This window comes from Felis catus, chromosome X (assembly GCF_018350175.1).
Source record: "Felis catus isolate Fca126 chromosome X, F.catus_Fca126_mat1.0, whole genome shotgun sequence".
Lineage (NCBI taxonomy): Eukaryota > Metazoa > Chordata > Mammalia > Carnivora > Felidae > Felis > Felis catus.
The window spans coordinates 23,001,392-23,145,570 of NC_058386.1; the positions used below are offsets into that span (position 1 = coordinate 23,001,392).

Genomic DNA, 144,179 nt, shown 5'->3' on the forward strand with positions numbered 1-144,179 from the left:
AAATACTATGAGAAGAAGGTAATCAATCTCATGGACATGACAGGCCCCAAGAATTCTGAGGAAGCCATGAAGCAGCAACGTATTAACTTGCAAGACCAGCCAGTCTTTCCAGGGCTGGTGAAGGACATGACAGGAGGTAAAGTTTTAGGTATTGTTCAGCAGGCCTTAAAGGGTGTAAAGACTAGAGAAGAGATGCACTGGGAGAACAATCCAGTGCATTCCACGCCAAGAACCTTTCCTTTTCTCACCAAGCCATGTGGTACTAAGCTGGGTGTCACAGGACAGACAGCAGTTACTCTCAGCAGAAGGGATTCAGATTCATGGACACAATTACCTCTGGGACTTTCAGGAATGCCTCATAAACTCTACATTGAGGGGCATCTGGGTGGCTCAGTGCATTAAGTAAGCATCTGACTCTTGATTTCAGCTCAGGTAATGATCTCAGGTTCATGAAATTGGGCCCTGCGTCGGGCTCTGCACTGACAATGTGGAGCCTCTCTCTCTCTGCCCCTCCCCTACTGGTGCGCTCGCTCTCTCTCTCTCTCTCTCTCTAAATAAATAAATAAACAAACTAAAAAAAGAAGAAAAAACCCTCTACATTGATTACACATTCTTTTTAGTGTCTGTGCATAACATGAATTCAAGGCCAGCTGAAGTGAATGACCAGTGGGTATTAAAGGATAAGAAAACAGTAGTGATATCTGAGGAAAATAATCCAGTGGGTTCTAATCCTCTCACCTTCACTGCCTTCAAGCTTGGCTGCTTATGGTGGGAGCTTACTAAAACGGTTACTACAGGGGCACCTGGGTGGCTTGGTCGGTTAAGCGTCTGACTTCGGCTCAGGTCACGATCTCACAGTTCGTGAGTTCGAGCCCCGCATCAGGCTCTGTGCTAACAGCTCAGAGCCTGGAGCCTGTTTCAGATTCTGTGTCTCCCTCTCTCTGACCCTCCCCCGTTCATGCTCTGTCTCTCTTTGTCTCAAAAATAAATAAACGTTAAAAAAAAAAGGTTACTACACACTTAAAGAAAAAAGGATTCAGACTCATGGTCATAACATAATTTCAGGTCTGTGAAATACATATGAAGCAGCATTTCAGTGACCTGACAGACCAGTCATTTATTTTCAGGGCTGGAGATGTGCACAAACAAGCATTTGATTGTGGTGATGCCCTAGAATGTACTGCATGAGGTGATAACAGAGGAAGTGACGTTTATGGTACTCAGTCAACAATTTCTCAATCAGGCACCTTCATAGCCAGCACCCTGGGGAACCCCACAGCAAGGAATTGCATAAAAGGTATTGAGTGCTTCTAGAGAAATGCATTCCCAAGGGCTTAGGAAACCTGGCATCCCTTCAGAATGTAAGGAAAATGTGAAGCCTGTCTGTAGTAAGATGATACACTATTCACTCTTCTCAGAACTAGTGAGATCCATTATCTCAAGTGTGTTGTTGTCATTGTTCAGTCAATGCTGAATGGTTTTACCACAGGGCAAGTGACTGAGGGGATAACAGAACCAATGCATTATAATGAAAGCAACTTATTGCCATCAAGTAGGGGAGAAAGGAATGGACTTAAAGGAGAGGACATGACACATTTTGAGCAGAAGGATTTTAGCCCAATGGTCCTGATATTCCTTTGGACCTTAGAGAAAAATCTGAATCTGCACCGCACTGAACTGATAGATGCCTGTTCTTCCCAGGGATGAACATGAATTTAGGATGATCAGTTAAGCATTATTCAGCAGGTGCTGTGCAGTGTAAACTTAGATTTGAGAAAATCAATGCAAGAGATTTAAAAACATCAAGCCAGGCTACACCCACTGAGGTTTTAACTATACAGATGTTATACATGTGAACAGGAGAGATTTAAATCCATGGGCATAACATTCTTTCTGACCTGTGAAGAACAAGAGAAATAACATGACAATGATTTGATTTTACTGCCCAATCTTCCCAATTATGGCCCAGCTCAGCAGAAAATCAAAGTGGTCAACTCAGGAGGAGCAGTTCTGGGGGAACCATAACTAGGACTACACAGAATAGCACCTCCATTTTCCTTGCACGAGGAATATCCTGTTCAGTGTATGCTTACGTTATATGCATCACATGTTGCATAACGAGTATAAACAGTCTTGAGTGGAGTGAACACAGGGTGACTCATCCAGATATAAATTGAATCAATCTATTCTATCCTGACAAAATAAGTGCCATCTAACAGAGAGGCAGGCACAGAGGGAAGGTCATCAAAGCCCTTGGGGAGAAGACTATGAGTCTCATGAACATAATTCTCTTTTAAGCACCTAGAAAAACACTGAAGAAGCAGTACACTGACTACAGACCACTGATTATCTCAACAGTGAAATCAACTGCATTCCCACCCATGTGGTGCAAAGTCCCCCAGACTGAAGGTGGTGAACAAAATGAGAAACTATGTGGAAAACCAATGCATTGCATTCTACACATTGCTTCATATTATCCTCACCAAAGGGACATGCACTTGGTTCTCTGTTCATGTACTATGACACATATTAGACAATTATTCCAACCTACCCCGAGTGGAGTGAACAAAAGGCAAGTTATAATGGAATTAACCAATAACCTCTGATTCTAAGACTAGAGCCATCACTATCTTCAAGCCTGTGTCATGCAGTGACAGCTGTGGTCCAAGACTATATCACTTGATGGAAACTTCCTATACTACCTAAGACAAGGGTAAAGACACACACACACACACACACACACACACACACACACACACACAAACATATGGACAACAGTGACTGATATGCAAAGCCTGGCCACTTATTGCCATCAATATGTGTGGCATCAATTGGGCACGTGTCATATCCTCCAGCACAATGGAATGATGGAACAACCATCTCAGAGTAGGAAAGTACATGTGAAACAATTCTTGGTAATTATCATCCAATGGATTTCTCCCAACTCCATCATATTGATTATGCTGCTGGCAACCACTGAAAATCTAGAACAAGTGTAAATAAAACACATTGAGAGGAAGGAAATCACCTCTGTGGCCATGACATGCATTCAGTAATGTTAGGAATCACTGAAACATCTATATATGAAATGACAGACAAGGCAATCTTGCCTTACCTGGTGAGTTGCATGAATACACAGTGAAGATTTCTGCCAAGAACCTAGGCACACTACTCTACATGAAGCATCTTCATTGCCTTTGTGAGAGGCATCATGCTTTGAAAATATAGAGGAAAGTTTATTTCTCATTATGAAATGTACAGAGACAGACTCAAGAGCATAGGAACTTTGTAGACTGTAAAACAATCAATGAAGTATTTATACTTGACCTTATATACCAAATTTTCTTGCTTGACTGGGAAGGATATTAAGTCAATGCCTTTTCTTGGGAAGTTCAGCAGGAACTGAAGGTGGTCAAATTAGGGAAGTTTTTTGGGGGGAAAACCATGGTCTAGCATTCATAGAAGAGCAAGTTCATTTTTTTTACAGGGGAGTACCTTGCAGCATGTATACTTACAACCAACTGGAGATGGTAACAACTGTAAAAGGCTGTGTATGGGGCAAACCAAGGGTACCCCTTAAATAGAAACAATTCTAATGAATTTTAAGTCCAAGAAATTGCCATACATGCAAATGGCATGCAATGGGGGGTAAAAGGACAGGTCATCAAGTACTGTTGAGGAGAAATCGTAGTAAGAATCTATGATATTGTTTAAGGAACATTAGAAATCTCTAAGATACTACTTTCTGATTCAAAGATAATCCATTATTCCTGACTTAGGAAGTAACTGTAATAAGTGCAAAGTCCAGTGGGAACTGAAGGTGGTGAGCAGAGGTGTATGAGTCTATGGTTAACCATTACCCTGTATTTAAAGGCTGGCACATTCATAATACTCACACACAACGTATCCAACATGTTGTTGATCCTTCTGCTAAGGGACATATGATTTAATAAGTGAAGAATGAACATATATTTACAAGAGAGACAAAGGACTAAAGAACAATCCAGAAATAAGAAAAATATAACATATGCATAACAGGGGAAGGGAAAGGGAGCTTGTTTCACTCAAAGAATTTCTAGTACTGAGATCACTTATGAGGGCATGACAGAGGCAATGACTACCCAAACAAGCAAAGTTACTGAGATAAAAACCTGAGGTTGGAGTAGTAACGATGAAGAAAAAGAAATAACAGTGTAAGACATCTAGAAGGTAGAATCTTGAGGATTTCATGACTAATTAGATTGGAGAGAAAAAAAAGGGAGGTAGAGAGAGATGTCCAGGATTATTCATGGATTTTTTAATATGATGGTTTGTAAATACTAGGTCTTGCCAGAGAAAGCATGAGGAAAATCTAAACTGTGTGTGTGTGTGTGTGTGCAGATGCAGAGTTCAGATAAGGGAGTCTAATATGGACAGGTAAAAAATGTCTACAGGTAATAGTGGATTATATATACCATCTCTATCAATGAGTTAACTTTAAAAAGCTTTAAGTATCAAAGAGGTAGCAATACAGTGAAGAATTCCCAGGCTCAGATTTATGAAGTAAGACCTACCCAAAGAAATAAGCCCACTATTTGGGGGTATTTGTGCTCTGGAGTAATTTACTCATCCTTTAGTGACCCTCTGCGAAGTGATACTGCATTTTTGATGGTCAAAGGAAGATAATGGGACAGTGTGGGCCATAAGTTTGTAAAAGAACCTAGTTAATGGTTAATTTTTTTCTCTTTTTGTAATCATTTGCAGTCATATAGTGACTGGTTTGGGGTTTTTTTCGAGACTAAGGGGAAAAGCCAATGGGAAAATGGGTGAAGAAAGAGGAAACAGGATAAAGAATGTCCTTGAAGAACTTGTCTCAATCCCTGATGTAAGTGTAATGCCAACATAGTGGAAAGACTTTTCTTTAGGGGTAAAAAATAATTTATATTATGGCTGCAAAGAATAACTCTACCACCGACAAAGCTTTCCTTAGTGAAGTGTTTGTCACCTTGGATTCTAGAGGTCTATCAGACTTAGCTTAAAATACTGAATATTAGTATCAGCATTTAAGCAATTAAAAATCATAGAATTAAATTGTGATTTAATCTAAAAAAGTGCCTATATTAGATTTATATTACATAATATTACAGACTGAACTTAACACACTTTAATATAGACATTTTAGAAACTTTTTATACTAGAAAGATGCATACTATCAAAGAGTTTTGCTATATTCAATGTCAGAGAAATGTAACTTTCAAAAAGTTAACTTAGGTGGCAGTGAGAAACATAATTTCAACTTCAAACAATTCAGTTTCAGGTTTAATGATCTCATCATTTTGAAAGAAAATCTTCCGTTGGTATTCTCCTGGCACCTAATGGATCATGCTTCATATTCCATTAGGTGCACTTATTTGACCGTGGTGCCATTGTATTAAGAACATAACTTAAGAATAACCAACATGGCAGAGAAGTAAGGGGACACAAAGTTCCCTTATTCCACAAACATAGCAGTCTTGAGGCCAGAGGACTTCGAATTCCAAGAATCTGGGCTTCAGAGTGACAGAGACATTTCCAGGGGCCCATGGGGACAATCTGATGGGCCATAGGGCTACTTCAATGAACAAATAAAACACACCTGGTGGAGGGTCCAAAACATCACTACAAGTAGGGCGATAAGGCAACCAGAGTCACAACAACAGAGAGCACGTAACACACTTCAAAAAACACCTTCTGAAGGGCAAGGTCCTGGACAGTGTTATGACCCCTCTTTAATATAGTAGGGTTTGTAGGTGCAAGATGCATAACAAGCTTTTAACACATATAAGGGACAGAAGGCTAGCCCAAATGATGAAACAGAAGAATTCTCCTCAAAAGAATTTCCAGGAAAAAATGACAGCAAAAGAATTGCTCAAAACTGATATACACAATATATCTGATCAAGAATTTAGAATAAAAGTCATAAGATTAATTGCTGGGCTTGAAAAAAGCATAGAAGAGAGCAGAGAATCTACTGCTGCAGAGATCAAGGAATTGCAAAATAGTCATGATAAATTAAGAAATGTAAATGAGGCACAAAATAAACTACATGTGGTGACAGCAAGGATTGAAGAAGGGAGAATAAGTGAAATAGAAGATAAAATTATGAAAAAAGATGAAGATGAGAAAAAGAGAGATAAAAAAAAATTCTAGACCATGAGGGGAGAATTAGAGAACTAAGTGATTCAATGGATGTAATAATATCTGGATCAGAGGAGTTCCAGAAGAAGGAGAGAGAAAGGGGTGGAAGGTGTAATGGAACAAATCACAGCTGAGAACTCCCCAATATGGGGAAGGAAAGAGACACTGAAATCCAGGAGGTACAGAGAACTCCCTGCAGACACAACAGGAATCGATCTTCTGCATGACATATCATAGCGAAGCTGGCAAAATACAAAGATAAAGAGAGAAATCTGAAAGCAGCCAGGGACAAACAGGCTTTAACCTACAAGGGTAGACACATAAGGGTAGTAGCAGACCTATCTATTGAAACTTGGCAGGTCAGAAGGGAGTGGCAGAAAATATTCAAAGTGCTGAATAGGAAAAATATGCAGCCAAGAATCCTTTATCCAGCAAATCTGTCATTCAGAATAGAAGGAGAGATAAAGGTTTTCCCAGACAAACAAAAACTGAAGGGGTTCATCACCACTAAACCAGCCCTACAAGAGATCCTAAGGGAGATTCTGTGAGTGAAATGTTGCAAGAACCACAAAGTACCACAGACATCACTACAAGCATGAAACCTACAGATATCATAATGACTCTAAACCCATATATTTCAATAATAATACTGAACGTAAATGGACTAAATGCTCCAATTGAAAAACACAGGGTATCAGAATGGATAAAACAAACAAACAAACAAACAAAAACAAGACCCATCTATTTGCTGTCTACAAGAGACCCATTTTAGACCTGAGGACACCTTCAGATTAATAGTAAGGGGATGGAGAACCATCTACCATGTTACTGGAAGTGAAAAGAAACCTGGAGTAGCCATACTTAAATCAGACAAACTAGGTTTTAAACTAAAGGCTGTAACAAGAGATGAAGAAGGGCATTATATCATAATTATGGGGTCTATCCATCAGGAAGACCTAACAGTTACAAAATGTTTATGCACCCAATTGGAAAGAACCCAAATGTGTAAAACAATTAATCAAAACATAAGCAATATTATTGATAAGAATGCAGTAATTGCAGGTGACTTTAATACTTCACTTACAACAATGGACAGATCATCTAGGCATAAAATCAATAAAGAAACAATGGTCCTGAATGGTATACTGGACCAGATGGACTTGACAGATATATTCAGAAATTTTCATCCCAAAGCAGCAGAATACACATTCTTCTTGAGTGCATATGGAACATTCTCCAAGATAAATCACATACTGGGTCACAAAACAGCCCTTCCTAAGTATAAAAGAATTGAGATCATACCATGCATGCTTTCAGATCACAATGTGAAGAAACTTGAAATCAACCACAGGAAGAAGTGTGTAAAACCTCCAAATGCATGGAGGTTAAAGAACATCCTACTAGAGAATGAATGGGTCAACCAGGCAATTAAAGAAGAAATGAAAAGATATATGGAAACAAATGAAAATGAAAACATGACAGGCCAAACCCTTTGGGATACAGCAAAGGCAGTCCTGAGAGGAAAATACATTGCATTCTAGGCCTATCTCAAGAAACAAGAAAAATCCAAATACAAAATGTCACAGCACACCTGAAGGAACTAGAAACAGAATGGCAAAGAAACTCAGGGCTAGCAGAAGAAGAGAAATAATAAAGACTAGAACAGAAATAAATTATATAGAATAAAAAAAAAACAGTAGAACAGATCAATGAAACTAAGAGCTGGTTTTTTGAAAAAAATAAACAAAATTGATAACCCCCTACCCAGACTTCTCAAAAAAGAGAGAGGACCCAAATACATAAAATCACAAATGAAATTGGACTTACCACAATCAACCCCTCAGAAATATAAGCAATTATCAGAGAATACTATGAAAAATAATATGCCAACAAAATGGACAACCTGGAAGAAACGGACAAATTCCTACACACCCACACACTTCCAAAACTCAAACAGGAAGAAGTAGAAAATTTGAACAGATCCATAACTAGTGAAGAAATTGAATCAGCTATCAAAAATCTCCCAACAAATAAGAGTCCTGGGCCAGATGGCTTCCCAGGGGAATTCTACCAGAAATTTAAAGCAGAGTTAATACCTATCCTTCTCAGGCTGGTCCAAGAAATAGAAATGGAAGGAAAGCTTCTGGAGTCATTCTGTGAAGCCAGCATTACCTTGATTCCCGAACCAGACAGAGACCCCACAAAAAGGAGAATTATAGGCCCATATCCCTGATGAACATGGATGTAAAATTTCTCAACAAGATATTAACAAATTGAATTCAACAGCATATAAAAAGAATTATTCACCATGATCAAGCGGGATTCATTCTTGGGCTGCAGGGCTGGCTCAATATTTGCAAATCAATCAGTGTGATACATCACATTAATAAAAGAAAGTATAAGAAACATATGATCCTGTAAAAAGATGCAGAAAAATGACATGGACAAAAGACAGCATTTTTTTTTTTTTAATAAAAACCCTCAAGAAAGTCAGAATAGAAGGAATATACCTAAACATCATAAAAACCATTTATGGAAAGCCCACAGCTAATATCATCCTCAATGGGGAAAAACTAAGAGCATTCCCCCTGAGATCAGGAACACAACAGGGATATCCACTCTCACCGCTGTTGTGTAACATAGTGCTGGAAGTCCTACCGTCAGCAATCAGACAACAAAATGAAATAAAAGGCATCCAAATTGGCAAAGAGGAAGTCAAATTTTCCCTTTTTGCAGATGACATGATACTCTACATGGAAAACCCAAAAGATTCCACCAAAAAGCTGCTAGAACTGATACATATGAATTCAGCAAAGTTGCAGGATACAAAATCAATTTACAGATTGGTTGCATTTCTATACACCAATAATGAAGCAACAGAAAGAGAAATCAAGAAATCGATCCCATTTACAATTGCACCAAGAACCATAAAATACCTAGGAATAAATCTAACCAAAAATGTCAAAGATTTGTATGCTGAAAACTATAGAAAAGTTATGAAGGAAACTGAAGAACACACAAAGAAATGGAAAAACATTCCATGCTCGTGGATTGGAAGAAGAAATATTGTTAAAATGTCAATACTACCCAAAGCAATCTACACATTCGGTGCAATCCCAATCAAAACTGCACCAGCATTCTTCTCAAAGCTGGAACAAACAATCCTAAAATTTGTATGGAACTACAAAAAACCCCAAATAGGCAAAGTCATGTTGACAAAGAAAACCAAAGGGGAGGCATCACAATCCCAGACTTTAGCCTCTACTACAAAGCTGTAATCATCAAGACAGTATGGTATTGGCAAAAAAACAAACACATAGACCAATGGAATAGAATAGAGAACCCAGAATTGGACCCACAAATGTATGGCCAACTAATCTTTGACAAAGCAGCAAAGAGTATCCAATGGAAAATAGTCTCTTTAGCAAATGGTGCTGGGAGAACAGGACAGCAACATGAAGAAGAATGAAACTGGACCACTTTCTTACAACATACACAAAAATAAACTCAAAATGGATGAAAGACCTAAATGTGAGACAAGAAACCATCCAAACCCTAGAGGAGAAAACAGGCAACAACCTCTTTGACCTCAGCTGCAGCAAATTCTTGCTTGAAACATCCCCAAAGGCAAGGGAATTAAAAGCAAAAAGGAACCACTGGGACCTCATCAAGATAAAAAGCTTCTGCACTGCAAAGAAACAATCAACAAACTAAAAGAAAACCAATGGAATGGGAGAAGATACTTGTAAATGACATATCAGATAAAGGGTTAATATCCAAAATCTATAAAGAACTTACCAAACTCGACACCCGAAAAACAAATAATCCAGTGAAGAAATGGGCAGAAGACATGAATAGAAACTTTTCCAAAGAAGACATCCAGATGGGCAACAGACATGAAAAGATGCTCAACGTCACTCATTATCAGGGAAGGGAAATAAAAATCCAAACCACACTGAGATACCACCTCACACCGGTCAGTGTGGTAAAATGAACAACTCAGGAAACAACAGATACTGGCGAGGATGTGGAGAAACGGGAACCCTCTTGCACTGTTGGTGGGAATGCAAACTGGTGCAGCTGCTCTGCAAAACAGTGTGGAGGCTCCTCAAAAAAGTAAAAATAGGACTACCCTACAACCCAACAATAGCATGGCTAGGAATTTACCCAAGGGATACAGGAGTGCTGATGCATAGGGGCACATGTACCTCAATGTTTATAGTAGCACTTTGAACAATAGCCAAAGTATGGAAAGAGCCTAAATGTCCATCACCTAATGGATGGATAAAGATGTTGTTTATATATACAATGGAATACTACTTAGCAATGAGAAAGAGTAAAATCCTCCCATTTGCAGCAATGTGCATGGAACTGGAGAGTATTATGCTAAGTGAAATAAGTCAGTCAGAGAAAGACAGAAATCACGTTTTCACTCATGTGGAACTTGAGAAACTTAACAGAAGACCATGGGGAAGGGAAGGGGAAAAATAGTTACAGAGAGGGAGGGAGGCAAACCATAAGAGACTCTTAAATCCAGAGAACAAACTGAGGGTTGATGGCAGGTGGAGGAGAGGGGAAAATGGGTGATGGGCATTGAGGAGGGCACTTGTTGGATGAGGACTGGGTGTTTTAGGTAAGCGATGAATCACAGGAATCTATACCCCAAAACCAAGAGCATACTGTATACACTGTTAGCTAATTTGAAAATAAATTATCTTTAAAAAGAAAAAAATTAAATAAAATGGGCATAGACAGAGCCAAAAAAACCCACAAAGGAAATAACTAGACCTTCAAGCATCCTTGCCATTGCACTTGTTCTCTGTGCTCCCAAGACATCATTTGCACCATTTTTTCACTACTCGGTATGATTTCCTAGTCTACAGACACCACTTGTTTACTTCTCTATCTTTCTCACTAAATTGCAAACTAAAGAGAAAAAGTTATGTCTTATATCTCTTTATAAAACAATACCTGGAATAGTAGATGTTCTGGAAATGAAATTTGAGGTAAAATGCAAATAAGGACTAGGAAATTGAATGTGCTTAATAGACATTTTAATCCAACAGTGATAAAATATTTTAAATAATAAGGAATTATAATATTTTGCCCAGAATAAGAGTTTTTTTTGTAATAATATAATTTGGTTAGTAAATACATGGTTAAATTTTTATCCAATATCTTTTCTAGTGTTTACAGATTGTGATTTGGGTATTTCTTTTCCGTTATCATTTTCTCATATATACTTCCAAAATTATGACTATGTAACTACATGCACATGACATTTTATATACATGTTACTACACAAATTCAACATACATGATATAGTACATTTTACTGGAATAAAATATTACTATACCTATGTATATATTATACACATGTATGTATATACACATTTCCTGTATCTATATAATTTACACAGTAAATATATAGAGGCTACCTTGAATTTTCATAGCTCAGCATTTTTAAATAAGAATAATTATAAAGGAGACCTTTTCTGTTTTTCTTCATGAATTTCTCATGGTTTGCTTTCTTCAAACTTAAAGATAAATGATAACTGTTTTTTTTCCACATAGAATTCTGCATTGCTCTTAGGTTAAAATTCTTCTCTTAAGACTGTCTCTTACCACACAGCAAAGAGAACCAAGCCACAGCTGACATAGCAGAGAGCCAATTTTATTTGTTTTTAATTATTGCCATTTTTAAAATGAGCATGTAGGCAAACATCATTTTGTAGAGAAAAATCATGCTCCACCATCATATATAAGGATTATGATGTTGTTGATGAAGGAAGAGAAGGAGACAGGACAGAGGAGGAATAAAGGACAAAGGAAGAAGAAAAGGGACAACAAAATCTCAGACAATGACTAGGATATTTTAAGCACAGTGGTCTTAACCAAAACTGCTATTCACAAGAATAAGGAAATGCATCTATGAGTTGTGTCTACAGTGAAGCTATAAAGGGAAACTTCTAGAGTTTTAAGTGTCTAGACATAACTCTTGTCTCATCAGTTTTCATAGCCAAATTGTGTACTTTTTAAAACCCCAGTGGCATCATTAAAACATGTATTAATCTCTACATGTCAGTGTTTCTGAAATTAACTGCAAAAATTCATTCCAAGTTCTTTACACAGCATGTAACACAATCTAAATACTCAAAAATATTAGTACCTGTTATTATTATTATTGGTTGCATTTCCCTTTTATTACCACTATTTTCTCTTAGATGTAACTCTCAGTATTGCCAATTCTCAGGCATTTTGATTCCATCTCTTCATTTGCATATCCATTTAAGCAAAGCTAAAACACAGTGAACATTTCTTTAAGCCCAAATTATGTGGACTTTGATCACATAATTGTTTCCTGATGAATGTAAGTGCCCTCTGATGCTGAGAGAAGGTTGTGTTTATTTCCTAATGAAACAAAATATGGTATTCTTTTGATAACCCTGCTTTCTATGATTGCACTGTTTTCACTGTATTGCTTCTATAAATGGTGGAATTTGGCACCAGTAATCAAATGGCAGGTGGCAGTAACACCACCCTTTCATAAATCTAAGGCCGATGCAGAAAGTGATGTCATACAAAGAGTGTATCGCCTAACCTGCTTGCAAAAGTGAATAATCAAGAGATATAATGTAAGGAGATTTCAGCACCAATTCTTACTCTGTTTTTAGATTATGTGAGGTAAAATAATCCCAAAGCACCATTGTTGCTACACTAATGGGTAGAAATGTGACCATTTTATTTAACGACCAGCATTCAATCTGGGACCAAAAAAATGTATTCCTTGGCCCTTCCACTGCCCTTTTAAACTTGTTCACCATCTATATTCTGCACCCTGTGGATAAAACCCCAAGTATGTTCCACAACTTTTCACTTACTTAAGGAAAATAATATCCTCTGGCCACTTTAGTGCCCCAAATAAAGACTCATTTTAGTAGCCAAAACATCCAGGCGCTTAACAATGCTAAAATGTGCATAGATCCTTTATCAAAACTAGCACCAAAAAGAATTCAATTCAAATGGCACGCAATGGCAGAGTGGATAATGTTCATATGATTAAATACTCATGCAATAGCATATTGGGCACAGAAAGCAAAATGTGAATGTATCTTACAAACAACTTCACAGATATTACACTTAGCAAAACAAGCTGAACACAAAACAGTACACAGTGTAGAAGTCCAGTTAAATAAAGCTACCTATTTTTTAAATATTAGTAAACTATGTATTTGTCACATACATGTAATATAAAAACAATTAATGAAGTAAACAAATGTATGCCCATCTGAAAGCAAAATTACCAATACCTTTGGGATCCCATATACATACTTCTCCAATTATGTCACCCTGCCTCCAGGAAAACATTCACATGTGCATGTACACACATCAAAATAATGGATAAAGAGGACGTGTGCACATGCGCACAAACATTAGGATATTGTACAGCCATAAGAAAGAATGAAATCTTGCCATCTGTGACAACATGGATGGACCTAAAGAGTATTATGCTAAGTGAAGTAAGTCAGAGAAAGACAAATACCATATGATTTCACTTAAATGTGGAATCCCAAAAACAAAACCAATGAACAAACAGAAACCAAATAGACTCTTCAATTCATTAAACAAACTGGTGGCTGTCAGAGGGAAGGAAGATGGGATCATGGGCAAAATAAATGAGGAGGATTAATAGGTACAAACTCTCAGTTATAAAATAAATAAGTCATGGAGATGAAAAGTACAGCATAGGGAATAGAGTCAATAATACTGTAATAACGTTAGAAGGTTGCAGATTGTTACTATACTTTTATTGTGGTGAGCAATAAGTAATGTAGAGAATTACTGAATCGCTATGTTGTACATGTGAAACTAATATAACATGGTATGTGAACTGTATTTCAGTCAAAACAAACAAATAAAAATGGCCTTAAACAAATGAACCTTGGCAAAAAAAAAAAACCTTAGAAATTATTTTATTTATTTCTTAAAAAGAAGCAAATTGAAATTATAAAGTAAAAAAACTATGGTAAACAAATGAAGAATTCACTAGGAAAATTTAAAAGCAGACTCTAAACAGTGAATGAATCAGCAAACCTGAATATGTCAATAGGAATTACGTAAACTGAAGAACACACAAAAAAATAGTTAAGTTTTCAGACAAAGTGGGACACCATCAAGAGGATCAGCATACACAAAGTGCAATGTCAGATGAAGAGGAAAGAGAGAATGGAAGAGAAAATATATTTCAAGGAATAACAGCTAAACCATTCCCAGATCTGATGAAAATCACTAATCTATACATCTAAGAAACTCATCTAATTCCAAAGAGGGTAAATGCAAGAAGATCCACATCGAGAGACATCATAGTCAAAACAATGAAAGCAAAAAGAAAGATAAGAAAAGAGTAAATTAGGGGTGCCTGGGTGGCTGAGTCGGTTAAGCATCTGACTTCAGTTCAGGTCATGATCTCATGGTTCATGAGTTTGAGCCCTGCATCAGGCTCTCTGTGAAAGCCTACTTCAGATCCTCTGTCTCCTCTTTCTTCCCCTACCCCACACACACACTCTCTCTCTCGTTCTCTGTCTCTCAAAAATAAATTAACATAAAGAATTATTTAAAAAATTAAAAAAGAAAAAGAGTGAATCATTACATAGAAATGAACACCAATAAGACCAACAGCAGACATTTCAAGAAAAACATTGCCAGCATGCCATGGGGTGACATATTCAAAGTGCTGAAGCAAATAAAGAAATGAACCGACAACCAAGGTTCCTATATCCAGCAGAGCTATCTTTCAAAATGAAGGCCAAACGAAGACATTCCCAGATGAACTGAAACTGAAATAATCTTTATGAATTCTGCAATAAGAAATTCTAAACAAAGCTCTTCAGCATAAACGGGGTGATGCCAGACTTATAAAATATAAAATAAATATGGAAAAAATACTGATATTCAGTTAAAACAATTATGTAGATAATTAGACCTATATAATTACATAGTGATATTCCTTTCTTATAAGTGATGTAAAAGACAATTATACAAAACTATAAAGTTGTATTTCGGTCATGTAACATACACAAATACATATGTGACAATAAACACAAAGGAAAGGGTTGCGAATGAAGCTACACTGGAGTAAGGAAATGAAACCAAATGGTACCACCAATTCATAGGAAGAAATAGGACATAAGAAGTTTAATATAATACAAAATAGAACAGAATCTGTAAATATATTTAGCCTTTCCTTTCTACTAGATTCTTCAATGGACATACACTTACATAAAGGAATAATTTTCACAATGTATTGTTGGTTGCATAACAGATATGTAGACATAATATGTATAAAAACAACAGCACAGTGAAGGTGCGTGGTAATGGAGCTATAGAGCAGTAAAGGTTCTATGTCACATGGTCAACCTAGAATTGTGAACTCTGTGAAATTATCCTTCAAAAGTGAAGGAAAAAGGAAATCTCCTCAGGCCAACAAGAATTGAGGGAGTTTGCTTTCAGTAGACCTGCCTTGCAAGAAGTATTAAAAGAATTTCTTTAGGGGGAGGGAAAATGATATAGGTCAGAAACTCCTATCTGTGAAAAGAAAGGAAGAATATTGAAAAAAGAATAAACATAAAATAAAAATTTTTCTTTTTCTTTTTCTAAACTGATGTAACAAACAGATAAAAGCCTGTTGAAAATAATAATTCCAGCCATGTATGTGATAATTATATATATATAGTCACATGTGTATTTGTGTCATGTATGTCTATGTATAAGTGAAATGAAGGACAGCAATGATAACAATGGACAGAGGAAGGAATTAGGAATATTTTGTTAGTATAAGGTACCTGTACTACCCATGAAGCAATATAATTGCATTGGAAAGTGTTCCTGGATTATATGCAAATGTGTATTGCAAACACTAGGGCAGACAACCACTAAAAAAAGAAAAGAAAAAGAAAAAATGAAGTATAATTAATATCCTAAGAGAGAAAATGGAACATATGAAATGCTCAATTAAAACCATACGAGCAGAATGGTGGCTGCCAGGAGGCCACGGGTAGGGAAATGGGGAGATACTCGTTAAAGGGTAAAAAGTTTCAGTTATGCAGGATGGTTAAGTTCTGGAGATCTGACTGACAGCACAGTGACTATGGTTAATACTGTATTGTACGCTTTAAATTTGCTAAGAGTGTAAGTCTTATGTGTTCTCGCCAAGAAAAAAACTTAATTATGTTGAGATGATGGATATGTTAATCAATTCACAATGAATACATATGTCAAAATGCCATGCTGTATACCTTAAATAATGCAATTTTTATTTGTCAATTACACATCAATAAAACTGGAAGTAAATTTTAAAACCAACAAAAAAAGCAGATGAAGTGTGGAAGTCAAAAATAACAACAGATTACAAGGGCAGCAAATAGAAAGCAGTATTAAATATGGTAGATATTAATCCAGCTATACCAAAAATCACTTTCAACATCGACAGTATAAATATACCAATTAAATGACAGACTGTGAGAATGGATCAAAAAACAAGACCTTGCCATATGCTGTCTAGAAGAAAACCAATTAAGTATACAGAAACACGTAGATTAAAAGTAGAGGGATAGAGATGGCTATGCTAATACTAACCAAAAGAAAGGGGGAGTAGCTTTATTAATTTCACACACAAAGGAGTTCAGATCAAGTAAAATCATTAGAGATAAAGAGGGGCACTACATAATGATAAAGGGATCAATAATCCAGTAAAACACAGCACGCCTTAATGTGCATGCACCTAATAAGAGGGTATCAAAATATGTGAAAAAGAGCTGATATAACTGCAAAGAGAAACACATGAATCCACTATTATAGCTGGAGACATTAACACTATCAGAAACAGATTCAGGAGGCAGAAAATCAGTAAGAATACAGTTGAACTCCACAGCACCATCAAGTGGGCATTCAGGCTTCCAGTGATTGTCTCCACACGAGGGGCATGGCTTACGGGGCTCTGACTTCTGTTGTCTCTTCTGAGGGCAGTCTTGTTTCCAGTGCCCTGAGAGGCCACATAAGTGGCATTTGAGGCCAGGACCTTGAAAAGTCTGGTCTGACATAGTGTATAAGGCCACAACTAAGGCCTCAAATTTTTCTTAAGCTCCCTTCCTGTTTTTGTTTTTGCTTTTTGATCCTGGTTGTAACACACCCAAATGGCAGCTTGTAAGAGCTCCTCCAGAGTCCCTTCTAGGCCAACAGCCAAGTTTTGCATTTCCTCTGAATATCTAGGGCTGATTGAGTGACAAATTTGTCCTTTAAAATCATCTCAGCCTTGGGGTGTCAGGGGAGATAGCCATGTATTTAATGAGAGCCTCCCTCAACCTCCCCAGGAAGGCCACTGGGCTCTCATTTTGTGCTTGCAAAATAAGTTATGCTAATTTAGCATAACTTAAGGGCTTAATCTTAGATTTCCTTGATTTTTCTAAAACATAAGCTTGTAGATGGCAGCGATACCATTCCCCAATGGGATGGTCATAATCTCAGTTAGGATCTTGGGGTGGAACTGCCTGAGTTCCAGTAGGGAGAGGGAAGCTCCCTATAGGACCTGCATTCCAAGCAGTCCCATGGTAATTAATGAGTTGCTCATCCCCGTATCTCTCAGCTGCTGCCTAAACCCCACATTTTTCTGTCTCATTAGGAGTCTAATTTAACAAAAGCATTATATCTTTCCAGGTCAACTCAAAAACATACGTAATATTCTGAAAAGTCTCTATATACTTATCCGATCAGAAAATTTACCTAGATCTCCTTTTATCTGTCTTAAACCTTGGAATGTAAAAGTTTCTCCTTCTGGTATTCTCGATCTTGTAAGGAAAACATGCCTGTTACATTACAGGGAAGGCCTGGTTACTGTGGGCAGCAGGGAGCAGAATTGCATTATCTTACATAGATTGAGGACCTGAGGAGGAGGAGGTTGAGGTGGAAGACTTCCCTTCCTGTTCTCTAGGTCTGCTTTGGATACAGGTAAGGGGCCCTTCAATGTTTCCCTCCCGATGATGAGGGAGCATAAGGCAAGCTGACAGGCCATAAACACCCACCCCACCCTCAGGTTAGATATATGTGATATTCCGCAGACACTAACCGCTGCCCAAGAACAAAAGAAAGGGAAAAAACAGGTTAAGCAATAGAGATCACAGTCATGCAGGACATAAGTCTCCATCTATTTATAAATAGCTTAGGAAATAACAATAAAAAGTCAATCTTGTCAATAGCCTAATCTCCAAAAAACTATAGACTCTGTTTCTTGGAGACCCAACACCACCCCTCCATAGCGATGTGGGAAACAAAGGCAGAAGGAAATGGTAGACAGAACTAAATTTTCTTATAACCTGTAGCCATTGACAAATACTTGAGGATGGCAGAGTAAAACATTTCTCCAGGAACTCCCTACTATCTTAATTCTAATGCTTTGCTAAGGGGAAAAACCAACTTAGTTTGATAGTAGCTAGGTCACTGGAGACCCTCCCAGGGTACGTTGTCGCAGGACAAACATGAGGAAGAGTCGTTTTGCCCACCTGGCCACTCCCCTCATGGGGATTTAGACACCTCTTAGCATTGGCAGGTCAGTATAAACTTCTGACTCGGATCAGGCCTCTGTGACCTGATTCTGCCTTGAGCTGTATGAGGTCGTCACAGAATCGCAGGGTAGGACCCACTCAGGCTCTACAGCCGAGACTGTGGAGCACGGGCACTCACACACACATTCACACAGATTGCAGACTTCCACCCAGGACTTCCCTGTCCTGTGTGGCGACTGTCGCCTCAGAGGTTATCAAGCTCCCCTTATGCCTCTAGGGCAGGCCTGAATTCGGTCTTGGGTCCCTGGGGACACTTACCCAATCTGATGCTCCATCCTGGCAGAATTTTCTGATTCCCTCTAGAATCTGAGCACAGCAGTGGCCAACTATTGTTGGGTCGGCAAGGGTCGGGGTTCAGCGAAATCACCAGTGGCATGCCTTTTTTTCTGTCACAGGGGCCCTCAATAAGTGGACTCTCTGCTGGCCTCCAACAACAGTGGCTCAAGGTGCCAGTGCAGCCATCAGCATCCTGGCCAATGCACCAAAAATGTTACAGCAAATACGTAGTGTCCAGGAAGAAACAAGCGACATACACTCGGGGAACCAGAGAAGACTGTTTATTTTGCACCGGTGCCGGTCCAGAGGAGTCACCTCCAAAGGCTGAGCATCCAGCTGGGGTATACTGATCTTTTATACATATGTGCTTCTGGGTTGGGTGGGACTAGTACAGTCAAGCTTCTGGTTGCTGGCTGATATAAGAGGAAAGCAAGATCTCAGAAGCCAAAAGCATGCAAGGGGAGTATCCAGCCTCAGACATCTGCCTGGCCCTTTTTATTTATTTTTACCAGCTTTCCTCCTCATCACCGTGATAAAGAAGAAAACCACATATGATCCGAACAACTGACACAGAAAAAGTATTTTAAAAAATTCAACCTTTCCTTTAAAAAAAAAAAGAACATCTCAGCAAGATATCAATAGGGACTATCTACCAGAATTTAGTAAAGAGCATCTTAAAAAAAAAAACAAACAAAAAAAAACTACAGCCAACATTATATCTAATGATGAGAGACTGGATCCTTACACTCTAATTTCAAAAACAAGGGAAGGTAGTCTGCTCCCACCACACTTATTGTAGATAATACTGGAAAGTCTTGCCATTAAAACGTCAAGGGAAATAAATAATATACATACATACTGGAAAGAAGAATTAAAATCATCCCATTTTGCAGAACACATTATTGTCCCTGTTGACAATTCTAATCAATTTAATAAAAATCCTTCTAGAATTAAGTGACTTCAGCAGAGGTGCGGGATGCAAGATCAAACACAAAAAAACAATCATATTTCTACATACTAAATATGAACATGTGGAAATCAAAATTAAAAATTCCTACGTTTTTAGAAATAGTGTCAAATTACTGATCCAAGATCAGTAGAAGCAAAGCAGGTTAAACTAAACCAGATATTTATGTGGGTACATCATACTTAAAATGCTAAGAGCCAAAGAATAAAAAAACAATTGAAAGTTTAAGAGAAATAAAGATAAATTGCCTACCTGGGAATGCTGATTTAAATAATGCCTGCCTTCTCAAGAGTATCCATGCAGAAGTGGAGAAAATGGGGCATCATCTTTGCATTTCTGAAAGAAAAAATATAGCTGTCAACCCAGAATACTATGTCCACAAAAATTCTCTACAAACTAGAATGAAATAAGATATTCACACAATGCAACCTGGGACCACTGTTGCTGGACAATCCATAACACAAGTAATACTAAAGGAAGGTCTTTAGGCTGAAGGGAAAGGGTACCTCATGGAAATGAAAAACTATGGGAAGGAGTGAAGAGGACTAGAGAGGGAAAATATGTGGATAAATATGACACCTTTTCTCTATTTTTCAAATACATCTCTTTGAGGCATAAATGGTTAAAAAATGGGAAAATATATGAAAAGGATATACCTGTCATATAGGAAATATGACAAAAGAAAGGAAAAGGATTCAAGAAAATAAAGTGTTTTGAGGATACATTCACATCAAGTGGTACTTTCCTTACTCTACACACTAGGATAACATAACAATTAGTATGCCTGTCGCTAGAACAATAATTAAACATGTTGTAGATAGTAGTATAGTTAGTATGGCTGTATAATGAGTTCTTCCAAAATTTATCTTTTATAATATACTTATTATTTACTGTTTTAGTTTCCCACAAGGTTGTACGTCAATAAATATGATCATCACATAGTTTGTACCTGGCACATGTTGCAAAGTGAAAAATTTACTGAATCAATGAAATATTTACCTGAAATAAATTATGTGAAATGATAAAAAAAAAGATGCATTCCTTGGGAAGATCATTTGCCTTAACGAAAACTATTTCTCTTACAGACATATGGATTGTATTAATGTTTTATTAAAAAAACCCCTACAGATCCAAAGTATTTCAATAACTAATTTCGGCAGAGATAAACACTTCTACTAATGGTACTCCAGCCTCTTTAGCTCAATCATCCTGCTGAGAAAATTTAAGAAAGCTGTAAGATATTAATACAAGGAAGAAAGCTTTTGAAGAAACAGAATCTCAGAAGAGAAGTCTATGTGTTTTGATCCACCCGAATTTGCTACTGTTTTCCCCTTGAAGGTTTCTACTGATTCCAAGGATGTGACTGAGTATCCAGAATATTAAACAGGAAGTTGGAGGTAAGCAGGTGAACAGGAAGGACTTCCAACAGTCTCAACCAACCCAGTGGACACAGACTGGGCCTGACAATGCACCAAGAAAGAGAGGTTCTGAAAAACAAACCACAGTTCATTTGGCACCCCCAAGGAGCTATGTCCTAACGTCAATATGAACATAAAGTAACTCCACACAAAAACGAAGATGCAGCTTCAAGAGGATTCAGTCTCTAACTATGATTAGATTAACTCTTCCCATTGTAACTGCCTCTCAAAACCACAAGCTCCCTAAAAAAAGATAAAATCACCCAGAAACTTCAATTATTTCTACACTATTTCATACAGAAAACTCAGCCTGCATTAAAAAATAACCACACACACAAGAAGGAAATGGGCAGGAAAAGAATACCTGTTATCACATGTGAGATTCATTTTCTCCATTTAGTGAGGATGTTCGACAGAGAAAACTAAGACTTGCTTACACCAAGCAATTTAGAACAACAGTGAGATATCACTACACAACTATTAGATGAGCAACAATGAAAAATGCTGACCATAACAAAAAGATGACAAGGAAACAGAGCAAATGCAATTCTCATGTTCTGCTGGTAAGGAGTACAACAGTATATTCACACCACATAATACTTTAACATACCATAAAAATAAATGAAATCTACAACTGTCCTGTGGTCCAGCAATTGTTTCCTGGGTTTTCAAGAAAAAATGAATTTACATCTACCCACAATAACTCCTACAAAAATGTCTACAACATGGGAAAGGGTAGAGGGCTGGGGCAAGGTCAGAAAGGAGATATATGAAGTTCACAAGGAATCTTGATGGGGAGAAGTGGATATTTGCATTATCTTAATCGCAGTGATGGTTTCATAATAAACACATATCTTGAAACTTATAGTTAATTTTAATGATGTGCAATTTACTTTAAATCAATTATACCTCAATGAACCTGTTCAAAATGTGCAGCATGCACCAAATATGTGTCCTAAACAAATGTAGAGCATTAAATCCCAAATGAGGAAGCAATGAACTTTAAATGATCATCCACCTCAAGAAACTGAAAAACTCAGTGATTTTTAAGCAAAATTATAAAAGAAATAAAATGATAAAATCAATGAATGACATTTTTAAATTACAAACAGAAAATTTTTAAATCCAAAAGTTTTATTAATTAATTAATTAATTAATTAATTAAAATTCAAGTTAGTTACTATGCAGTGTAGTCTTAGCCTCAGGAGTAGAACCCAGTGATTCATTTGTTATACATGACATGTGCTCACCCCAAAAAGTGCCCTCCTTAATGCCCATCACCTATTTAACCCAAAAATCTCCCAACAAGTAAGAGCCCTGGGCCACATGGCTTCCCACGGGAATTCCACCAGACCTTAAAAAAAAAGTTAATACCTATTCTCCTCAAACTGGTCCAAAAAATAGAAATGGAAGGAAAGCTTCCAAATTCATTGTATGACACCAGCATTAATACCTTGATTCTAAAAGCAAAGATCCCACTAACAAGGACAATGAATTACAGGCCAATATCCCTGATAAACATGGCATGCAAAAATTCTCAACAAGACACTAGCAAGTCAAATTCAAAAGTACATCAAAAGAATTATTCACTGTGATCAAGTGAGATTCATTCCTGGCTGCAGGGCTGGTTCAATATTCGCAAATCAATCAACATGATGCACCACATTAATAAAACAAAGGATAAGAACCATATGATCCTTTCAATTGATGCAGAAAAAGCATTTGACAAAACATAGCCTTCTTTCCTGATAAAAACCCTCAAAAAAATAGGGACAGGAGAAACATACCTTAACATCATAAAAGGTATATATGAAAGGCCCACAGCTAATATCATCCTCCAAAGGGAAAAACTGAGAGCTTTCCCCCTAAGATCAGGAACACAACAGGAATGTCCACTCTCATCACTGTTATTCAACACAGTACTGGAAGTCCTAGCCTCAGCAGTCAGATAGCACAAAGAAATAAAAGGCATCCAAATTGGAAAGGAAGAAGTCAAACTTTCACTCTTTGCAGGTGACATGATACTTTACATGAAAATCTAAAACACTCCAGCAAAAAAGTGTTAGAGATGATACATGAATTTAGCAAAGTTGCAGAATATATAACCAATGTACAGGGGCACCTGGGTGGCTCAGTCGGTTAAGTGGCCAACTATGGTTCAGGTCATGATCTCACAGTTCGTGGGTTCAAACCCTGCGTTGGGCTCTGTGCTGACAGTTTGGTGTCTAGAGCCTGCTTCAGATTCTCTCTCTCTTTCTCTCTCTCTTTCTCTCCCTCTTTCTGCCCCTCCCCTGTTTGCACGTGGTCTCTCTCAAAAATTAACAAACATTAAAAAAATTAAAAAAAATAAAATCAACATACAGAAATCAGTTGCATTTCTATACACTAATAATGAAGCAGCAGAGATATCAAGGAATTGATCTTATTTACAATTGCACCAAAAATATAAGATACCAAAAGTTGTTTTTTGATGCTGCCACTGTTTTCTTTTTGGAATAGGGCAAAAAATGATAACCTCTTGACAACATTTATCCCCCCCAACGTGTAAAAATATCCAAATATCACATTATCACTACCAAGAGGGCAGGATGGATTATCACCACAGATCCTTGAGACATACGCAAATAGCATAAGAAAAGTTATGAAGATATTTTGAAGTTATCTGCAATCAATAAATTCCAAGAAATAATCAGCTCAACAAAAAAGAAAAAAAAAAAAGGAAAATCTCAGCAATTTTCTATCCATTTAATAAATTACATCTGTAATTAAATCCTTCTTACCAATGATACTATACTCTTATGCCTGAGGACCTGATATTTTCCAGTTAAAAACAAAACAAAACACTAATCTTGCACCATCTTTTCCAGATAATAGAAACATTAAAAAAAAACTCCTCAGGGGCGCCTGGGTGGCGCAGTCGGTTAAGCGTCCGACTTCAGCCAGGTCACGATCTCGCGGTCCGTGGGTTTGAGCCCTGCGTCAGGCTCTGGGCTGATGGCTCGGAGCCTGGAGCCTGTTTCCGATTCTGTGTCTCCCTCTCTCTCTGACCCTCCCCCGTTCATGCTCTGTCTCTCTGTGTCCCAAAAATAAACGTTGAAAAAAAAAAAAAACTTAAAAAAAAAAAAAAAACTCCTCAATTACATTATGAGAGTACTATGAACTTCACACCAAAATGACAAGAAGATGATAAAAAAATCAATGGTATGTAGTGGAGAACTGGATAAATGGAGCACTGCCTTTCCAATGCTGAAAGAAAAATAAAAATGTCAACCCAGAATTACATATGCAGAAAAATTACACTTCCACTATATATATATATATATATATACATACACATATACATATGAATATGTGATTAAATATATGATTATTTTCTATTTCTTTAAATGATAACAAAAATAACTACTCTACTCTACCTACATACCACAGAAAAACCTGATACTCCAACTTCACTTAGACCACCAAAAGTCTACTCTTACCAGATTGTAATTGGTTAACTCAAACCTCCCATCCCACGGTGTCCAACAAGCTTCAAGTAGGGAGCTGAAATTTAATAACTGCTGGGTGAAAGAGCCTGCCTTTCACTACAATCCAGTGCCAATGGACAGCATGTGGAAAATCTAGACTTCCAGTCCCTGGGAACTAATGAGATGCTGTTCCCTTCCTTGCTGAGGTGCTGTCAGAGGAGACATAGTAAAGATTAATGACTTTGAACACAGCTCATGCTAAGAAGTCACTCTGTATGGTGTCAGTTGAGTCTACATGAGGGGCTGTAGGCTGACATTTCTACTTTTTCCATCAGGGAGGAATTAATGAAGGTCTAGTGGGGAGCCAAAACTCCCAATGCCACCCAGCAATAACCAAGAATTTCCCCAATTCATGAGTCAATAGAGGCCAAGGGAGAACATAGACCTCTACCACACCCAGCAAAAGAGGCAGTGCCTTCGCCTTTTCCTTTGTGGCATAATTACAGAGGAAATAATAAATAATCTTGAAGGAAGAAACAAATTACCCAATCAAAACAATAGAGAGGAAACAGATGAGGGTTTAAAAAACAAAACATTACCAAAACTAAGACTCAGAAACCTATGGGTCCATAAGAAACATTCTAACAATCTTGGTACTCAAATCCCATAAAGATGGAATAAAGTATGGGACCTGAAAGAATATTCTAAGAAATAATGCCTAAAACCCTCTCAGTTTTTCAAAAGACATAAAAGTAGACATTCAAGAAGCTTAGCAAAGCCCTATCAGGATAAACTTAAAAAAATCCACACCAAGAAACATCACAGTCAAACTTCTAAAAACTTAAGACAGTAAAAGTTCTTGAAAGCAGCAACACAGAAACAAGACCTTACCTATAGGGGAAAATATTCGAATTAAGAGTATTTTTTCATCAGAAACCAAGGAAGTCAGGAGATAGTGGCACATTTTTCAAGAGCTGAAAAGAAACAAGTGTCAACCCAGAACCCTACAATCAGTAAAATTATCTCAGGACTGAAGTGAAAACAAAGGTATTTTCAGATTAAGGAACACTAAAAGAAACTGATTGCCAGCAAAATACCCCAAAAGAATTGCTAAGGGAAGTTTTCTAAATAGAAAGGAATGATAAAAGAAGTAACCCTGAAACATCAAGAAAGAAGAAAATAAGGTAAGGAAATACACAGATGAAAAGTATAAACCTTCTTTCTCCTTTTGAGTTTTCTGCATTATGTTTTTAGCTGAAACAAAAATTCTATGGATTCTACAGAAGAAATATTTAAGATAATTATATTAAAAACGTGAGGAACATAAAAAGGATGTTTTAAGAAGATTACTAGACTTCACTAGAAGTGGTAAAATGATAACAATAGATTTTCATAATGATAGAAAAACCAATCTTTTGATAAATAGCAGATATAGAAGACATCCAGAGTAATCAGTAAAAAGACTAATACAACAAGATACATTCAAATACAGTATATGTAAGTAAAATTTGAATTCTAAGAAACTGTTCAAGTATCCATGGGAAGGTTGACCAAAGAAAACAGAAAAGTTAAAATAGGGGGAATGAATAGAAAGAAAAAGATACACATATAAGTCCTAATATATAAATAACATTAAATGAAAATGGGCTACATATACCAACTGAAAGACAGATACTGGCTGAGTGAACTCAAAAAGAAAAAAAAAAGACTCAACCATTTTCTGTCTGTAGCAAACTCACTTTAAATGTAATTTTTGGGGGCACTTGGTGGCCCGGTTAGTTAAGTGTCCAACTTTGGCTCAGGTCATGATCTTACAGTCTGTGAGCTTGAGCCCCACATCAGGCTCTGTGCTGACAGCTTAGAGCCTGGAGTCTGCTTCAGATTCTGTCTCCCTCTCTCTCTGCTCTTCCCCAACTCACACTCTGTCTCTATCTCTCAAAAATGAATAAACGTTAAAAAAATGTTAATAAATAAATAAATAAATAAATAAAATTTTGGTAGACTGAAAGTAAAGGATGGGAAAGTATACATCATGCCAACTATAATCAAAAGAAAGCAGGAAAAGCAATAATAGTATTACACAAACAAAATTCAGAGCAAATAAAATTACCAGAGACAGAAATGGATACAAAACAAGGACAAATGCTCAATCCAACAAGACCATACAGTAATCCTAAATGTATCAATACCCAGCAAACAGAGCTACAAAGTGAGAGGCAAAATTGATACAAGTGAAAGGAGAAATGGATGAATCCACAATTATAGCTGGAATTGTCAACCTTTCTCTCTCTACAACAGATAGAATCAAATATATACAGAGACAGCAAAGATACTGAAGAAATTAACAATATTAACTGACAGGATCTAATATTGATATTCATAGAATGTTGTGCCAAACAACAACAAAATACAAATTCTTTTCAAGCATCCATGGAATATATACCAAGATAGTCACATCCTGGGGCATAAAAGAAAGCTTAACAAATTAAAAATAAATGAAATCCGAAGAGCGTGTTCTCTGACCATAATAGAATCAAATGAGAAATCAATAATAGAAACTGTAACAGCAAATCTTCAAAAATTTGCAAACAAAACAGCACACTCGTAAAACAAAAATATCCATGGGTCAAAGAAGGAGTATCAAGGAAAAAATTTTTTAAGTCACAGAAAGAAATGAAAAAAAAAACAAACAACATATCAAAATTTGAGATTGAAAATAGAAATAAAAAATAGCAAATAAAAGAGGAAACTTTTCCCAGTTCATTTCATGAAGCTAGTATTACTAAAGTATAAAAATCAGACAAAGAAGAAAGAAACCCATGACAGGTAAATTAATATCCCTGAATACAGACACAAAATCCTTAACATACTATTAGCAAGTAGAACTCAGAAATATATAAAAAGATTTATGCATCACAAACAAGTGAGTTTAAATTCAGACATCCAAGGATGATTCAGTATTTGAAAACCCATCAATGTAATCTACCATATCAACATGCTAAAGAATGAAAATGACAAACTTACCAGTTGTTGAAGTGAAAACCATTAATTCAATACCCAGATATTCATGATAAAAACTCTCAGAGAAATAGGAGTAAAGAGAAACTTCCTAATCTTAATAAAGAGCATATACAAAAGATCTAAAATATACATTATGCATAACAGTTAAAACCTCAATGCTTTCCCGCTAAGTTTAAGAATAAGGCAGGTATGCCTACTTTCACAATATTTATTCAAAAGTGGGATAGAAGGTGAGCCAGGACAGTAAGGGAAGAAAAGGAAATAAAAGGCATATAAACTTGAAAGGAAGAAATAAAACTACTACTATTTGCAGATGAAATGATGTCTACATAGAAAACCCAAGGAATCTATAAAAATTTCTTAAATAAGTGTCATCAGCAAGGCTACATGACACAAGATGAACATATAAGTTCAATTGTATTTCTATATGGTAGCAATGATCGTGTGTATGCTGAGATTAAAAAAAAAGATACAATTTACAATTGCTTCAAAAAATAAATACTTAGAGACAAATCTAACAAAATATGTATAGGCCTTGTTAATAAAACTACACAATAATGATGGAAGAAACCAAAGAATATTTTTAAACAAATGGAGACACATATCATGCTCATGGATTGGAAGATTTAAGACTTAGTAAAGATTTAAATACTCCCCAAGATGATATACAGGTTTAATGTAATTCCTAAATAAATCCTAACAATGTATTTTATAGATATTAACAAGAGCATTCTATAATTGAAATGAACACAAAATGGAACTAGAACACCTAACAAAATTTTGAAATAAAGTTGGAGGAATCACTCCAATCATTTTCACGATGTATTATACAGGTATAATATTTAATAAATATCCAACATTCAATATAATATTCAAGAAACTGTGATATTAATAGAGAACTAGACACCTAGATCAATGAAACAGAATGGGAACCTAGTAATAGCCACATGCAGTATGGCCAATTTATTTTTTTAAAGCTGCAGAAGCAATTCAGTTGAGAAATAATTCTGTTCAAAAACTGTGCTATCATAATTGGATACACATAGGTCCAAAATAGAGCTGCAATCTAAAGTTCACACCTCATACAAAAAAAGTCAACTGAAAATGTATCATAGATCAAAATGTAGAATAAAACCTATAAAACATATAGAAAGGAAATGAAATAGGATAGAAACATTCAGGTCCTAGGGCTAAGCAGAGTGGATAAAATGGACAGCAAATGTACACTCCATACAAGGGAAAATTAATAAATTAGACTTCATCAAAATTTAAAACTTGTGCTATGCTGGCAGTTATACCTTCTGTTAAGTAACTGGGAACAACAAATTACATACTGGAAGGCATCATTTACAAGCCATGTATCTATCTGACCAAGGATGAGTATCTATAACATATAACCCACATTTTAAAAAATCCAACAGGAAAAAGGTCAAAATAAATGAACAGAAATTTCACCAAAGAGGATATACATATGGCAAAGAGTCACATGCAAATATGTTTAACATCACAGTCATTAGGCAAATGAAAAATAAAATCTTAATGAGATATCACTATACGCCTAGATTTTAGAATGGCTGAAATAAAAAATAGTTATACAGCAAAACTCTAGCAAGTATGCAGACAAACTCATATCCTGTTCGTTACAATGTAAAATGCAGCCATTCTGAAAAAGTTAGGCTATTCCAATAAACACTTAACATGCAAATACCATATGACATAGAAATAGTATTTTTGAGTATTTATCCCTGAGAAACGAAGATTCATGTTCACAAGGAAACATGTACTGAAATGTTTATCACAGCTTTTTCTGTAAAAGCTAAAAACTGGAAACACCCAGATGTCTTTAAGAGTGAATGATTAAACAAAATGTGGTACATCCATACCATGGAATTCTCAGTAAAAACAACAACAACAAACCATTTATACACTCAACAACCTTGATGAATCTCCAGATAATTATGCTGAATGAAAAAAAAAAAAGCCAATCCCAAAGGTCAAATAAAGAATGATTCCATTCATAAAATACTCATTAAATGAAAAATTACAGAAATGAAGAACATATTACTTCTCAGAAGTCAGAGATGAGCAAAGGGACAGGGAGGGAGGGGCTGGCCTATAAAAAGGAAACACCAGGGATTCTTGCAGCAATAAAAAATGCCCTGTGCCTTGCCTGTAGAAGAGTTAACATCTTGGTTGAGATATTGTATACAGTTTTATAAGATGTTAACATTGGGTGAAAGTGGGTAAAGGATACAAGAATATCTCTATGTTCTTTCTTATAACTACAAATGAGGGTACAGTTACCTAAAAAGAGAAAGCTAAATTATTATTATCTATGATCTTGATATAAAGTTGGATTTAGTTGGCCATGGGAAGAAAAAATACCTATTAACTAAAACTTATTTTAAAAAGCAGTTTGAGGGAAAATACTGGTTTCTTGTAATAGTCGACTAGCTCAAACAGCCTATTGAGAAAAACCGGGAAAGATGGAAATATATAAAAGATATCTCTTCAAAACACCACAAACTCAAGGCAATAAGCATGGAAGGCACAGGACCTCAGGAAGAAGAAAAGCCCAGGGAGTGAGATCCCAGTGTAGTGGCACTTTCCCCTACATTGTATTTGCAAATTCCAAAGAGGTGAGTGAACATTCAAGGCACTAAGCAGAAAGTAGAAATAAAGCCGCTAAGTCCCTGAGCAGGTAGACTTTCCTATACTCTCACCATTGTCAGCGGATACACATAGAACTTAGGGTCCAACAAGGCGGAAGGCTAATGAAACCAAGCAAACCTCATGTGTTCTTTTAACATCCCTGAGGGGCCATGCCTTAAATGTCCACATGAACCAGAAATAAACAGAAAACACCTTGTAAAATATGAGACCCAGTTTCAAAAGGTCTCAAGGAAGAAAACAACTTTCCATAAGTAACTGCCTCTGAATGGCAAAAGAAATCCTCCCTACAGGAGGAAAAAATCACCCCGAGCCTATAGTTATTTCTATAGTACATCATACAGAAAATCTATCAAGCAATAAAAGTAACCATATATGCAAAAGTATAAATGGGAGGGAATAACATAAGGCCTTTGATAGGTTTTCTCCATTTACTGGGGATGCCTGGAAAAGAAAGGATTAAGACTTGGTTAGACCATGCAGCTCAGGATGACAGTGAGATACCACTGCACACTTAACTAGAAGGGCCACAGTTAAAAAATACTGAGCTAACAAGTGCTAACTATAATGTAAAGTGACTGAAACATTCACACTGCTGTTTGGGTATAAAGTGATATAATCGTGTTGCAAAATATTTGTCACATTGTAAAATAAATTAAAGAGACCCTAATCATGTGATTCAACAATCCATTCTTTGAAGTTTTTCTAAACAAATGAAAGTACACGTATAAAGACCTGTACAAGAATGTATACAGCATGAGCAGAAGGGGAGAATTTGGGCAGCATAGGCAGAAAGGGAATATGAATGTACCACAGGGAAACTTGGAAAGGTGGGTCACATGGATATTTACATTACCTTACGTTACGTTACCTAATATGTCTAAAGGAAAATTTACAGCATTAACTGCACAGGTAGAAATATTAACAATTTAAGCCCTGGTACCCACCTCAAAAAATTTTTTAAAAGTAGCATTTTCTACTAATGATAATTAAAAAACATGAAACAACAAAATTAAGATCAGTGAATAGATTCTGAAATACTGCAAAGAGAAGACCGGCAAATCATGAAGATTTTTTTAATAGAATAAAATAATTAACTTGATTGTGGTAATCATTTCACAATGTTTACGTATATCAACATCACACTGTACACCCTAAATATAGACACTTTTGTCAATTATATCTCAAAAAATATGGAAGAAAAATGTAAAACTCCTTGCAAGATTTATCAACAAATTTAAAGACACACATTATCAATAAATGTAGAAGAGATCATTACTATAGATTCTAGAGATGAATACATATTATTTTTAAAAGCATACTAATAAATTTGAGATTGTATGAGATGATGTATAAATTTTTTAAATCATAAGAAATCTCAGTAGTCCTGGGGCACCTAGGTGGCTCAGTCAGTTAAGTGCCCCACTCTTGATTTCGGTTCAGGTCATAATCTCACAGTTCATGAGATCAAGCCTCATGTTGGTCTCTGTGATGTCAGTGTGGAACCTGCTTGGGATTCTCTCTCTCCCATTCTCTCTGCCCTTTCCCTGCTAATGTGTGTTCTCTCTCTCCCCCTCTCTCTCTCTCTCTCAAAATAAATAAACATTAAAAATGAAGACATTTCAGTAGTAATTATTAGGTAAATTGTGTCTATAATGAAAATCCCTATTACAAATGAATTCCATGGCCTAGTGTCTAAATTCCTGATCGTTTCCACATGACAAGAAAGAAGTAACAACAATCATGCATAAACTCTCTCACAAGATGCAAAAACACTCCCCAAAATGTTCTAGGAGACCCTCATAAACTTTACACCAAACTGACGAAGATAAGGTCAGAAAGTAAAATGCAAAGCTTGTATCTCATATAACCAAATGCAGAAAACAACTTACGTTTGAAAAATGGAATCAAGAATGCATCAAGTATAAAACACATTGTATAAAGTGAGGTTCATCCAAGAATGAATTCTTGTGGGTTTAACATCTTGAAATCAAAGCACTTTAAGAAAACAAAGGAAGAAACTCATGAACTATTGCAATAGATACAGAGAAACCATCTGACATAATTAACCACCCAGTTAAAATTTAAAAACAAAACAAAACCCCAAAATGAAAATTGAGAATATTGCAGCAAACATACTTAGGGATGAAATACTGAAAAACTGGAGTCCTGAGATCAGAAAAGACACAAGGATTTCTACTGTTGTTAGCTCTACTAACAATTTATGGTTGTCCTAATCAGGGAAATACAAGAAAATATTTAAAAGATCCTAAATTGGAAAGGAAGAAAGAAAACTGCCATTTTTCACAGATTATGTGTTTATGTTTCCAGACTAACTAAAAATAACCTGTAAGCAATGTATTAAAATTAATAAGCTGAAGATTTAGCAAGATTGATGAATACCATACAATGAAACATAAACACACATTACTGAGAAAAACAATTCTTAAACTTTTTATATTTATCCTTAGAAATGGCACAAAAACTCCACAGGGCAAGCTTTTATCTTTGAGGTTTATTCTATAAACTTATCAGATAAACTTTGAGAGTCACTATAACCCTAATCATTGTTACCGTTTTCACTGCGATCATGGTAACAGAAGCCACTGAATATAAGACAGATTTTAAAACACTCTTGACATCCAATGCCAATGGAACTGTTTTCTCTCTTGTTTTTAAGCACAACTTCTTGTTCTGTTGTGCACTGACTCAAAAAAAGGGGAAAAAAGCAAGATGCATGCCATCTTATTTCTATTTCTTCAATTTACCATTTATTAATTATGCATATATTGATTGTGTGCTCTGTAAAAAATCTTCAGAAATGCAGACATATATTCCCTCCCAGAGGTAACCATGATTAGCAACAAAGTGTATACATTAGCAGATATACACATAAATATGTATTCACATAAATAATGTATTTCTACATTTTCACATATCTGAAAGTAACTTATAATCTGCTTTTTTTGTTTGGCAATTGATTTTGAAATTTTCTTCTATAAATTATATAGTTCTTCCTTATTGGTCACAAAAGGTGCACCGTATCTACGGCACAAAGCATAATTTATTCAGCAACAACAGTTTTGCCTCTTTTGTACCCACACTTTCACACACACATTTGTGAGCAAATGTGTCAGATGCAGTACTAGAAGGCAAATTACTGTGGAAAGTGTAGGTAAATTTTAAAATTGGTAATAAAAGAAAAAACAAAGGCCGAATTACCATCAAGAAGCCAGGGTAATTTTATATCCCTTGAATAAGCTGCTATCAAGACAAAGAAGTATCTTAACATGAATTTAACTTTCTCTAAGTATTAAGCATATTTAATAGAGTAATTGCCAATTTATACTTAGTTTATGTATATACTTAGATGCATCTGCTAAGCCCATTTGTTAATCAATTATTATATAATTATTTGAATATCAAATCTATTATATATTAAACCTATACATATTCTTGTGCATATCTTTTCATTATTTTCTTTATGTTCTCTATATTGCTTTTATCAGTGACTGGTTCTGATATTTACTATATTTATATAAATCACTTCTACTATAGATTATGTTTTGCCAAAGCATGACAGTTTGTTACATGACAGCTATAGATATAAAATACTTTGCAATAGGCAATACAAGAGTCACTTTATTATTCTTTATCAAGAGACTCTGGCTGTTCTCATTCAATTTCTCATCCAAGTCACAACATATTAGCAATAATAGTAGCAACCATTTTGATATTTTGCAGAGGAATGTGTTTTATTTTGTATTTATGTGCAGATATCTTTTTTTTTAAGTTTATGTATTTATTTTGGGGCAGGGGAGGGAATGTGCACCCAAGCTGGGGAGAGGCAGAGACACAGAGGGAGAGAGAGAATCCCAGGCAGGCTCTGCTCCCTCTGATCCCATGACTGCGAGATCATGACCTGAGCCAATATCAAGAGTCAGATGCTTAACTGACTGAGCCACCCAGGCGCCCCTAGGTGCAGATATTTTTATGAATTAAATATAAAATAAAATGTTATGTTTCTGGCTTTTGTTATTTTTCATACCAGCTGTATTTTTGCTTTTGCTCTGGTTTATTTCTAGTGTCAGTCAAATAAATTATTCTTTTATTTATACAAATGGAATAATTCGGATTGACATAAAAGCTACTGAAGTTTTTGAAGAGTTTTATTAGTAAACATCATATTTGACATCTATATCAAATATAAATAATATTAATGAGGTGAATAAATATATGTCCACCAAAAATTTTTGAGAAATAAAAATATATTACTGATCCATGAACAATGACTTAAATGATGGCTACCTTCTCAACAGGATTCATAGAAAACCAGCAAAATGGAGTAGACTGTTTTCAATGCTGAAATAAAAGATACAATTTTAAACCCAGGACTGTGAAAGTAGTTTCCAAACCACAGAAGTCTTACTGGTTCAAGGTCCTAACTATAAAACATTTGACCAATAAACATACTGACCAGAGGAGGGTTCCTAAGAGGCCTTGCTGACAGATTTTTTTTTTTAATGGGGAAAAATCTGAGCAATGGTATCAAAAGCTACACACCGCAGTGGAAACAGGATACACATAATTAGTCCAGCCCTGGGGCGTCTGGGTGGCTCAGTCGGTTAAGCGACCAACTCCTGATTTTGGGTCGGGTCATGATCTCTTACTTCGTGGGTTCAAGCCCTGCATCAGGCTCTGCGCTAATAGCACAGCATGGAGACTGCTTGCGATTCTCTCTCTCCTCTCTCTCTGCCCCTCCTACCATGTGCTCTCTCTCTCTTTCTCCCTCAGAATGAATTAAAAAATACACTTAAAAAAAAAGTTAACCAGTCCAGTCTTGTCATCAAACAACAAAACAAACAAATAAAAAGCCAGGTGGGGCAATCAGTCTACAGATTTCCTCTGTTATATTATCTAACACGACCAGTTTTTAACAACAACAACAAAAACTCTGAGATATGCAATGAAAATGTGTTGCTATAAATCCTGCAATATAAGAAATTCTAAAGGAAGTTCTTCGGCTTGAAAGAAGTGATATCAGACAGCAATTAAAATGGAAAAAAGAAAGTCCTCTAGTAAAATAACTATGTAGGTAATGATAATGCCTAGTATAATTAAATATTGATGTTCCTTTCATGTCATAACCGACTTAAAAGACAACTTCACAAAACAGTATCTATAAAATTATCATCTTCTAATTATAAAACTGTATTGTGGTCATATAACATATACAAATAAAATATATTTGACAATAAGAACACAAGAGAGGGAGGTGTTAATCTATATTGGAATAAAGAAATAAAACCATATAGTACCACAAATTCACAGGAAGACATGAACAGTACATGTTTCAGAAACAGTACATACAAAGTTTAATATAAAAAAATATATAAACACAATTTGCTCCCCTTTCCTCTAGCTTCTTAAACAGATATAAAATTATACAAAATAATTATTATAACATATAACAATGTAATGTTGGGTATATAACATATCAAATAATATGTATAACAATAATAGAAAAATGAAAAAGCTATCTAGGAATAAATGATCTATATTTTACTGGAATTAGTTTAATGTAAATCTGAAGGAGAGTCTAATAAATTAAGATTTCTATTTTAAACCATAGAGAAACCACTAGGGTAATAACACAAAAATGTAATGCTGGGCCATAGAACAAATATGAAAAGTTTTAAAATGACTAAAACAAAACAAAGTATGTTTTCTGACACAATGGATGGAAATTAGATGGTATCTTTATTACCTCGATTGCAGTGATTGTTTTACAGGTATATGCATATGCTCAAACCCATCAAGCTATATATATTAAATATGTGCAGTTTTTTTAATTATCAATTATACCTCAAGAAAGCTGTTAAAAAAACAACTGATAGAAATTTGGAAAACTTAAAAATAAGGGGAAATGAAACCACTGTGGATCACATAAATAATACGTCAAAGAACAAATCAGATAGGAAAGCAGAGAGTAAAAATGCACATTTTTATGCAAAAATGTAAATAGCATTCTGTAAGTAAAATATATGATTTGCAAAATTCACTCAAACATAAGCTCAAGATTCATATACTTAGCTGAACATAAAATGTACTTTGTTGGGGCGCCTGGGTGGCGCAGTCGGTTAAGCGTCCAACTTCAGCCAGGTCACGATCTCGCGGTCCGGGAGTTCGAGCCCCGCGTCAGGCTCTGGGCTGATGGCTCAGAGCCTGGAGCCTGTTCCCGATTCTGTGTCTCCCTCTCTCTCTGCCCCTCCCCCGTTCATGCTTTGTCTCTCTCTGTCCCAAAAATAAATAAACGTTGAAAAAAAAATTTAAAAAAAAATGTACTTTGTTTAAGAAAATTAAAGGAAAAAATAAACATCAATAACCACTTTTTAATAAAATTTTAATATATGACAAAAAGACCACAAAGAAAGGGGGGTAAAAGGCACAATTTTCTTATTGTGAGATGGCATGTACATAATTTGGTATTTTGTTAACTCTAACTAGACCAAGATAAGTAAAGGTTTTGTATGCAACCTCGAGAGAGACCAGTAAACAGAATATGAAATGGTACAGGTAACATTTTAGACTACTGTAGCTTTAAAAATTGCCACAAATCTTATCTTTTATAATATAATCCATATTTCCTTATTTGTGTTTTACTGGGCTATACCTAGTAAAATTATGAACCTCTACTACATAATTCATATCTGGTACATGTTGGGAACTAGCGAAGCATTTAGGTAATCAATGAAAAAATTTAACTGGAGTACATTAACCAAATAAGATCAGGAAAGACCCACTGTTCAGAAGATCGTTGGCCTAACAGACACATGAAAAGATGCTCAACGTCGCTCCTCATCAGGGAAATACAAATCAAAACCACACTCACATATCACCTCACGCCAGTCAGAGTGGCTAAAATGAACACATCAGGAGACTATTGATGCTGGAGAGGAGGTGGAGAAAGGGGAACCCTCTTGCACTGTTGGTGGGAATGCAAATTGGTGCAGCCGCTCTGGAAAACAGTGTGGAGGTTCCTCAGAAAATTAAAAATAGACCTACCCTATGACCCAGCAATAGCACTGCTAGCAATTTACCCAAGGGATACAGGAATACTGATGCATAGGGGCACCTGTACCCCAATGTTTATAGCAGCACTCCCAACAATAGCCAAATTATGGAAAGAGCCTAAATGTCCATCAACTGATGAATGGATAAAGAAATTGTGGTTTATATACACAATGGAGTACTACGTGGCAATGAGAAAGAATGAAATATGGCCCTTTGTAGGAACATGGATGGAACTGGAGAGTGTGATGCTAAGTGAAATAAGCCATACAGAGAAAGACAGATACCATATGTTTTCACTCTTATGTGGATCCTGACAAACTTAACAGAAACCCATGGGGGAGGGGAAGGAAAAAAAAAAAGAGGTTAGAGTGGGAGAGAGCCAAAGCATAAGAGACTCTTAAAAACTGAGAACAAACTGAGGGTTGATGGGGGGTGGGAGGGAGGGAAGGTGGGTGATGGTTTTGAGAAGGGCACCTTTTGGGATGAGCACTGGGTGTTGTATGGAAACCAATTTGACAATAAATTTCATATATTGGAAAAAAAAAGATCGCTGGCCTTAAAAAAATTATCTTGCTGATATAAAGATTGAATTAATAAGATCCAGAAGGAATAAAAACTATAAAAAATTATTCTCAAAAAAAAAGTATATATGTACCTGTCTCCTTTCAGTAATAACTAAGCAGTTCTATCAGCCCAAATTTTCTGCTGGAAAACAAAAACAAAAACAAAAACAAAAACAAAAACAAACTAGGAAAGCTAGAAGACATTAAAGATATTCAAAGGCACCACAAACAGAGGGGATAAGCATTTGAAGAGACAAGATCCCAGAAAAGAAATCTAAGTGAGGAGACCCAAATTTGGTGTCTCTCTTCCCCTGAAGGTATATGCTTATGTAAAGGGGGTGATCATGAAGCCAAGGTGCTAAGCAAAAAGTTACAGTGGGAAAACTAAACAGCTGAGTAGGGAGGGCTTCCAGCAGTCTCACCAGCTCAAGGAGTGGGCTAGAACTGAAGGTGCATGAAGGAGAAAGGCTCTGGCTCACAATCCAGGGGTCCATTTGACATCCCTAGGAAGCTATGCCATAAGTAACTCTATGAACCAGAAATAGAAAAACCTCTCACAAAAACTGAGATACAGCTTAAGAATGACTTCTCTAACTGCCATGACATGAACTGCCCACGTACTCATTGCCTCTCAGAAGCAAAATCAAATGCTCAATGCAGGAAGAAATATTCATTGAGAAGCGCCAATCACTTTAGTGGTATTTCAAACAGAAAATCCAGCATGCAATAAAAAACAGCCACACATGCAAAAGCACAAATGGGAAGGAAAAGATTACCCTCCGGCTTGTGATCCATTTACTCCATTGATGGGGAATACCTACCAAAGAAAGAATTTGCATATTCAGACAATTCAGAGCTACAGTGAGGTACCACTGCATACTGATTAGAAGAGCTATGATTAAACCTACTGTTGAATGTTAAGAATAGTTCTGAAAATTGTGGCTTCCTGCCACTAAAGTTCAAATAGAAGCTGTAGAGTATCTTGGTGAAGATATTCTACTAGGAAATTAAAGATAGGTTGATGGCTTGTGACAGCTGCACTTTATATGCTAAAATCTGAGTTCCTATGATCCTATCATTTATGAGTATTTGGGTATATGATAACCCAACTACTGAATTTTCTGTAGCCTAGTATTCCACATGAATATTTCAAACCATGGAACCATGGTGAGATTTTGCACTTTAATGATTACATTAAAACGGCACACTCATGGGCTTAAACCCATGAACCCTGAGATCATGACCTGAGCCAAAACCAAGAGTCAGATGCTCAACCAACTGAGCCACCCAGGAGCTCCTGAATAACCAGTCTTAAACAACCTCTTCCACAAGAGAGAAAAAGTAAAAAACTCTGGCCAAAATGTTTTATAAGACCTCTATAAACTTGTCATCAAGCTGATAAGATCATTATAGGAAAAGAAAATCAAAGTTATTTATGCCTCATGACAAACACTAAGAAATAAGTTAAAACCTTATGTTTGACAAACAGAATCCAAAGAGAATTCAACTATAATACACAAGGAACAAGAACACAAGAAAGGTCTAACTTGTGTTTAACATAAGAAAGGTTTCTTAGTTTAACATTTTCAAATCAAACAACCTTGACAAACAAAAGAACAAAATTATGTCATTATGTCAGGAGATACAGAAAAACTATTTGATATAATTAACCACACACTTATGATGTTTAAAGCAGCTTAGAAAAATGTAGTGTAGCATATATAATTAATGGTGAAATACTGAAAAACTCCCTGATATCAAAATAAAGACAAGGATGTCTATTATCACCACTTGTATTCACCATTTTAGGGAAAATTTAGGGCAATAATATAAGAAAAAGAAGAAAAAAGGGATCAACAAACAACAAAATGAACCCGCCTTTATTCAAAGATCACCTATTTCTAGACTCTCTCAAAACAACCTGAAGTTCATGTATTAGAGTTAATAATTCACCAAGATTGATGGACACCAAAGAGTTGAACATAATATACACATTTTTCTGAGAATAACAATTCTCAATCAACTTTTCATATACATATAAGAAATGGCACAAAAACTCCACAGACAAGGATACATTTTTAAGGCTTTTTCTAAACACTTTTTCAAATGAATTTTGAGTCAGAATACTCTTGTCACTTTTTTTGTCTGAAATCATGGTATTCAAGACCCCAAAATATAAGATAAAGTTGACAATACACTTGACATTTAATCCAAGGGAAACAATAAAAAGAGCATTATTTGTGCCAGTTTTACCCATGGTCCCTAGCATAATGACCTAATTAATGACCTTAAGTAATTTAATTAATTTAATGATCTTGAGTAATTAGAGAACAGCTTTTTAAAATTGGACCATGATTAAATTATTTTCTCCATAAAGCTTGTTATATTTTTATTTCTCTTGTTTCTAACATGTTTTCAGCATGATTTCTTACCTATTCTGTACTACCATAAAGGGAAAAAAAGAGATGTTAAAAAAAAATCACTAGTGATATGCCACCGTGTGACTATTTTTAAATTTTTTTTTACTACTTATAAATCCAGTGTACACTCAGTGTAAAGCTTTAAAAAATGCAGATGCATGTTTTCTCTCAGAATTAATAATGATTATCAATAAAATGTGTATACATATATTCACATAAATATGCATTTACATAAAGAATATACTTATAAATGTGTGTACATATGTGAAATTATAATTTGCTTTCTCTTTTATTAGCAATGTGTCATGGAGTTATCACTTGTAATTAATAAGATCTACTTAATTCGTTGTAAAGGTTCATCATATCCATGGAATGAACACAATATAATTTATTAAAAAATAGCTCCTTTGCCAATTTTGTAAATATATGTTTATACTCAACTGTGAGTAGCTGTGTTGGATACAGTCCTAAAAGGCAAATTCGCATTTTAAAAAGTATATATAAAAAAAAGAAGTTGCTAAAAATGCAAAATTAATTTTCAAAAGCCAAGTACCATTTCATAATTCCTTGATAATCTGCCATTAAGATAAAGATTATCTTGTTATTAAATTTGCACTAATTATTAAGCATATTTAATGACAATTTACATTTATGTTTATATAAACTGTTGTATTTTACCAATCTACTTGTTAGTTTATCATTTTATAATTATTTGAAATAACAAAAATTTATATATTAAAACTATATATGCATATACTGTTGTTGCTTCCTGTTATGTTCTATATATTGCCTTTACTGAATTAATATTACTATATATATAGTACTATGTGTACTGTATTGACATAAATAGTTTCAGATAGAGGATATGATTTGCCAAAACAAGTATTTTGCTGTAAATAACTCAAATGTTACTTTATTACTCTTCATAAAGGATTTTAATTTCTGCTCAAATATTTTCTCATGCATGTCGACATCACACACAGATGAGCAATTATAAAAATTTTGCTACTTTACTTAGGAAGGTGCTTATTTTATTTGTATATAATTTGTAGATGTGACACATATTCAATAAGAAATAAAAATTGAGTATTTTTTTTCCTATGGGAGATCTGCTTTGCTATGGTTTATCGATATTGTCAATCAAATTTTTATTTTTATTTAGAAAAAAGGAGTAATTTGGATTGATGATATATGTATTGAAATTTGGAAATATATTATTAAATTATACATTAGATTAGCATCTATGTGAAATATAAAGAATATCAGTGAACAATTAAAAACATCTGAGAAATATACATTACCTATCCCACAAAAATGATTTAAAAGATAGCTGCCTTCTCAGAAGAATCCATAGAGAACGTGAGAAAAATAAGAATCTTCCCAATGCTGAAAGAAAAATTAAAACTGTCAACCCAGAGTTCTGTATCTACCAAAATTATTCTTCCAAATTGAGAGTTAGGTAAGACAGTCACGTAAACAAACCTGAGACTATTTAGTGCTCGAAAACTGTGATTTGTTGCTACGAGCACGCGGTGAAAACAGAACCAGAGTGTGTATGAAGATCCAGGACCGGAGGGCCAATATGGCGCCATCCGCTGGTGACAGTTGCTAATAGCAATTGACTGGAATGTAAGCCTAGCAATTTGTGTAGTGACCGAAGGACTGCATTTTATTGGTTACAAGTCACTAAGGCTGGCCCACAATCTTGGGAGGGGCCATAAACTCCATTTCTTAAAGCAAAACAGAGTCAAAAAATATATGGGCATTCGTGTTTTTAAAATGCCACAGGTAAGGATCCAAAGGAAGCATTTAAATTGCAAAACAAAAATTATTCAGTAAACACAAAATGTGGGGCACCTGGGTGGCTCAGTCAGTTAAACCTCCAACTCTTGATTTCAGCTCTGATCATGATTCGTGGTTTGTGAGTTCAAGCCCCACGTTGGGATTCTCTCTCTCTGCCCCTCACCTGGTCTCTCTCTCTCTCTCTCAAGAGTAAGTAAATAAACTCAAAAAATAATAAACACAAAAGGAGGAACAAAAAATTAAATAAAAAGATGGGAAAAATAGAAAATGAAGGACAATATGGGTAATTATAAATCCATCTATATCAACAAAAACATTAATTTTTTAAAGTTAAACATTTCAATTAAAATGTAAAAGTTTTCAGACTAGAAGAAAAGCAAGTCTCAATTATATGCTGTTTATAATTTAAGTTGAAGGAGACAGTAATATTGAAAATAACAGTATAGAAAATGATATGCCATGCAAAATTAAGCATTAAAAATGTGAGAGGGGTAAATTAATGCCAAACAAACTAGACTTCCAGGAAAAAAGAATAACTACAGATAAAGAGGGACATTTCATTATGATTAAAGGATTCATTCTTCTGGAAAGGAAAAAACACATACGTTTTATTTTAAAACAATTTTTTTAATGTTTACTTATTTTTGAGAGAGAGAGAGAGAGAGAGAGAGAGAGAGAAAGAGAGGGAGAGAGAGAGGGAGAGAGAGAGAGAGAGAGAGAGAGAGAGAGAGAGAGAGAGAGAGAGAGAGAGAAAAGAGCATGAGCAGGGTAGGGGCAGAGAGAGAAGGAGACACAGAATCTAAAGCATGCTCCAGGCTCTGAGCTATCAGCACAGAGCCTGACACCCGGCTCCAACCCACGAACCGCGGGATTGTGAACTGAGCCAAAGTTGGACGATTAACCAACTCAGTCACCCAGATGTCCCTGGGAGAAACACATTTAAATGAGAAATGTCATCATTACAGAATCTGAAAATAGACAAAATATAGGTGATTTTATGCTAAATAAATTTTTATGCTAATAAGTATGAAATGTAAAGCCTAAATTAACAAAAAATAAGACTGAGGAAATCTGCAAAGTCCTATGTTTATTAAATAAGTTGAACCTATAATGGAAAATCTGTAAGTCCCATGTGCTGGTGATTGAGTTTTCTCCTACAATTGAGAAAGAAATGACAGCATGCTACACAGGACATTACAGAGAACAGAAATAGGGAACTCCTCTAGATGTTTCAAGAGTGCCATAAAAACTTTACAACAAACTGAGAAGAGTATCACATAAAAAGGAAAATCAAAGGGTTTTATCTCTCATGACCAAAATGCAAAAGAAAAAAAATATACATATGTTTAACAAAGTGAACTCAAAGTTGAATCAGGTCTGATACACCATGAACACATTGGGTTTTATCCAGAATAAATTCTTTTTGAATTCACACTTTGAAATCAAATCACTTCAGTAAAACAAAGGAACAAAATAGTGCGATTATTTTAATAGATGCAAAAAAGAGACTTATCATCCATTTAGGATAATTAAAAATTCATAAACTGTAGCTAATGTCATAGTAAGTGCTGAAATATTTAAATCTTCCCTTGAGATCACAAATAACAGAAGGATTCTGAACACCATTTCAATTCAATATTTATGTAGGGCAATGAGACATGAAGAAGAAAAAAAAAGGTTGAATCACTTACGTTGTACACCTGAAACTACTATAATGGATATACATGAATTACAAGGCAATGAAACATTAAAAAAAAAAAAGAAAACCCAGAAAAAAAAAGACATAAGGATGGGAAAGGAAAAAATGGAACTGCCATTATTGATACTGGATGACTCTATTTCTAGACTAACATCAATCTACATATTATATATTAGAATTAATAAGTCAATCTAACAAGAATGCTAAGCACATGATTAATAAAAAAATCAATTATGAGTGTCATTCCAAATGCCAGGAACAAATCATTACAAGATTAAATTGACTACAAATACCCATTTATAACAATGCCAAATATTAACAAACTCCTAGGTAAAATTTCAATGAAATTTGTGCAATCTTTTTTTTTTTAACATTTATTTATTATTGAGAGACAGAGAGAGAGCATGAGCACGGGAGGGGCAAAGAGAGGGGGAGACATAGAATCTGAAGCAGGCTCCAGGGTCTGAGCTGTCAGCACAGAGCATGATGTGGGACTCTAACCCACAAACCACGAGATCATGATCTGAGCTGAAGTTGGATGCTTAATCAACTGAGCCACCCAGACGCTCCTGTGCAATCTCTTTACACAGCAAAGTATGGAAAATTATTTATAGGAATTAATGAAAATATGAACAACCTGAATGGTATCCAAAGTTTATTAACAGAAGATTCATTGTTTTTCAGGTGATCAACTTTTCCCACTTCGAAGCACATGCAGTCCCATTCAGTGTGAACCCAAGTCCCAGCATTCCCAATAATTGAGCATATTCTGTAAAGGCATAAATAAAAAAAAAATTGGGCTAATGGAGAGAATGAATACAAAGTTAGACTCCAGTTAAGCAGAGAGAAGGAAAAACCTACTGTTGAATGTTAAGAATAGTTCTGAAAATTGTGGCTTCCTGCCACTAAAGTTCAAATAGAAGCTGTAGAGTATCTTGGTGAAGATATTCTACTAGGAAATTAAAGATAGGTTGATGGCTTATGATGGCTGCACGTTATATGCTAAAATCTGAGTTCCTATGATCCTATCATTTATGAGTATTTGGGTATATGACAACCCAACTACTGAATTTTCTGTAGCCTAGTATTCCACATGAATATTTCAAACCATGGAACCATGGTGAGATTTTGCACTTTAATGATTACATTAAAACGGCACACTCATGGGAAGCCTGGGTGGCTCAGTCAGTTGAGTGTCTGACTCTTGATTTCAGCTCAGGTCATGATCTCACGATTCGGGATCCTGTGGGATCCAGCCCCATGTTGGGCATGGAGCCTGCTTGGTATTCTCTATCTCCCTCTCTCTCTGCCCACCCCTGCTTGTGCTCTCTCAAAATAAATAAAATAATTTTTTTAAAAGGCAAGTTTATATAGAAGGTGGGATGTGTAATATGCTGAACATTTAAGTGTTACCATCACCGTGGAATATTGTGGGTTATGTTCACGTTGGTGCAATGCGCTTAGGTATATAGATGCCATAGATTTTAAGCACTTAAGAAATTGCACTTCCCTTGTTTGAGAAGAAAGACTCTAAGGTCAGAGTGATTTCCTCAAGTTCAGGGAGAGACAATGGCACAACTGAATCGAGAAGTCCCCGTCCTATAACCTTATCCTGAGCGTTACACTATGCTATTCTCTTAAGCTGAGTGTCTATAAAGGTGGCCATTTATTAACAAGTACGGCTACCTTTAAATGGGAGGTTGGAGGCAGGCAAAGTCAAAACCGTAAGAATCATTTCCTCAAATGTGAATATATGCTACAACTGAACTCTATTTTGGAGTGAGTCACAACTAATTATTTTTTCAATTTCTATGGTATGAAATCACATACGAACCAAGAACTGTGCTTTAAGAAATTACTTCTGGGAGCTGGTTGTTTTTACACTTACATTTCAAAATATGTTAACTGTCCAGTGATTCTGATAGCACCTAAGTGGTTCTCTGCACTTGGCCATGATACTATCATACAGTTAAAACATAAATACAATTTTCTGAGAATAACAATCCTTCATGATATTTTTATACGCATTGCAAAAAATGGCAGAACCCTTCTACAGGACAAAATTATATTTTTAAAGCTTTTTTCTATATACTTATTATATAAAATTTGACAGTCACTAGAACCCTGGACATTATTGTCATTTTTTCTGCTGCCATGAGAACAGAAAACCTTAATATAAGATAAGCCTTATAATGCCCATGACATTTAATCTTATCCTAGCAGAGTAAAATTTATTCCAAGTGACAATTTTATTTATTACCCCTTACTTAATGATCTCACTGACTAAATAGAGATCAGTTTCTTTTAAGTGGTTCACAAATTATTTTCTCCACATAGCTTATTTATGTTTTTTCTCATTTCTTTTCCTTTGTATCTCTTTTCTAATTGTACTTTAAGTATAATTTCTTATTCTGCTCTACACTACTTATAAAAGGAAGAAAAATCAGAGAGTAGATCTTTCAAAAGAATCATTAGTGATATTATATCCTATGACTATTTCTGTGTTATATTTTTTAAGTAAGCTCTATGCCCAAGATGGGGCTTGAACTCACCACCCCAAGTTCAAGAGTCACATGCTCCACCGACTGAGCCATTCAGGCACCCCTATGTTTTTTCTTTTATTAGTTAGAAATACAGAGCACACTCAGTGCAAGATTTTGAAAAACTGAAGATACTGTTCCTTCTCAGAAATAACCATGATTAGCAAAGTCTGTATATGAACAAACACATAACCATACATTAACATACATATTTACGTATTTACACACATGACTGAAATTAAAGTAAAATGTACATCTTTCCCCTTAACAATATGTCTTAGAGATGTTTCACATAAATATATGCAGACACACTTGATTGCAAAAGCTGAACGGTAGTCATAGTATGGATACATCATAATTTATTTAAAAATTGGTCTCTCCCTTTTTTGTGTGCCCATACTTTTGTGCATGTCCCTGAGTTGTTATATAGTCCTGCAAGGAATTATTATGTAAAAGACATAGAACTCAAAATTTTGCTACATGTTAAATATCTTTTCTAAAAATCCAGTACCATTTTATATTCTTTAGAAAATCTAGTAGCAAAAACTTTAAAAAGGTACAATATTTTAAATGTCATGTTTGTTAATAAGGCTATATAAATTATTATAGATATAAAATGTTTTCCCAGAACTGAATGTTACTATATTTTACATAATTACTATAAAAATAAAATATTTTGATATAGATAACACAGGTGTTAGTGTATTTTATCCATAAAAGTTACCAGTTCTCATGTAACTTTTTATCTTGATCAATATTAGATTAGGATCACCAACTATCAGAACACTTCATTTTGAAATTTCCTTAGGAATAGGCTTAAATTATTTTACTTTGTGTACAGTATACACAAATTTTTTTAACTTGGAATGTTTTTGGCTTTCATGATATTTAGTCTACCTCTTACTCATTTTACTTCATTTTGCTTCTATTATCAGACAAATTTGGTATGCTTTATTTCCCAAAAAGGAAATAATTTTAACTGGAAAAATCTTTAAAAATTTTGAAATATTTTATTTAAAAACCATATATTTGATATATAAATGAAACAAAGATTATTACATATTATTACTATATATAATTATTTACTATAATTAATTATATAATTATTACTAATAAAGGAGACAAATTATATCCACCTGAAAGACAATAGGTCCAATGACTGTGGGACCCCATATATGCACTTCCCCGATTCTATCACTCTGCCTCCTCCTAGGAAAACAAAGGTGTGTGCACACCTACATATGCACACATATTAAAAACTTGGTGTTGATCATCTGCTTGCTTATTGAGGCTGTATTTATTGTATTTGTAGGTCATTCAAAACATGATACAAATAGAGAACAGTGCAATAATACCAACTGATCAGGGACATGAAATTAGCCAAAGAACAGAGCTGTGTAAACCACCACTTGGATGTAGAATAAAACACTGCCAGACTTCCAGAAGAATAAAGAAGACAAATCCTTTTTTCTACCTTCCACCATTATACTCTCCCTTTTCCCCAAGTAACTACGTCCCTGACTCCTAATATCTTAGACTCATGTTGCCTGTTGTGAAGGAAAGGAGTAAGAGCAGGCCTCTAACTATTCCCTACATGGATTATGTGATAAGAGTAAATAACCTCCCAGTAAATGTGGTAATGACAATTAGAGTAATTCCTTCAAAACATGATTATAGATACTACTGTTTTCCCAGGTATACCTTACCTGTCTAGGTTGTTTACTGTAAACTACCTTGGAAGTTAGGAATCTGGAGAATGGCAAGTAGTGTTATTACCAGAGACTGTGCAATTAACAGTGTAAAATGGAATGAGCCAAAAACCTAAATGACTCCCTGTGGTAAATAATAGTTTTACAAACATTACTCAACATCACAACTCACCTTTAACTGTAAAACCAAAACATATCCTGATGTGGAAGAAAGGGAGCAATACTAGGGGCTCTGTTTGATACTTATTTGTTCCTCCAAATATTTTGCATTTTGGTTGAATGTTTGCCTCTATCCTTTGAATAACTAAAATTTGGTGTAAAGTCTACCATTGACATGTCTGATTTCATGATTCAACTCATGACAAAAGAGCTGTTTTGGAAATTCATAAATAGTTTCAAACAACATGATTTGGGGTGTCCAGACTCCTTTGCTCAACAATAAGATCATGATACTTATCCATGTGGTATACAGAAGTTTGTTCATATTCATTGGTGTGTATTACATTGTATGATACACCACTTTTTACCCAGTTTAAGAGATGGTGGACTCTTATATTGTTTCCAGTTGAGGGCAATTAGAAATTAGGGTTTTTAAATGCCTTTAAGTACATATGTACATTGTTAGGATTAGTATGTAAGCCAGAGTACAAATACTGTGTCATACTGTATATATCTTTTCAGCTTAAAAGAACCTGCCTAAACTTCACCAGAGTTGTTGCTGCAGTCTCTTCTCCCACACACAATATATAAGAGCTCCTCATCAACACAAGGTATTATAAGGGAGAGAGTCTCAAGTCTGCCCAGGCCCTTTGCATGGGTCATATTCCCCTGTTGCAGGAAGTTTGAGACCAGGGAGAATGTGGATGTGTTGCTGAGCTGATGAGGCAGAGACTGGAATCAGGGATGCTAATGTAGCTAGGTATAGCACTGTACATGAAGGAATTGTACACAGGAGGCGGGCAGAAGTCTACATGGGAGTTTACAACAGGTCTTTGCTCAAGGATTAGGCTGTGCATGTGCGAAAGACACATCAAGGTCTAGTAGAGAGTAGATGCAAGGCTAAGAGAAGAATAGAGATACAAGATGTCTTGCAGTGCCCAAAGACTGGTGGCAGGGGGGATACAGGGAGGGCCCTGGCCTAGCTAAAGTGACCTGTAGTAAATTGTGAGATAGTATTCGATCATCAAACATGTTTAATTGACAACCAATGTGAAGAGGAATCAGAATGTATCAGAAAAAACAAATGTTGCTATAGAAAAGTGGTCAAAAATTCCCAAGTTTTTAAAAATATGTCAAATTGCAGATGCAAGATCAATAGAATGAAAGCAGGTTAAACAGAAATAGATATTCACAGGCATACATGATACTTAAACTGTTGTTATCCAAACATTTTTTAAAAATTAACATTCTAGAAGAATACAGATGAATTTCCTACTTGAGACTGATGATTTCAATGATGTCTGCCTTTTCAAAAGAATCCAAAGAGATGGGGGAATATGGAATAGTATCTTTTCAAATTTGGAAGAAAAAATGAGGCAGTCAATCCAGAATCATATATCCATCAAAATTACCCATCCAAACTGACAATGAAGTAAGACACACCCACACACTCTTGAGGCCATTTGTTGCTGGGCTACCTGTAATACAAATAATACTACAACAAGTTCTTTGGAGTGAAGGAAAAGATACCTCATGGAAGTTAAGAACACCAGGAGGAGTGAAGACCAGAGAAGGAAAATATGTGCATAAATATAAAAGACAACTTTTTTCTAATTTTTGAAATAGATCTTACTCCACGAACCAAAAGTGGTAAATAGTATTGTTTGTATAAAATGTATGACAAAAAGACACAAAGCAAAGGGTATTAAATGGAAATGCAGCGTTGTGAGAATATATTTACACGGGGTGGTGTTATCATAAGAAATTCACATGCTAATCCCTAGAGCAAAAATTAAATATGATGTAAGAAGACACAGGTAATAATCTGGTACAATGGCTGGATCATCAATACACTAAATGTATCTATAATAATATACCCCTATTTACTCATATTTTCCACACTAGGCTGTCCCACAATAAAGTATCTACATCACTTGGTCCAGTACTTGGAACATTTTGTGAACTGAAGAAATATTTATTGTAATCAATGAATTATTTAAGTAAAATAAATTCAGTAGAATATAAAGAAAAAAAAGATACACTTCTTAGGAAGATCATTTGCCTTAAATAAATTGATATATAGATTGGATTAATTGGCTATAGCGAAACAAAAAAAAGCCAACTACAAAATAAAATATATTTTTAAAAGTAATGTTTGTAATGTTTGTAGAAAAGTAAGTTTCCAGTAATAACAGTCCAGACTTTACAGCCCAACTGTGCTGCTGCCAAATATCAGTAAAGCTGGAGGCATATTAAAAATATGTGTTTGAAGCATCACAGACTCAAGGAAACAAGTACTTGTAGAAACAGGATCTCAATTACAAGAGAATCCCAGGTGGTAAGACCCAAATTTGGTATCCCTGGTCCTTCTAGGCTTTTAATGATTCACAGAAGTTGACTGAGAAGCAAAGACGCTAAGCAGAAAGCTGGAGCTGAGAAGCTAAGCCAGTTACTGGGGCTTCCAGCAGTCTCACCAACCCAGAGCAACAAAGTAGACCTCAGGATGCACCAAGGAGGAAAGGCTCTATGAAACAAACCAGGGGTTAATTTGACATCCCTGAAGGGCTATTACCTAATGTCAATATGAACTGGAAAGACCAGCCTGACAAAACCTGTGACCCAGCTTCTCAATCCTGATGATTATGATTTGAGCTGCTCCCACACTAATGGTCCCACACTAATGACAAAAAAAAAATTAAGGCTCCATGATCAGCAATTTTTTCCATAGTATTTCATACAGGAAATCCAGCTTGCAACACAAACAACCATACAAGCAAAATATGAATGGAAATGAAGGGGTTACTAACAGGCTTGTGACCCATTATCTCAATTTACTAGGATGCTTGGGGAGAAAAGAACAATGACTTCGTTACACCTGTGCAATTTAGAGTGACACTGAGATATCTTTGCATACCTATTAGAAGAGCTACAATTAACAATAGTGACTAGGATGAATCAATATTGTTAACACAGACACACAGACCAATGGAATAGAAGAGAGAACCCAAAATTGGACCCACAAATATATTGTCAACTAATTTTTGACAAAGCAGCAAAGAATAGCCAATGGAAAAGACAGTCTTGTAGCAAATTGTGCTGGAAGAACCAGACAGCAACATACAGAAGAATGAAACTGGACCACTTTCTTACACCATACACAAAAATAAACTCATAATGGATGAAAGACCTCAATCTAAGACAGGAACCCATCAAAATCCTCGAGGAGAAAGCAGGCAAAAACCTCTTTGATCTTGCCCACAGCAACTTCTTACTCAACACGTCTCCCGAAGCAAGGGAAACACAAGCAAAAATGAACTACTAGGACCTCATCAAGATGAAAAGCTTGTGCACAGTGAAGCAAACAATCAACAAAACTAAAAGGCAACCGACAGAATGGGAGAAGATATTTGCAAATGGCATATCAGATAAAGGGTTAGTATCCAAAATCTATAAAGAACTTACCAAACTCAACACCTGAAAAACAACTCAGGAAACAACAGATGTTGGTGAGGATGTGGAGAAAGGGGAACCGTCTTACACTGTTGGGAATGTAAACTGGTGCAGCTGCTCTGGAAAACAGTGTGGAGGTTCCTCAAAAAATTGAAAACAGAATTACTCTATGCCCAGAAACTTCACTACTAGGAATTTACCCAAAGGAGACAGGAGTGCTGATTTGAAGGGGCACATGCACCCCAATGTTTATAGTTACACTATCAACAATAGCCAAAGTATGGAAAGAGCACAAATGTCCATCCACTGATGGATGAAGAGGATGTGGTATGTATATACAATGGAATATCGCTTGGTGATGAAAAAGAATGAAACCTTGCCATTTGCAACAACATGGATGGAACTAGAGGATATTATGCTAAGCAAAATAAGTCAGTCAGAGAAAGACATCATATGATTTCCCTCATATGTGGAATTTGACAAACTTAACAGATGACCATAGGGGAAGGGAAGGAAAAATAAGATAAAAACAGAGAGGGAGGCAAACTATAAGAGACTCTTAAATACAGAGAACTGAGGGTTGATGGGGTTCGGGGGTTAGGGGGTAAGGAAAATGGGCGATGGGAATTGAGAAGGGCACTTGCTGGGATGAGCACTGGGCATTGTATATAAGTAATGAATCACAGGAAACGATTCCTGAAGCCAAGGCTACACTGTATGTTAGCTAACTTGAGAATAAATAAACAAATGAATTAAGTAAATAAACTAAAATTTCAAAAAAAAAGCAAGTAAGTCCTATTAAAATCTAAAAAAAAAAAAACAAAAAAAAAACCCAAAAACAAAACCAAAGATTTACCTTATGATCCAATAATTCCACTACTGAGTATTTACCCAAAGAATACAAAAACACTAGTTCAAAAAGATACAGGTACCCTTATGTTTATTGCAGCATTATTTACAAATGCTAAGATATGGAAGCAACCCAAATGTTCATCCATAGGTGAATGGATAAAGAAAATGTGTACACACACACACACACACACACACACACACACACACACACACAGGAATATTACTCAGCCATAAAAAAGAACGAAATCTTGCCATTTGCAACAACATGCATTGACCTAGAGTGTATAATGCTAAGTGAAATTAGTCATATGATTTTACTCCTTTTGGAATTTAAGAAACACGACAAATGAAGAAAAAAAAGGACAAACAAACAAGATTCTGAAATACAGAGAACAAACTGGTAGGTGCCAGAGAGAAAGTTTGTTGAAAGAGATAAAGGGGATTTAGAGTACTCCTATCTTGAAGAACAATGAATAATGGATAGAAGTGTTGAGTCATTATAATTACACCTGAAATTAATATGACACTATATATTAATTATACTTTAAATAAATAAATAAAATTATTATATGTCAAGAGCAGAAAGGTGTCCTTAAAAAATAGTAACTACTGCAAGTGTTGGCAAGGGTGTAGAGCAACTGTCAAGTCTCACACACTGCTGGTTGGTTGTACAATGGTATAAACAAGTTGCAAAACACTTTGGTGTTTTCTAAAATAACATAAACACACATCAATCATATGATCCAGTCATTCAATTCTTTGAGGCTTATTCAAGAAAAATGAATTTATATGTCTAGACAAAGACATTTATAAGAATGTTTATTTTATGGCAAAGAGGAGAGGTTTTGAGCAGGACTAAGAAGGAGGAAACACAAAGATGCAGAAGGAAACAGGGACACATTGGATGGACATTTACTTTTTATTTCTTGTGGTGATGATTTCACAAATGCACACATATTTCAAAACCTAAATTTTTAATTTTAATATTGTACAGGTTATTATAAGTCAATTCAGTCTAAGTGAACCTGTTATAAAATATGTAGGATGTATGAAAAGATGTATCTAAAAGAAACTATATAGCATTAAATTCAAGAGTGGAAATCTAGAAAATTTATGAGTGGATAATCTACCTCAAGAAAATAAATGAAAAAGAAACACTAGTTTAGTAGCAAAATTAACAAAAATGAAATGATAATATGAAGCCCAGGAAAATAAACTGAACAAAATTACAGAGAAGATCAATATTCAAAAATTGGTTTTCATTTTTTGTAAAATGTAAAAAAAAAATGATAAATTCATGAGAAGACAGATCAAGAAAAAAGTAAATTCATATTATCAATAACAAGACTGTAGAAAGTGTAATACTACCGATTCTGAAGACAGATGCATGATATCATAAAGAAATTCATTCTAATGTACCTGACTTTACACAAAATGGGAAAAACCAAAGGGAAGTACATATATATCCAAAAATTTTGGAAACAGCAATAATGCTATATCCATTATGTAAATTGTGTCTAACAAAACTACCTACAAATGATTTCCATGCCTGTGGCCCTGAGCCACGAACTTTCTCATATAATTGAGAAAGAACTAAAATTTTGTACAAACTCCTGCACAGAAAAGTAAAGGCACTCTCCAAAAATCTTTTATGAGATCTGTATAAACTTTGCCTGAAACTATTAAGGATACTATAAGGAAGGAGAATCATAGGTTTATATCCCCCAGAGCAAACAATAACAATTCTTTTTTTCTGATAAACAGATTGCTAAGATACATCAAATATATAATATGGCATAAACAATTTGTTTTTAAGCCAAGAATGAATGATTATGGATTCAACATTTAGAAATCAAATAACTTTAACAAAACAAAGGAACAACATCATGTCTTGTCACGATAGAGGAAATGATCTGACAAAATTTACCATTCAATTGTGATTAAGAATAACAACTTAGGGCAGAAGAGTATCATGATTAGTGTGGAAATACTGAGAATTTTCCCCTTGAGATGAGGGCTGACAAGAGGATGCCTTCTAGCACCAATACCACTCAACATTCTACAGAGCTCTTAGCCAAAGCAATAAAGCAAAAACAACAACAACAACAACAACAACAACAACAACAACAACAAATGTATTAAGATATAAAAGGAAGAAATGAAAATGAAAACAGCTTTATTCAAGAGCATAATTATGTTTACAGACTGAAAGCAACTTGTAGACAATATATTAGGATTGTTTAAAGATTTTCTTCGATTTGCTGGATTCCATTCAGTTAAACATAAACATATCTTCCTAATAATTCTTTAAAAAATTTTTATACAGAGGAAATGTCACAAATACTCTACATGCTAAGGTTACATTTTAAGGCTTTTTCTCTCTATTTATCAGATAAACTACAGAGCTATAATCCTGAACATTTTTGTCATATTTCTCTGGTACCATGGTAAGAGAGACTCCAGTAAATAAGATAAAATTTGCAAAACATTTGGCATTTAATCCAAGGGGAACAATAAAAAGGAGCATTCTTTGTGGTAATTTTACTTATGACCCACAGTTTAATAATCTCATTAACCAGAGTTCACCTTCTTTTAAGTGGTTCACAGTTAAATGAAATTATTTTCTCCACATACCTTTTTTCTATATTTTCATAGTATTTTTTTCCTTTTTAACTCTTCTAAATCTGTCTATAAGCCTAACTTCTTATGCTACTGTGTACTACTTAGAAAGAGATAGCATATATCTTTCAAAAACAATTATTAGTAATAGGTTGTGATGTGACTTTTTAAAAATTCAGATCTTTTATTGAATACATATATAGCATGTGTTCAGTGTAAAATTTTCACAAAATGGTGATACATATCCCTATAAGAAATGAAAATGACTGGCATGGATGTGTGTATATAAATATATACATGGACTGATGTGAATCATGTATTTACATATTTACTCATGTCTCAAGTAAATTACAATTTGTTTTTTTTTATTAGCAATAAATCTTCAAGAATTCTGTCAATATTTAATATTTAAATAAGTGACTGTAAAAGCTGCACAGTAATTATAGTAGAGGAACAGCAAAATTTGTTAAAAGGCTGTTCTGCCTTTTATTCCCTTCTTAGTTTTATCAAATGGAGGTAAAATTCTTATGACAAAATAAGCCACTTGAAAGTAAATAATTCAGTGGCATTTGTTTTGCTTTTTGGGGTACTATATTTTAATACACATATGTAGGTAGCTTTGGTCAGATTAGTCCTACAAGGAAGATTACTGTGCAAATGTTATTCAGAAATAATTTTCTTCTATTTTAGTGCTTTTCACGCAGCTTTCTAGCTTTTGATTTTTTTCTCTTGTCAATTAAATAAGTTATTTTTGCACATAAATAAAATAATTTTCAAAGGCAAAATAGTAAAGTCTTTGAAATATATTAATAAACTATGTATTAGACTTCTATATGAAATATAAAATTAGGGAAGTGAAAAAATGTACATCTACCAAAAAATTCAAAGAATAAAGATACATTACCTAGCAGGGAATGATGATTTCAATAATGGCTGCCTTCTCAACAGAATTCAAGAAGAACCAAAGAAAATGGGGCAGCATCCCTACAATGACAAAAGACAAGACAGAACTTTCAACCCATATTTTCTATCCAGCAACATTATCTTCCCAAATGGAGAGGAAAATTGGACACAGCCATAACCAAACCTGAGACAATTCATCACTGGTTAACCGGTAAGAGAAATGATGTTAAATCAAGTCCTTCAGGCTGAAGGGAAAGGACACCTGATGGAAACTAAAATATACAGCTAGTGATGAAGAGCAGTGGATAGAGTAAATGTGTGCATCATTATAAAAGGTTCACATTTTCTATTATTTCCTGGAAAGACAAGTAACTCTTCAAAGCAAAGTAATAAATTATAGATGCAAACGATGCAACAAGAACATGAAGGAAATGGGAATAAATGCAAATGTCCTGTTGTAAGATTGTATTTACAAGAAATGGTACTGTGTAAAACGAAGTCGACCATGAAAAGTAAAGGATTCAAATTACAAACCCTTGAGTAAGCATGAAACATAACAATAAAATATATGGACAATATTCTACTTACTGTAACTATATTACTTTTACACTAAATTTACAGCATACTTAAGAGGTTATTAACCATTTATATTTACCCTTTGATAGATGTTGTTAATTCCATTGTCAAGTACTCTTCTATAATTTCACAATTATTTGATAACCAAAATGAAAATACATTAAGCATATATATATGTATATATATATATACACATATATATACACACACACACACACTATACATTAAGCTTATATGTATATACACACACACAAATACTGACAGATAGCTAGGTGCATAAATACTTACTGCACATATGGTCTATAAATTGCTTTGTACTCCATTGCTTCTGATAAGTAATATGTTTTATAAATAATTTTATGTATAAAATACATTTTGCCAAGGCACCATAGTATTGCATATTACAGAAGGTGACAGAACTCTAGGTAGAACATGAAGAGCAAAAGAATTCGATACCAACCCCTTGAGGAATAACTAAAAATAACACAAAAATGTGTAGGTAATTTTCAAGTTACTACCACTGCCTAAACAAATCAACACTAAAATTATATACCATTAAATTTTTACGATATATACATTTACTCTTCTGATTTCTCACTAGGCTCTCCACCAAAAATATAACTCCAGTTCATGGTTCACATGGACACATGCTGAGAACTGAAGAACTATTTATGGGATGAATGAAATAATTGAGCTGAAAGAAATTAAGCACATGATGAAAAAAAATCCACTCTTTGTGAAGATAATTTGGGCAAAACAATTGTTGGAACTTGGCTTCCAGGAAAAAGGAATAGACATACTTTTCCCTATTCTTACCCCTAAAAACAATGAAAATCCTGGATGTTATATATAAAACAAACATAACAAGACTCAATTGTGGAGAGGAGTGAGACTTAATAAGGGACATTAGGACTCAAGAAACAACATGGTGAATTCTCTTTTTTGTCACTTTTGGGGGATGTAGGGACTTTTGTCTTGTTTTCCCTCATGCACACCAGACATGCAGCTGAAGAATCAAGCCCTTGCAAACAGTAAAGGTTTAGATAAAAAAAAAATCCACCCTCCAAAAAAGACTTTAGATCACCAAACTCCATACCCGAAAAACAAATAATCCAGTGAAGAAATGGACAGAAGACATGAATAGAAACTTTTCTAAAGAAAACATCCAGATGGCCAACAGACACATGAAGAGATGCTCAACGTCACTCCTCATCAGAGAAATACAAATCAAAACCACACTCAGATATCACCTCATGCCAGTCAGAGTGGCCAAAATGAACATATCAGGAGACTATAAATGCTGGAGAGGATGTGGAGAAACGGGAACCCTCTCGTACTGTTGGTGGGAATGCAAACTGATGCAGCCACTCTGGAAAACAGTGTGGAGGTTCCTCAAAAAATTAAAAATAGACCTACCCTATGACCCAGCAATAGCACTGCTAGGAATTTACCCAAGGGATACAGGAGTACTGATGCATAGGGGCACTTGTACCCCAATGTTTACAGCAGCACTTTCAACAATAACCATATTATGGAAAGAGCCTAAATGTCCATCAACTGATGAATGGCTAAAGAAGATGTGGTTTATATACACAGTGGAATACCACTTGGCAATGAGAAAGAATGAAATCATGTCATTTGCAGCAATGTGGATGGAAGTGGAGGGTAATATGCTAAGTGAAATAAGTCAGGCAGAGAAAGACAGATACCATATGTTTTCACTCACATGTGGAACTTGAGAAAGTTAACAGAAGACCATGGGGGAGGGAAAGGGGAAAAAATTAGTTACAGAGAGGGAGGGAGGCAAACCATAAGAGACTCTTAAATACAGAGAACAAACTGAGGGTGGCTGTGGGGGTGGGGGAGAGGGGAAAGTGGGTGATGGGCAGGGAGGAGGGCACCTGTTGGGATGAGCACTGGGTGTTGTATGGAAACCAACTTGACAATAAATTATATTTAATATTTAAAAAAGGCTTTAGAAAAAGAGTAGGATAAGAACAGCCTAAGTAGAAAGAAGAATTGAAGACAATAAGCATCCTACTGCAGCCAGCATGACACACAAAATACCTTCACCCTTGCAAGCATCGGCCCTGTGGGAAGCCTAGCCTCCGATGTAAACTAATCACCTCAAACTGCCCATGTCGTGATGTCAGAAAAACATGATCCATAAAGGTAAATTTGATAATTTGGACTCCATAATATTTACAGATTGTGCTATTAAAAAAGTTTTATCTGACACAGACAAGCTACAGATTTAGAGAAAATATTTTCAAGCCATATATTCATAATAAAGTAGTATCTAGAATACATAAACAACTTTGAAAATCCAACAATATAAAATAAACAAATCAATTTGAAACTGAGTGAAAGACATGAACAAAAATTTTACCAGAAAATATGTGTAGACATCAAGTAAAGCACTTAAGAAGATGTTCAACATGATAGCTATCAGATCAGGTAAATGCAAATTAAAACCACAGTGGGGTATCTTACACATATCAGAATGACTAAAATTTTTAAAAGCCATATAAACAAATGCTGGCAGGATAAAAGCAAGCTGGATCACTCATATATTGCTTAGAGGAACGTAAAATGTTACACCCATTCTAAAAACAGGTAGGCTCTTAAAAAACTGAACTGGAAATAGTTCATGATACAGCAATTACACTCTTGGATATTAATACCAGAGAAATTCAGATTATGTTCACATGGAAATGCGTATGTAAATGTTTATGGCAGATTTATCATTATCAGCCCCAAACTGGAAACAACTAGATAGTCTTCCAAGAGAGAATGGCTGAAAAAATGTGGCAAATCCGCTATAAACTACTGCGCGAAAAAGGAATGAACTGCTGGTACATGCAATAACTTTGATGAATCTCTGGAGAATTACCCATTCTGAACTAAGCCAATCCCAAATGTCACATACAGTATGATTCTATCTATATAACAATCTCAAAATAACAAAATTGAGCAATGAAGAACACATCAGTGGTTGCCAGAATTCAGGGATAGGAAGGGATGACGGAAATGGGTATGCCTCTAAGAGCAACACAATGATCTTTGTGATGATTGACAGGTTGTCTATGTTTTGACTGCATCTAAGTGAATACTTTGGGATATTTCACTCTAATTTTGCAACATACGAAGTTGGTTGGAAACGGGCAAAAAGTACATGGAGTACCTCTGTATTATTTTTTACATCTGTAACTCAATGTACAATTTATCCCAAAGCAAAAAGTTTAATCAGTGGCTTATATTCTTAACATACAGACTGGGTTAACTGCATGTTAACCAATATATACAAATTAAAACAAATTTCAAAAACAGTGATTTTGAACATACCTTCTTCTAGTGAAGGCAGACCAGACATTTCAGGCCAAACATTCTGGGGAGAAAACTGAAATATGCAAAAATATAAGACATCCGCTTGAAAATACCATAAACCCAAAAAACGAAGCACTGAAAAGACTAGATCTCAGGGGGGAAAAAACAGGCAAAGAGGGTGAGAACCAAATTTGGATCTTTTCCTCACATGATATTTTTCCTCAAATGAGACTGAAAACCCAAGATGCTAAGCAAAAAGGAGTAGCTAAAAGCTGGGCAACTGAGTAATGTTTCCGGTAGACTCACCAGTCCACGGGACACAGAAGATTTCAGTAAAAATCCTTCCTGAAAATGTTTTATGAGACCCCTATTAACTTGATACCGAATGGCAAGATTATAACAATGGAAATGCCACTGCCATCAGAAAAGAGACAAGGAATCACCTACTATCACCAGTTCTATTCAACATTATAAAGAGATCACAGCTAGGGCAATAAAAAAGGGGAAAAAATTTAAAAAAGCATTAACAATTGTAAAGGGAGATACTAAATCACCTTTAATCAGAGAATTGATATTTTTATTTCCAGATTACATAAAAGCCTTCTAGAGATAATACACTGAATTAAACAGAAAATTTAGGAAAATTGCTGGATTCTATATGCCTACACATTAGCATTTTCTTTCTTTTTTTTAATTTTTTTAACTTTTATTTATTTGAGAGAGAGAGACAGAGTGAGAGCAGGGGAGGGACAGAGAGAGAGGGAGACACAAAATCTGAAGCAGGTTCCAGGCTCTGGGCTGTCAGCACAGAGCCCTACGTGGGGCTTGAACTCACTAACCGAACCGCGAGATGATGACCTGAGCAGAAGTCAGACGCTCATCCGAGCCACCCAGGCACCCCAAACATTAGCATTTTCTAATAGTAAACATTTTCTAATAGCAAATTATTACTAAGTTTTTTATATGCATCATAATAAATGGCATAAAACCCTACATGACACGGTTATGTTTTTAGGCTTTTTCCATATATGAATCAGATGAAATGTGAAAGGGTTTTAACCCTGATCACTGTTGTCAGCGTTTCTACTATCCTGGCAACAGAGGCCCTTTACCATACACGTGACATTTAATTCTGATGGAAAGATAAAAACAGCATTGTCTATGACAATTTTACCTATGGTCTCTAGTTTAATGATCTCACTGACTAATTAGAGGTTAGCTTCTTATAAAGGGCTCATAAATGTATTATTTCTCCTCTTACATTGTTTGTATTTTTATTTTTTCCCTTCTCTTTTCTAAACCTCCTATCTGTAACACTAACTTATTATTCCATTATGAACATCAAAATAAAAAGCAAAGAGAATACCTAACTTCTGATTCCATTCTTTACTTGAAAATAAAAAAGCCAAGAGTACATATTTCAAAAATCATTAGAGAGATGCCATTATCATGTGATTAATTTTTGATATATATTCTAGGACACAGATATATTGCATGTACATAGTGTAAAAATTTCAAAACAGCTGATAAATATACCTCTTCAGAAGTAATTGTGATGAGCAGTAAAGTGTGTATATAAATAGATGTAAACAGACATTTATCTACATGAATAACATATTTACATAATTATACACATATCTGTAAGTAAATTATAGTCTTTTTAATTAACAATATATCTTGGAGATGCCTTCTTCAAGTATTTAACGTGTACATGATTAGTTTAAAAGCTGAATAGCATCATAATATGGACACACATAATTTGCCAAAAAAGAGCTGTTTTGACTATTTTGTGTCCATACTTTAGGACACATGTGTGAGTAGCTATGTCAGATATAGTTCTAAAAGGCCCACTACTCTGTAAATCTGTAAGGAAATTCACAACTTTGTCAAAAACATACTACTTTCCAAAACTCATTACCATTTTTCATTCCTCAATAACCTGGCATCAAAATTTTGGAAAGGTACCATGTTACTTAATTATTTACACTGAATATTAAGCATACTTAAGACACTAATTACCTATATATGTTTATTACTAATATATTCTTTGATACACATTTTTAATCCCATTTGGTACAATTTATCATTTCATAATCATTAAAAAAATTATATACCAAAAATATATACACACACATATAATTACACATAAATTCTTATTGCTGTCAATTATATTCTATATACTGCTTGATATCAAATTGATTCTGATGTATATTATATTTACTATATAATTCATTTTACCTGTAAAATGCATTGTATATAAGTATGGTAGATATAAAGTAAACTATTTCTATATTTAAGACAAGTGTCATTCCATTATTTGTTACCAAGACATTGCACCTGGTCTCATACACTATCACATCCAGATCAACAGTAGCATCAGATCAGAAATAATAATTAAAATGTCTTGGATATTGTACTTGTACTGAAATTACTTTTATTTGTATACATATAGTACAGATGTATTTATATATTATAATAAGAAAGAATTGGTTCTTTTTTGATTATACTACTTTTCTGCAGCTTTTTTTTGTTATTGTTGATCAAAAGTTAACCTTTTTGCATAAATGAAATCATTTTTTTATAACAACTAGTGAAGTTTTGAAATGTTTCATTAGCAAACCATATATATTTATGTATATGTATACACACACACACACACATATATATATACACACACATTTTTAATTTAAATTGACATTAGTTAACATACAGTGTAGTCTTGGCTTCAGGAGTAGAACCCAGTGATTTCATCTCTTAAATATGATGCCCCTCAGTGCTCGTCCCAAAAAGTGCCCTCCTTAATGTCTATCCCATTTAGCCCATCTCCCCACCTATCTCCCCTCCAGCAACCCTGTTTGTTCTCTGTATTTAAAAGTCTCTTATGGTTTGTCTCTCTCTCTCTGTTTTATAATTTTTATCATTAGTAAACTATATATTTGACAGCTATATAAGATGTAAAGCCTTTTTAGTGTATTAAACATACATCCACCAAAAGCTTCAAAGACATAAATATTACCTATCCAGGAATTATTTAAATGTTGACTGCCTTCTCCACACAAACCATGGATAATCAGTGAAAAATGGAGCATCATTTTTTCAGTGAGTGTCAAGACAGAACTTTCAAGCTCCAATGTTATATGCAATAAAATCACCCTTCTAAACTGAAAGTGAAATAAGAAACATCCAGATAAACCAAACCGAAACACTTTTCTGCTGGCCAAACATAATACAAATACATCATGCTTAAGGAATGTATTAGTTTCCTAGACTGTCATAACAAAATACCGTAAACTAGACTGCTTGAAAACAATACAAATTTATTGTCTCACAGCTCTTGAGGCTAGAAATCTGATATCAAGCTGTAGGCAGGACCATGCACCTTCTAAAACCTGTAGAATCATTCCCGGCCTCTTCCCAGCAATCTCAGGCATTCCTCCAAATCCTCTACCTTCACATGGCATTCTCCCTGGGCGTATCTTCACAGTCTTCCCTCCATGTACATCTGTGTCTATATCCAAATTCACCTCCCTCCTTTAAGGGACATCAGTCACACTCTATTAGGGCCTTATCCTAATGACTTTATCTTAAATTGACAGAATCTGCAAAGACCCTATTTCTCAATAAAGTCACATTCGGAGGTATTGGAAATCAGACGACTTGTTTGGGTGGCCCAAGGGAAAGGACACCCAATGGAAACCAAGAACGACAGGGCTATAAGAATGTGTGAAGAACACTCCATAGGGAAAAGAAATAGATAAACATAAAAGACAAGTGTTTTCTATTATTTTTGAGAGATATTTGACTTTTTTTGATATCTGACTCTTTAAAGCAAAAAAATGATAAAAGATATAGTTGATATAAACTATAGAACAAAAGCACAAAGGAAAGGTAGCATATGTAACATTACAGTGTAGTGAGGTTACATTTATAGGAAGTGATACCACATACTTCTATGGAGATGAAAAGGGAAGAAGTGAAATATAAATCCCTTGAGCAATCACTAAACTTAACACAAAAATGTACAGATAATATTCTAGTTACTATTACTAGATAACCAGTTATACTGGATAATTGCCACAAAACTTATTTTCTCCAATACACTATTTTCTTGCCTGTTTTCCCAGTAGGCTGTCCCACAGTATTTAACTCTAGTAGCACCTGCTTTCAAGCACAAGCTTGAAATTGAAGAAATATTAATGAGAAAATGAAATAATTACAATAAAAGAAATTGAGCAAGTGACGGCAAAAATTAAAATAAAGAATCCACTACATGTAAAGGTTGTTTAGCTAAAAAAGAAGTTGGACATCTATTTCCAAGATGTAGATATACTTTCTTCCCCAAATACAACGAAAATTCCTTGATAGTACACATAAAAACAAACATAAAAATACTCTGAAAGGTAGAGAGACTAATGAAAATGGACTAGGAACCTCTGAAGCCAAGGAACAACACTATAGTGGATTCCGTGTTTTCTTTTGTATGTTGTATTTTCTTTTCACCTCCTATATACCCAACCTGGATTGAAACAATCAGGCAACCTGAAAATGGCAAAGGGTGTAGACAAGAAAAAGGCCCGAGTAAAGCCTGCTATCCTCAATGGGCCAGGAAGGATTAAGGCAAACAAGACAGGATATGTGTAGACAATACAAGTTCTATGCCAAATACCAGCCTCATTCACCACAGCTCAAGTCCCCCGGGGAACCTAGATGGTCACCATTACCGGGCTGTAAAAACGCACCCCAAACGGTCCCTCCCCATAGTGATCTATCTTTTCCACTTACTAGACTTTCCTGAGAAAGAAAGAAGTAGGACTTGGTTACAGCCATGCAATTTAGCTAGACACTGAGATACCACCACACCTTTACTAGAAGGGATACAACACAAAAACATGACCCTAAGAAATGCTGGTAAGGATGCAGTGCAAAGGAGACGCTCATACACTGCTGGCAGGATGGACAATAGACTATCAGACTGCAAACTCTAAGACGTATTCTAAGTACCTTAAAGTATACCTATCATGTGATCTAGCCATACCATGTCTTCATGTTCATCCAAGAAAGATAAAAATGTATGTCCACACTAAAACTTGTACAATAATGTACATACCATGGGAAAGAAGGGAGGTAGGAGCAGAAACAGGAAGAGAAAATGGAAAGTCGTTCAAGGAAACTTGAAAGAAGGGATGGGTAAGTACAGTATTTTGATTCTGGTGATAGTTTAGCAAATCTATATACACATGCCAAAACATACTGTTCAATTCAAATTTGCAAAGTTTATTTAATCTCAATTATATTTTCATGAACCTGTTACAAAGTGTGAGATACAACAATATGCATGGCTAAAGGAACATTTATAGTGATAAAAACAAAAATCCTGAAATTTGTGATAGAGAAATAAATCTCAAAACAGATAAAATCTGTAATTCAATAACAAACCAATAGAAATGAAACAATAAAATTGAAGTCTATGGGTGATAATAAAAGAAAGAGAAGATTTTTTAAAAAGTTTTGGACATTCCATTCTGGCTGGAATTATTAAGGGGAAAAAAAGATGAAGAAGCATCAGCATATATTCAATATCAGCAATGCAAAAAGGAAATTCTCATGCCATTTCTTGGTGACACATACATAATTATATAAACAACTTCATCCTAAAAAGTTTGATACATGAAAAGAGAGACTACCAAGGAAAACATACCCTAACAAACAGTAACACTCAGAAAATCTCAACAGTCTTATCTTGTGTAAATAAACTGGGTCTATAATGAAATATCTTCCTATAAATGGATCCTGCTTGCTGGTGCCTGAAGTCACAAACTTTCCCGTATAATGGAAAAAGAAGTAATACCAATCTTGAACAAGCCTTTCCAAATAATAGAAATAGTAAAAATGTTTCCCAAAATGCTTTGTGAGACCCCTATACACTTTACACCAAAATGATAAGGAAAATAAAAAGAAAATCGATGGTATATTTCCCTCATCAAATCACCAAAATTCCTTTATTTCCCCCCCAAAACCTAACTTATAATTCAACAAAATCCAATGGTACTTTAACTGTAATATCCCATGCACACTGAGTTTAAACCAAGAATGAATTCTCGTGAGACAAAAATATCAAACAACTATCACCAAAAAAAGCATTACAAAACAACTATCACCAAAAATTGGCATTACACAATAAAAGCAATATAACCACATTTACCATCAAGTCATTATTTTTTAAAAAAAGCTTAAAAACTGCAGCAAATACCGTACCCAGTGATAAAATACTGAAAATCTCCCTCTGAGATAATGCATTCAAATTAAACAGTAAATTTAGCAAGAGTTTTACATTCCGTACAGTTAAGTATTAATACATTCTTCTCAGAACAGAAATTGTTACTAACAATTTTATATACATCATAAGATATGGCACAAAAACCCTTTACTACAAGGTTTTATCTTTGAGGCTTTTTTTCGTATACTGATTGGATAAAACTCGAGGAAATTTTAATCCCTAGTGTTGTCATCTTTTTACTTCTATTATAGTAACAGGGACCCAAAAATGTAAGATCAACCTTACTATACAAGACATGTAATTCTAGTAGAACTATAAAAAGATCATTGTTTATAACTGATTTCTTAATGATCCCTGTTTAATGATGTTAGTAAGAGTTCAACTTCACAAATTATTTTTCCTCATGTGTTCTATTTTTATTCCTTTTTCCTCTTTTCCAAATCTTTCTTCCTAATATCTTCTCATTCCATACTACTTCAACATAAGAAAGCAAAATGTAGATCCTTAAAAATTATTACTAATATGTCATCAGAAAGTGTTTTTTTTCATTCATATCTTTAATTACGCACATTATCTCAGTCCTTTCTGGCTGCTATAACAAAATACCATAGACTGAGTAGCTTATAAACAACAGAAATTTATTTCTCTAAGTTCTAGAGGCTCTGAATTCCCAGAGCAAGACACCATCAGATTCAGTGTCTGGTGAGAGCCCACTTTTCTGATTCATAGATGGTCATTTTCTCCCTGTAACATCACATGGTTGAGAAGGTGAGGGAGCTCTCTGGGACCTCTGCACAAGTCCAATTCATGAGGGCTTCCATCCTCATGACCTAATCACCTCCCAAAGGCCCCACCTCCTAATATCATCACACTGGGGGGTTAAGTTTTGCCATATGAATACTGGGGGACACAAATATTCAGTCGGTATGTATGGTATATGTATAGCGTACGGTTTCCAAAAAAAATGACACATAAACCTTTCCAGAAGTAATTGTAATTAACTGAGAAGTCTGTATATAAACAGATGTAAATATATACACCTATCAGGAGAATATATTTGTATAACCATACACATATTTGCATATAATTTACCATGTGATTTCTTCATTATTAGCAATATACCTTGAAGATGTCTTTTGTAACATCTAATACGTAATAACATCTACATCTAATTGTAAAAACTGCATAGTATTCATAGTATACACACACAGCATAATTTATCAAAAAATAGCTAATTTAGGGGCACCTGGGTGGCTCAGTCGGTTAAGCATCCGACTCTTGATCTCAGCTCAGGTCTTGATCTCACGGTCATGAATTCAAGGCCTACACTGGGCTCCATGCTGGGCATGGAGCCTAATTAAAAAAAAAATTACCTGTTTTGACTGTATCCATATTTTAATGCACATGTGTGAGTACCTGTATCTGATATAGACCTAAGAGGCAATACTATATAATGTGTATTAAATTTGTAAATGTGTGAAAAAATACCAAAGTATTTTCTAAAATACCATGACCATTATATACTCTTTCAATAACTTAGAATCAAGATAAAAATAATTTACATAATTATTACCTAAATAATTGACATCAAGTATAAAGCATGATTAATAGTAATTGCCCATTTATGGTTATTTTTTGTATATCCTTTGATAGATGTTACTAATTCCACTTTTTTGAGTACTTCCATCATTTCCTAATTACTTGATTAACAGCAATTTTATATATTAGGCCCATTAGTAGGTACAGAGAGATACACAAACACTCATTGCTTTCCCTTATGTTCTTTATATTGCATGGTACCTAATTAATGATGATATGTATTATGATTATACAAATCATTTTGCATGTCAAATATATGTTGCCTAAACAGAAAGGGGTTTTGTATTACAGGAAATAATACTATATAACTAAGTATAGTATCAAAAGTAAGGAATTAACATTTTCAAGGAATACTAATCCCTTGAAAAATTACCTAAAATAACAGAAAAATATATAGGTAATAATGTATTAATATGTAACAAATTACCACAAAACTTACCTTCTATCATATACTCCATATTAACTTGTCTGTTTTCCTACAAGGCTGGCTCTCAATAATGTAACTGGAGCACAAGGTCCACACCTGGCACGTGCTGAGAACTGAAGAAACGTTTTTGAAATAAATGAGATCACTGGACTGGAAAAAATTAAGCCAATGATGGCAAAAGTGAAATCTGCTTATGAAGATCACTGGAAAAAAAAAACACTTCTGGGGATCTGCTTTAAGGAGGTTCCCCTATTTCTCCTAAGTACAACTGAAAAACTAAATGTTACATGTAAAGAAACTCATGAAGGATCTGAAAGGTGGAGACAAGATGAGAGACTGGAAGGGATGTCAGGATCCAAGGAACAACACAACAGTGTTTTCCCGTTTGGTTTTTTTTTCCTTCCCATTTTGTTTTGTTTTGGCTTTGCTCATACATTGCAATGCTAGGGCTGATAAAATCTAGCAACCTGGAAATTCCAAAAGGTTCAGACAAAAGAAGCCCCAACAAAAATCTCCTTTTTATAGACTGAGAGCTAGGAAAGGCACAACCTAACAGGACAAAAAAAACTTTTTAGCAGCAGCCTCACAACTACAACTAAACACCTCCTTATCCATGCCAGCAGATGCCCAGTGGGAAGCCTAGATTTCCAGCCTCACCAGGCTATAAGGAATCACCCCAAAATGCCCTGCAATGTTGTCAGAGATGGCTCAGTAGACAGCTGGGACTTTCATCCTTGATGGATGATGAAAAAAGAACACTCCCCCAACAGTGGGTTAACAGATAGCATATGAAGAGCCTCCACTTCAGCCTGCCTGTGCCTGTGAAGTAATGAAGTACCTCTCTCCTCTTTGCTGGGGTGGTGACAGAAGAGGCTTGGTAGAGATTGACTGCTGTGGACTGAATTGTGTCCTCTCAAAATTCTTATGTTGAAGCCCTAACCCCCACGGTGACAGTACTCGGAGATAAGGACTTTGGTAGATAATTAGGTTTAGATGAGGTTATGAGTGCGAGGTCCTCATATTAGTGCCCTTCTAAGAAGACACCAGAGAGGGAGCACTCTCTCGGCTGCGCTCTCCCTCCCATCTTCCCCCTCTTCTTCTCCCTTTCTGTCCCTCCCTCCCTTCTTCTCTTTCCCTCCATCTTCTATTCCTCCGTCTCTTTCTCCCTCCTTCTTTCTCTCTCCCCCTTCCTCTCCCCCCATCTCTCTCCCTGTCTCTTAGCCATGTGAGGACACAGTGAGAAGGCAGCCAACTGAAAGCCAAGAAGAGAGTTCTCACCAGAGCCCAATCATGCTGACACCCTAATGTTGGACTTCTAGCCTCCAGAACTGTGAGAAAGTAAATTTCTGTTGTTTAAGCCACCTAGTCAATGGGATTCTGTTACAGGAGCCCAAGTTGGCCAAAACAATAACTTTCATCAAAGCCCAAAGGAAGGCAGACAAAGGAAAACAGAAACAAGAGAGAAAACAAAGAAATAAAAGAACTGGCAGACTTAAGCTATAGCATATAGATAACATGAATGTAAATAGTATATATACACAAATTAAAAGACAGACATTGGCAAAGTGGATTAAAAAATCATGACTCAACTATTTGCTGTTTACAATAAACTCATTATTTTACATATAACAATAAAGGCAGATTGAAAGTAAATGGCTGGGTAAATATGCATGTTGGTAGTAATCAAAGTAAGCAAAAATGGTTATATTGACACTAGCTAAAGTAAAATTCAAAACAAACAAAATTCTCAGAGACAGAAAAGAACATTATATAATGATAAAAGGGTCAATCCTGTATGAGAACATAGCAATCCCAAATGTGTATGTTCCAAACAGTCTTTCTGAAAACTATGTAAATCTAAACTGATGAACATGGAAGTAAGTATATGAGATATATAAGATCTGTAATTATAAGTGGGAATTTCAACTGCCCTTTTGTAACAATTATAGAATAACTCGGCACAATCAGTAATAAAAAAAGACCTCAATAACACCATCAAGCAAGATCTAATCAAAATTAACAGAACCATCCCCTCGACAGCTGCAAAATATCCCTATTTTTCAAATCCATGAAACATGCACCAAAATAGACCATATACTGGGACACAACATACAGAAAAAAAAAACAAAACGACAGACTAATATCCCTTGAATACAGTCACAAAATCCTTAATAAAATATTACCAAATAGAATTCTGTCATATATAAAAAGATTATCTACCATGACCAAGTGGTTTTAATTCCAGGATTATCAGGCTGGTTGATTATTTGAAAATCAAGCAATGTAGTCCACCATATTAACAAGCTAAAGAAAAAACCTAACATGACCTCGTCAATCTATGAAGAAAAACAATTAACTAAATTCAATACGCATTCAGCATTTTAAAAATCCCACAGAAAAATACAGAGGAAACCATTTTAAACTTTATACAGAACATCCACAAGAAACCTACATTTAACATTTTATTTAAGCCCTATAGTGGAGAAAACCTGAATGCTCTGTGTTTAAGTTCAGGAACACAGCAAGTATGTCTGGTTTCCCCACTGTTACTTAATATCATAGTGGAAACTAAGTCAGGGATGTAAACAAAAAAAAAAAAAGAAAAAAGAAAAAATAATAAAAGGTATACAGATCTGAAAGGAATAAAAAACCTCTATAAGCAATGAATGAGTTCATCAAGGACACAGGCTACTAGATGAAGATACAAGATCAACTGTATTTTCATATACTAGCAATTAATATTTAAGACACCATATTAAAAATACAATAAAATTTATAATTAGTAAACAAAGTGAAACATTTGGAAGTAAATCAGATGAAACACAAATGGCCTTCTATGCTAAAAAGTTTATGATAATGATAAAAAAAATCAAAGCAGATCTAAAGAAATTCAGAGAGATGCCATGTTCATGGATAGGAAGACTGAACATACCAAGATTTCATTTCTCCTCAAATAAATATACTGGTTTAATACAATTCTTAACAAAACTATAAATATATTTTTTAAAGATATGGACAGGATGAATGTAGTATTTATATGGAGAGACAAAAAGAACTAAAATAGACAAAACAACTTTGAAAATTAAAAATAAAGTTGGCAGAATCACAATACACAACTTCGAAATATATTACATAGCTACAGTAATAAAGAAAATGTGATATTGGTAAATGGATAGACATAAAATCTATATAAAAGAAAGAGAACTATTGGTTCACAAACCAAACCACACTGAGACACTAGCACACACCCATTACAAAGGCTGCAAGGAAAAATAACGACTATAACAAGTACAACGATGTAGAGCACCTGTGACTCTCATACACTGCTAACAAGGAGTAACACAGTGCAGTCAGGGTGCAAAACACTTCGACATGTTCTAAAATAAATGAAAGATACACATCAGGTAATGCAGATATACCAGTCCTTGGACGTTTATACATGAAAATAAAAATATACATACAAGGATTTCTACAATAACATATACGTCATGGAGCACAATCAGGAAAGAGAAGTACAAACCTTCACAACAAAACTTCAGTGCAGCCACGGATATGTATATTATCTTGCTTTTGGTGACGGTTTCACAAATATATATTATGCACATATGTATATTTATATATACATACATATAGAAATATACATACATACATGAAAAATTCTTTATAATGGCAAAATGTATTTAAATTCCATTATACTCCAATGAACCTGTGGCAGAGTGTGAGATATACCAATATATATCTTAAAAGGACGTTTATAACCAATAAATGCAAAATACACTCCTGAAAATTTATAATTTGATAATACATCTCAAGATTTTGTTTCGAAAGCCATAATTTAATACCAAAAATGTATAGAAATAAAAGATTGAAGACTTAAGGTTTCTAGTTGACACGTTAAGGAGCTTAAAGGTCCTCACTCTCATTCTCACAATGAGAAAAAAGCTGGACAAACTGAAAATCAGCAATTCTTAGCCATCCCAGAATGGATTTTGCAGGACCAAATGCTGCCCCCCAGCCAATACTGGAGACACAGGCAAATACGGAGAATCCCAGCTTACTGAAGTAGGAACCCAGAAGCAGAGGCCCAGCACTGGAGCCAGTACCAAGGGTACTTTACAATGGAACGAAATGCACATCCTAGACCTTATTAAAGAAGTCTCAAAGGAAACTCAAAGACAAAAGAGAGACAAAACAAGGACACCAAAGGAAATTTTAGCCCGTGACATCTACATCTACAGCTAACAGTAAACTGTCTAGCTCTTAACCAGAGAAACATAAAACCTGACACTATAAGTCTATTTACCTCATTTTTTTTTTAAACCCAATACATGGTGTCTGCCTTTCAACAGAAAAGTACAAGACATGCTGAAGGCAAAAAAAAAAAAAATCATTTGAAGAGACAGAACATCAGAAACATCAAATCTAGGTTCAGGTATGACAGATATTTTAGAATTATCAGACCAGGAATGCTTAAGAACTATTATTAATAAGCTTAGAGCTCTAACGGAAAGAGGGGGACAACATGAAAAACTCAAAAGGAAGTGAAACAACAAAATTAAGGTCAGTAAGAGTTACATTTTAAATACTGCAGAGAAAATGGACAAATCTGAACTTGTTTATTTTCATAAATGTTTAAAAAATAATTGATAAGCCCTTGGCCAGATTGATTATGGGGGGAAAGGATATAATCAATATCGGCATTGTAAAGGAAATCCTCACTCTGTATCCTAGAGATACATACATAATTATATAAGAAAGTTTATGCTAATAAATTTGAGATTATATAAAATAAGAATGTTCCAAGAAAACACAGCTTAACAAATTAAAAAAAAAAACTTGAGAAATCTTGATTATCCTGTATCTCATAAATAAGCTGTGTCTGTATAAAAAAAAAAATTTTTCCAATGAACTCCAAGCCCTGGTGCCTGAAGTCATACACCTTGCATTAAAAAAAAAAAAAAAAAGACACCAGTCTTGCACAAGCTTTTCAAATAACAGTACAAACACTTCTCAAAATGTTTCTTTCATGTGAACTTTATAAACTTTACACCACAATGGTACAGATATCACAAAAAAATGAAAACAAATATTGATATTCTTCAGGAAACCACACCACTCCTCCGCAAGAAAACAAAAACAAAAATAACATTATTGACAAACAGAACGCAAAGATACTGCCACTATATAAATTCATGAACAAATTCATAGAATCCAAGCATCAATTATCTTTGGATTAACATTTTGGAATGAAATTACATACTTAAACAAAGGACCAGAATTATGTCACCACACCACTGACAGCGAGAAACCCAATGACAAAAATCTACCATGTAGTCATGTCAAAAAAAAAAAAAAAAACCTGAAAAATGCAGCAAATATAATGAATAGTGAAATTTGAAAACCTTCGCCCTGAGATCATAACAAGAGATGAGAATGCCTACTATCACCACACCATTCAATATTTTAGGACAGTTATAGCCAGGGGGAAAAAATGCAAGATAAAGAGAAAATGCATAAAAATTGTAAAGAATGAAAAGAAAAGAAACCACCTTCATTCACAGATCAGACAATCATGTTTCCAGGCTATCAAAAAGCTATCTATAATATATTAGAATTGATAAGTCAATTTAGCAAGATTGCAGAATTCCACAGTTACACCTAAAAGCATTTTTCTGAGAATAGCAATTCTTACTAAACTTTGTTATTATATACCTCCTCATATGAAATAGCACAAAAACCCTACAAGAGATAAGGTCCTATTTTAAAGATTCTTTCCTATATACTTATCAGAGAAATTTTAAGAGTCATTATAATTCTGATTATTGTTGTCATTTTTTTGTACTATCATCGTAATAGAGACCCCCACATACATGATGAACATCACAATAATACTTGTTATTTAATCCTTGTGAAACAACTTAAAGAACATTTATTATTCCAATTTTACTTATGGTGCCTAGGTTAATGATCTCATCAACTAATTAGAGGTGAGCTACTTTTAAATGTTTTACTAAAGGATATTTTTTTACATAAATTATTTATGGATTTTCTTCTTTTCTAACTCTGTTCTATCTCTGCTTTTAAACCAACTTTTTATCTGTTCTGTACTTTTTCTAAAAAGAAAAAGAATGGGCGCCTGGGTGGCGCAGTCGGTTAAGCGTCCAACTTCAGCCAGGTCACGATCTCGCGGTCCGTGAGTTCGAGCCCCGCATCAGGCTCCGGGCTGATGGCTTGGAGCCTGGAGCCTGTTTCCGATTCTGTGTCTCCCTCTCTCTCTGCCCCTCCCCCATTCATGCTCTGTCTCTCTCTGTCCCAAAAATAAATAAAAAATGTTGAAAAAAAAAATTTAAAAAAAAATAAAAAAATAAAAAGAAAAAGAATGGATCTTTCCAAAAATCACTAGTGATATGGTTTCACAGGGATATTTCTTTGATATTCTTCTACTAAGTATCAATTTGACAGAAGTTCAGTGTAAAATTCCCCAAAACTAGAAATATATATCCCTTCACAGAAATTACCTGGATTCACAGTGAAGTGTGTATATGAGCAAAAACATACAGAAATATTTACCTAAGTAATACATTTATATACTTGTACCTACAAAGAACAATTTGCTTTCTTCATAAGCAGTATGCCTTTGATATATCTTTTGCAGTAATATAAGATCTGCCTGACTGGGTGTAGAAATTACACAGTATTAACACAGTGTAAGTTATTTTAAAAATAGTTTTGCCTTTTTGTATCATACTTTTATGCACATGTTTAATAAGCTGTCAGATACAGTTATAGAAAGACACTTACTATATAAATGGGTAGACAAGTGTAAAAAAAACTTTGGTGAAAACTAGCAAGTTAATTTCAAAAGCCCAGGACTATTTTATACTCCTTCCATGATCAGATATCAATATAAAAAAGGGTATCTTAGTATTGATTTAGTTTCTACTAAGTATTAAGCATATTCAATATTGTCAATTCACATTTATTTTTGTGTATATCCTTGATGACTTTTGCTAATTCCACTTTTAATTGTAGCTGTCATGTCATTATTACTTGAATACCAAAATCATTGTATATTAGGCCTATGCACATGTGTAAACACCCGTTACTGCCATTTATGTTCTACACATTTCCTGTTAATGAACTGATTCTGATATGCACTATATAGAAATCATTTCACCTATAAAATGGTTTTCCAAAAAGGAATTAAATTTTATACTATATAATTAGAGTATATATAAAATATTTTACTAGAGGTACTACAAATGCCACTTCATTATTTTATATCAAAGGCTTTAATGTGTTCTTGGGCATTATTTTATACACGTCAACATTAGCAATACATCTGCAATTATAACAATTATTTTGATATTTTGCTCATAATTGTGCTTTAATTATTTTAATTTGTATATAATCTATGCCAACTTTTCGGTATCTTAATTTAAAAAAATTGGACTTTGGGGCTTTTTATTTATTCTTTTTTTTTTTTTTTTACCTTTGGGAGCTTTTATACTTCTAACATTAGCTAATTTTTTATTTTGGCTTTGTTTTCTTGCTTTTATCAATCCAATAAGTCATCTTTTTATTTACTGAAATAGAAAATTTTGGATTGACAAAATAGGTACTGAAGTTGTAAATGATTTAAGTAAGCTATATACTGGATATTGAGATGAAGTATAAGGAATATCAGTTAGGTGAAAAAAATGTATACCAGTCAACTTCCAAGAACTTCCAAAAACCTCCAAGAAATAAGGATAAAGTGCATACATATCCATACATAATGATTTAAATGATGGCTTCTTTCTCAACAAAAGCCATGGCATATCAGACAAATGCAACAGCATCTTTCCAGTGCTTAAAGAAGAAATACACAAGCTAGAATTCTACATCACTCAAAATTAACCTTTCAAACTGAGAGTGAAATAAGACAACAGACACATAAACAAACTTGAGACAATTTGTCCCCAGTCAACCTGTAAAATATTACACCAACCTGTAAAATAACTACACCAAGTTCCTCAGGCTGAGGGAAAATGACATCTGATAGAAACAGAACTACAAGCAGGAGTAAAGAGGTCTTGAGAGGAAAAATATTTACAGAAATACTAAAGGCACTATTTTCAATTATTTCAAAGCCAAATGACTCTCGAAACAAAAATGTTAAGTAGAACTATAAATGCAATCATATGCAAAATTCATCAAACCAGAAGTTTAAGATTTGTTTATTTAACTGAATGTGTTTTAACCTCTTAACCAAAATGACAAGGCAAGTATAAATTGTAGCTAATAGTTTTGATAAAATACTTAATTAAAATAGATGACAAAAAGATAACAAAGGAAAGGGGGAATAAATGGATTATACTGTTATGAAGTTACAGTTACACAATGTGCTAGAATCCTAAGTAGAAGTAGGCCAAAAGAAGTAAAGAATTCACACACCAGTCCCTAGAGCAACTACTGAACATAATAAAAAGTGGTCTAAGTGTTATTCTGGTAGCTACTGCTGCATAACAAAATACCAACAGTATATCTATACAATATACTCTGGTTTACCTATTTGTTTTCCACTAGGCTATACCTCAGTGATGTACCTGCACCACCTAATCTGTACCTGGCACATGGTGGGAACTAGGGAAACATTTAGGCAATCAATGAAAACATTTCAGAGGAGTACATGAAACAAGTAAGGACAGAAAAACTCCACTGCTTGGTTAGATAATGCCATAAAATTTGTTTTATCTTACTGGTATAAAAATTGGATTAATTGGCTTTCAAAGGAAAAACAGCTGAAAACAAAAACATATTTCAAAAACAGCACGTATGAAGCTGTCTCCCTTCGCTAACGGTAAACCAGCCATTTCTGTCCAATGATCCTTGTTGACAAAAACTAGGAAAGCTGGAAGGTATTAAACATTTTGTTTGAGGGCACTGCAAACCTAAGGAAGCAAGCATTTGAAGAAGCCCAGGTGGTAAGACCCCATTTTGGTACCCCTTTTTTTTCCTCAAAGCTTTTTTACTTATTCAAAGGAAGTGAGAACCCCAAATCCCAAGGAGATAGTTTCTAACTCAGAAAGTTAGGCAGCTGACCCCAGCTTCCAACAATCTCAACAACCCACTGGACAAAAATTGGGTTCGTGGCCCAATGGCCATGAATGCCCCAATGGCCAATGGCAGAAAGGATTTGGAAAATAACCCAAGGACTGATTGGGGATCCTTGATGGTCTAAGTTCTTAGTGTCCATATTAACCAGAAATAGAAAATTCCTTACAAAATATTACATATAGTTTCAAAGGGACTCACTGATTGAGATAAGATGAACCACCCCTCTCTGACTTTCAAAACAAAAAGAAAATGCTCCCAGAACAATAATAGGATCATCCAGAGCCTCCAATTATCTCTACGGTATGTCATACCGAAAATCTAGCACCTGATACAAAATAACTGTATGTGCAAAACATAATATGAAGGAAAGAGTTAGGTTCAGAGTCGTGACCCATTTTCTCCATGTACTCGACATTTGGGACATAAAGAGCTAAGACCTGGTCGCACCATGCAATTCAGAGTGACAGTGAGATTCTACCGTACAGTGATTAGAAGGACTCCGACTGCAAATCCTAGCCATAACAAGTGCAGGCAAATGTAGAATAACGCAAACACATCACTGTTGGCAGCATGTAAAAGAGTACGATCGCATTACAAGACACCCAATTCATTCAAGAAAAAATTAAATATACACCTCTTACGAGTTCCAGCCATTCCTTTCTTTGATTTTTTTTTTCAACAAACAAAAAGAAAAGTATATGTTCACACCAAGACTTATTTAAGAGAGTTCATAGCATATGAGCAGGCGGACAGCTTGGGCAGGAACATGGGGAGGGAAAATACAATGCTGAACAAGGAAGCTGGATGAGAGGGGATGGGTATTTACATTAGCTTAACTGTGGTGATGGTTTCATAACTATATCTGAAAAGAGTATATCTGTCTCAAAACATACACTGTTATTTTTAAATTGTGCAGTTTATTTTAAATCTATTATACCTTAGTGAAGCTATTAAAAGTTGTGTAGATGGCTCAAAACAGGTACTTAAGGGAAAATTTATACCATTAATGCAAAAGACTAAATCTTGGAAGTTTAAAATTTGATAATATACTTTACAAAATTTGAAATAAAGCAGGAATAAAAATCAAAGCCTGGGAGCGTCTGGGTGGCTCAGTTGGGTAAGCATCCGACTTGGGCTCAGGTCATCATGATCTCACAGTTGGTGAGTTCGAGCCCCACGTTGGGCTCAGTGCTGACAGCTCAGAGGCTGGAGCCTGCTTCAGATTCTGTGTCTCCTTCTCTCTCTACCCATCCCCCATTCATGCTCTGTCTCTTTCTCTCTCTCTCAAAAATAAAGAAACATTAAAAAATTTTTAAACTAAAGGCTGAAACATTAAAATTATGATTACCTAATCGAACTGAAAAAATTAAATGGTCCACAGTACTGAAGAGGTTTTTTTTTTGGAAGGTTAAAAATATTGATAAACCCTGGAAAGACCAATCAAAAATAAGAAGGAAGGAGGGGAGAGCAGGGAAGAGGCAGATGGAGAGGAAGAAGAGGCAGAGGGGAAGAACTAGAGAAGGAAAAGGAAGATGACTATGACAATGGTAATTACAACAAGAAGGCACACATTATCAACAGGAGGAATGTAGAGTTGATTATCACTTTAGATCCTAGATATGCATACATTCTATTATAATCAAATTTACGCCAATAAATTTCATATTATGTGGAATCACAAACAAGAAAACACTGAACAAATGGGTAAACTAGAAGACGTCAAAAATTCTATATTTACTGCATAAAATTCATCCATATTGAGAGCCTCCCTACAAATGAATTTGATGCCCTGATGTCTCAATTCCTGACCTTTTCCATGTATTTAACGAAGATAAGCAGCAAACGTGCATAAACTCTTCCATAGATTTCTAACAGTCATAACATTCTCAAATGTTTTAGGAGACCCATACCTAGTTTACACCAATAAGGACATTATACATAAAGACTACCAAAAGTTTGTATGCCTCATGACAAAACACAAAAACCAAATAAATAAAATGTAAAAAACTGCCTTGCAAACAGAAGCCAAAGATATTTCAATTACAATAATGTATGAACAAATGGGGTTTCATCCCAGAAAAGATTACTGTGTAATCATTTTGAAATCAAACCCCTTTGGCAAACAAAGGAATAACATTACATCACTATCACAATGGATATATAGGAACCAATTGACATAATATACCACTCATTTATTAATTTTAAAAAGTACTCAGAAAGCTACAGCAAATATCCTACCTGCTGGTGAAATGCTCAAACACTGTCCCTGAGAAAAAGACTCCGAAAAGGATGACCACCGTCACCAGTTCTATTCAACATTTTAGGGAGGGCTTAGCTAGGGTAATAATGCAAGGAAAAGATAAAAGAAAGGAATAATACTGGAAAGTAAGAAATTAATTTGCCTTTTTTCACAAATGCCATGTTTATGTTTCTATACTAATTACCACAAAACTTATCTTCAATAACATACTCTAATCCACAGATTGCTACTGTGAAAAGCAACCTATAGGCAATCTATCAAATAAGCAGATTTCTCAAGATTGAAGGATACCATACAGTTAAACATAAACACCTTTTTCTGAGCACAGCAGTTTTTCCTAAATTTTCTATACATAATTTAAGAAATGGCATGAAACCCTACAGGACAAAGTCTACTGATTTAAGGTTTTCTCAATATAATCACCAAATAATCTTTAAGACTCATTATAACCTGATTACTGTCTTCATTTTTTTCTATTATCATGGTAATAGACACCCCAGACTACAACATAAAATTGATCTTACACTTGACATTTAATCCAAAGGAAAAATGAAGAGTATACTTTGTGACAAGTTTACTCGTGGCCTCTATTCACTGATTTTCACTGACAAGTTAGAGATCAGCTTTCAGCTTTTGTTTTTACGTGGATCACAAATTATTCTTTCTAAAAAACTTCTTTATATTTTTCCTACTGTATTTTCCCTTTCCCACTCTGCCAACAACCTTACTTTTTGTCCCTGCTTCCAATTTAGGATGAAGAAGCCAGCTATGAACCCCTGACCAAATGTATCCAATAAACCACTTCTAGTTAGCCTGCCTCTGCCCTTCCCAAGCCAACGACCTCCAATCAGAATGCACCTGAGATCTTCCCTTTATTCCCCAGTATAAGCTTTCACACTACCCTACCTGCCTTTGAGTCTCTGCCCAATAAAAGCCGTGATGACTGGCCCCCTCACTATAGAAAGCTTTGAATAAGTAGCGTTTTCTGGTCCACCTTTGGACAGCTCTTCGTTTATTTCCAGAATTGCTTGATTATTTTACTATTCCATTCATTAAATACTCTATCATGTCACAAATATTTGAAATACCAAAATCATCCTAGATTAATAGTATAGATGCACATATATCCTTGTTACTTTTACTTACATATATATTGCCTGTTATGAATTTATTCCAGTATGTATTTATATAAATCATTTCAAATAAAGATCATGTCTGCCAAATTGAATATTTTTGCATATTATACAATACTATAAATGCAAAATATTTTGCCTTAGGTAGTATGTACGATATCATTTTTTATTAAGAGTTTTATTTGTCCTCATACAATTCCTCATACATTTCAATGTTAGCATGAAATCAGAAATGAAAATGATGCTCTTTTATATTTTCATGGGCATTTACACAACTCATTTTAATTTGTATCTAATATGTGAAGATATTTTTATGTGTTTTAATGAGAAGTAAAAATTGGATATTTGGCTTTTATAAAATATTTTTTCACATGAGCTTTTTCTTTCTTGGCTTTTGTTTTGTTGTTATTGTCAATCTAATAAGGTATCTTTATTTACCTAAATGGAAAATTTTGGATTGATAAAATAGCTATTAAATTTTTAAAACATTTTATCAGCATATATTAGACATCTATGTGAAATATACAGATACTAGTGAAGTATACAAATGCATACCAGCAAAAACTTCTGAAAAATAAAGCACCTCACCTACCAAGAACGATGATTTAAAGGATGTCTGTGTTCTCAAAAGAATCCTTGGAGAAATGGCAAATATGGAGCAGCATGTTTCCAATGCTGAAAGAAAAAAAAAATAAAACTATCAACCCAGAATTCTTTATCCACCAAACCATCCTTCCAAACAAAGTGAAACAAGACACAGACACATAAACAGACTTGAGCCAATTTGTCCCTGTCCAAAAAATAATCCATAATGTTAGAGAAAGCTCTTCAGGCCAAATGGAAAAAAAAAAAAAAAACCCTGATGGAAACTACAGAAAGGGGAAAACAGCAGTGGATAGGAAAAACATGCGGATATGTGGAAAAGACTACTTTTTTCTCTTCTTTTTAAAAAGCTGATTCCTCGAAGTAAAATGATAAATAGTATTTCTGATATAAAGTACATAATTTACAAAATTACACTGTACGCCTAAGCTTTTTGCTTTTAACCAAATATATAATATACTTTAAAAAACTAAATGGAAAAACTAAATTATATACCATCAATTTGAGTTATCATATAAGAATATTTAAACAAAATATTTAACAAAAGACCAAAAGGGAGAATAAATGGATTCATACTGTTGTGACGCTGGATTTACATAAATTGGCACTAACTCTAAGATCAAGATAATTTAAAGATTCACACAACACTCTTTTTCAGTCACCAGTAAATATAATAGAAACAGCTGAAGGTAACATTCTGGTTGATATTACACATTAAAAAATTTGCACAAAACTTATCTTCTGTAATAAACTCCATACTTACTTGTCTGTGTTCCATTAGACTATACTTCCAGAATGTATCTGCAAGTATCTACACGTAGCTAGTACATGTAGGAAACTAAAGAAACATTTTGGTGAAAGACTGAATAAATGGCAATAGAAGGAAGAATAAAACATATTTCAAAAAATAGTATGTGCAGAGCGCTCTTCTTCCAGTAATGGTATACTGACCATTTCTGCCCACCCATTATGGTGAGAAAAACTAAGAAAGCTGGAAGATATTAAACATTTTGTTCAAAGGCACCACAAAGCCAAAGAAGGAAGCTTTGTGTGTGTGTGCGTGTGTTAGTTTATTTATTTTTTGAGAGAAAGAGAATCCCAAGCAGGCTCTCCACACTGTCAGCAAAGAACCCAATGCAAGGCTCAAACACACGAACTTTGAGATCATGATCTCAGCTGAACTCAAGAGTTGGAGGCTTACCTGACTGAACCACCTAGGTGCCCCAAGGAGCAAGCTTTTAAAGAAACTGGACCTCAGAGAAGAAGCCCAGGCAATGAGACACACATCTGTGACCTCTTCTCCCACAAACCTTTTGCTGATTTAAAGGAGGTGACTGAGAACACCTGATGCTAAGAAAACAGTTACAGCTGCTAAACTAAGGAGCTGATCAGTGCTTCCAGTACTCTCACCAATGCAGGGGTCACAGATTGGGTTCAAGCCCACTGTGGCAGACAGGATCTGGACAACCCACGGATTAATTTAACATCCTTAAGGATCTAGACTCTAAATATCTGTATGAACCTGAAATAAAAAAACTACTCACAAAACCTGAGACCCAGCTTCAAAAGGCTAAATCATGGATTATAATGAGATGAACTTCCCTACCCAACTGCCGCCCAGAACCAAAAACAAAATGCTCCCTGGAGGAAGATACCATCAGCCAGAACCTCCAATTGCCTCTATATTATTTCATATATAAATTCCTACATGCAACAAAAAATAACTATACTGGCAAAATACGAATGAGAATGAAAGGATCAGCAGCATCAGGCCTGCAAGCCATTTTTTCCATTTGTGTCCATTCCTGGGACACAAAAAACAATGATTTAGTTACACCCACACAATTTAGAGTGACACTGAGACACCACTGCACATCTATCAGAAATACTACCATTGGGGCACCTGGCTGGCTCATTTGGTTAAGCGTCCCACTTTGGAGCAGGTCATGATCTCGTAGTTCGTGAGTTTGAGCCCCACATCAGGCTCTCTGCTGTCAGCACAGAGCCCACTTTGGATCCTCTGTCTCTCTGCCCTTCCCCCGTGTGCATGCACTCGTGCATACTCTCGGTCTCTCAAATTAAATAAACATTAAAAAAAAAAGAAGTACTACCATTAAAAATACTAACCATAGGGCGTCTGGGTGGCTCAGTCAGTTAAGAGTCTGACTTTGGGTCAGGTCACGATCTCCTGGTTCATAGGTTTGAGCCCTGTGTCAGGCTCTGTGCTGACAGCTCAGAGCCTGGGGCCTGCTTCAGATTCTGTGTCCCCCTCTCTCTGTCTTTCCCCTGCTCGCGCTCTCTCCTTTTCGAAATTAAACATTAAAAATTATTCAAAATAGTAAAAATTATTTAAAACAAATAGTAACCACTCATATGCTGCTGCTGGTAGGATGTAAAATCATTTAATCAGATTACAAATTGCTATGGTATTTTCTAAAATATCCTTAAGATACATATATCATGTGTCTCAACCATTTCATTCCTTGATGTTTATCCAAGAAAAATGAGAGTGTATACGCAGACAATGAATTGTATAAAATGTCCATAATATGGAAGAGAGTGAAAGGCTCAGGCCAGATCAGATGGTGGGAAATCCAAAGGTGCAAATGGAAATCTGAGAGGGGGATAAATATGTTCATCATCATAATTGTGGCGATGGTTTCAAAAATATGTGTACCTCTCAAAACTTGTATTATTTTAATGTTGTGCAGTTTACTTTAATCCAACCATACCAAAAAAAAAAAAAACTTCTTACAAATGTGTGGGATCTGGAAAACATGTGTCTAAAGAAACACTGTGGCTTTAAAAGTGAAAGATGAAATCCTGAAAATTTAAGATCTGATAATCCACCTCAAAAACTGAGAACACAAGTGTTGATTTAAACCAAAAGAATAACAGGGGTGCTTGAGTGGCTCTGAGTGGCTCAATCGGTCGAGTGTCTGACTTCGGCTCAGGTCATGATCTCACGGTTTGTCAGTTCGAGCCCCACGTTGGGCTCTGTGCTGATAGCTGCTGTGCTGACAGCTCAGAGCCTGGAGCCCGCTTCTGATTCTGTGTCTGCTCCTGTCTCTGCCCCTCCCATGTTTGTGCTCTGTCTCTCTCTCTCTGTCTCTCAATAATAAATAAACGTTTAAAAAAATATTACAAAAAACGAATAATAGAAATGAAAATTAAAATCAGTTAATGAAATTCAGGAAAAAATTCAAAGTTAAGATCGATAAACCCGAAAGTTGGTAATTTTTTAGGAGAGAGGAGACTCAAAGATCTCAAGTCCTGGCAAAACTGATCACACACACACTCACACAAAAAACATACATCACCAATACCAGGAATACAGAGTAGATCACCCCCATAGATGCTTGAGATCCTTACGGAATATTTCAAGTAATAGGACATGACAAAATTCCAGAAAAATACAGGGTAGTAAAACAAGAAATTAAGAAAATTCTGTATGTTTTGTATCCATAATGAAAACCTTTTCTACAAATAATTTCTATGGTCTGATGACCAATTGTGTGAACTTTTCCATAAAATTCATAGGTGAATAACACCAATCTCGCACAACCTTTCCTTCAGAACAGAAAGAGTGAAAACACTAACCAAAATATTGAATGAGATTCCTATAAAATTTACACTAATTGATAATGATATTCTAAGAAAGAAAAAAAATCAATGGTTGGTATACATCATGACAAATTAAGAAAAAAACCCTTAGTTTTGAAAAATGAAATTGAAACACCCTTCAATTATAAAACCCCATGAACAAACTGGATTTAATCCAAGAATAAATTCTTACTGGCTTAACCTTCTAAAATCAAACCTCTTTGATAGAGGACAAAATCATGTCACTATCACAACAATTACAGAGAAACAATTTGGCAAATTTTCTACCCAGTTAACCAATTGTTAAAATTCTCAGAAAACTAGAGCAAATATCATAATTAGTGGTACAATATAGAAAAACACAACCTGTGATCAGGATGGAAGCAAGAATGCCTACTATCACCAGCTCTATTCAACATTTTATGGAAGTCATAGGCCAGTAATGTAGGAAAAAGGGAAAAAATGCATAAATGATTGGAACGAAATAAACGAACCCATCTTTATTCACAGACTGTATGTTTGTTTCCAGAATGTCTAAAAACAATCTACATGTAATAAATTAGAATAAATAACTGCATTTAGCAATATTGCTGGATCCTATACAGTTAAATCTAAACACATTTTTCTGAGAATAGCAATTTTCACTAAATATTTTGTATGCATCATAACAACACAAAAACCCTATACAGCAAAATTATAGTTTTAAGTCTTTTTCCATACACTGATCAGATAAAAATTGAGAGGATTTTCACCCTAGTCACTGTTGTCATTTTTTCTGATATCATGTTAACAAAGGCCTCTGAATACTAAACTCTATATTACACTTGAAATTTAATCCTAACAGAACAGTAAGAACAATCTTTGAGACAATTTCACTTATGGTCCACAGTTTAATGATTTTAATGACTAATTACAGGTCACCTTCTTATAAATGGTCCACAACTAAGTTAAATTATTTCTCCATGGAAATTTTCTATATTTCTTATTATTTCTTTCTTATCTAGTAGCTCTATTCTAATTCTCGCTTTAAGCATAACTTTGTACTGTCTTGTGCTACTTTTAAAAACAAAAAAGTAGATGGTTCAAATGAATCATTAGTAATATACTATCATTTGACAATTTATTTTATTCTCTTGATTAAAAATAAGGTGTGTTCAGTGTAAAATTTCCAAAAAATGCAGATACGTATTCTATCATATACGTAACTAGGATAAACAGTGAAGAGTGTAATTTAACAAATATACATACAACTATGCATTTACATAATGAATGTACTTATTTACTTATGAACCCATGTGAAGTAAATTATAATTTGGTTGCTTTTTATTTAAAAGTATGTATGTCCTGGAAATATCTTCTGCATTTATTTACAATCTGTCCATCTGGATGTAAAATCTGCAGTGCATTTATAGTATAAACACAATATAGTCTATTGAAAATAGTTGTTTTGCCTTTTTATATCTATATTTTTATGCATATTTGACAAGTTCTATCACAGAAAGGCAATTACTATAGACAAGAGGAGGCAAATTTAAAATATCAGTAAAAAAAATAGTAAATTAATTTCCAAAAACTAAGTACCTCCAAACTCTGGTATCAATGTATAGAAAAGTTTGTATCTTGGTATTTATTGAATTTTCACTAAGTATTAAGCTTATTGTATACTAATTAACAATTAATACTTATTTTATACATAGCACATATGCATTTTATTAATACAATTTCTTAGAGTATACACTTTCATAATTATTTGAATGCCAAAATTATTACATATTAAGTAGGTGCATATATGTATGTGTGTATGCATAAACTTGTTACTTTCACTCACAGTCTATATATTCCCTGCTACTGAATTAGTTCTGAAATGCTGTCTATATAAATCATTTCACCATCAGAGTGTGTTTTCCAAAGCAGGATTTTATTACATATTACATAATTATAGTAGATAAAAATATTTTGCTCTAGGTAATATGTGCCATTTCCTCATTTTTTATTAAGAGCCTTACAGTTTCTCATCCAGTTCAGTGTTAGTATCAGAAAAATTATAGTGACAAACCATTTTGGTATTTTGCTGATGAATGGGCTTAAGTTGTTTTAGTTTGCATATAATCCATGCAGGTATTTGTATGTATTTTAATAAGAACAAGATATTTTGGCTTTTGCTATTTTTCATGAGCTTTTTTTACTTTCGCTTTATTTTTTTGCTATCGTCAATCCAATAAATTATCCTTTTATTTATACAAATGAGAAATTTTGGATTGACAAAATAGAAATTTAAATTTTAAAATATCTTAGTAGTAAACTATGTATTTGGCAGTTATATGAAATACAAAGAGTATTAATGAAGCGTACGAAGTCGAAACCTCTAAGAAGATACATTACCCAAGCAGGAACCACGAGTTAAGAGGGCTGCCGTCTCAACAGAATCCATAGAGAACGGGAGATAACAGAGCAGAATCTTTTCAGTTCTGAAATAAACATTGAAATTCTCAATAACATTCTATATCCAACGAAATTATCTTTCGAAACTGAAAGGGAATTAAGATGCGGCCACATAAGCAAACCTAAGAGAAGTCGTTGGTGGACAATCTAATTTACGTTGCTAACGGAAGTTCTAGGGGTTGAAAGGTAAGGGCACTTGATGGAAACTGAGAATAACTGAAGTGCGTGAAGAGCGGTGGGAGGAGGACCAAGATGGCGCTCTCTGCTGGTTTCAGTTAGTAATGTCAGCCGGCTGCAATTTCAGCCCAGGAATTTAATGTAGCATCTCAACTGCTTCCTTGCATTGGTTTCAAAGCTTCGCTGAGCTTGGCCCAGAATCCTGGGAGGAGCCCCAAAACTTATCTCTTGGAGAAAAGAGTGTTAAAGAATGTGTGGGCATGTTTTTAAACTGCCACAGATAAATTCACAAGAAGAATTTAAATTGAATAATTAAAAAAATTCAGTAACAAAAGTTGGCACAGAGGAACAGAGAAATAAAAGAAATGGGAAAATAGAAAATGAAGGGCAAGTTGGTCAACTTTAAAACAAACTGGATTAATATTAAATTTAGAAAGACCTAATCACTCCAATAAAATGGAGTCTTTCAGACTAGAAAAAAGCAAATGCCAATTATGTGTTTACATGTGAAGTAATTTGAATTGCAAAGACACAGTTAGCATGAAAGTAATAATATAAAAAATAATATGCCATGTAAAATTAAGCATAAGAAAGCTTGATTTGGTACATAAATGCCACCAAAGCTGACTGCAAGAAACAGTATAACTGGAGATGTGGATGGGCATTTTACTTCAAAGTACATGAAACAAAATCCTATTTTTTAAATAATTTTCGGTTCTCTGCTAAAATTCTTAATTTTTTCTTCTATTTATTCAAACATGTTAGGCATTTTAATGCATAGTTGACAGAAGTTTTATCTGGTTACCTTGTGTTTGTATTTCCATGATCTGTTGTTACAATTGCATTTGGGTCACATGTTCCTGTCTCCTCTTTATCCGCCTCATTTTTAACTGTATGCCAGAAACTATATATTTAAATCAAAGAGATAATTCAAATTTAATTTCACTCTGTCTGAGCAACTACCAGCACTATCATTTTCAGACATAATTAATCCAAACAAAGATTCAAATGATTCAAAGCTGAGCCTGGTAAGAGTTTGTCAATTTCACATTCGCTGTTGTTCTTAAACCACAGTCTTTAGTATCCCATCTAAACCCTGCAGAATTTATAGCCTCTTGTTCTGCTGTCCACCAGACATAGATGCTGATTAGCAAATCCTGAAATCTGGTTTACCCTGTGGAGTGGTGAGTTTTTTGGAAGCCCTGTACATTGTTTTGCCTCTAAGTAAGGTACCTAAACCTCAAGGGAAAAGGGCGACAAATGCTCAACTGAATTCTAGGGATGTTGTCCACTTTGTAAAATTTCTGGCATACCATTGCCTTTGTTAATTCTTCAACCTCTTTCTCTTTGGCTCTCTTCCAGCATTTTAAGTTTACAGGTGGTCTGATTTACCTAGTTGGCCTCAATTGGTCAAGCAGCTAGAATACATAAATGAGTACATATTATGCCACTGACTATGTGTTTTTGGCTCAGTGTTTGTGAGATTCATCCGTGTTAATGTGTGCAATTCTGGTTCATTTCTTTTCTTTTCTTTTTTTAATTTATTATTTGAGAGAGCACAAGCAGGGGAGAGGGTCAGAGGGGAGAGAGACAGAAGATGTTAAGCAGGCTCCACACTCAGCACAAAACCAGACACGGGGCTCGATCCCTGGGATCCCAGTATACCTGGAATACTGACCTGAGCCGAAATCAAGAGTTGGATGCTGAATCAACTGAGCCACCCAGGTTCCCCTGGTTCATTTATTTTCAAATGCTGGATATTTAGGTTATGCTTATCAGATAGATAAATAGGCAGACTGACTTGGTCAGAAATTGTAGTTTGACTGGGAAAATATTTTTGAAATCCTTAATATGTATTTTGAGACTTAATATAAGATAGGGTGTCATTAATTTATGAAAGTATAAGAACATGTACATACTTCTTGTTTTAGACCTTACCTTCTCTGATATATCTCCTTATTTGCCTGTTTCCACATTAGGAGGTAACCCAATAATGTTCCTCCAACAGATTGGCCATACTTGGCACACATTGGGAAGTGAGAAAACATTTATAGATTTAACAAAAATTTTAGATAGAGGGAAATTAAGCAAATGATGTGAAAAAAGATTGACCCTCAAAAAAACCCACATTTGCCTTGAAGGAATTTGTTTGCCTTAATATCTAGTTTGCATTAATTGGCTTTAGGAAGCAAAACTATTACAAACTAATACATATTTTTTTTGGAAAAATAGTATTTGTAGAGATGTCTACTTCCAGTAATGGCAGAACAGCCATTTCAGCCCAACCACACTGCTGAGAAAAACTAGCAAAACTAGAAGTTCTTACAGATATTATTCAAAGGCACCAAAGAACCAAGGAAGAGATGGGATCTCAGAGAGAGAAGCCCAAGTGGTGAACCGCAAATGTGGTACCACTTCTCCTCCTTAAGTCGTTTTAATCCAAGAGAGACCATTGAGGATGCAAAATGCAAAGCAGAAAGTTGTAGCTGAAAAGCTATACAGCTGATCAAGGCTTCTAGCAGGCTTACTGGCCCAGGGAACACAGACTGGACCTGACTATACACCAGGGAGGAAAGGCTCTGGAAAACAATCCAACAAATCATTTGACATCTCTGAGAAGATATGTCCTAAATATAACGCGAACCAGAAATACAAAACTCACAAAACCTTACACCCAGCTTCGAAAGGACTCAACCCTTCATTGTAGGAGATGATTAGCTCCTACACTACTGCTCCTCAAAAACAAAATAAAATGCTCCCATGATATTTCATACAGAAAACCTACTGTGCAATAAAAAATAAGTACACATGCAAAAATGAATGGAAAAGAAAGGATTAACATCAGGCCTATATTACCTTTTTTCTATTTATGGTGGATGCCTGGAATACAAAATCAAGGACTTGGTTATACCCAAACAATTTAGAGTGACACTGAGATACCCCTGCACATCTACTAGAAGGACTACAATTACAAATACTAACCATGCCAATGGCTGCCAAGGGTGTAGAGCTACTGTGACTTTCATATACTACTGGAAGAGCATAAAATGATTCAATTATTTAGAAAAATTCATTTACTTTATCTTACTTAAAATATGATTAAAGCATATGTCCATACATGTATTTGTATAAAAATATTCATTGCCTAGACAGGAGGCCATGGGGAGAGTCAGAAGAGGTGATTGTACAGCTCCTTAAAGAAATTTTGGCAGGTAACAGATATGTTCATTATCTTGTTTCACGAATATATACACACATACAAGTCAGATCACATTATACATTTTAAAGTTGTACAGTTTATTTTATATCAATTATACCTCCATAAATCTTTTCTCATGTATAGGAAGGACCAAGACATGCATCTAAAGAAAATTTCCTACATTAAATACAAAAGAGAACATGCTGGAAAATTCAGGGTCTGATTATTTCTCACAAGACTTTAGGGAAAAATGGTAACGTAAAGTGAAGTAAAAAAAAGAACACAATAAAATTAAAAACAAAATTTAATGAATTTTAAAAATTGCAAAGAGAATATAAACAAAACCAAAAGTTTTCTTTTTTGTAAAGGCTAATGACATTGATAAACACTTAGGAAGATCGATACAGAAAAAAGAGAAGACACATATAATCTATATTAAGAACATAAGGGCTTTCATCACTACAAATTCTAGAGGCACAGACAGAATTATAAGCAGTTGTATCCAATAAATTTGACATGAAATGAAATGACAAAATTCCAAGAAAAACACACTTTAGAAAAGAAAATTTAGGAAAGGAAATCTTGTTAATCATATATTTATTAAGTAAGTGGAGTCTGTGACAAGTAATCTACCTGTAAATGAATTCCATTCCCTGGTACTGGTACCTGAATTTGGGAACTTTTCCACATAAATGAGAAAGAAATAACACTGATCTTGCACAACCTCTTCCAGGAAATAAAAACAGTCAAAAACTTCCAGTAAGGTTTAATTTGACCCATTTGAAGTGTTACACCAAGGTGACAAGGATTTTATAGGAAAGTAAAATCAAAGGTTTCTCTTTCATGAACAAATGCAAAATAAATAGGGTACTTAACTAACGGAGTCCAAGATATATCAACTGTAATACACATGATCAAATAATGTCTAATCCAAGAATAAAATCATGTTTTGTATCATTTGGAAATCGAACAAGGTTAACAGAACAAAGGGATAAAATAATATGATTAGCGCAAAGTACGTAGAAATGCCATTGGTCAAAATTTACCAGACATGATTAAAAAAAAAACAAACAAACTCAGAAACTGAACCAAATATGATAACTAGTAGTAAAATACTGAAAACTTACCTCCTTGAGGTGAGGAACAAGACAAGTCTGCTTATTATCACCAGGGTTACTCATCATTTTAGGGAGTCACTAGCCAGGGCAATAATGCATGAAAAAGATAAAAACAAAGGCATAGTGGTTGGAAAGGAAGGAATGCAATTGCCATATTCAGAGGTTGCATGTTTATGCAGTTATATGATTTAAAAGTAATCTATAGATAGTGTGTTAAAATAAATTTGTCAATTTAATAGGATTGCTTGGCACAACAAGAAAAAAGAACTCAAGTGCAATCCTAAATGCCACAAACAAGTAATTAAAAAATTACATTACTTTAAAAATACCATTTAAAATGGCATCAAAGAACATCAAACTCCAAAGTATAAGTTTAATGAAAGATGTGTAAGATCTATAGACTGTAAACTATGGGAAACTGTTGAGAGACATAATGAAGACATGAACAATTGGAATGGTATAATACTTGTATGGATTAGAAAGTTCAATATTTTTAATTTCCCCACACTGAGTCACAAATTCAATATAATCCCAATTAAAATCCCATCATTTCTAATGATGTTAAATTTCTTCCTCTGCATGTTAGTCACACGGGTATTATTTGCGAAAATTAATCAATCTGTAACGTATGACTTGTGTACTTCCTTACATGCCTGTTAAACTTTGATGAAAACTTCTATTTGTTAAAGCAAAATGTTGCTGTTGTCATTTTTCTTTTTTTAAAAAAAATACTCATTTTTTTTCTCATAGCCAAATTAAAAGTAGTTTAGGGAAGTTTTAGAAACAATTCAAGCTTAACAGATTTAATAAAAGAAACAGGCGTGCCTGGGTGGCTCAGTCGTTGAGCGTCCGCGTCTTGATTTCGGTTCAGGTCATGGTCTCAGGGTAGTGAGATCAAACCCTGCACTGGGCTCCGTGCTGGTCCTGAAGCCTGCTTAAGATTCTCTCTCCTCTTCTCCCTCTGCCCCTCCCCCTCCTCTCTCTCTCTCAAAAGAAAAGAAAAGAAAAGAAAAGAAAAGAAAAGAAAAGAAAAGAAAAAGATAACATGCACATCTGAAACAGATGTTTCAGAGAGCAGCCAAGAATGAACTAGATCTCAATTACAAAGAGTGTTATGAGATATAGTAGAAGACGAAGAGGAATATGAAGAAAACAGTGAGGACGACTAAGAAGGATAATTGGAAGGGGAAGAATAAAGAAAATAAGGAGATTTAATATTATTGAGTCCAAAAACATGAAAAAATAAGTTTAAGAAAACTTGTGAACATTAATAATATCCAGAGGGGGAAAATAAGCTTCCAAATGATTTATTTTAATGTATGACGACGCTGAGAGAGGGAAAGGGCAACACATCTATCTCATCTGCATCGACATTACTCATCTATAAAGCTAGAGATATGGAATTAAGTAATGTGGAAATCCCTTCCAGCACTTCAAAGTTAGTTCTGCAAGAGAAAGAGCATTGGGCTTAGGGGGCAGAAATTTGTTTTTCATTTTTTGTATTTCCGTGCCTGTTCTGTAACCTAAGGCAAGGTAAGCTAACCTTTCAGAACTTCGGTGAGTTCACGTTTAAAACTTTGGTAATATTTGCTTACCTACCCATAAGCATTGCTGTGAGAATCAGATTTGACAATGGGGGGCAGGACAATCTATAAATGAGTCTTAAGCCCTGTAAGTCATTATAAAAAATGTATTCACATCATATTACAGACCATGTAGAGGTTTTCATTATAACAGCCAAATGTGCTTTAAGTTTGCATTTTCTATAAAATGATATTTGCTATATAAATATCAGTGAAAGAGTTCAATTTGGAAAAGAGGCACGGTTATTAGATATTTGAATTTTAACTGGAGACTGCAAAGCCATGGAATATGAAATCCCTAATAAGTCTCAGATTTATTCAGGATGTAATTTTTATCATTAGAAAGAAAATGTCATCAACATGTGAAGGTTTAACATTACTTAGGTGAGAATTTTTGTAAAGAAATAATATTTAACAATAAAAAACTGTAACTATATATCCATAAAAAGCCCTCTGGTATCATGAATACTGCATAGTCTCAGGAAATATCAAAAAATAATTTCAGTGATTCAAAGAAAACTATTATTTATAGTTCTTTCAAGTATTAATATTGTCTGGTGGGAAGACTGTAGTATTAGTAACTAAAAGGACTTTGTTCTATGATCCTTAAGACCTGCATTTTCTCCTCCCAAAAAAGGAAATGATGTCAATCCTATCCACTTATCCTAACTATAGATCTTACTAATAGCATAAATATTGTGAGTGATTATCATTACCGTGAATAGAAAAACATCTAGGCATCTAGGAGAAATAACATAATTTCGCTCTTTTCACTATTTTTAAATTAAATAGACATTAAATAGTAGTAAAGCTTATGAGTTGCTTACAAAAAGGTAGGTATCTTGTTGTTGCTGCTATAAATTCGTGGAAGGTTTGAGGGCCCAAGCTGGATTTGACGTAAGCTTAAGTAAATGACAAGGGGACGCTGAATCTGAGATTACTTTGGGCAACCTGACTGGTTTGGCAGAAACGAGAGGCTTGGAAGTTGGAGCTGGAATATATAGAGGAGAAACAAGAAATAAATAAGGGAACTGACAATTTGGAAAAAGAAATAGAAAGAACCTAGTGGGTGATATGTGGTATTTTAAGGTAATCACAGAAAAGCAAATGACAATGTTCCATTAAAAAGAACTATTAAAGCCAGTAATCAGTCACAACGGCATCTAATCAAGAAGATGAAAATGAGTGCCTTTAGCAGCTGATTGAGAAAAATGAAAATTATGAGACAAATTTTGTTGAGACTTGATATGAAATGCATAGCTTTCTTGCTTTTTGGTTTTCTTCAGATCGTAGCTAGAAACCTTGGCAGACTTCCAAATGCTGGTTGACTTCAAATTATGAACATTCCATATAAGTTAACACTTCATCCTTTTTGCTAACTTTTTAAAAATGTATACTTGCTGAATAGATATTTTGGAAGACTGGCAAATGAATCCATGCAGCTACTCCTTGAATCTTGTACAAACCAGTCAGCCACGAAAACAATTCAGACAGTAGATCTAAATACATTTTAAAATAAACATACAGTTTGCTTTATTTATTTTGTAGAAATGCTATCAATTGGCCCATCGTGTTTGGGCTTTTCTATATATTGGCCTGTGGTACAGGTTACTCTTTCCAGCCTCATGAACTTAAAATGATGGTAGTCATGATATTGACTTTAGTAATAGGCTCTCCTTTCTCATGCTTAAGTTTTCTATTAGGAGCCATTAGCTGTCACATTAATGTCTCCCACATCAGGACCACCCAATCTTTATCTGAAAGTCCTTGAAAATGGCTTTTCCTTTTCGAATTTCCAACTCTGAAAAATATCTCATGTTTTGTTGAATATGTAAAGAAATTCAATTTGCTTAAAGATTAGGGAAGCATCACTTTCCTACATCTGCTTTTATTATCTCAAATGACACGGTGACTTTTTCTTCATCATGAAGTAACCTAGTATTTTTGTAGCTTTCTGTACCATTTGTTTAGCAATTTATTTAGTAATGTTACCAGGCTCTGTCCTAAGAACTAGGGATTAAATAGTAACTAAACTGAAAGGGTACACAGTTCTTGGGGCACCTGGGTAGCTCAGTCAGTTGAGCGTTCAGCTCAGGTCATGATCCCAGGGTCGTTGGAACCAGTCTTATGAGGCCTGCTGAAGATTTTCTCTCTCCTGGGGCACCTGGGTGGTTCAGTCGGTTAAGTGTCAGACTTTGGCTCAGGTCATGATCTCACAGTTCGTGGGTTTGAGCCCCGTGTCAGGCTCTTTGCTGACAGCTCAGAGCCTACAGCCTGCTTCAGATTCTGTCTCTGGCTCTCTCTGCCCCTCCCCTGATTGTGCTCTGTCTCTGTCTCTAAAATAAATAAACATTAAAAAAATTTTAAAAGAAAAGATTCTCTCCTCCCCCCTCCCTCTGCCCTTTTCCTCCTGCTCGTGCTCTCTAGCTCTCAAAAAAGAAAAAAAAAGTACATAGTTCCTACCCTCATAGAGCCTACCTTCCATGGGAGAACAGAAATTAAATAAATATATACCAATAAAATTTCAAATGTTAGTAAGTGCCGTGAAGAAAAAGCGATTAAATGTCAGAAGCTCCAGAAGGTTTGGATGGGATGAGAATTTCTGCTCTGACTTTGGTAATGTGTAAGTCATTGGGTAATTTAAAGTGCTTTCAGGAGCATAGTGGGCATCCAAGTCTGTTAGGAGTGTGTTCTAGAATGAATGAAAGTGAGGAAATGAAGAAAGCAAGCACACATAACTCTTTAGAGATGCTTTCTCTAGAGGAGGATGGAGGAAAGGTACACACAGCTGAAGAGGATGCAAAGTCAAGGAAGGTTTTCTTTTTTCTCACTAGATGAAAATTATCCCGGATGCTTTAATAGTAATGATAACATAGGGAATTACAAATGACGGTGCATAAAGAGTAGGAGATAATTCTACGGGCAAAGTCCTTAAACAGACAAGACAAAATGGGTTTCAGTGGTTAAACAAAGGAGCTGGCGCTAGATAGAAGAGAGATTCCAGCACTCGTAAAGGCAAAAAGACAGAGTACATGATTTAAAAAGCTGTGACATTAAATGAGATCATCAGCAGGTTCTTGGCCAGACAGGGTGTTTGAGACATAAAGAATGACAAGACAGCACCTGTGGGTTTCCTCAAAATCAGATTCTGAGGCAAGGACTTGGTTGCGGGTACTTTATTTGGGAGTTGCTCCCAAAAAGTACAAACAACAAAGTGGGACAACACACATGAGAGACAAATATATATCACTATGCCTTGAATCTTCTAGAACTCAGAGCTATCCACACCTTGGTATCCCCTTTGTCGTTGCTTTATTTAAGCAGTTATAATTTCCCAAAGTTACAGTAGTGCTTTTCTTAACTGGTCGTGGTCGCCAGCTCTGCCACTTACAATCCTCACCCACATAGCACCAAAAGGCAGCTTCTCTTCTCTCTTAAAAACCTTCAGAAGAGAGGCACCTGGGTGGCTCAGTAGGTTGAGCGTCCGACTTCGGCTCAGGTCATGATCTCACACTCTGTGAGTTCGAGCCCCACGTCAGGCTCTGTGCTGACAGCTCAGAGCCTGGAGCCTGCTTCAGATTCTGTGTCTCCCTCTCTCTCTGACCACCCCTCCCCCCGTTCACGCTCTCTCTCTCTCTCTCTGTCTCAAAAATCAATAAAGGTTAAAAAAATTAAAAAAAAAAACCTTCAGAAGAAATCTCTTGGTTTTGTTACACCAGGTCTCTCATGATGTGCCCCTTACATCTGCATCCTTATCTTCCTCCATGTGACCAAAACACTTGTATCTAGCCGCATTATACTAAAGCTCTCTGGCTTTTTACACCTTACAAAAAAAGATCCTTAATCAGAATTCCCTCAACCATAGTTTCGAACTGGATAAATGCTGTACATTCTGACCAAAATTTTATCTGTCCCTGACACATTTCCTTAAACTCTTGATTTGATTTAATGGCTAAATCAGTGGATTGCTATCCCACTGCTAACACTTTTTTATCATAGGATGATTTACTGTATACATACATGTATGCATATATACATGTTTATATACATATATATAATGTTTTGAATACTTCTAGACTTTATGTACATTTGTGAAATCTTGTGACAACTTCCTCTTCTCTGTAACCCTATAGTACAGAACATTAGCAAGATCTTGATCATTTCAGTTGTTTAATGAATGAATAAAGTCCAAACTGTGATTCAAATATTGATCAAAGAAAATAGCCAAGGCTAAAGTTTGTAGATCTCTGTGTAAACATAAGCCTCATTATGGGTAAAATAATGATTTTTTTTAAAGAATTAGGTCACAGTGCTACCATAGCCAGAGCTCATAGAAGTCAGAACCTTTATCATCCATCTTTAAAAAATTGAATTTTTTTTAATATTATGCAAATGTTAATTACCTAGTGAATAAATAGATATATGAATGAACTCTCATTGTCTGATGAGGTTGACTAACATTATTGACCAAGCTATTAAGGAAAATCTTTAAAAATATCTTCTTTGACATGGAGCGGAGATTTTGGAAATACAACAGGACCTTTCTTTTCTACTGGCTCTGTGAATACAAGGAGTTGCCAGCCTATTACTTAGAGAGCAGGAGTAAGCCATACCAGTGTACAGGATAATTTATGAAAGTTATAACAAGGAAATGCAAAGCAGCAAGGGATGTTTCTTTGTGTTCAGTTGGTATGTCATCAGAAACTCTTCTGGCTTGATACTTTGAAATATCTTTTTGGTGAGTAGTAGAAACTTCCTGACCAGTTTCCAGAATGAGAAAGAAAAAAAGATAAAATTATATGTCAACACTGTCAAGCATTTAGGGGGAAAAAGAGGACAGTCTGCTTCAAGGGAGAGAAGAGGTCACTAGTTAATTTTCACAGGGCTTGACCAGGGGCAAACCTCCTAACAAGCATCCTAAGAGGTAGGAGAGGGAAGTCACGGGGTGATACATGTTTTGAAGCTGCTTGGATCATTGAACTAGCAAGATAGTTAAGAAGCGCTGGAAACCAGAGTTGGTAATACCTGATTGTCATGTGAAATTATTTAGAAAATTTTTAAAACCTTTTTGACTGAGATCTTGTCTCTCAGAAATTTGAACCTTTCATGCACCGACTTATAAATAGTACATACTTATTAGAGATCTGGATGGAAAAAGTAATGCTTCTTGAGTATTGGCCAAAATACCCCCAGATATTTTGAATTACAATAGCCTTTTAGGTCACTTCCACAACTATTAATGTGTGGTATACTCAGATCAAATAATTAAGATACAATAATTTTTGTTTAATCCGATGTTACAAGAAGGACAGTTTGAAGTCATAAACCACAATGAAAAAATATTCCATGTATATATACCAATACAGCCAAAGCATAAAATCCTATCACATCAATTTTCACATGCTGAGACAATGGAACCATACTTGGCCCTACCTTGTAAGAAGAAAATGGTCACCGCTTCATGTTGCGAGAAGATGGTGTGCGAATTCCACCGGTAGGAGAACCATCTCCGGCTACAACAAACAAGCAAGCAAAGGCCGGAAAAAACATTCATTTATTAAAATCATTGTAGTCTTCTGAGGAGGTTTTTGAGGGGTTTATTTAAATACATATTTTAAAATCATACAAAGTATTAACACATATAACAGTTACTATAGAAACACTACATACACGATTGACTAGATAAAGGCATTAAGTAATTTGGGTTTTGCATAAATATCAGTATACAAACCACTATTGCAGTAGAAATCTGTTGGAGAAAAGCTTTAGCTTTTACTATGAAAGAAATCAGCAAACCTGGTTTATGCACTGACTAATAAAAGGCACTATGTTATCTATCTCGCTCAGCTATACTATTTTATACTCTATTATTGCCTTGATGTATTTACCCAATTTTTATCATCTGAAAAATACTCGGTCACATTTTCATATTTTTTATTAAATATTACCATATATAAGGAAGGGTTGAGCATTACCGTGGGGAAAGAAAAAGAAGAGGAAGAAGGAAGTTACATTCATTTGCTTGCACATCTCTGCTTTGGACTTAGCCAGGATATTTATTACAAGTAAGAAACCATGCACTCATATTCTACAAACCTCTGGAACATCTGTGCTATAAGATTTCTTTTAAGCTGTCTCCCTGGTAGTCTTAAAAACCTCTGGGGAGAAAAAAAAAAAGGCCAAAAATAGCTGCAGAAATAAATTACAACTTTTATTTAAACACCTGAGCTACATATTCTGGTCATAAAAGAAAAAAAAAATCATGCATTTTATTAAAGAAGAATATGGCCAAAGGGGCAAAAAATTCTAGTTGTTTAATCTTGAGATTTTAACTTGATTCACATTTTTATCTACACATATGTACATGTGCATATCTGTATCTATCTTTGCATCATTGAATTGACCACTATTTTATCTATTAATACAAATGTGAGAGCATATTTTCTATCACATTAGCAAATAGCATACAGTAAACTATGGCATTTCCCCATCAGGAGATAAATAGTATATATAGACATCATACAGACAGTATACAAATATTAAAATAGAATATAATTTTCTTATGCTTTTCATAAATCTACTATCTCACCTTTATATGTGAGTAAAAATTTTATAAATACTTGAATGCACCATGCTCTCTCTTCTTACTCTTCAAATATGGTTTTTCTCTGCCTTGAACACTATCCTTCTCACATTTCAGGTTCAGTACTGATGTCACTTTCCTCTGAAAAGACTTCCCTGCCACCTCCCAGTCAAGATGAGTGTCCTTCTTAGGTACTCCTGGAAAATCCATACTTCTCTGACATAACATTTATCAAATGTTGATTTTAAACAATGGTTTCCCTTCTGCTACTGGAACGTTTCTCTCTTAAGGCAGTAATTAAGCTTATTCTTAATCACCATTTTAACCTCTGACCCTATGAGAATGTCTGGCACCTAATGTTGTTTCAAGTAAAATATTTTTGATCGAAGGAGAGTACTAAAATCAGTTTCTAGGAGGATATCTAGAACGTAGTATTTGCTCAAGAAACATTTGTTTAAATATGCACTGTTTTCTTTAGAAGAACCTCCACCTCCTGCTATAACCATAAGTACACTTATGAAGTGGGAAATCAAAGGTTTTATTTCGTTTCAAGTCCCAGAAATTTTCATTCCAAAGTCATCAATATGGATCAAAAATGGAAGGATGTATAAGAAACTGGATTTTGTAACTGAATCATGGATCTCAGCATGATACTAACCAAGGCCCATTTCTTGCAATAGGAAATGTATAAAAGCATCCTGGAAAAAGAGCAGTGAAATTCTCACATGGTGGCATAGTATAAAATACCTTCATTTGGGCTCATACAAAGATTTCAGGGATGGTTTTCCAAAGCAGTTTGCAGGATCAGGCTCAGTGACATTAGAGGTTATTTTTACCTGGAGTTATTCTAGTTTGTGAATTGTGCTTTTGGATAAATCCCAGAGCTGAGATCCATAAGTAAACTTGTAATAGGATTGAAGTCTCAGTTGAATTGCCAGAAGCTGACCCATTGCCAACCCACTATTCAGTCTGGAATGAATGCTCAGTCAAGCAAACTTCTAGATTTTTTAATACATTATACCTTTTGCAAATTATACTTTAGGTGATACATTTCATTCTTCAAAATTCTTATGAATTTTTCAGTCTCAGATTATGGCACATGTTCTTACAGGGTCTTGAATGTCAGGTATTTGAGATTTACATTTTAAATCTTTTTTTATAGCCAACTACTTAGACAAAGTATAAAAGGATTAGTAGCTTTTCAAAAACAGGATATTTTAATGTGAAAATAGGACACCAATTCTTACCTGTTTATAAACTGTTTATAGAATTTCAATTTTAAATACTAAGTTATACATATTTATGGGTATATATTTGGCAGCTATCAATTATTTGAAATATTCTATTATGTAAAAAATAATTTTTATCAAATGTAATGGGCAAAATGAATATAATTATTAGTGTTTTACTTTGTACATAGAATCGGTTCAAACAACGGATATTTACTCAGTACTTACTGGGTTATAGCAACTTCTTGATAGCAGCAGCTTTTATGGATTTCAATTTTAAATTCACTTTCTCATTCTGCAATTTCAATTAATTCTATATGATCAAGGACTCTAGCAATAAAATGAATTCTTAATTGTATATTAAACATATTATGTTTCTCAATTTGAGTCTCTGTCATTCTGGGCATATTCAACAGTTCAACATAAAATTCAAAAACTTACGAAGTCATTAGCTATATAATGATACAGTTAAATAAAGACAAGTAAAATATAGAGTTATTAGGAACACATCATTTATAGATGTACTGCATAGCATGACTCTATGTATGAGTTCCCACTCTATAAGATCTGTTCCTATTAATATATATCAGAATCTAAAACTAAGAATAAAGCAAAACTCTAGGGCCTCTTGATGTACAATATGCCAAAATTTCTATTTCAAAATAAGTTACATTTGAACCTTAATCCTGAAGAACAGGTACCCATGTTAATACACTAATAAAAATAAAGCTGCTTAATTAAATCACAAATTATTGAGCTTACAACTGATTCAATATCATTTATCCAAGTGCGTAGAGTTGCTTTACACTTTCTATTGTGGATATCCACTAAAATACCAAGGTTTCCTAATTTTATATTTCACATACTAGGATAACTGTGTATGAAATCTTCTGAAAAGATTATATTCTGATTGTGAATGGATTGCACAACCAAGCCATAGGTCCAACTAATTAATCATGTATAATTTTAAAAGTGTGTATCTGCATACTATTTTCATGGCCTAATTTTAATAGAAATAGAGTTAGCTTCCTATTCCTTATCAGTCTGTTTTTTGTTTGTATCCATGGCAGACTACACAAGCCAAAACTCCGTAACACGATCTGGGGTCTGAGAAGTCAAACACTTTATTGCTATAAACCAGCCTCTATCCCTTCACTCCATCCTCCCCCTTGGTGTTCATTGACTAGATTAAAGTCAATCTTTCTGTTATATAAATAGTTCCCTTGTTGAATCTACTGTATAATCTTCATTTTCATTAACAATGACTGTTCATCATTATAAGAATTTCATTGCCAGAACCTGTGGGATTAGTACTAGCAGGTACTTGAAGAGCTCACTGTGTTTATCATTGGTTATACTGGCAAATAGCAAGCAATTCTTTTCATGTCAGTCCCTTATTAGCTACAACTATTTTCTCAGATAACTATGAAAACCTTCTTATGTTCATTATTAAATTTTACTACTTAAACTACAATGGCTTAAAAACAGGACAAAACGACCCTGTCAGATCTTACAATAGGAATCCTGGTGATACATTTCTAAATTATCAGGTTATTTTATTTTTTCCTATTTCTCCCATCCAAGTACTAACCAGGCCCGACCCTGCTTAGCTTCCGAGATCAGACGAGATCGGGCGTGTTCAGGGTGGTATGGCCGTAGACTATTTTTTCCTATTTCTTATATAAGAATGTCCAAAGCAAAAATGACTTAGAGAATTCTTTTTATTAGTGGGCTCAATATTTTGTTGGCTGAATTTGACTAGGGAATCAAAAGTAAATTGAAATTAACATTTCAATACATTTGTATTGCCCTAGCATTACAGCGTGAGTGTACAAGTGTTAGCACTACATACAGTACAAAAAACCCTCAATAGTAAATCCAAACAAAAATAATAATAATCAGGCTGGATTGAATAAGGGATAAAAAAGAGCATAAACTGTTTCTCATTTTCTTATTTCTCCAAAGTGTAATGGAGAATATTTTCAAAGCCATGCTCTAGAACAGAATGTCAGTGAAGCAATACTTCAAGAAAAATGGAGTTACCCCAACCCTTTTAGATGAGCTGGGAGAAAGAAAAGAGAATTCCCTATGCTTACAGAAAAGTATTATTTTCCATAATAGTGGTGATTGTTCCAACTATGTCTGTTTCCTGGAAAGATCTGTATAAATTGTTTTGATTTTCTGCTCCAATGTTTATTATAATTCTCCAGTGAAGCCAACTGGGATAGAAGTTTTCTTTGGAAAATAATTTTAATAATTTATTCAATTTATTTAATAGTTATATAACTATTCAGTCAGTTTTATTTTGTTTTTGTTTTGTAATTCGGCAACTTCATAAAAATTTCCCAGTTTCATGGTATACAGTTTGGGTGTCCCCTAAATTCATACTGAAGCCTAGTTCCCAATGTGATGATATTAGGAGATGGGGCATTTGGGAGGTGATTAGGTCTTGAGGGTACAGCCCTCATGAATGGGATTACAGTCCTTATAAGAAAAGGCCAGAGAGCTCCCCTGTGAGGGGACAGAGAAAAGATAATTATCTGAGAACCAGGAAGCAGACTCTCACCAGACACTGAATACCCCAGCACCTTGACCTTGGACTTCCCAGTCTTTAGAATTTCTGTTGTTTATAAGTCACTCAGTCTATGGTGTCCTTTTGTAGCATTGTTGATAAGCCATCCAGTCTGTAGTATCCTGTAGAGCAGCTCAAATAGACCAAGATAGAGTTGTTCATATTATCATTACATGATCTCTTTTGATATCTACTGATTTTGTAAAGATGATTCTATCTTTATGGCTTATAGTTATTCTGTCTTATCTCTTCATTTTTCTGATTAGCTCTCTGATATAGTCAACCAATTCTGGCATAAATGATTATCTCGCATTGTATATTATTATTTTTCTTTGTTCTGCTTTTGAGTTTACTGTTCTTGGCAATGATCTATTTTCCCCATAATTTCATTATGATCATCATTAGCAGTACAATTCTTTATTGAAATGGTAATATCCATTGTAATCTTGCTTTTGACCTAATGGGTAATTTTAAATTTTATTTTTTTAATGTTTTTTTTAATGTTTTATTTATTTTTTGAGAGAGAGGGTGCAAGCCGGGGTTGGGGTAAAGAGAGAAGGGGACAGAGGATCCAAAGCGGGCTCTGCGCTGACAGGCTGACAGCAGTGAGTCTGATGTGGGGCTCGAACTCATGAAATGTGAGATCATGACCTGAGCCCGTTGGACCATCAACTGACTAAGCCACCCAGGCACCCCTCTTTTATAATTTTTAATTAAAGTTTATCTCACATATTGCAAGGACTACCTATCTTTTTATATTGATTTCTAAGACAGCTCTATAGACAAAAGAGAGAGAAGGAAGCTCTGAATGTTTTCAGTTCCTTGAGATTTGTTGAGATTTGCTTCACGATCCACTGTATGGCCACCTTTTATAAGTTGTCGATGCCTGCTTGAGAAGACTGTGTATTCTGCAAGTCCTCCTCAAATCAATAAGTATATGAAAGAAAACCTAACTTTAAAAATGAACAAAAGACTTGAAGAGGCACTTCACAGAAGACGTCTAAAAAGCTGGTAAGTATATAAAGTTTCCGAATACCATTATTCTTTGGGGAAATACAAAGTGAAATCTTAGTAGGATACTTTCATTCACCTATCTAAATGTGTCATTTCACTGGGTTCAAGTTTCCATTGTTTCTGTTAAATTACTGTCTAACCAATGTATATATGCTACTGGGACTTTGTAAGAGTTTCTTATCAATTTATAATATTGTCTGCCATTATATCTTCAAATATTTCTTTGGGTCTAACATTTATTTTCCTGCTTCTGGGACTCTAATTAAAATAACGTTGGAAGTTCTTGCTATATCCTATGTATCTTACCCTTACCTTCTCTTCTGTACTTTTTTTTTCTCTCCAAGGTTCTTGGAGTCTTATTTGGTTTTAGAATTTCTATTTGATTTATTTGAAAACCTGCTGCTTCTTTTATGTGGTTCCTAGTTCTTTGCCAGAGAATAGAATCCATTCTGGCTATTTTAGAAGAGAAAGTTAAGTGCACAGTATTAAATGTATCACTGAATAATTGACCAGGCTGAAAAATATGAAATGGTTGAACCTCAGAGCCATGAACAGAAATGGACCAACAAGGAGGCTTCTGAACTTGTCAAGATCAGTCATTCAGAAGTAGGAAGTTGCCTCTCAAAAAGGGAATCTACAACTCCAGATGTCAGTCAGTTCTCAAACCACATTACCTCTGCCATAATCTGAAAACCTTTGCTGCAGCTGTTGGTTCCAGAACTCTGCTGTCTCTGCCATAATCTGAACTGACAGTTCTTAACCATTTTGTTCTCAGTACCTCTTTACACTCAAAATTGCAAGACATCTACAAGATATTTTGTTTATAGGTTATATCTACCATTAATGATGTAAAAATAAAAAGTAAGAAATTGTGTAACTACTTATTTAATAAAAATAGCAATAATAGATTCACAACAAGTTAAGTAAAACATGTTCACTAAAAGTAATTATGTTTTCCAGTAAAGATCATTCAATGGAGAAAAAATAGCCTTTCCAACAAATGTTGCTGGAACAGCTGAATAGTACAACAGAAAAGAATGAAGATACACTTTTTCCTCAAGCGATATACAAAAAATAATTTAAAATAAATCAATAACCTAGATGTGAAAGTCAAAACTTTAAAACTCATAAAAGAAAGCATATAGGCAAATCTTTATAACCTTGAATTTGGCAATAGATTGTTAGATATGATACCAAAAGCAAAAGCATTAAGACAAAAAAAATAGATAAATTGGACTTCATAAAATTAAAAATATTAAACAACATTATAAAGAACACAAAAAGGCAACCTACAAATGGAAGAAAATATTTGGATATCATATACCTGATAAGGGACTTGTCCCTAGGATCTAAACTGCAGCAGGCAGTTACCTATTTCTTTTGAGTTCCTGGACCCAATTCCATCATGTGTGTGTGGAGGCTTCCACACACCAACAAACAATTGTCAAATAGCAGCAGGGTGTCCAAGAATTCAGCTCAATTCTAACATTAACTACACAGAGGTAGCATGAAATTCCACAGGTAAGGGGCTCTGTTCCACAAGACTACACACACACACTTCAGAAGGCAGTCATAAGCCTCAGGTTTTCACCTGTGCTCCTAACCAACTGGGTATAAAGCAGAGGTTCCCATGACCCCCTCCTTGCTTGGGTTTGATTAATTGCTAGAGGGGCTCACAGAACTCAGGAAATATTTTACTTACTAGATGACCAGTGTGCTAGAAAAGGCTAGAACTCAGGAACAGCCAGATGGAAGACATACACAGGGCAAGGCAAGCGTGGAACTGCCATGCTGTCTCCAGGCAACACTCTTACCAGCACCTCCAGGTGTTCTCCAATCCAGAAGCTCCCCAAACCCTGCCCTTTTGATTTTTTATAGAGACTTAATCATATATGCACAATTGATTAAATCATTGACCATTGGTGTCTAAATTCAATCTCAAGTTCTCTTCCCTCCAGCCCTTTAAATTTGGCTGCACTGGCAACCAGCCCCCAGCCTTAGGTGTCAATTGCCACCTCATTAACATAACAAAAGACACCTCAAAAGGTCTCCTCGCTTAGGAAATTCCAAGAGTTTTACAAGTTCTGTGCCAGAAAGAGGATAAAGACTAAATAGATATATTTCTTAATATAAAACACAATATCATGCCAGAGGACATTATGCTAAGCGAAATAAGGCAGACACAGAATGACAAATACTGTATGATCTCACTTATATGTGGAATTTAAAAAACTCAAACAAAAGCAGACAGTAGAATGAAGGTTGCCAAGGCTGAGGGTGGGGAAAATGTGGAAATGTTGGTAAAGGGTACACACTTGCAGTTATAAGACAAATATATGCCGGGGATCTAATGTACAGCATGGTGATCATAGGTAGTACTGTATTGTATACCTGAAACTTGCTAGAAGAGTAAATCTTAAGTGGTCTCACCACACACACACACAAACACACACACACACACACACACACAACACAAGATAACTGTGAGGTGATGGATGGGTTAATCAACTTGATTGTGGTAATCATTTCACAATGTGTATGTATTTCAAACCTGAAGAAACCATCATATTAATTCGAATTAATGAAGTTGAGGCACATCCCTCTATTTGGGCTCTTGGTTTTTTAAGGATTAGTTTTTTCTAATAGCTTTCTTGAAATATAATTCACATATTAAACAACTCACCCATTGAATGGGTGTATACATGTGCACATATATATATATACATATATATATATATATATATATATATATATATACTGCTTAAGTATATTAAATCATCACATCGTATACTTTAACGCCATACAATCTAACTATATACAAGTTTTATTTGTCAATCATATTTCAACAAAGCTGGAAAAATATAAAGATAAGATTAATTGGGCAAAAAACAAAGTTTAAGTAAAAATTTTAAAATAATACTTAGGACTCAATAATAAAAAGACAACCCAAATAAAAAATGGACAAAGAATCTGAATAGACATTTTCCAAAGAAGATATAGAAATGGCCAATAAACCATGAAAAGATGCTCAATATCATTAGTGGTCAGAAACCAGTGAGATGCTTCACACCCAGTAGGATGACTATAAACAAAGGGTCAGATAATAACAAATATTGCGACGATGTAGAGAAACTAAAACCCTCATTCACTACTAGGGGTAATGCAAAATGATGTGGTCACTTTGGAAAGCAGTGTCCTCAAAAAAGTAGACATGGAGTTATCAGCATTTTCATTCCTAGGTTTATATTGTAGAAAAATGAAAATATGTGTACACACAAAAATTTGCACATAATCGTTCACAGCATCATTATGCATAACAGACAAACGGTAAAAGCAACCCAGTATTTATCAGCTGATGAACAGGCAAACAAAACTGTGGTATATTCATACAACGGAATACTATTTGGCTATAAGAAGGAATGAAGTACTGATAGATGCTACAATGATAAATGTTGCAAACATTAGGCTAAGTGAAGAAAGCCAGTCACAAAAGGCCACATGCTGTATGATTCTTTTTATGTGAAAGATCTAGACTAACAAATATATAGAGATAGAAATAGAATGATGGCTGCTTACGGTTGGGGCACTAATGGATGATAGGTAAAAAATATAGGTTTTCTTTTTGAGGTGATGAAAATGTCTTGAAATTTATTGTGATGAGTGTACAATTCTGTGACTGTACCAAAAACCATTGAATTATACACATTAAATTTTGTGAATGTTTATTTTATTTTATTTTATTTTATTTTATTTTAATTTTTTAATGTTTATTTTTGAGAGATAGACAGAGCGTGAACGGGGAGGGACAGAGAGAGGGAGACACAGATCCGAAGCAGGCTCCAGGCTCTGAGCTGTCAGCACAGAGCATGACGCAGGGCTCAAACCCATGAACTGAGAGATCATGACCCAAGCCAAAGTCAGACGCTCAATGAATTGAATCATCCAGGCGCCCCAAACTGTGCACATTAAATACATGAGTTGTCTGATATGTGAGTTGTATTTCAATAAGATTATTGGGAAAAAAATAATCCTTAAAAAAACCTGAGAGCCCAAAGGGAGGGATATACATCAACTTCATTAATTTGAATTTAATATGATGGCTTCTCAGGGCTTTATGTTAACTTGCACTTTGATTAGTAAATGCTTGGTGATATTTAACCCAGAAAGTAAATAAAGCATACACTATAGATATAGAGGCAGGCTGACTTGTCCTTTATAGAAAGACCCATCTCAGTTTATATAAACTCAGACCATAAAGCAGCAAACAGTTTCACAGTGATGGTGCTTACACGTTCTCCTTCTGTTTAAGTATGTGTTACGTGCAATAACAGGCAATCAATATCGCATGGTATGACCATTATGTTTGCTCATTTAATCACTGTGACCATGTTTTTCAATAAAGCAACTGTAGGAAATACCAATAAACTTGTTAAATTTACATATGACTTAATTTCTATAAATTGATAGTTACAAAAATTTCATTAAACTTTTCCTTAGGAAGAACTACTTCTAGACCTGTAATTGTATAATATACCAATATGGAGAGGCACTAAGATATTCAAATTTTGGTACTCAATAAAACCAAGATCAACTTAGTAAGCACCAATATGGTAACAAAAAGGCCCTTTACAGCTGTTATTAAGGAAAGATAATTGCTGGCTTTGATCACAGCGTTTACATTTGTGAAAGAAGTAGTAGAACAGTTTATGCTCCTCAGGGTAATGCTTTCCATAAGGCATTTTCAAGCTCTATAGCTCATGTATTATAAACAGGCAATCCTTGTGTAGTTCAAAAATAAAACAAAACACTGAACTTGTCTTTCAAAATATTGAACTTGTCTTTGTGTTATAGCACATTATATATACATATATACATATATACAGCACTGGAATAAAACCATCTATCAGTTTAAATATAGACTGCAATGGTGTTATGACTTGGCAAAAATGTTTTAAGGGAGTGAGTAGTGTACGTGAGAGAGAGAGAGAGAGAGAGAGAGACAGAAAGACAGAGAATTAACTGCTCTAAACTTGCTGATACTTGAAAATAATATTAAACATAATTAAGAGTTATGTCAAGATAAAATAATAGCTAATGACTCAATCAGAAAAGGATACAAATTTCTGAAGACAAAATTAGAGAGATTCAATTTTATTGTCATCTTAATTCAATATAATTATTTTCAAAAATACTAACAGATCAGAAAAAGAATATACAACTCCAGAATCCATCATCTTTTTGTAATTTTAGTAGCAATGCTCATGTGATATAATTCTATAGTTGTGTAACTGTTATAGAAGAAAAATTAAATTTATAGAAACAAATTAAAATTCACTTAAGACTTTGTATGAATTCAGCAGAAGTAATGGTTGTACAAACTCTACTATATATCAGTTTGAACGTGGAAGATCTAAATATAAGTGAGCAGGTGACCATACAGGTCCTACCTTCAATGTTTTAAGTGACTGAAGGAATAAATCACCTAAGAACTACTTGAGACTAGAGATGTACAAGTATTGCGCTGGGTATTCTCATACCTCATTACTCTAGATTTCTTATACATTGATAAGATACAATTGATACAAATGGAAAACACGTTTTAAATATTGAAGACCTAGACTCTTTCACTAAGTGTGAAAATAAGATCAAATGTACAGAGGCTCTAATTCTGGCAAGTTTGTGGCCTGCTAAAACTGCTTTTCAGTGTTCCTATGGAAGCTTCATTTGACATAGGATTCACCAGGGCCCATGTTGGCTAATATAAAAAATAAATAAATAAATAAATAAATAAATAAATAAATAAATAAATACAATAAGGTTTTGTCTCAAGTTTCACATCCAAAGCCAGAGCATCAGGCAGCAGCCTTTCATTGAAAGGAATAGTTGGATTTGGCATTTCTGAGGTGCAAGTACACTGTAGGATGATAATTCTCCAGATACAAAAGTTTCTCACTGTTAAAAGCTCTGCATTGCTTTTGTTTTATGAATTGTACTGAATCCTTGTATTTCATTCTACCTTCATTTAATGCTCAGGCAATAATCACGGGAGTTCTCCCAAGACCTGTGGCATAGTCCATTGCAATACAAGATGCAGGATCTTTATGAAATTTCTTTTTTATGAGTTTTAACTACTTATCAAAATCTGGCTGGATTTATCCAAAATGGCAGTGTGGTAAACTGCTTCACACACACTCATGATGGTGGTAACTCCCTTCTTTTTTTTTTTTTTAAGTTTATTTATTTGTGAGACAGAGAGAGAGAGAGAGAGAGAGTAGAGGAGGGACAGAGAATCCCAAGAAAGCTCGGCACTGTCTGTGTAGAGTGCAATGCAGGGCTCGAACTCACAAACTGTAAGATCATGAAGTCGGCCAAAATCAGAAGCTTAACCAACTGAGCCACCCCGGCACCCCAGTAACTCTGTTCTTCTTAAATTCCAATAAGAATTTGTTTATGGAGGCACTGGTTGGACTGTGCACAACAAGAAACAGCATATTCCTGTATGCAATCTCTACAGGAGCAGGGCAGTTCATCCCAGTTATGTTGACATAATTAAATTTTTAAAAAATACAGAAAGGAGCTGAAGTTTACTTCAAAATACACCAGTTGAAAATTTCCATGAGGTGCCCGGGAAGAGGGCGGCGTAGGAGGATGCTGGGCTCACCGCGTCCTGCTGATCGCTTAAATTCCACCCACATCTGCCTAATTTACCCAGAAAACCACCAGAAGACTAGCAGAATGGTCTCTCCGGAGCCAAGCGTAGACGAGAGGCCCACGGAAGAGGGTAGGAAGGGCGGAGAGGCGGCGCCTGCTACATGGACTGGCGGGAGGGAGCCAGGGAGGTGGAGGGGGAGCCAGCCCACCTGGCAAGGCAGAGCCCCCGAGTCTGGCTTCCAAAAGCAGAGGGGCTGGATGGAGTGTGTTCTGACAGTCAGCAGGACTTAACATCTGGAATGTTATAAGTCAACAGCTCTGCTCGGAGAGCGGGAGGGAGAGGTGTTGAGCCCCGGGGGAAAGAGCTCAGCTTGGCGGGGGAACAAAGGTGCTGGGAAACACCATCTCCCTCGCCCATCCCCCAGCCAAAATCCCAAAGGGAACCAGTTCCTGTCACAAACTTGCTTGCACAGCGCAAACACCCAACACTGTGCTTCTGTGGATCCATCCCTCTGATAGGTCTGCCTCCCTTCTGGTGCTGCAGGGCCCCTTCCTGAAGTGGACCACCAAAGGCAAAGTGAGCTGAGCCTGCCCCTCCAGCACCTGTGCACCTTGCAGATCCACCCCTGCTAATACGCCAGATCCCATTGAAGCAGTACCACAAGACTGGCAGTGTGCAAGTAGCCCAGACAGAGGCCACACTACTCCACAGTGAGTCCTGCCCCTGGGAGAGGGGAAGATAAGGTACACACCAGTCTGACTGTGGCCCCAGCGGTGGGCTGGGGGAAGACATCAGGTCTGACTGCGGCCCCACCCACCAACACAAGTTACTCCAGATGGCACAGGGGAAGAGCCCTGCAGTTCCGCGCCACTCCAGGGACTATCCAAAATGATGAAATGGAAGAATTCTCCTCAAAAGAAACTCCAGGAAGTAGCGACAGCTAATGAACTGATCAAAAACGATTTAAGCAATATAGCAGAAAATGAATTTAAAATAATAGTCATGAAATTAATTGCTGGGCTTGAAAAAAGAATAGAGGACAACAGAGAAACTATTACTACAGAGATCAAGGGACTAAGAAACAGTCAGGAGGAGCTAAAAAATGCTATAAATGAGCTGCAAAATAAAATGGAGGCCACCACAGCTCGGATTGAAGAGGCAGAGAGGAGAATAGGTGAATTAGAAGATAAAATTATGGAAAAAGAAGAAGCTGAGGATAAGAGAGATAAAAAAATCCAGGAGTATGAGGGGAGAATTAGAGAACTAAGTGACATAATTAAACAAAATAATATACACATAATTGGGATTCCAGAGGAGGAAGAGAGAGGGAAAGGTGCTGTAGGTGTACTTGAAGAAATCGTAGCTGAGAACTTCCCTGAACTGGGGAAAGAAAAAGGCATTGAAATCCAAGAGGCACACAGCACTCCCTTCAGACATAACTTGAATTGATCTTCTGCATGACATATCATAGTGAAACTGGCAAAGTACAAGGATAAAGAGAGAATTCTGAAAGCAGCTAGGGATAAACATGGTCTAACATATAAAGGGAGATCGATAAGAGTCGTGACAAATCTGTCTACTGAAACTTGGCAGGCCAGAAAGGAATGGCAGGAAATCTTCAATGTGATGAACAGAAAAAAAAATGCACCTGAGAATCCTTCATCCAGGAAGTCTGCCATTTAGAATAGAAGGAGAGATAAGGGTCTTCCCAAACAAACAAAAACTGAAGGAATTCATCGCCACTAAACCAGCCCTACAAGAGATCCTAAGGGGGATCCTGTGAGACAAAGTACCAGAGACATCACTGCAAGCATGAAACCTACAGACATCACAATGACTCTAAACCCTTATCTTTCAATAATAACACTGAATGTAAATGGACTAAATGCACCAACCAAAAGACATAGGGTACCAGAATGCATAAAAAAACAAGACCCATCTATATGCTGTCTACAAGAGACTCATTTTAGACCTGAGGACACCTTCAGATTGAAACTGAGGTGATGGAGAACTATCTATCATGCCACTGGAAGTCAAAAGAAAGCTGGAGTAGCCATACTTATATCAGACAAACTAGACTTTAAATTAAAGGCTGTAACAAGAGATGAAGAAGGGCATTATATAATTGTTACAGGGTCTATCCATCAGGAAGAGCTAACAATTATAATGTCTATGCGCCGAATACGGGAGCCCCCAAATATATAAAACAATTCATCACAAACATAAGCAACCTATTGATAAGAATGTGGTAATTGCAGGGGACTTTAATACTCCACTAACAACATTGGATAGATCATCTAGACACAAGATCAGTAAAGAAACAAGGGCCCTGAATGATACACTGGATCAGATGGATTTGACAGATATATTTAGAACTCTGCATCCCAAAGCAACAGAATATACTTTCTTCTCGAGTGCACATGGAAACTTCTCCAAGATAGATCACATAATGGGTCACAAAACAGCCCTTCATAAGTATACAAGAATTGAGATCATACCATGCATACTTTCAGACCACAATGCGATGAAGCTTGAAATCAACCACAGGAAAAAGCCTGGAAAACCTTCAAAAGCATGGAGGTTAAAGAACACCCTACTAAAGAATGAATGGGTCAACCAGGCAATTAAAGAAGAAATTAAAAAATATATGGAAACAAATGAAAATGAAAATACAACAATCCAAACGCTTTGGGATGCAGAAAAGGCAGTCCTGAGAGGAAAATACATTGCAATCCAGGCCTATCTCAAGAAACAAGAAAAATCCTAAATACAAAATCTAACAGCACATTTCTAAAGGAAATAGAAGCAGAGCAGCAAAGACAGCCTAAACCCAGCAGAAGAATAGAAATAATAAAGATCAGAGCAGAAATAAACAATATACAATAAAAAAAACCCTGTAGAGCAGATCAATGAAACCAAGAGTTGGTTTTTTGAAAAAATAAACAAAATTCATAAACCTCTAATCAGGCTTCTCAAAAAGAAAAGGGAGATGACCCAAATAGATAAAATCATGAATGAAAATGGAATTATTACAACCAATCCCTCAGAAATAGAAGCAATTATCAGGGAATACTATGAAAAATTATATGCCAACAAACTGGACAACCTGGAAGAAATGGACAAATTCCTAAACACCCACACACTTCCAAAACTCAAACAGGAATAAATAGAAAGCTTGAACAGACCCATAACCAGTGAAGAAATTGAATCAGTTATCAAAAATCTCCCAACAAATAAGAGTCCAGGACCAGATGGCTTCCCAGGGGAATTCTACCAGACATTTATTTATTTTTTTTTCCAACGTTTTTTTTTTATTTATTTTTGGGACAGAGAGAGACAGAGCATGAATGGGGGAGGGGCAGAGAGAGAGAGGGAGACACAGAATCGGAAACAGGCTCCAGGCTCCGAGCCATTAGCCCAGAGCCTGACGCGGGGCTCGAACTCACGGACCGCGAGATCGTGACCTGGCTGAAGTCGGACGCTTAACCGACTGCGCCACCCAGGCGCCCCATCTACCAGACATTTAAAGCAGAGTTAATACCTATCCTTCTCAAGCTGTTCCAAGAAACAGAAATGGAAGGAAAGCTTCTGGAGTCATTCTGTGAAGCCAGCATTACCTTGATTCCCAAACCAGACAGATACCCCTCAAAAAGGAGAATTACAGGCCAATATCCCCAATGAACATGGATGCAAAATTTCTCAATAAGATACTAACAAATTGAATTTAATAGCATATAAAAAGAATTATTCACCATGATCAAGTGGGATTCATTCCTGGGCTGCAGGGCTGGTTCAACATTCACAAATCAATCAGTGTGATACATCACATTAATAAAAGAAAAGATAAGAACCATATGATCCTGTCAATCGATGCAGAGAAAGCATTTGACAAAGTTCACCATCCTCTCTTAACAAAAACCCTCGAGAAAGTTGGGATAGAAGAAACATACTTAAACATCATAAAAGCCATTTATGAAAAGCCCACAGCTAACATCATCCTCAATGGGGAAAAACTGAGAGCTTTTTCCCTGAGATCAGGAACACGACAGGGATGTCCACTCTCACCACTGTTGTTTAATATGTTTGGAATTTCTAGCATCAGCAATCAGAGAACAAAAGGAAATCAAAGGCATCAAAATTGGCAAAGATGAAGTTAAGCTTTCACTTTTTGCAGATGACATGATATTACACATGGAAAACCCGATAGACTCCACCAAGTCTGCTAGAACTGATACATGAATTTAGCAAAGTCGCAGGATACAAAATCAATGTACAGAAATCAGTTGCATTCTTATACGCTAATAATGAAGCAACAGAAAGACAAATAAAGAAACTGATCCCATTCACAATTGCACCAAGAAGCATAAAATACCTAGGAATAAATCTAACCAAAGATGTAAAAGATCTGTATGCTGAAAACTATAGAAAGCTTATGAAGGAAATGGAAGAAGATATAAAGAAATGGAAAAACATTCTGTGCTCATGGATTGGAAGAATAAATATTGTTAAAATGTCAATACTACCCAAAGCTATCTACACATTCAATGCAATCCCAATCAAAATTGCACCAGCATTCTTCTCGAAGCTAGAACAAGCAATCCTAAAATTCATATGGAACCACAAAAGGCCCCAAATAGCCAAAGTAATTTTGGAGAAGAAGACCAAAGCAGGAGGCATCACAATCCCAGACTTTAGCCTCTACTACAAAGCTGTAATCATCAAGACAGCATGGTATTGGCACAAAAACAGACACATAGACCAATGGAATAGAATAGAAACCCCAGAACTGGACCCACAAAAGTATGGCAAACTAATCTTTGACAAAGCAGGAAAGAATATCCAATGGAAAAAAGACAGTCTCTTTAACAAATGGTGCTGGGAGAACTGGACAGCAACATGCAGAAGGTTGAAACTAGACCACTTTCTTACACCATTCACAAAAACAAACTCAAAATGGATAAATGACCTGAATGTGAGACAGGAAACCATCAAAACTAGAGGAGAAAGCAGGAAAAGACCTCTCTGACCTCAGTCGTAGCAATTTCTTACTTGACACATCCCCAAAGGCAAGGGAATTAAAACCAAAAATGAACTATTGGGACCTCATGAAGATAAAAAGCTTCTGCACAGCAAAGGAAACAATCAACAAAACTAAAAGGCAACCAACAGAGTGGGAAAAGATATTTGCAAATGACATATCGGACAAAGGGCTAGTATCCAAATTCTAGAAAGAGCTCACCAAACTCCACACCTGAAAAACAAATAACCCAGTGGAGAAATTGGCAGAAAACATGAATAGACACTTCTCTAAAGAAGACATCTGGGGGCGCCTGGGTGGCTCAGTCAGTTAAGCGTCCGACTTCAGCTCAGGTCACGATCTCGCGGTCCGTGAGTTCGAGACCCGCGTCGGGCTCTAGGCTGATGGCTCAGAGCATGGAGCCTGCTTCCGATTCTGTGTCTCCCTCTCTCTCTGCCCCTCCCCCGTTCATGCTCTGTCTCTCTCTGTCTCAAAAATAAATAAAACGTTAAAAAAAATTAAAAAAAAAAGAAGAAGACATCTGGATGGCCAACAGGCACATGAAAGGATGCTCAATGTCGCTCCTCATCACGGAAATACAAATCAAAACCACACTCACATATCACCTCACACCAGTCAGAGTGGCTAAAATGAACAACAAAAGAGGAAACTATAGATGCTGGAGAGGGTGTGGAGAAACAGGAACCCTCTTGTACTGTTGGTGGGAATGCAAACTGGTGCAGCCGCTCTGGAAAACAGTGTGGAGGTTCCTCAAAAAAATTAAAAATAGACCTACCCTATGACTCAGCAATAGCACTGCTAGGAATTTACCCAAGGGATACAGGAGTACTGATTCACAGGGGCACTTGTACCCCAATGTTTATAGCAGAATTCTCAACAATAGCTAAATTATGGAAAGAGCCTAAATGTCCATCAACTGACGAATGGATAAAGAAATTGTGGTTTATATACACAATGGAGTACTAATTGGCAATGAGAAAGAATGAAATATGGCTTTTTGTAGCAACGTGGATGGAACTGGAGAGTGTGATGCTAAGTGAAATAAGTCATACAGAGAAGGACAGATTCCATATGTTTTCACTCCTATGTGGATCCTGAGAAACTTAACAGACGACCATGGGGGAGGGGAAGGAAAAAAAATAGAGTGGCAGGGAGCCAAAACATAAGAGACTCCCCAAAACTGAAAATAAACTGAGGGTTTATGGGGAGTGGGAGGGTGGTGTGAGTGGGTAATGGGTATTGAGTAGGGCACCTGTTGGTATGAGCACTGGTTGTTGTATGGAAACCAATTTGACAATAAATTTCATTAAAAAATTTTCCATGAGTTAAATATAAAGTTGAAAGAAATAACAAATGAAATCAACCTTCAAACAAAAAGTGTCTGTGTTTTAGGGCAGTAATACTCAGTCACTAAGGAACAAGTGCACTCAGTTTTACCTTATTTGGGTCAGAACTCTTGTAAAGTGTCCTGCCATTCAGTTTGGCTCTGAAATGTTCTGGTTATTCATTCTTATGGGAACTTCTTGGGTAGTAACAACTTTCTAGAATTCACTAGTCTACGTAGAGGTTGCACTACTCCTTACCAAGTCCAAAATGTTTGACCAAGAACACCAGAGAATTGAGGGATATGTTCGCTCATTGATGAATGTGGTCTGATCAAACATCAGTCCCGAGGCAGAAGTGACAGTGCTCAGAGCACAGCTCTGAGGAGGGGAAAGTGCATCTCTGAGCAGATCTATTGTCATCTGAATCCAAAATGTGCCAAAAGTGGTGTATATCCCAAGACTTCTCTTTCTCTTTCTCTGCACAAAGGACAAAGGGAGAGTTGCGCCACCAGTGACAATCAGGGATCAGGGGATCTCAGTCTAGCACTGACCAGGAGAGGCGAGGCTGGGGTAAAGACACACCTGGAGCATATCAAAAGTAAAGTGTCAGCTCACATGCCACAGCTGTTTATTTCTATTGAAATGTTTCACAAATTAGTCTACAGATCTTCCCATGCATCACTTCTAAGCACAGATCATGTTTCATATTAGACGACCAGTAAGTATCAGTTCCCCTTCTTCACATAAACAACGAACAAAAACTGATATTAGAGGTTGTCCTGTATTAACATGACAATTTAATAATCATTTTAAAACAGAATAATTGGTTATGATGCTGATTATTCTTTTGGAGCAGCTGTTAGGTGGCATCATGATCTAGGCTGACCTAGAAATCATTTGGTGTTTTCCTCCATTGGCTACAGAACTGATGTGTTCTAGATCCAGCCTCTACAGACAGGCATTTCAAACCCATTTGTCCACATTTAAGCATGATCTGGTTCCTAAGACTTAAAGAGTATTAAAAAGAGCAAATAACAGAATAAAAATAAGGCAACCAGTCCAAAGGGGAATCTAAACCTCATCTTTAATCCGAGATAAGGGACCAGAAAAGGGATTGTGGAGTGAATAAGAACAACTCACTCCTATCCTCGAGTGGAAGGTTGGGACAAGAGAATACAAATGACCACTGTGCTTTCTGAAAAAATCCAAAGCCCCAAAGGAATCCTTTTCACCATCTAAACTACAGTGGGTGAGAGGGAAGTTCGTGTGGAAAAAAAGATGTGGAAAAGTAGTAGATATTGCATGTATGTGTAAAACAGTACCTTATTATCTTCTCAGGATGGATAAGAAGAAAAATAATGTATGTCTATATGCTACATTCATATTCTTTATTCAAGCACATGGTAAGGAAATGGTAATTCAAAATTACACTACACTTGTCATATCACAGTACGATTAACTTCTGTAGTTCACTGAGTCACTGAAAATTGCAGATCACACGATTTATATGCATTGGTATGACTATATGTATATATGCATATATACACACACATGCATACACATGCATACATTATTTTCATTGTATTACATGTATCAAAAGTTAGTTCTGCTTCTGCAAACATGTGTACTACATATTTCCTTCTCTGAGATGACATATCCAAATTAGCAATAATTAAAAGTAGACTACCTAAGAAGCCCATTGCCATATTTACTTATATTTTCTCTAGAAACATATTCCTTTTCCTTTTCTATACATTTTAAATAAAATTCTGGAAGAAAAAAAATCTTATTTTCAAGACACATTTTGTTACTATATTTTGTAAAATTACGTTTACTATCAGAGCACATGCATCTCCCTAACTCCTGATTAAAACTCCATGAAATGAGAGGAAATATATTCATTTTAAAATAATGTATTTATAACATCCCATAAAAAATAAAAATGTGTTATTGATGGGTATGTATAAAGGGAGACCATGGGGGAATTTCTGCATTAATTCAATAAACATTTATTAAGGCATATAAATATTGGCAAAACCTAGACCTAGACCATTTGAAGTTTGTTATCTACAGGAGGAGTTCTATATCCACACATATAAAACTAAATTTAAAAAATGCAAGGCAGGGGCATCTGGGTGGCTTAGTCTGTTAAGCGTCCAACTTGTAGGATCGAGCCCTGCATCGGGCTCTGTGCCGAACATGGAGTCTGCTTGAGACTCTCTTCTCCTCTCTCTCTCTCTCCTTCTCCCTCCCTCCCTTGCTCTCTCTCTTTCCCTCTCTTTAAAGTAAATAAGTAAACCTTAAATAATGAAAGGCGTCATACCTAGAATAAGAACAAACTGAGCTCAGTGGGGGACCTGAGTAAATCTGCCCAGCATTTGAAGCAGGATGCTAGAACAGGCTTCGCAGACAAAGTGGCATTTACTCATTCATACATTGGCCTTTCACCATTTTAACCTTAACAGGTCTCTACGATAGATGTATACTGTATATGCTTTTATGATGGTAAAAAACCCATGAAAAAAATTGACAGCATATGATCAACAAGGAAAAGAGGCAAGATTAGTAAAGAAGGAAACATCGTGCAAGTTGGATTGAAATACAACTAGGAAGGGGCGCCCGGGTGGCGCAGTCGGTTGAGCGTCCGACTTCAAGCAGGTCACGATCTCGCGGTCCGTGAGTTCGAGCCCCGCATCGGGCTCTGGGCTGATGGCTCAGAGCCTGGAGCCTGTTTCCGATTCTCTGCCTCCCTCTCTCTCTGCCCCTCCCCCGTTCATGCTCTGTCTCTCTCTGTCCCAAAAATAAATAAACGTTGAAAAAAAAAAAAAAAAGAAAAAGAAATACAACTAGGAAGAAATAAGAAAATTAGCTCAGTAACTGCTCTTTGATGCTCTAGAAAAAAGAAAAGTGGAAGACTTCAGAATGAAATAGAACCAGCTGCATATGAAACCAAAATACTTAATGCTGAATAAAAAAATCAGTTACACTTAAAAAAATTCTAACACCTATTCAAGGGATTCTTAGAAGGAAAATTGGATTGTTTATATAAGATATATTAAATATGAGAGATATTTTAAGATACACTTGGCAAAGAGAACTATAAACCCAGTAGAAATTACATTTTTGAGTCTTTGAGTTATTTCGATATTTTACTTTAGTTTGGGTTGGTGACAAATTAAAGGTTACACTATCTTACCAAACAAAAAGTGAAGAAAAGCATAAAACTGGATGAAGAGTATTTCCCCCTTCTTCCATATATTTAGCATATTTTAGAAATTGCTAGATATTTTAGATATCCGAAAATGATTATATCTCACATAAATTATTAAGCCCTAATCTAGTGAGATTATCATTAAGGTTGTAAAATATGTCACTATATAAATGGTATTCATTAGATGATATGATCTAAAATTTTTATTCTCTATTCTTTTCTTTAAATCTATTTACCAAGTTCATCTACAACAAATACCTTGTGTGACCCTAAACTCTGAACACTGAGATAAGAATAAACAATTGTACCCGGATCATGGAAAGGGGAACAATGACAGGTAGTTTGAAAAGATGTTGACATAACTGTTTTAGACCATCTTGCCAGATAATTTTTTAAAAGAAAACAAAACCCCTAAGTTTTCTTGATACGTCATTTTCTTGTCATTTTACTAGGTTAGGAGAAATAAACTTTTTTTTTTTTAAGAGGAAGGAGATTCAATAGAATAGAAGAGAAAAAGATCAGGAAGGGGATAATAATCAGGGCAAAATAGGGAAAAAGAAAAAACAGAAGGAGTATGGGAGAGGTTTGGAGAAAATCCTTTTTCTTTCTTTTTGTCCTGAGTCTTAAAGATAAAGGGAAGTATGAAGAGCAAACTCATTGCCAAATAGCACTCTTTGTTAAAACAACAGGATTTAATGTTCTCTGGGTTGGTGTTATGAATGGATTCTTTTCCTGCTACTATGGTCAAACAGTTCACACAATAGATGGCCTGTTACCTGACTGTTGCATTAATGTTGTCATGCAATATTCATATATGCAATGAAGAGTGCAAAAAGAATTAATTTCAAGACCGGGACTACCATTAATATTCACACAATAAAATCTGCTCCATTCTTTGTGAGGAAAAAAACAATTAAAGTGCCTGGCTGCTGGCATTCATTTGAATTTAATGAAAATAGAGTTGATTTAAATTTTTCCTGGGGACATGCATTAGTGGTATCATTGGTCCAGGCATATACTTTTTGACCATTACAGTATGACTGAAAACAGTATTACGTACTACTTAGAGATGTGGATAAAACAATACATACTTCCCTTCCAATAGCAAATGTGTCTGCCTGGGGCAAAATATAAAGTAAATTGTGAGTCAAGACATCATGATGCCTCTTTGCTTTACATCACAGTTTCAAAGCCTACATAAAATTAAGAATCCTGCAATGCATAATGCTTCATACTTTTTTAGGAGTATGAAAATTTGCACCTATTTTAACATAAATATTTAGGTATAATTGTCATTTAATAAACTGCACATATTTAAGGTGCATTATTTGATAAATTTTGACATATGTATATACCTATGAAACCCTCAAGGTGATTAACACATGCATCATCCCCAAAAGTTTCTTCATGGCCCTTCATAATCTCTCCTTTTAACCCTTAACACTGCCTCCCACCCATAGGCAACCTCTCTATGCTATTATACATTCATTTTAAATTTCCTGGACCGTAGAAATACGATCATGCAGTATATACTCTTCCTTGTCAGGCTTCTTTCACTCAGATTACGGTTTTGAGATTCATCCACATTATAAAAGCTTGTATTAGAGGTTGGTTTCTGGCTCCTAAAAAGATAGGTTGAAGTCCTAACACCCAGTACCTCAGAATGTGACTTTATTTGGAAATAGAGTCATTGCAGATATAAATATTTAAGTTAAGATGAGGTCATACTGGAGTAGGGCAAGCTGTATTCTACTATGACTGGTATCCTTATAAGATGAAGACACGAGAGGAGCGCCTGGGTGGCTCAATTGTTCAAGCGTTTGACTCTTGATTGCCGCTCAGGTCATGATCTCATGGTCTTGAGATTGAGCCCCTTGTTGGGCTCCATGCTGGGTGTGGAGCTTGCTTAAGACCCTCTCTTTGCCCGTACTCCTGCTCGTGAGTGTGTGAGTTCTCTCTCTCTTTCTCAAAAAAAAAGAAAAGAAAAAAGAAAAGAAAAATAAAAAAGAGGACATGAGAGAGACACACAGACATGCAAGAGAAGATATCATGTGATGATGGAGGCAGAAATTTAAGTGCTGCAGCTGCGAAGTGGGGCCTAATGTAATATGACTGGTGTCCTTATAAAATGGAGCAATATGGACATAAACAAAGACATCGCAGAGAGAAGACTATGTGAAGATACATACAGGGAGAATGCCATGTGATGATGGACCATTAGAGTGATGCGTCCAGAAGCCAATTAACACCCAAGATTGCCTGGAAACCATCAGAAAAGGCAACCACCAGAAAAAGAGTCTCCCTACATGTTTCAGAGGGTGGTTGGCCCTGCCAATACCTTGATTTCAGATTTCTAGTCTTCAGAATTAGACTGGAATGATATAATAAATTGTTATTTTTTAAGTCACTCTGTTTTTGGTACGTTGTTGGCAATGAGTTTGCTCTTCACACTTCCCTTTACCTTTAAGACTCAGGACAAAAGGGAAAAAAGGAATTTCTCCAAACCTTTCCCATGCAACCTTAGGAAACTAACACAGCATATATCCAAATATCCTTCCATTTGGCAAATATATCATAATTGTTCATCCATTCACTTGTTGAAGACATTTAGGTTGTTTCCAGATATATACTCAGTGGTATCACTAAGTCATAGAGTACATTCAAACTTAATTTGACTAAGTACTGACAAATTGATACCCAGATTTGTAATAGTCAATATACCCAACAGCAGGATGCAAGCATTCCTATTTCCCACATCCTCACCAATACTTGCAGTGTGCAAATTTTTCTTATTTACCAATGTGAAATGGTATCTCCTTGTTATTGTAATTTCAGTTTTTAATATGAATGAGTTTGATTATCTTTTCATCTATTCCATCACCTGTTGAGTGTCCTCTTTACTGACTTGTCTGTTCATATCCTCTGATTATGTTACTACTAGTTTTAGATATTGCAAAATCATTTCTTCACCTTTTCTGTCTCTTACATTTATTCTCAGTGCCTCTCACTGGGAAAACAAAGACACAAAAACTTTTATTTTGATGTAATAAAATCAATCCTTTTGTAGGCCTCAAGACTGAAGCTTTTTAAGCCTTATTTAAGAAGTTCTCACCCAAAATTACTTGACAATTATATTTTCCTAAATTGTTCTATACTGACTTTATAATTTTGTCTTCCATATGTAGCTTTCTAAACCATCTGGAATTCATCTTTTTATATTTGATAAAGCAGGAATCAGGATTTATTTTTTATTTTTTCCATAAATACCAAACAGATTTTCCCAGCATCATATTAGATAGTGTGAGACTGGCCATGTTATAGTCAAATGCTATTTATTGATTTCTGGGTCTTTGTTGATATTTCTTTATGTGGTCACACATCATCCAACTTTAGGAAACCTAAAGTTACAACATCTAGCTTTTAATAAGGTTGTTTTCAAACTCTTGTGGTAAGCGAACACTTTTCATCGTATTTGAGAGAATTGGAGAATCAATCTCCAATTGATATAAAAAGGTAACTTTTCATATATTAAGGATTTCCAGTGATTTGTCTATTCCCGAGCCAATAATACATTCCATTGTAGACATTAAAAATAACTGGATATCTGGAGAGGAATTCTCTCCTCATTCTTATGTTTGTGATTTTTTTCCTCTAGAAATTCTTCTGTCTTAATTTTTCTATAACTTTTTCCATTATTTTAATTGATAAAAGTAAAATCATTTTGAATTGTACTGGAGTTATACACTGATGTAAGAGAAAATGATAACCAATATTATATTTTCCCATATAAGAAAATAGTTTCCATTTATGCAAGACCTCTATTATGTGCTTCAGCAAAGATTATAGTTTATTCATATAGACTCTGTTTTGTGTAAAATTGACATCGCTATCTGAAACTTGGCTATTAATTAATTCCAAATCTTAGTAGTTAATCAACTTCCTCTCCTTTGGACAATGGATTTTATTCATATACTAGTTTGTTATAAGCAAAATTGCAATTCCAAATATGGACAGTAGTTACTTGCAGGGAATACGTTCCAAGACCTCCAGTGGATGCTTAAAACTGCAGATAGTACCAAACCCTATATATACTTTGTTTCTTCCTATCCACACATACCTATGATAAAGTTTAATTTATAAATTAGGCACAGGAAGAGATTAACCACAGTAACTAATAATAGAACAATTATAACAATAGAGTGTGATGAAAGTTATGTGCATATGGTCTCTCTCTCTCTCTCTCTCTCTCTCTCAAGACACCTTATTGTACTGTACTCACCTTTCTTCTTGTGATGGTTTGAGAGGCTAAAATGCCTACATGATGAGATGAAGTGATGTGAATGATCCATGCATTGTGATGTAGCATTAAACTACTATTGACTTTCTGATGATTCATCAGGAGGACAGTTTGCTTCCAGACTGTGGTTAACCAGGGGAGAACTGAAACCGTGAAAGTGAAACTGTGGAAAGAGAAACCAGAAATAAAGGGAGACTACAATATCTCATAAACAATTACCGGTCTGTGTTTTGAAGTCTGGGGTTACCTCAAACATTGTGACATTTGCCTCAGACCCTACTAGGAGCCCTTTCCAGGAAAACCATTCACTTCTTAAAGAAGTGCAATATTGAAGGAGAACATGAATCTATGAGCCATGTTCCTCTGAGTTGGGGTACAAGAAATCAGTTACCCCAGGTCTTTCTAGACCTTTCTTAAAAAACCATGATGATTGCTCTAAATTTGAGGCAGTGGTGAGCAAGTATTTTCTATAAAGGGCCAGATAGTAAATATTTTGGGTTTTACAGGCCATATGGTCTCTATCACAGCTACTCAACTATGCCATTGTAACAGGAAAGCAGCCATAGACAATACATAAACAAATTGGTATGGCTATGTTCCAATAAAACTACATTTACAAAATGAAGCAGTGGGCCAGATTTGGCCTGTGTAAAGTAGTTTGCTACCCTCCTCCATTCTAGAGTTTCCACTAAAACATGTGAGTTACTTCAAAAAGTTATGTCTCTACAGAGCGCAAATAAGCATATGAAAAGATGGTCCACATTATATCTCATCAGAGAAATGCAAATTAAAACATCAATGAGATACCACCACACAGCTATTAGAATGGCCAAGATCCAGAACACTGACAACATCACATGTGGGGCAACAGGAACTCTCATCCACTGCTGCTGGGAATGCAAGATGGTACAACCACTTTGGAAGACAGGCAGTGTTTTAGAAAACTAAACATACTCTTAACATAAGATCAAGCAATCATACTCTTGGGTATTTACCCAAAGGAAGTGAGAACTTGAAAACTTATTTCCATGCCAAAATCTGCACATGGATGTTATAGTAACTTTAATTGTAATATATAAAACTTGGAAGTGACTAAGATGTCGGTCAGGAAATGAATGGATAAAGTGTGGCACATCCAGACAATAGAAAAATATTTTTCAGTGCTAAAAAGAAATTGCCTATCAAGCCATGAACCCTAAATGCATATTAGTAAGTGAAAGAGTCAATCTGAAAAGGCTATATGCTATATGATTCCATCTATCTGGCATTACGGAAAATGTAAAACTCTGAAGACAGTAAAGAGATCTTTGTTTGTCAAGGTCTGGGGAGGGGAAGGCAGGGGGTGAACAGGTGGAGCACAGAGGACTTTTAGGGCAGTGAAAATACCCCGTATGATACCATAATGATGGATACATGTCATTATACATCTGTCTAAACCCACAGAATTTACATCAAGAGTGAACCCTAAGTAAACTATGGACTTTGGGTGATTATGATAGGTTAATGTAGGTTCATCAATTGTAACAAATGTACCACTCTGGTCCAGGAAGTTAACAATGGGGAAGTTATGCATGTGGGGGTAGGGGTTAGGGAATATAAAGGATAAATCTGTACAGTCCCCTCAATTTTACTGAGAACGTAAAACTGCACTGAACAATAAAGTCTCAAAAAAAAGTTTCTATACTCTATGACCTAGAAAGTCTTATTTAAATTGAAGTAAGCCAGGCAACTGGTATTTTGCTTGTTTTTATTTTTTCAGTTTTTTATTTTTTTAGCAGTCCTTGATCAGTAATTGAGAAGCCAGATTTGCAAACCACATCCTTGAGGAAATTTTCTCAAGTAGATTCAGATGTTGGCAAATATCACCTCATCATGTGTTACAACTACAGATTGCAGGGTCCCACTCCAGACCTATTCCATCAGAATTTCCATGGAAGGGCAGTAGAATTGAAAGTTTATTGACAACATCAGGGAATTCTTTTTTTTTTTTTTTTCATTCTCTTTTGAGAGAAAGAGAGAGATTGTGTATGTGTGTGGGTGGGGGACAGGGCAGAGAGAGAGAGAGAGAGAGAGAGAGAGAGAGAGAGAGAGAGAGAGAATCTTAAGCAGGCTCCATGCTCAGCATGGAGCCCTCCTTGGAGAGGTCCACCCCATGACCCTGGGATCATAACCTGAGCTAAAGAGTTGGATTCTCAACCAACGGAGCCATCCAGGTGCCCCAGGGAATTCTTATCATTCGAAAAATTTAGTAAACTCTGCACAATTTTGCATTCTGTATTTCTTTGCTCTGAAGTGCATTGAATGCCTTAGAGGAATAGTCTTCTATCTGGAGATTATCCAACCTTGGAGGTTAGCCAAACCTTTTCTGGGTGCATGGAATTATGAATAGAATGGAATTTTGCCATATGCATGGCATATGCATGGAATTTTAAAGGCATAAAATCCCAAATAGTCACCTTCCATTGGTACATTTCTCTGAAACTGATTTAACAGAGGAAGCTGAGTTCACAGAATTCCTCTGTCTTTACATAGAAATTACATATTGAGTCATCTTTGCAATTCTCACCCAACCCTAGGCTCACTAAGGAGCATTGCCTCAGGGTATGAACATCTCCAGGGCACCAACCAAGGAAAAAGCCTGTTTTAAACTTGAATCAAGAAAGCCTAAACATGTAAAGTTTCCTGTATTTTCCTGTTTTCTACATATTTCAGTTATGAGCCATCTGTTAGAAAGTTGGTATTTTGCCCCCGATGAGATCTTCTGAATTCAGGTATGTGGTACAGTGTGATGGTACATGTAAAGGTGATTTTTATTTCATGACTCCCTCTTCTATCAGACTATTGTTAGGGAACACATCTCCTTTGAAGGAAAGTCTCAAGAGAGAAAAGTAAGGCAAGTTTTAGGAAGACATACTGAATGCTCAAAATGATGTTTTTCCACATATATAAATGTAAGCAAACTCTTTTCAGCTTTTTCTCAATACTCATCCCTAAGGGCAACTCATCAGCCAGAAAGAAAATTACCTTCCAGTAGCCAAAGTAATATTGGTTAGTGACCTTAATACTGTCACATGGAAGTGGAACTTTCAGATACAGCATTTGCAAGACGTACTAGATAAAATTCAAGGACAAAACGTTTATGTGATTTCATTCAGATTTAGTGTAAGCTTTTGATAATGAAGTTAAACCTATTTTCTCATACTGTGAAATATTTATTCTTTTTACATTCAATTCTCATTTCATATTGTAAAATGTTTAATACCTTCTACCACCCATTAACAAAAAAATAAAATGTTAGCTGCCAGATATTGAATAATGAGGCTAATTTCTATCCTATTTTATTTTATGAGGAAGTACAGTTTCCATAAAACTTTACTTTGTGATAATTATAAAAATGTATAATGTACTTATACTGTTTTGACCAATTGTATACTAACCATCATTATAACAAAAATAAATCCCCAAGACCTAGTTTAATCCTTAAATTCTTATGTCCAGGGGCATAAAACACGTTAAAATTTCAATCCATGTACATATAGTTTTTTCATTTTCTCACTTAGGGTAGGATATTATACAGGCATAACTTTCAACAGTTAAAGTTATGAAGTGTCCACATGTCTAATATTTATTTAACTCAATAGTGAGGGAAATAATTAGGAAAACAGCATGTGGAAAAGCCAGCTCAAAGGAGAATTCAAACAGTGGTTATGTGGTCAGTTTAACAAAGGCACGCTGAAAGACATTTGCTAAATTTGAGACAAAGCTGTTTAATATCTTACAGGAAAAACAAATCGTTAGAATTATTTTCTCTATCTGAGAGAAACAATGCATCTCTATTGAATACCATCTCTGTAAGTTAAGATGTAACTTCATAGAGCCTAGACCCTAGTAAATAATAAATAGTAAAACAAACAAAGGTACAATCCCCTAATGAATCAAATAATCTCAAGTGAACCTTTTAAACAGTGCTCCAGTATAAAAAAGGAAAACCAGATCTCTTTACCTACCTTCAACTTGAACTTCTTTAGAGTCTCAAGTGTCTTATTTCTGAGTTTTTGTTAATTTTCCATTAACAGTGATCAACAAAATATGTGCAAACATAAAAGAGATTATGACAATTTTCAAGAAGTAAAAGGAAAATAAAGAACCCCTAAGTAAAGATCTTTTCATATATTTTTTCCAATGGATGATAATGAGTAAAAACTCATGATATTTAAGTGACATGGGTTACAAGTTTGAAAATGATGTCATGGTTTTAATTTAAATTATAATTTTTACAGCATATCAGAAATTACATCCTTCACAATAATTTCTAACTATGCTGAAATTTTTTTTTAATTTTTTTAAACATTTATTTATTTTTGAGACAGCGAGAGAGAGAGCATGAACAGGGGAGGGTCAGAGAGAGAGGGAGACACAGAATCCGAAGCAGGCTCCAGGCTCTGAGCTATCAGCACAGAGCCCGACGCGGGGCTCGAACTCACAGACCACGAGATCATGACCTGAGCCGAAGTCGGACGCTTAACCGACTGCGCCACCCAGGCGCCCTATGCTGAAATTTTATTTATTTAAAAAAAAATTTTTTTTTAACGTTTATTTATTTTTGAGACAGAGAGACAGAGCATGAACAGGGGAGGGGCAGAGAGAGAGGGAGACACAGAATCCGAAGCAGGCTCCAGGCTCTGAGCTATCAGCACAGAGCCCGACGGGGGCTCGAACTCACGGACCGTGAGATCATAACCTGAGCCGAAGTCAGATGCTTAACCGACCAAGCCACCCAGGCGCCCCTGAAATTTTAAATGCCACTTAAATATGTGTGCTGGAAGGATAGTTTTTCAAAATTCCTATGAAGATGTTAGCAAATACATTTGATGGCCTACTCCTAGGAAATATTTCCCTTTGCTCAAATTTCTCCCTCAGTGTGATTCCATCTATGCTGATCTTCCTGCAGTACCTCAAATTATGTAGGAGACACAGTTGCTTGTTGTCTAGAGCTGTAACAAATAGCCGCTGGGGAGAGAGTAGTGAGCAAAAAAAGGCCCAAGCACCTGTCCTCACAGCACTTGCAGTCTAGGAAGGGAAATGGAGATCAACCAAATGATTGTTTAACAAAAATAAAATTATGGGTCGCTTGGGTGGTTCAGTCCGTTAAGCGTCTGACTTCAGGTCATGATCTCAAGGTTCTTTGATTTGAGCCCCGCGTCGGGCTCTGTGCTGACAGCTCAGACAGAGCCTGGAGCTTGCTTCAGATTCTGTGTCTCCCTCTCTCTCTCTCTGCCCCTCCCCTGCTCGCACTCTGTCTGTCTCTCTCAAAAAATAAACATTAAAAAAATAAAAAAGATATAAAATTGTAACTGAGGTATATGCTATGAATTGTGGGCATAAAGAGCCTTGAAAGTGAGAGATGAGGGAAATGAATCTTGAAAGGGTGAGCTGAGATCTGAAGGAAGAGTTAACTAGGTGAAGACCAAGAATTCAGACTTTTAGAGAGTTTTTTTTTTTCTTTTTCTTTTTTTCTGTCATTTAAACACCTCTTGGGTGAGAGGGAAGATACATGTGTTTGATTTAACTTCCTTTTACGTTTGTTTAGAATATCATCATGGTTTTTTCATGGCGATTTTACTTCAAAGACCTCAGAGATACAGTTCTGACCAATGTAGAATAATGGGGACTGGATTCATCCTCTCACTTGGAACAACAAAAAAACAGACAATAATTTCAAAACACTGAATATCAGGCAACAAAGGATAGTGATTTTTGAGAGATGGGAAATAAACAAGGTAAGACCTAGAATTGCCTGAGCTCACTCCTTAGAGAGAGTTTCCTGGCCGTCCAGTTTCTAGGCATGGCCCCATAAGATCCCTGGGATGGACCTGAGAGTCCAGTGAGACCATGGTGGCTATTATTCTTAGAAAGGAGTACTGGAGAAAGCTAGCTGTATAGAGAGAAAACTCCAGAGATCTGGAGAGGGCATACCTCAAGCATTTGGCTGATAACCTATCAGCAGATTGATATGAGAACACACTACCCAAGGCTGGGGAAAGAACCACTGATAAGGATTAGAGGGAACAGTGCCTGGTATTCAATCCATGTAGGGCTTGAACAAACCCTTGGTTTTAATTGGCCAGGCTCTTAAAGCCGGAGCAGTAAAGCTGGTCCTGTGGAAGCACAGAGCACAAGGGACAATTTTGTAGCAGCAAAGGGTACAATTCGTTGTTTCCCCTTTTCCTCTTCTGGTTTGTCAGCAACGTCATTGCAACCTTCTTCATCGTTGTCTTCCTCACTGAAGTCTTCCATTAGAGAAGAGCATTTTTATAAAAATACATAATGGAATATACCTATTCATATTCTGCTATATCCATTTTATATTCTGTTACTTAAAAACGCATCTTTGGTGTATTTTCCTGAGTGTATATATTTTGGTCAACTTTACTCTGTAATTTTCTCAACAGTCTTATTGAAGAGGTTCAGGTTGATTGGGTGCAAGAATTCCCATGGTGCCTTCCTACCTGCTTTGTGGACTCTCTTCATAACTTTTTCCATTTATTTTCAGATGGTAATAACAAAAGTCCTCTGGTACCTTCTGGATGTTATGTCCATTTCACTTGAATAATAAATTGTTCTGTGTGAAGAACCTCCCAAGAGGAACCGCCAAAGGGCTCACCTTGATTCAACCTGATCGGGTTTCAGGCAAGAAATCTGCAGAGTATCAGCTTGCTCTCTCACTCTCTCTCTCTCCCATAGCCAACCACCTCTTTATTCCCTAACTAACTATATTAATTTCTGACCATTTGAGGAAGGGGGTTGTTTAGAGTTACAGACATATTCAGCCAGCAATCTCGGTTTGGCAGTTGTTCAAAAATAGCTTATTCTCTCACAGGAGGATTTTTAAATATTTCTGAGAAATTCATCCATATAACATGTGTAAAGGCCTTTAAGTTCCTTGGTGTCTGGTAAGCTACCCCAGAGTCTCTAGACGGGAGCCCCAGCTCTCTTTCAGATAGCTGTTTTGAGCCAACTCTCTGCTCAGATGGCTTCAAGCCATTTTTTCTCTCTCTGATCACATATCAACATACCAGTTTGTGGAAAACACACTCCTAGCCTTGCTCATTCTGTGTGTGGAAGTGGAATTTGTCCCCACTATGACCCTTTTTCTCTCTGGATAATCCCACCGCCTCTTTAGAATTCGCTGGTATGAGTCATATACCAGAACTGTGTTCCCCAAACCTCAGTGGACACTTTTCAAAATCTTCAGCTGCTTTCCTTAAATGAAGCCGCTCTCACTAGGCTAGCAATGAAAAGTGCCTTCATCTTCTCCTTCCAAGAACTAAGCGTAATGGTGAGATAAGAGAAAGTATGAGTCCTACTGCAACAATTTCCAAAAAAATTTTCTCCTTACCTAACTTCAGTTTAAATTCCTTTATAAGGCTCAGGTTTGGCCTATGGGTTACAAAACCTTTTTTCACATAACTTCTTTATATGAACTGCATAAATGGATTAGTGCCTCATTTTGGCAGCTATTGTTTTGTTGTTCAATGTTAGGACCTCAGCTGAGACTGAGACAAAAGGATCTCATTTAAAATAATCTTACATATGTGCATGCTATGTTTAATGTGTGCTTCTAGTTACTGGAGAGACACAGCTACTTACAGAATTTGCTACTCTAAACGATGCTGCAAGAAATACCAAGGTACCTTTGTCTCTTCACAATTTTTGAATGTTAGTAGGAAAAATTCCACAAAGATAATGTATGAATCAAGGGGTTGTACTTATTTTTTTAAATTTATGTTTATTAATTTTTGAGAGAGAGGCAGAGAGAGACAGAGCACGAGTGGGGGAGGGGTAGACAGAGAGGGAGACACAGGATCTGAAACAGGCTCCAGGCTCTGATCTGTCAGTACAGAGCCCGACGCGGGTCTTGAACTCACAAACTGCGAGATCATGAGCTGAGCCGAAGACAGACACTTAACCGACAGACCCACCCAGGTGCTCCAAGGGTTGTACTTATTTCTGTGCATACTTTGAAAATGCAAAGGAACAGAATACAAATACCCCCCTTTTCTTCTATCCCCATATTGCATCAAGGTCTTCAATGTTTCCCCATGAGATTAGCACAGAATAACATGTTGTTGTTATTTTAATTTAATTTTTAATTGGTAGAGCATGGATTAGTTTACTGTGGCGGCTATAACAAGTTACCAAAAACTATGTACCTTAAAGCAACAACAACAGTTGTTCTCTCACAGTTGTAGAGGTCAAAAGTTCAAAAATCAGTAACACTAGGTATCAGCAGGGCCACATGCCCTACAGAGGCTCTAGGAGAGAATCTGTTTCTGGTCTCTTCCAGCCTCTGGTGACTGCTGGAATTCCTTGGTTTATGGCCACAAAATTCCAGTCTTTGAGGCAAACATTTCAAATCTGTCTCTGCTCAGTCTTTACACTGTCTGTGCTCTGTATGTGTGTGTGTTAATGCTCCCTCCACCTTCCTCTTCTAAGGACACATGTCCTTATAGCATTTAGGGCTAAACTGCATAATCCGGGATAATCTTGCCATCCCAAATCCTTAATTCAATCACATCTGCAAGGACTTTGCCATATAAAGTAACATCCACAGGTTGCAGGATGTGGCTCTTTTGGGGCGATATCTTTTTCATCTTGTCACAGAGTATATGATATGTTTACTGATTTGGGGCATTTAATTTTATGTGAACTGCTAATTTCTGTTTTTTCCTACAATCAAATTTAGTCACTTGCGTTTTTCTATTTTCATTGTAAAAAAGAAGGCATAACCCATAGAATAAGGGCTATATATTTGGCTTTTCCCCCACCAATACAGAACATTTTTGAGTCTTCAGATGTATCAGTCTTTCCCGTTGGCACCACTTGGATTTCCTGTCATTATAGAAAGAAGACGAGGGGCACCTGGGTGGCTCAGTCGGTTATGCGTCCGACTCTTGGTTTCGGCTTGGGTCATGATCTCAATGGTTCGTGAGTTCAAGTCCCACACCAGGCTCCGCACTGTCAGTGAGGAGCCTACTTGGGATTCTCTCTCTCCCTCTCTCTCTGCCCCTCCCCTGCTCTCTCTCTCAAAATAAATAAATAAACTTGAAAAAAATTTTAATAAAAAAATAAAAAGAAGAAGAGGTCAATACTATCTATAGTTAGTAAAATCTTTACCAAATATACTTCTGATAGATTTATAATTTCTTTTCTTGAAGCATTTGATTTTGGTAAAATCTATTTTAATAAGAGAAGAAACATAAAATCAAGCTGCATTTTTATCCTAGTTTCTAGATTGTTGAACCAACACCAGTTTTGCATGACACAGCATACCCCATATTTAGCATATGAGAAACACCATACACATATCTCTCCATTTTCTTTCCACTGAACTGTTTTCTGCTGTACCCATGCAGTAACGTTCCTATCAAACTGGACTTACTATTTTGATATCTGGTAGAACTCATCTTCTAACATTACTATTTTTCATAAAAGTCCATGCTATTCCTGGCTAACAGTATTTCCAGATTAATTTCACAATCCTTTTGTATTTTCAAAAAGAAAAGACAAGATAATCCTCATAGTGCTTTTCTACAGATTACATTAAATTCATGAATTTGTGTTTGGAAAGCAGAATTCTGCAGAAGAATGATTTTCTGTCCCAAATCAAGGCATGTTATTATTAAGGGATTTTTATTAAAAATTTTATTAAAGGATTTTATGTAGCTTAAGAAACTTTAATGCTTCCTTCGTATAGATTTTATACATTTCTTATCATATTTATTACTAGGCATTTAATTTTAAGTAGCTACCATGCTTATTACTAGATAAAGAAAAGTTATTGGTTGTCATGTATTAATTTATGTCATCAATACCCTTACTGAATTTTCTTTTTGTTTTTCATATTCTTTTGGATTTTCATAGCATAATATCTGAAAAAGAAAATATGCCCTCCTTCCTCCCAATATTTATAGCTCTCATTTCTTACTCTTTCTTATCTAATTGCATAGGCTAGGAACAACAGTTCAATATAAAATAATGGTTGCTAATTGACATCTTTATCTTGTTCTTGATTATAATAGAGAGTCCTCTGGATTCATCCTTAAATATGATTCTGATTTTCATATATACATATAGAACATATTTTCATTAAAACACACACACACACACACACACACCAGTACATAAAATGGAATGATATTCAAAACATACTATAGCATCATCCAACAGGCTCTGACCTCTGTCATGAACACTGAGCAACCAGTCCAATTTAACACCACCTAATGTTCTGTATCAGTGCTATAAATACATGCTACACACAGTTAAGGGAGTATTAGTTTTTATCAGATACAGGCATTGGATTTTATAAATTTTTTGCCTTCTGTGAGAGGAATATTTTTTTTCTTACTATAACTATCCTTACTCTCTGAAAAAAATGATCATAATGCACTGATAGGCTAAAACTGGTGATACTCTATGTAGGAATTTGCTTCAATATAAAAAAAAATTTTTTTTGAAGCAGCATTCTCCTTGTCTGCGTTCCTTCTAGTAAAATTCTGATCCAATTTTTAAAGGCTTTGGAAGCTTTTTTCTCTCTGTGTTTCCCGACACAGTTAAAATAGCCCTGGAGTTAATTTTTTTTATTTGAAGATTAAACAAAATTCACCTGTTATAGCCTCAGAATATTTCAAATAACAAAAAACCCAATGTAGACTACCTTAAATTATAAAGGAAACATTTTCTCTTGTTATCCAAATATCCAAAAGTAAAGCTTCAGGTGCGGCTTGATCTAGGGATTAAATACTATAGATGCATTTCTCTCAATACATTATCTGCCTTATTTCTTTGCTACTTGTGTCTTCTGCAGAGTTTCTTCCCTTGTTCTCAAAGTACGGTTGCCATCAGCTCCAAAAGTAATACATTTCTCATTTGTATCCAGCAGCAAAGAGAATCTCTTCAAGTAGTTCTCATGGAAGAAGAGATTATAGTTCTTAGAAACTTACGCCTTTCATTTGCTTGGCCTTTGTTGTATGTCTATCTGTGTATTGGTGACAAATGTCAAGGAATACACTCATACATCCCTAGGGCTGCTGATGGGATAGGGTCAATCCCACTCAAACTGCTTGGCTAAGAATTGGGAAGTAGAAAATATATTCTGACATCCCTGTGTTTCTTAACATTTATAATTTTACGTACATAGTCATTTACAGCATAAGCATCGTTTTATAGATAAGTACCTGGAGACTACGAGAGGTTATGTGAATGAACTAAAGCCAAATAGGTAGGCAGTACTTCAATAATGACACAAACTCAGCCATTCTAAATCCATATCTGATTCAATACACTTTTTCTCTATGTATGAAATATTAGTGAAGGTAAATAAAGCCATCATGCATAATACTATTAATACATACATATTTATCTAAAGGAATTTGTAACTATGTGAGCTAACTGATGTTACCTAAACTTGTGGTGATCATTTCACAATATACACATATATCAAATCATTATGTTGTACACCTTGAACTAATTCAATGCTATATGTAAATTATATCTTAATAAATCTGGAAAAAATAATTAATAAAAATGTACTCATGTAAAGAATACTGCTGTAGTTTCTAAGCCCTAACATAGTGTTAGATTTCCCCCTAATACGTAATCTATTCTACATTGGAAAGGATCTTCATGTTTAAGATCAATAGAAATCATACAAATTTTCATTACATTTCAGGAGTAATACTCAAATCTGAGAAAAGCATAAATCGCTATCCAGAGAATATCTACTGTTCTTTGATATTTTGCAATCTTTGGAAATACATCAAAAATGCTGTATGTTTTCCATTGCCAAATGTGATAGACTAAAGCACTCCTCAGATTTTGTAGGATATCTTTGAAAATGTGTACAGCAGAAACATCCCAATATTATTGGGTGGTTTATCAGGCTCCTCAGCCCATTCATATGCCCTTCTTTTCTAAGGGGTTGCCTTAGTAACTCTCCGACAAAAGTAGTTTTCTGCAGCTTTCTCCAAATACTACCCACGTAATTGCTCAATTTAGTCATTGTAGTGGGGGCAGGAAACAATGTGTCTCAAATTTGGTTTGCTTTTGATTGCAATAGTTTGGAGACCAAAAACCTAGTAAAAACAGCCATAAGTGCCAGCTCTGTTAAAATAGCAATCATATGCAATACTATAGAGGGATGATAGATAGAAAACAATTTCCTTTATTATTCCAAGGAAGGATAAACTGATTAAATTTAGTCTGTAAAATGAAGTGTGCATGTTACAATTTAAAGGTAACTAACTACTAGATTAGAATCAAAAGGATACCTTTCAAAACAATAAATGGGAAGGGGAAACAAACAAACAAACAAACACACATCCAAAGGTAGAAAGGAACAGGAGTTGATCCAAGTGTAGTGGTCAAGAAACTCAAGTTTACCAGTCAGATGTGCAAGGTATTTAATTCAAGTCGTATATACTTGGACATAATTTGTATTTCAAGCCCCCATTCTTCAATGGGACTGAACCTTTATCTCAGTAAATTAAGGAGGCCTCTATTCTTCACACTTCTCTCACATTAGCAATGAAACAACAGCATGGGGGAATGCATGAGGAGAATTGGAGATATGGACCTCCGTTGTTAATGACAAAGTATCCCATGACACACATAAAGTACTTAGCATGATTCTTGGCACATAGTGCAAGTTAGCTATTTGATCTCTCTTGATTTCTGACACAAGAGTAAAAATTTCACTAGCTACCTCTTTAGCAACTCCTGTAGTTGAGTGTGATGACAGTGGCTTGCAGAGTACTGGGTTTTTCTGGAGAAGAATTGAAGCAGTGTTAGCTTAACATGACCTTTGGAAGCGTGGGTAAAGCAGAAAGAGGGACATTGTGTACATAGATTGTTTGTAGATATGATATGGTGATATATTTTTGCTTTATTTCTACCTGATTATTAATAAATATATATAGTATGCATATAATGGTTCTAATGTTTAAAGTACTTTCATGATACATTTTAAGACACATTATATACACAGGAGAAAGAACTCACTCTATGGAGTCAGACAAACATCTGAATACACTCTTACTAGTACTGGTTATGTATTTCTATGTGCCTCTGTTTCTTCTGTAAAGCAGTCAAAATCCATACTGTGTTAGTCCGTGTTCTCCAAGAAGGAGCCATCATGAAAGAAGTTAGCCTGCAAGGATTTTGTTAGGAAAAATGCCGATGAGAGGCAACAGAGAGCAGGCCGGATGAAGGTGGAAAAGGCATCAGATCAGGACACACTCTGACCTCAAAGGAAGAAGAAAGGGAATGAAGGAAGTATATTAGATCACCATGTAGTCTACAGATTGCTCAGGAGAGCCTTCAGAAAGTCAAACTCTCTAGTCAGAGGAGTCTCTCATCTGCCCAAGAACAAGCCTGCTTTATTTAGTACCCCTGCCATACAAATCACTGGCTGGGAGCAGCCCTTGGGAAGCATGGCCTGGGAAAAAGTGAGGCAATGATTACAGTGGCTGGGGCCCTTATTTGTATTCTATTACATTCCCTCTTGACAAGGTGCATTCTCAAGGCCACCACATCTACCTTGCAGATTTATTGTGAAATTAGAAATGATGCAGCTAAGTGGGGCCCCAGGGTGGCTCAGTTGCTTGAGCGTCCGACTCTTGGTTTTGGCTCTGGTCATGATCCCAGGGTCATGGGATTGAGCCCTGTGTCTGGCTCTTCGTTGAGCATAGAGACTGCTTAAGATTCTCTCTCTCTCTTTCTCTCTCTCTCTCTCTCTCTCTCCCTCTGCCCCCCACCCCACTCACAGGCACTCTCTCTCTCCAAAATAAAAAAAAAAAAAGAATGTAGGTAAATTGCCTAGGAAAGTGTGCTTGACATATAATACATGCTCAATAAAAGAATGACCATTTTCACATGTCATTTATAAAGTGTTTAGCATAGTAACTGTGATGTTTATAAGATACATATCATTTAATCCTTATAAAACTTCTTCCCATTAAATGTTTGTGTTAGTGTGCTAATGCTGCCATAACAAAGTACCACAGCCTGGGGGTTTAAACAACGGAAATCTGTTTTGTCACAGTGTCAAAGGCTAGAAGTCCCAGATCAAGGTATCAGCAGAATTGGTTTCTCCCGAGACCTCTCTCTTTGGCTTGTGGATGGCCAGCTTCTCCCTGTGTCTTCACGTGCTCATCCTTCTGTGTGGATGTCTGTGTCTAAATTTGTTCTTTAAGGATACCAGTTATATTGGAATTGGGTCCATCCTAATGACTTCATTTTAACTTAATTATCCCTTTTAAGACCCTATCTCCAAATACAGTTCCATTCTGAGATCCTGGGTGTTAGAACTTCAACATATGAACTTTGGGGAACATAATTCAGCCATAATAGTGTTGTCAGCCATACATTAAAAATAAGAACCCTGAGAATGAGAGGTGTCACATAAGATGCCACGGTTATACCGGCAATACAAAGTGGAATCAGGATCTTTGTAATTCCAAGCAAAGCCTATTCTCTTTTCATTCAAGTGCATTATACACCTAACCCTTGTATATACTTTGCCCCTTCAGGTAGAGGATAAAAATAAAAGGTAACTCAGCCTAGTGGATGTGAATCCAATAATCATAAAGTAAGAGAAGCTCTTGAATCAAGCTCTACATATCTTTAGACTAGTGGTTCACAATTAAGGGTGGGTTTGCTCTTTGAGGAATATTTAGCGTTTTCTGGATACGTTTTTGTTTGTTACAACTGGGGGTATGCTGCTGGAATCTAGTGGGTAGATGTCAGGGATGCTGCAAAATTTCCTACAATACACAGGAAATCTTCCAAAACAATGAAATATCTGGCTCAGAATGTCAACCGTGGTGAGACTGAGAAGCCCTACACCAGAGTAAGGTAATTTGGTCATTGAATCAGATTAAAGAGATGGGAAATTATCTAGACCTATTTTGAAAATTTAGAATTCTGTCCTGACCATTCCTGAGTATGATGCATCTTTCTTTCCCTAGGCCAGCTGGTTGGTACAGCCTCTGGGCGGCAGCCTGGCAAAAATGAGAACTGTGTGATTCAAACTTAATTCTGGTTTTATAAAAATGTCTTTGTCCCTCTCAGACCTGATCTTTCCATATGAAAAGTTTGGGTGAGAGCAAGGAATAACCGAAAAAAAGGGGGCAAATTTATGGTTACTGGAAAGAGACATTCAGGTGTTATGGAAATGGAGGAAGAGCAACAACCCAGAACCTCGGGTTGCACAGGGAGGAAGGGGCATAAAAGACCTCTGCCTTTCATATCTGCCTCTGAAGACTTCCTCCCCACAGAAACATTCTGGTGAAGCTCTCCCACACTGTTGGAAGCATCTTTAACTGACTGCTGGGTCTGCCATGCCTAGCCAGAGAACTCTGATCACCTTTCCTTTCCCTTAACCTGAGAGATCTATCAGAAGATGTAAAGGATGCTCCCAGCTCGTGCAACACACACACACACACACACACACACACACACACACCCCTCTGGATGTCATCCTCACCCCCCATCTTCGTCACCCTCGATGGGCTGATGTCACACCACCATGCTGGTGGCATGGACAAATAAGATTGGATTGCCTGCGTTTAGCAGATCTTCCAAAACAAGGAGTAGGCTCAGTTACTTGAACTGAACTGGGAACTTTAACCACAGCATTTCCAACCTGGGTTGCCTGACTGATGTAGGTATTACCTGACAGACCTGCTACTTGTAAGGATTTTCTTTCCAAGGGCGTCATTTGTCCTCTTTTTTTTTTTCTTTTATTTGCCTTAAAGTTTATTTATTTATTTTGAGAGAGAGGGAGGAAGAGAGACAGAGAGAGAGAGAGAGAGAGAGAGAGAGAGAGAGAGAGAGAAAATATGTGAGTGGAGGAGGGGTAAAGAGGGAGAGAGAACCCCAAGCAGGCTTCGTGCTGCCAGCTCAGAGCCCCAGTCGGGGCTCGATTTCATGAACTGCGAGATCATGAAAGAGAGCAAGAGTTGGGCGCTTAACTGACTGAGCCGCCCAGGCGCCCCATTGAGACTGAACTTTTTGCGTGGGAGCTGGGCATTAACCCATCTCACGCCTGAAAACCTCATGACTTGTACCTTACGGTGGTAAACTTGCAGCATCCTGGATCCTCCAACACCCTCACGAGAAGAGCTTAACTCTGAGGCAATAACATCCATACTATGGCCCTCAGGTTTGCCCATTATTTCAATTGCTTTAAGGAAAAGGACACTTGATCTGTTATCTAGGGATACATTCCAGCTGCCTACTCTGCTTGCTGGGGTGGGGCAAAGGAGGAGAAGAGAGCTGCTTGACTCTCTTCACTTTCACAAATCTTGGGTGCTCTCCTCACCTCTCCTGCTATTCTTGTCATTTCCATTTTCTCTGCACTCCTTGGTTAACATCCGAGACACCACTCCACCCAAGTGTCTTTATTGCCATGCAAGCGTATTTTTCTTTGGACTTAAATGCCTTTTATTTCAGTTGTGTCTCAGCAGGGCATGACACATACGCATAGACTTGTCTGCTAGCCAGAAGTGAACTCATTAATTTTTAATTTGTCATGTTGCTATCATTTGATCGAGAGTATGAGATTATTGATTTAGGAGCATAACTTGTCATTTAAGTGTTTACCTGACTTTATCCCCAATCTTCTTGCAAATGATTATGCTACTATTGTTGATAGTAATAAAGAGTTTCAAATTTTCTTTTAACATTTATTCATTTTTGAGAGACAGAGACAGAATGTGAGCAGGGGAGGGGCAGAGAGAAAGAGGGAGAAAGAGAATCCGAAGCAGCCTCCAGGATCCAAGCTGTCATCACAGAACCCTACGCGGGGCTTGAAATCAGGAACCACAAGATCATGACCTGAGCCGAAGTTGGACACTTAACCGACTGAGCCATTCAGGTGCCCCAATAACAGTTTCAAAAGCTATTTGTTGAGTGCTGAAAATGTTCTGGGTAATTTACGTATAGTTTCTGATTTTTAAGAGAAGATGAAGAAACCGTGGTTAGAGGAGCAAAGAAGTATATCATCTAAGGTCATTGAACTAGTAAGCACCAGAGCCTGCGTTATCCGCAAGGGCTGCCTGAATAGGAAGCTTTTGCTTTACCTGCTGTATCACCTTTCCTTTGTTAGTGTATTTAGAAAGTCATTATACTGTAAAAATTCCTGGAAGCCATGCATTTAAAGCCCTAGTCGTGACGAACCCAGGGTGCCTGCCCAAAAATGGCCACCTATATTTTACTGTAAATATACAGCCAGTTCAAACTGTTTCCTCTTTGCATAAGTAAGCCACTTAAAGGTCCTGCTAAAATTACTTCTAAAAATCTTAAAGATGGAATTAAACATTTTTGACACGCTATCTCCTCACATACAATACCTAGAGAGACTGAACGTTTTGGTCTGTTTTCCACTCAGCGTGCAGACAGTAAGGCTTGCTCTTCTGTGTTTTGTTGCCCTCTTCAGTGTTCCCGTAATAGTAGGTTATGCCATTTGATGGGCAATTTGCCTTTGCACCACTTTGCCTGTCATGTTGTTTCCCTAACATTAAGTAGCTGAGACTAGAAAAGGGCTCATAGAGGTTATACAGCTCAATAGAATGTCTGTCCTTTTTTTTTCCCCCTTCTTTTTTTAACTTCTCATTACACTTATTTCCTCCTTCACCCTTCTTTACAAATTCACTGGAAACAGTACAGCAAGAAATGCAAATATTCATTTTTTTCTCCTACAGTGTCCATTAAATTTTTTTTTTTTACAGCATCCATTTATTAATGGCTGATTCAAACTAGGTGAAAAGGAGAGACTAATCAGAAAGAACATAGAAAAATTGTTCTTCTCGGTGTAGTTGTAAATAGCTGCTCTGTTAGGGAATTGGGGCCACTCCCACCAAAACAAAGAGTTAAGGATATTTTTTTCAAAACAACACCCTGTGTATGTATGTAAATGTGTGGACTATGATAACATTCCCCATGACAGTCGCCAGAAGGAAAACATGAGATACTTTTGGAACAAACTGCCTTTTTTGACATATACTCACAACATGAATAATCGCATTACAACATTTAATTCAACCAGCATGGTTTGAGAGATGTAAAAATGCGGTTTTCTTGCTGTGTCAGGTCCTCAGCAAAGTGTGGTTATATCTCCTGAGGTCATGTCCACACTTGAGCAGACTCTACATCTGATAAAATAATTATTTCTTGCATCAGGAATACACTCTCTTTGTAGCTCTTATGCAACTCTTTCTTACCTCTGTATAAGATGTGTTTCCTATTGGCACAGTATGCATTTAAAATGGTCCCTTTTACTTTTGGAATTACAAGGTGACTTTTTCACTCCTCAGTTTTACAGTTCAGCATGAATATCATCAAATGGTGCAAAACAACTACGGTGGTATTTTGAATATAAAATAAAAAAATGTC

General features: G+C 35.6%; 1 long non-coding RNA gene across 1 annotated transcript; it reads right to left on the minus strand.

Moving 5' to 3' along the window:
• Positions 1 to 14,708: 14,708 nt before the first annotated feature.
• Positions 14,709 to 82,970, minus strand: LOC123383387. The gene is made up of 8 exons (XR_006593081.1): positions 82,885 to 82,970; positions 81,673 to 81,755; positions 56,384 to 56,463; positions 44,788 to 44,919; positions 41,950 to 42,034; positions 20,268 to 20,351; positions 19,031 to 19,241; positions 14,709 to 17,196 (listed from the first exon to the last, which is right to left on the minus strand). It is a non-coding gene; the product is annotated as an uncharacterized LOC123383387 (long non-coding RNA).
• Between the last annotated feature and the right edge of the window lie 61,209 nt (positions 82,971 to 144,179).